Source organism: Sprattus sprattus, assembly GCF_963457725.1.
Source record: "Sprattus sprattus genome assembly, chromosome: 9".
In the NCBI taxonomy this organism is placed as follows: domain Eukaryota; kingdom Metazoa; phylum Chordata; class Actinopteri; order Clupeiformes; family Clupeidae; genus Sprattus; species Sprattus sprattus.
Window position 1 is genome coordinate 29,061,950 of NC_137928.1, and position 108,246 is coordinate 29,170,195.

The 108,246-nt window shown below is 41.4% G+C and overlaps 2 protein-coding genes across 2 annotated transcripts; both read left to right on the forward strand.

The window, feature by feature from the left end:
* Positions 1-21,810: 21,810 nt before the first annotated feature.
* Positions 21,811-38,837, forward strand: LOC308369781 (cytochrome P450 2F3-like; the record flags this gene model as incomplete). Its single annotated transcript, XM_080844309.1, has 9 exons — positions 21,811-22,144; positions 22,377-22,539; positions 24,066-24,215; positions 24,518-24,678; positions 24,894-25,070; positions 25,849-25,990; positions 26,623-26,810; positions 27,247-27,388; positions 38,656-38,837. The coding sequence occupies exons 1-9, from the start codon at positions 21,971-21,973 to the stop codon at positions 38,835-38,837; spliced, it is 1,479 nt and encodes a 492-aa protein (XP_080700435.1). The 5' UTR covers positions 21,811-21,970.
* A 35,402-nt stretch (positions 38,838-74,239) lies between these two features.
* On the forward strand, positions 74,240-104,800 carry exoc3l2b (exocyst complex component 3-like 2b; the record flags this gene model as incomplete). The annotated part of the gene is made up of 12 exons (XM_080845257.1): positions 74,240-74,703; positions 77,980-78,200; positions 90,370-91,045; positions 95,177-95,291; positions 95,674-95,784; positions 96,185-96,285; positions 98,803-98,916; positions 99,916-100,051; positions 100,266-100,388; positions 100,543-100,698; positions 103,932-104,053; positions 104,521-104,800. The coding sequence occupies 12 exons, from the start codon at positions 74,240-74,242 to the stop codon at positions 104,798-104,800; spliced, it is 2,619 nt and encodes an 872-aa protein (XP_080701383.1).
* Positions 104,801-108,246: the final 3,446 nt, after the last annotated feature.

Sequence of the window (108,246 nt, forward strand, 5' to 3'; positions counted from 1 at the left end):
GGAGCACTCCTAGTGGTAAGATAAAAGGCTTTGTGAATACGGCCCATGGACAGTGCAGTTAGCAGAATGCACACGCATGATGACAAGTTTGTGCATCCAACGGGAATGACACTTTGCACGTTAAGAGAAAAAGAAAGCGATCAATATAAAATATGGCAATTGCATGTAATCAAGGCAGTAATAATTAAAGCACCCAGCAAACTGTTAGGCTATTATATTTCCAGCCCTTGACCACTTCAAATATCAGCACATAGGGCCCTTCAAGCGAAACGAACGTGAAACGTAGCCTAAGCGAAAGCCTACTGGTCCCAGGACCAATAGCCACTGTCACCCCAGCGGCATCCAGCTGGTAAGTTCTCAAGAACCTGCTGCAGACCGCTCTCTGTTGAAATGCACTAGTCATCGGTACATCCAGGCCACGGTGGACGAAAACGTCCTCATCTTTTGATGGGGCAATTATTGTAATGTGTGTCCCGTCACTGGACATTCCTGCGATCGCCATGGAATTTACTTCGATCTTGTGTAATAGGCGATTGTCCAAAGGCAACTGGATAAACTGTTGGATGATGTGGGGTCTACAGTGCGTTGATAGTTTGATGAATTAAACGGCTGACTGATGATTCCCAGTGTCGTCATTTGCGTTTTCCGCGAAGCCAAATAGCTATCTTTATGTTTCCAAACATTTCACTTCGGGACACATCGTTGTTTAAAGGCGTCATTGCATCCCGCGCTAATTCTACGACAATATTAATACCTTCACGGTTTAAGCAATGTCTTTTATCAATTCCAAGTCGGCTGCAGCCATCTTACGATTGTTTGTGAATAAGTCTTAGTGACTTAGGAGTCCTCATGAGGAGTTTTAAGCTTAGACTTAGGTGTTACTTTTAGGGATAAAATACTTTGTGAATTGCTCTTAGTAAAAAAAAATAGGAGTCCTAAATGTAAGACTGACACGCCCATTATTTTTAGGAGTTTCTCCTAAATTCGCCACTTATGAGCTACTTCTAGCCCTAAGATTCTTTGTGAATACGGCCCCTGAACATGATTGTATGGTTGTTTGTCTGCTCAACACTCAACAAGAATAAAGCCCATAGGGGCGGGGTCTTTGTGTCTAGTCTCATCCTATGGTTCATTGGTTGTCATGGACCATAGACCAGCACCCCCCCTTCTCTCCCATGAGGAACAACCCTCTTACGTCTCTGGACAGCTCATTCCTCACCTGATAAAAATATGGATCCCTCCATGCATTTCATTAAACTGTGATCACGGGCCAAATCGCATGGCAAGGGCAGGGTGGCTAGATGGACCTTTGATAACAAACATTCCCCGCGGCCGCGTAGCTTTACAGAGATGCTTGGATATCCAAATCTAAACTGGGGTGACACTGGGTTGACAAGCTGCTTAAGCATTTTATCATAGAAACCTTGGTACTGTACATGACATGCCCTGGTTTTTTGGGGGGCAATGGTGTTTCGGTGACTCCCTATTTTCACATATAATAAACTCCTTGTGGGTAACAGTGCCTTTGTGTTCTTATCCAGCTCTCTTCTGTATGGTGTCTGTCTGGGAAAGGGCAGTGGTACGCCAGAATGGTGAGATAACAAAGGCAGTGATGGAGAGATATTTGACCAGATCACATGAAGACAAAAGAAGAGCCAGAACAATAACAAGGAGAAAGAACACAATAAGGCTTTTGTCCCAAAAAGTATGTTTGTTTTGAAATATTATTGTCAGACTTTTGTTCAGAGAGTGAATGAAAACTGTGTTTACTGTGTGAGCACACCTACCTGTTTGTTGTCGAGACTGCCTTCATGTGTCAAATGTCTCTGACCACCACTGCCTGACTGTCATACCATTGTCTATAACAAGTGAATGCTACACCGCTATCTGCATCTGTGAACCGCTGTCTCTGACTCACGGTGTGGATTAGTGAAGAGAGTGCAGGCAGATAAGATTAGGATTAGCATCAGGGTTGGCAACAATCAGGGTTTAACATCAAGGCGGACAACAGGACTGAGGCTTTTACAGATTTTAATTAAAACTAGGCTCCATGGAGTTGGATCTGTCACAATGAGGGAGTGGAACATTCTAGGTGGTTGGTAAAATGATATGAATCTTACACTATGTAAATCCATCTTCCTCATGTTAATGTCAATAAATGTAGTCAATACATCCCCCTATGTCCCAAAAAGACGACCTGCTGAAGTGCTATGAGAGCTTTATTGAAGTTGCATGGGTTTTATTTGCATGTGACTGAAAACCGAAAGTAAAGGTTAAAGGCATAATACAGAAATGACACTAGAGGGCAGTATTACACTCTCTTGACCAATGTCAAATTACTAGCTTACAACACTCCCACTTAATTTTACAACGGTATTAAGTATTTTATGCTAACGTACATCACTCACACTTGAACTGGAATATTCAACTTCACGAATAATGTCAAGATAAACCTTTAACACACACTAGCAAGTATCTTGTTATTCCTTACCTTCAAAATTAACCTAGCTATGCAGAGCACACTTAAACAGCATTAAACATTATGCCCTTTAAAGGCACCCAGTGCAACTTTCGAGGCTTAAAAATAAACATCCAATTTCTAGTCTTTTTTACACGTAGTACGTTTCAATAACTCCATACGATTACATATCGACATTCAAGGAGCAAAGATAAGACGTCGTTGTGTGGTGAGAACTGATAGAGAATCGATAACAACAACAATCGCCGCCATTTTCTTTATTTTTTGTTCCTACAATAAATAAAGCAGGATTCCAGTCAATGGAAAATGGCCTCTCCCCACCGGCGATTGTTGTTGTTTACGATTTTCTATCAGTTCTCACCACACAACGACGTCTCATCTTTGCTCCTTGAATGTCGATATCAGAATCAGAATCAGAATCAGAATCAGAATCATGTTTATTGGCCAAGTACATTTTCATATACAAGGAATTTGTTGTGGTGTTTAGTTGCTCTCAATGTACTTTAACTGAAAATGTGCAATATATCACAACAGTTTAGGATCAAATAAATAAATATAATGTAATATAAATATAATAATAAATATAATACATTTTCAAGTGTTCATTAAGGTGACGACAAGGGGAAAAAAACTGTTCCTGTGTCTGGTGGTTTTGGTGTGCAGGGATCTGTAGCGCCTGCCAGAGGGGAGGAGCTGAAACAGATTATGTCCAGGGTGTGAGGGGTCTGCAATAATTTTCCCTGCCCGTTTCCTGGCTCTGGTGGTGTACAGGTCCTGGATGGTGGGCAGGTCGGCACCAATGATGATTTCTGCTGATCTGACTGTCCGTTGTAGTCTGTTCCTGTCCAGTTTAGTGGCCGATCCAAACCAGACAGTGATAGATGAGCAGAGAACAGACTCAATGACTGCAGTGTAAAACTGGATCAGCAGCTCCTGAGGCAGGTTGTACTTCCTGAGCTGGCGCAGGAAGAACATCCGCTGCTGGGCCTTTTTGGTGACTGATCTAATGTTTGGCTCCCACTTCAGGTTCTGGGAGATTGTTGAACCCAGAAACCTGAAGGATTCCACGACAGACACAGTGCAGTTCAGTATGGTGAGGGGGGGCAGTGATGGGGGGTTCCTCCTGAAGTCCACTATCATTTCAACAGTTTTGAGCGAGTTCAACTCCAGGTTGTAGCGACTGCACTACAGGGCGAGCTGTTCAACTTCCCTCCGGTATGCAGACTCATCTCCATCTCGGATGAGGCCAATGATTGTAGTGTCGTCTGCAAATTTCAGGAGCTGAACAGACGGGTCTCCTGAGGTGCAGTCATTTGTGTACAGGGAAAAGAGCAGCGGGGAGAGCACGCAACCCTGGGGAGCACCAGTGCTGACTGTCCTGGTACTGGATGTTATTTCTCCCAGCCTTACCTGCTGCTTCCTGTCTGTCAGGAAGTTCGTTATCCACTGACAGGTGGAGGCGGGCACAGTGAGCTGGGTGAGTTTGGTGAGGAGGGCTTCCGGCATGATGGTGTTGAACGCCGAGCTGAAGTCCACAAACAGCATCCTAGCATACGTCCCTGGGGAGTCGAGGTGTTATGGTAATATGTAATGGTATGGAGTTATTGAAACTTACTACATGTAAAAAAGACTAGAAATTGAATGTTTATTTTTCATTGAATGTTTATATAAAGTTGCAATGGGTGCCTTTAAACTGAATTAAGTAGGACAAAGTCCAATCTCTCTTCTGAGATATTCACACTTCAGTCTAGGTACTGGCTTTGTCAGAATATCAGCCTTCATCTTCTCAGATGGACAGTATTTCAGCTGAATTTGTCCATTCTGTACACATTCACGAATATAATGGTAACGAATGTCTATGTGCGTGGTTCTTGAGTGATCGACTGGATTCTTCGCTATTGTGATGGCTCCTTGGTTGTCCTCATGGATCACAGTTGGTGTAGTGTCCATTCCGAGATCACTCAGAAGTCGTTGAAGCCAGGTACATTCTTGAGCTGCCTGACTGAGTGCGTCATACTCTGCCTAAGCAGATGACAGTGCAACTGTTAACTGCTTTTTACTGAGCCAACTCACTGCTCCTCCACCCAGCAGAAAAACAGTGAGTGACGATCGTCTTGATCTCCGGCCCAGTCAGCATCTGAGAATCCGATCAACGTTCCAGATTCTGATCTTTCATACTTGAGAACAAGATTCAGCGTCCCTTTCAGGTATCGAAAAATTCTCTTGACAGCAGTCAAGTGTGCTGCATTTGGATCTGCATTGAACTTTGATACAGCACTCACTGCTTGTGCTATGTCTGGCCTTGTAGCCATTGCAGCATACAGCAGACTTCCTACCATGGACTGGTAAGTGCTTGGGTTCACTGGCTTACTAACTCCATCAATCTTTTTCAGCTTGACGTTTGCGTCAGCTGGAGTTGCTACAGGATTGGCATTGTCCATTTTATACTTTCGAAGTATTGCTTCAATGTAATGCTTCTGGTGAAGAAACACGCAATTCTTTTCGTGATCTTGAACAACAGAGATGCCCAGGATGTAGGACAGCTCTCCCATGTCTTTCATCTTGTAGCGCTTCTGCAGTGCAGCTTTCAGCTCATTCATGCTTTCCATTGACTCGGTAATCAGAATCAGATCATCCACATACACAGCAAGTATCTCTAACTCCTTCTGAGATCTCACAAACACACAGGGATCTGATGCACTCTGTTTGAAGCCTAGGTCTTTCATGAATTCTGTGAAAGTCTTGCTCCAGCAACGAGAAGATTGCTTCAGTCCGTATATGGACCTCTTGAGCTTGCACACTAGATGTTCCTGCCCTGGTTTGACGTAGCCCTCTGGTTGCTCCATGTAGATTTCCTCTTCTAGATGTCCATTCAGGAATGCAGTCACAACATCCATCTGGTGTACATGTAGATTGTTCTGGACAGCAAAGGCAAGTAAGGTACGAATTGAGCTGAAACGTACCACAGGCAAAAAGTTTTCATCATAGTCAGCACCATACCTCTGTGAGTAACCCTTGGCACCGAGTCTGCATTTGTATCTTTCCGCTCGTCCATCACTATGATGCTTTACCTTGAACACCCATCTTGACCCTATGGCCTGTCTATCTCTTGGCAAGTCAACCAAATCCCAGGTTTAATTTTCGTATTCCAGGTCAGCCGCTTCCTGCCACTCCTTTGCATTTGGTGTCATTAATGCCTCTTTGAGTGTGATTGGTTCTGTGACATGACAAACATTGGCATAATGATCAACAATCACTACATCAGCATACTCATCATATCCGTATCTTGTTGGAGCTTTTCTGACTCTGCCACTCTCTCTCATGGCTTCACTGACAGTAGCCTCGTCAGCTGGTGCTCCCGTCTCTTCCGGTGTCATGATGGTCTCCTTGTCTGAACAAGAAATGTCCACTTCCTGTTTCCAGTTGAAGTCTGATTCGTTAAAGACAACATCTCGGCGAATTAGAATTCTCCTTTTGTCTTCGTCCCACAAACGATAGCCTTTGGCGTTGTTTGCATATCCAACGAAACGAAGTTTCACTGCTTTCATGTCCAGTTTTCTTCTTTCTATGTCTGGTACATGTGCATAAGCAACACAGCCAAACACTCTCATGTGACTCAGGTCTGGTTTTTTGCCACACCATCTTTGATAGGGTGTACCTTCCTTCAGAACACATGTGGGTAGCCTGTTCTGTATGTAAGCTGCAGTTGCCATGGCCTCTTCCCAGTACATCTTTGGCAATTTAGCATGAGCTAACATACTTCTAGCTGCTTCAACTAGTGTCCCATTTTTCCTTTCTGCAACACCATTTTGCTGCGGTGCATATGGTATCGTCATTTCATGGTGAATACCTTGGTGAATACATGGTGAATACCTCTCTGGACGTGTATTCTCCTCCATTGTCGGTTCTCAATCGAATGACTTTTCGGCCACACTCATTGGTGAATGTTTTCTCAAATTCCTTGAATTTGCTAAGCACCTCACTTTTTTGTTTTATGAAGTATACTTTGCAGCATCTTGAGTAGTCATCAATGAAAGTTACAAAATATAGTTTCAGTCTGCATGGGACCAGAGACATCACTATGAACTAGCTGTAGCTTCTGCTTGGTACGAATTTCTCCCACTGGTTTGTATGGCTTTCGAGACATCTTACCCTCAACACATGCTTCACAGAAGAGTAATTCTTTCTCTGCACAAAAGTCCACACCTTTCGTCAGTTTTTTCAGTTCTTTCAATTTGGTCGTATGACCCAGTCTCTGATGCCATAGACTGGCAGCTACCGATGCACTTGATGCATTGTGACAGACAGATGAGCTTCCTTCGACATCCAGCTGGTAAATTCCATCAGCTCTTTGTGTCCACATTCCAGAAAGATCTCCATCTTTTCCACGTATGTAGCAACGAGACTTGTTGAACTTCACTGTATTTCCTTTTCTGACAGCAGCTCCCACTGAGAAAAGATTTCCAGACAACTTGGGAACATACAGTACATCGTACATCTTGACAGGTTTTATTCCGCTGACTTTGAATGTCATTCTCAGTATGACGTTTCCAAGTCCTAGGGCGTCAACCACCCTGCCATCACCAAGTTTGACTGACTGCGGTTTAGGAAATTCTTGGTAATCTTGTAGAATCTCTCGGTGACATGTCATGTGCTTTGATGCACCAGAGTCTATCAACCACTCAACCTGTTGTGGTATCTCATTCTCTTTTCTCTCTTCAGCAACAAAGGCGCTCTCAGACGAACTCCCTTCATCCTCACACACCATGCTCTTGGCCTTGGGTTTTATTTTTCTTTTTCCAATTTTTACAGTCCCGTTTCAGGTGACCTTCCTTCCCACAATTGTAGCATCGATATGAGCTATATTTGTCTGCTCCCACTGCCCTGGGATTAGCCTGCATTTCTCCATATACTTGTGTTGACATGGCTGATGAACCTCCTGATGCACTACCACTAGCACCACTATCATTAGCATGCACACGTTTCTGCTCTTCATTTATCAGCGCTTGTTGTACAAACTGCAGTGTTAAATTATCCATTTTTGTCTCTAGTGCAGTGACAATTGTTGCATTGCTTGGTGGTAGGCTACCTAGCAGTGTTACAATCTGGTCTTCATCATCAATCTGTGTACCTATTGCTCCTAATTTATCAGTCAGTTCCTTCATTCATTTCAAATGTTCAGTTATATTTTCTCCTTCTTTCATTTCACATCTGAAATATTTCTTCTTGAGAAACAACGTATTAGCAATGTCTCTTTCAAAGTGTGCTCTTAGCATGTCCCACGCTTCTTTTGGAGTCTGACAGCTTGTTATCAGGTACAATTGAGGTGTACTTACATTCAGCACGAGAATGCATTCTCCTTCCGTTTTTGGAAATCTGCTCGAATCTGTGCATTAGCATCTGCTGCTAAGGTTTCTGTTTCCATGACCATGCCCCATAGTCCTTTAGCCTTCAGCAAGTGTTCAATCTGAAATTTCCATTTTGCCCAATTCTCTGGTCCGCTCAGCTTCTCAATAAACAGCTTATCTTCCATTGTGAATCCCACAACACCGTCTATACCACACAAATTCCGTGTAAAATAGCCTTTTTAGCGACACTCTGGGCCCATAACCTATTGAAGTTGCATGGGTTTTATTTGCATGTGACTGAAAACCGAAAGTAAAGGTTAAAAGCATAATACAGGAAAGACACTAGAGGGCAGTATTACACTCTCTTGACCAATGTCAAATTATTAGCTTACAACAAGCTTTACCTGCAATTTCTACTAAACTGGCAGTCACTTGGTATTGGTAGTTACTGTGAACACCAATGGGACTGTTCTGCATGTGAGATTAATTCTTCAGGGAACGATTAAATCCCAGAAAATCTCATTAGACAATAGTTTTGTTTCCAGTGTTACTCTGATTTTTTACGGCCCATTCATTCCTTGTGAAAAAAACACAAAATGCTTTATAAGAACCCAACCTTGTTTTACAGTGTGAGGTTTACTTTTGAACAGGACAAAACCACATTGAAAAGTGTCACAATAGAGACAAGGGATTTATTTAAAATGTCATGTGTGACATCATCATTTTGTTCCTGTCCAGCAATAGATTGGCTTTCTCAGCCTGGCCTTCATTGGTTTAAGATTTAAAAAAAAAAAAGTAATTTAAAGTCTGCGAACATACTGTACATTGGGGCAGCTGAGAAATCCCAAACGTCAAGTGAAGTAAACTTGAAGTCACACTTAAAGTTACACATTTGCCATCAGCAGCCATCAGTACCTGTGTGTACATGAAGCCGCTCAAGGGTCTATGCACGGTTGGAAAAATGACATTTGCCCATGGGTTGTTTGCTTTGAACACCTGCCTGTCCCAGTGCAACCAAACCATCTGGCTCTCGGTCCTGATAACATCTGCAAAAATACTGAACAAATATCTGCTCTCTGAGATATCTGCTACTGAGGAAGTGAGCAGTGCAGTGACCAACTGAAGAAATCTCTCAATGCTCACATGATAGTTTACCCATATCAACCTGATCAGAGGACTTTTTTATTTATTGAGCATGGTGTGACTGCCCCCTTCTGGTCAGTCACGGTAAATGCATATTACAGTGCTACAAGTTTTGCTTTGATGCCATGTGTTTTAAGCAATGAATTCTGTTTGTTTACAATCTCATGATGACGGTCTAACTGTGTATCTGTCACAATACTTCTCAGAAAACCAAGATATTAAGAAACTATGAAAGCCTATGAGCAGTCATTGACAGTAGTTCATCATCCCGTTCCTCCTTAAGCAAAGTCTTAGGGGATGTACTACTACTGCAGCCAGAATGTATAAAAAAAGGGTGAAAAAACATGCAACGATGAACATATGCACTTGAACATAGCTGAGGCAGCAAAAAGGCATAGCAGAAGAAAGTAGGCTAGTCATCATAATAAGTTGTAATATGGACCGAAAGTTTTAACAGCAAATTAGATCTACAACATATTTCTTTTATTTGTATATTCTTGTAATGTGCACCCAGCATTTTAAGATGTGAGGGAGTGCGCCAGTATTTCAGTGTTCAAAAACAAACTTAAGAAATGGATAAAAAATAACCAAACCTGCAACCATAATGAGGCCACTGCATTACTTACACCGTAACTTATTTTTATGTCTAACACCTTGTCTGTTTGGTTTTTACAATTAGTTTTCTTAAACTGCACTGTTTTGTCACACTGTTGTTTACCTTGTATGTCTGTCTGGTTTTTATCATTTGTTTTCTTAAACTACACTGTTTTGTCAAACTGTTGCTTATCTGTTTTAATTTTTTGTATTATTATTATTTCCTTTAATTATATAATTTTGTATTATTATTTCTATTTTTTATTTCCATATCTCTCTGTCATGCAATGGGACAACGGATGAAGACTAGCTAACCAAGCTAATTTCGGTGCATTTTCTGGGAAAAGTTTATCAAGGTACACTGTCCCTTTTTTAAATAAACGCATAAAGTAAAGTGCACAGACCAACTTTGGAAGGAGTAGTTCACATACAACTTCAAGTAATACATCTTACTATCAATCAATACATTTTTATGAACCTTTCAAGGAAAACATTGAATCTTTCATGGAAAACATTGCAACTGAATAAAAATGAAACTACACATTTAAATAGTAATATTTGGCAAATTAAAATAAAAACTTGAGGAGGAAAAATAAATACCCAACATACCCAAAATTAGTAAAAAAAAAAAAATTGCAGTACAAGGGCTTTGAAGCAACGTTTGAATTTACTATGACATGTGTTTTAATCATCTCTTTGTTTGTATACTATTTTGAGAGGTGGCTTTGTAACAACAAAGAAATGGGATTATGGTTGCATTTGAAAAAAAAGTCTGTTTTGAGAGTTCCGGAGTTTGGGGCGTGTTTGGGGCGAGTACACGTGTATGTGTGTATGAGAGAGACAATTTGTGAGGTCCTCTGCTCCTCCTCTGCATATAAAACAAGGCAAAGTGCAGATATTTTACACACAGGCTTGTAGTTCTGAAGATACCACTGCTGTGGAGCCTGTGGATGTCATGATGCAGAGATATGACAGGGTGTTTGTCAGTTTTCTGTCCATGATGTTCCAGACAAATGGATTTGGGGGGATATAAAGGTGAGAGATCATTTAGATGCAGAAAAACAGACGGGTACTTAGAGAGAGAACACATGTGATATTGACATGTGACTGTATTTGTAACAGGGTTTTAGTGATAGAAACAGACAGGTCAAGGGTGAGAGGGGAAAAGAGGGGGAGAGAGACTTAAATTGTGTGTGTGGGAAAGGGAGTTTGATTAAGAGAGAGACAGAAGGAGGGAGAATGAGAGAGAGGGACAGAAATAAAGAGAGAGGGTGAGAGTTTGATTCAGAGAGAGAGAGGAAAGAAAAACTGCAAAAAAGAAAACAAGAGAGAAAGAGAAAGAGAGAGAGAGAGAGGGAAAGAGAGAGAGATGTGACTGACTGTGACATGTGGTTTGATGACTGCTGTAAATCCGCAGAGGAAGAGAGGTCTGGTTGGGATTTGCTGATGGTTATTATTATGATTATGGATCAGGGCTCTTCCCTCTCATGTGCTGTCCCTGTGCTGCGAGGGCAACAGGGGGGCAGGGGCGTCCACTGCCGCAATCCCATCATCCCTATCTCCGCACACACTCACTCACTCCCTCGCTCACTCACTCCCTTACTCACAGATTTGGCCCAGTGGTGTGTTTTGAACGACAAGGGATTAATCCCTCGTTCAGTCACTCCTCCTCCTCTACCTCCTCCTCATCCTCTCCCTCCCAGCATCTCTTTCCTCTCCCTACTTTGTCACAAACACACTTGCTCCGAGCCCTGGGTGCCTGTCCCTGAGCTCTAGTGCGTGTGTGTTTTTGGGGTTGTGGTCCAGCAGCAGAGATGACCTCAGTTGGGGTACACAGAGGCTTCCTCAGAAAGTACGGTAAGAAGACTCAGGCCATTTTTCCTAAACTCACGCTCCAATTAACTGTACTCCTGTAGTATACTAACAAGTATGGAAGGATAACAACAATACAAACAAAGAAGATATTAGAGTAAAGTATTTTTGTTTTCCAAAAGTAAGCTTGTAAATATTGTTGTTGTTTTTGTTGTTGTTTCATAGCATAGCTTCTCTATGATATATCAGTCAGAGCGGTGTTTACAAGCAGTAGGCTCAAAGCAACTGGTGGGCATGCCATCAACAGAAGCAGTGAAGATGACACAGGGAAACGTGAGAGTCTGGTCATAAAACTGATACATTTGTAACAAACAGGAACCAAAAAAGCTATTTACAGTTTCAAATCAATTCTTTTCAAATATAATTTTGTAGAAAGTCCTAACTGTTGAACGCATAATTTAACTGTAGGCTTAAACACACACACACACACACACACACACACACACACACACACACACACACACACACACACACACACACACACAGCTATCCATTAGTGGTCGTGCATACTGGTCTTTTCAGCGGATTACCAGACTCTTTATCCTACGCATCAGGTGCCTGGGGATGTTACAGGCTTCTGCGGTGTTATGTAAGAGACATGTAAAGTCTGCCGACTGCAGAGCAACCCAAATGCAGGCGTTTGAATGTATGATCACTTCAGGCTTCTTGGAGAGAAAGCTGCTTCTACTTTCTCACAGCACCTTTACCCATGTGGCTGTGCTATGCAAGCTTTAATCAAGTGGCATCGACCACAATAGGATTGCTGTACTTCCTACTTCGCCACTTACGGTATATATAAGCCTTTTTCCAAACCCTGTCGGCAGTAAATAAACAATGTCTTTGCCCGTGATAAATACATTTACATATTCGTCTTGCGCCAGCTTAAATTCTTTTAATGTTTGCTAACTACTGTTTGTATTGTCTCACATAGCTCTAGCAACCTACAATTTAATATGCAGGGGATAATGTATAACCTGCCGGTCAGTATAGGAAGAACAATTCTGACAGGACGAACAGGGCCAAGATGCACTGTAGAGAGGTCTTGTTTCATCCTGAAGGGATTTATTTTCCGATAATGACCAGCAGACTATACATTATCCCACTTATTATACAGTTACCGGTACTTGCCATCCAATAAAAGACATTCCTCCCCAAAAAACTTTTAAAGTGATTTTCTTGCCGTTTTGTGGCTTCCACTGACAATCATTTTTTTCTTCAAGCAAATTGAACTTAAGAAGTTTCAGGTGTTGCGTAGCAATGTATTACAATTTTTACCTTCACGAAAAGTGAACGGACTACTTAATGATATGTTAAATGTAAATGAAAGCACAAAACCCATTGCCAGCGGCAGCGCTCATACATTTTTTGCAGCAGTTATTATAAAAAAATATCAGACCTCCAAATGTTGGGATGGCCCATTCGATTCAATGGAACTTTTTGCAGCATTCTGAGGAGCCGTGTAATACACTTAAATAATGCGTATTACTGTGCTCCTGAATCAATTCAATTAAAGTTAATTAAATTGTATTAATATACCACCAATAACAATTGAAATGTATCTAAGCGTTTAACAGAGACCAGATCTTGAACCCCCTGGTGGGGCAAGGAAAATCTCCCTTTAAACAGGAAGAAACCTTGAGCAGAACTTCAAAATCTTGGAATAATCATTTTAGAAGTAAACCCAGTCTTATCCCTGCTGTCTCTTGGAGCTCTCAGCACTACACATTTCGTTTTGATGTACCTACACTTAGGCTGATATTGCTTTAAGTATGAAATATATACGTATAAGTGGCAACAATGGGGTTGTCTGGAAGAAATAAACCCAGAAATGTCTTTTTTATGCATGACATCGACCTTCTTTTTTTACAAGTTGTCATTGAATTGAAAGAGGACATTGTCCTCATAGCCCTGGCTTGTGGGTACAAAAAAAACACAAAGCAAATCCTGCCTAGTGTTCCTGTAAGCGATGAGATTTGGAGTGCAGGGTGAGGGTGAGGTGAAGGGAAGTGGGTTATGTTTTTGGGTCTAAAGGGTTTGAGGTTTGGAGGTTGGAAGGCTGCGGGGGCTGTTCATGAGCGGGTTACCAGGCACTGTCCCAGGCCCTTCTCGCATCTTTCAGAGAATAATCCACCTGCCTCTCCCCCTCTAATCCTTCACTCCCATCCCATCAGCGTGAGTTCTCAACCCTGTTACAGCTCGACACACACACACACACACACACACGCACACAAACCACTACACACACACACACAAACACGTGTGGAGGGAGGGAGGAGGGCAGAGGAGGAGAAGGATGACGACACCGATTCTCTCCTCCGTCGGGCGGCCTACTTCTTCTCCCGCGGCCAGTCTGTGTTCTGTCTGACTGCAGCCCTCAGAGCAGGTCACTAACTAACCTTATTTACACACGCCAGCCTCCAACATGAGAGCACAATGTGTGGTAGAAAATGGGTCAAGTTGCGTTTTAAAGCCCCATTTGAGTGCCATCCAAAGGGAAAGGTTGGTCTGAAGGCAACCTTGTGTACGTTTTTGCTATTGCTGTTGTTTCACTCTATCTTCCTCTTTGTTGTGACATGGTCCTATTCTGTCCTCCTCCCCATACAAATCTCTGCTTTATCTGTCTTTCTTGTGCCTCAATCCCGTCATCCCACCACCTTATGCATCCATTCTCAATGTTTCCCCCTCCTCTTTCACCCCCTCTTTTCCACTCTCTCCACCTCTCTCCTCCTTTCTGCCTTCCTTTTCTTTCCCCTCTTCTCCTCCCTCCAACTCTCTCTTCCTCTCTCCTCCTCTCATCTCCCTCTCTCTCCTCCTCTCTCCTGATATCTCTCTCACCTCCTCTCTTCCTCTTCCCTCTCTTTCCCTCTCTCCTTTTTCTCTCCCTCCCTCCTCCTCTCAGGAGGCTTCATGTTCAAGCAGTGGAAGGAGAAGTACCTGGTGCTGACAGTGGAGGGCAGTCTGTTAGTGTGCAGAGATGCAGACTCCCCCGCCGACCAGGTGGTGGCGCTACAGGGCAACTGTGAGGCCATCGTGGAGGGCCGAGAGATCCTGGACCTGCCCCGTCTGCCCTCAGGGGGCAGGAGAGACTGCTGTTTGGCCCTCATCCTGCGCCAGGACAAGTTCCTGCTGCTGCTGTCGGACAGTCCTGATGACTGCAGGTACAGTAGCTGCCTGAGGGACACATCTGGCCTAGACCACAAACACATCAGGTTAAATCAGGGTCACATCTGGACTGGACCACACACACATCAGGTTAAATCAGGGTCACATCTGGACTGGACCACACACACATCAGGTTAAATCAGGGTCACATCTGGCCTAGACCACACACACATCAGGTTAAATCAGGGACACATCTGGACTAGTCCACACACACATCAGGCTAGATCAGGGTCAGATCTGGATTAGACCACACACACATCCAGGCTAGATCTGGACTAGACCACACACACATCAGGCTAGATCAGGGTCAGATCTGGATTAGACCACACACACATCCAGGCTAGATCTGGACTAGACCACACACACATCCAGGCTAGATCAGGGACACATCTGGTGTAGACCACATACACATCAGGTTAAATCAGGGTCACATCTGGACTGGACCACACACACATCAGATAGATCAGGGTAACATCTGGACAAGACCACACACACATCCAGGCTAGATCTGGCCTAGGCCACACACACATCCAGGCTAGATCAGGGACACATCTGGCCTAGGCCACACACACATCCAGACTAGATCAGGTACACATCTGGCCTAGGCCACACACACATCCAGGCTAAATCAGGGTCAGATCTGCTCTGCAGTCAGCAATGAAATCTATAGAATGATACATACATTTAGGGGAAAAACAGCACCAGATCGAATTGCACCTAGCCATGGCCAGCTCAGGGCAGGGTATGTCCCATAGTCAGCAACTGCCTCTATAACTGTTGATTTTTGGTTGTTTTTTATTTTGGGAAAAAGTATCCAAATAACCAAATAAATCAGTTCAAAATTATCATAATAACCTGCTTGATAGCTTGACTTTGCAATGAATTATCAGTTTAAATATTCTGTTGTATTTTTTTCTTCTTCTGAATCCTGTGAATATGGACAGGCTTGACAGGCTTGGGTAGTTATTCACCTACTCATGGAGTATTTAAAAGGCTTGATTGAACTTTATGATGCCAATGTGCAGAGTGTTGTAAAACCAGTTTGAAGGTCTGTTAATGTTGCTGGAATCCATTCAGTTATAATGACTCAGCTTTTCTCCCCTCCTTGCAGCCAGTGGTTGAAGCTGCTAAGAAAAGTCAGAGAGGTGAGGCAGAGTCATGGCTTTTGTCACACTTAAGTCTCATTGGTGCTTTATTGCTTATCGTCTTTTTTGTGTTTTGGTATGACGTTATGGGAAACAGAAAGGATGTGATTCTGTTAGAACAAGAGTGTTGATTTTCACTATTCCATATCTATGAACCTGTGAATTAATTTCTTTGGATTTTTTGTTTGTGATAAACATATTTATGTTTCAGCGAAAACACTAAAAAAGGAGAATAGAAAATGGAACAAATAGAAAGACCTGTTGGAAATAGATTACATAAATATAAATGTAATAGATTACATAAATATAAATGTAATAGATCAGATTGGTGTGAATGTTATAGATCAGATTGGTGTGAATGTAATAGATCAGATTGATGTGAATGTAATAGATCAGATTGATGTGAATGTAACAGATCAGATTGATGTGAAAGTAATAGATAGAATAGTAATATAATAGTGTTTTTGCTCTCTCTGGTTCAGGGTCTGGCCTCACCAATGACACTGAAGAGACAACAAAGCATAATCCCCTGCATCACAGACAGAGACCCCCTTCCCGACACCCCCATGGAGAAGGACTCACCCGCCTCACCCATCCTCCTCCTTGACAAACCCCCCACCTCCCCACGCCTCCCTGGCAGAGAGAACTCCTTCAGGGAGAGGAAAGGTCAGTGTGTGTGTGTGTGTGTGTGTGTGTGTGTGTGTGTGTGTGTGTGTGTGTGTGTGTGTATGCGTGTGTGTGTGTGTGTGTGTGTGTGTGTGTATGTGTATGTGTATGTGTGTGTGTTTGTGTGTGTGTGTGTTTGTGTGTGTGTTTGTGTAAGTGTGTGTGTGTGTGTGTGTGTGTGTGTGTGTTTGTGTAAGTGTGTGTGTGTGTGTGTGTGTGTGTATGTGTGTGTGTGTGTGTGTGTGTGTGTGTGTGTGTGTGTGTGTGTGTAAGGGATTGAGGGCCTTATCTTGGTGGCAGAATCGGGTAAAACAGCCTCTTCCACCTGGGCAGGTCGCCTTATACTCCAGCAATAACTTCAACAGTCGGCCAAGGTGTGGGATTTGGATGAAGGCATGGCGAGATATTCTTCTCTGACAGGGAACATTTGCATACGCCAATCACAAACCATCGCAGTCCAAGTCTGATTCATCTATCAGGCAAAAAAATATCACAATCCCTTTCTTGGAAGAGTGGCACATTATGCCTACATATTTCTGCATTAGCAAGGAAGCAGGAGTAAACCTGTGTTATGGTTAATGCAATTAATCTATCTCAGATATCTTTGTCCTGGTAGACTTTAAAAAAGAACGAAAGTCTTACTTGAATGAAATGCTCAGTCAGCAGTAACACATCTCATCTATAATGCAAATACACAATAAGGACTTTTCTTGTTATTTCTATTCACATATTGTAGCCTAATTGACCTAAGGCAGAGGAAACTATACTGCGCCACATCAGTGCATTTTTGAATCCTGACTCATTTTGAGTGTAGGACATATTTCCCATGTGTTGGTGAGAGAGTGGCCGATGTTGCTGCCATCAGTGCTAGCCCACTGCAGTCACCCGTTAGCAGACATCTTTACTCCATGTGATTGGTACGTGGTTTCTGATCACTTTACTCTTTCTCTCCACCTAACCACACACCTTCAGCAGGTCCAGTCCGCACCCAGTCGGTCCGCAGTGGCTCTGTGGCTCCACCCCACCGCTCCGCCGACTGCCTTCGCCACGGCAACAGCAGCGACGCGCGGGCTGTCCGCGCCGTCTGCCTCCTGATGGGCGGGGCCGCTGCCACCTCAGCACTGGGATACCTCAACACCTGTGCCACGGCGGGCCACGTGGCAGACGCAGGCCACACCACCGAGCTGGGCCACTCAGCAGCTGGCTTCTCAGATCTGGGCGGAGCCGGCTCCAGCTACCACGCCTGCGGCCAGGCGGCCGACGCCCCCCAATTCAACAGTTTTGACTTCGAGGCTGACTCCGACTTTGACGCCTTTGACTGCGGCGGGTTTGCTTTTTAGACTGAGGATGTGTGTGGCCGTGTGTCTATATGAGCTGTCCTATACATGTGCTTTTGTGTTTGCATCAGTGTGGCCATGTATCTTTGTGTGCGTTCGCATGGACATGTTTATGTGAATATGTTTGTTTGAGTGTGTGTCGTATATATAGTTAGACATATATATTATTCACAGCGAATATTGCAATGTTGAGGAAAATGACAATGAAGTTATTTAACAAACCTGGACATGTATATATGATTATCTGCTATGTGAAAGTATAACATTAGGTTGGATAGGTGTCAGAGACAATGGAGACTTGTTCAACCACATGTAGACTTTATATGATTTTATACAAGGCTCAGGCAGTTCAACACATTGATTATCATTGTGTAACAACATAACAGTTCTGCCCGTCCATAATCCAAACCCTTAGCCTAAGCCCAGCCCAGGTGCTGCTAGGTACAAATTATAAATAAGCTGTTATGTGTCATTTCTCAGGTGTACTGTACTTACTTGTATTAATACGTGGTCGTATTGGAAACTGATTTTGAGGAGTGGCCTCTGAATTTTCAGAGGGGTTAACTATGTCCAGCGTTACCTTATGAAGAATGCCCTGGGCACTCTGTAGAGAAACTGGCTTCTTTCAGTAAATACTGTGTTTCTGTAAATAGATAGGATGTGATGAGCACCCTCTGTACTAACTGTGCGTCTGTTTGTGGATGCCAGTGGATGTTTGTGTATTTCCACATTTCTGCTGTGTTTTTATCATCATGGCAAATATTCAGTTGTAATGTTATTCCTCATAGTCTATAAATCAGAGTCTAATGTTTTTTGGGTGTCACTTGTGTCATTCTCTCAATGTCACTTGTGTCACTCTCTCAATGTCTTTGTCTTTCCTTTTTTCTTCTCTTTTATATCTTCATCTGTTTAGGTGTATGACCTATTTTCTCTCTTTTCTCACCACTTAACTTCCAACTGTAGTCTGTATTCTGACCTGTTGTTTTATTTTTAATATTATCATTTAATCTGTTGAATCTGTGTGTTTTCGTGTGTATGTGTGAGTGTGCGCTGTGTGTGCAGGGCATGCATTAAACAAAGAGTTCAAAGGTAAAAAAAAAGAATAAAATAAAGCCTGATGATATGATGACTTTGTTTCTAACTCCATTTTGCCATCTGTTGTTTACTTCACCCCAACTCCTCCCCTCTATGACTTACAACCAGAACGTGCATGCTCAAGCGAGAGAGAGGGGGGGGGGAGAGAAAGAGAGAGAGGGAGGGAGAGAAAGAGAGAGGGAGAGGTATAGAGAGAGAGATTGCTGAAAGACATGAACAGAGTTTTGTCTTCTAATATGTAGTAGAGGATGCTTATGGCAGAATGCAATTGTGAATCTTGAAAATGTGAAAATATGTTTGTGTATGCATGTGGGTGTGGGTGTGTGTGTGTGTGTGCATGTGTGTGTGTGTGAGGTGTATGCATGTGTGTGTGTGTATGTGTGTGGTGAGTATGTGTGTGTGTGTGTGTGTGTGTGAGGTGTGTATGCATGTGTTTGTGTGTGTATGTATGTGTGTGTGTGTGTGTGTGTGTGCGTGTGTGTGTGTGTATGTATGTGTGTGTGTGTGTGTGTGTGTGCGTGTGTGTGTGTATGTATGTGTGTGTGTGTGTGTGTGTGTGTGTGTGCGTGTGTGTGTGTGTGTATGTATGTTTGTGTGTGTATGTGTGTGTTGAGTATGTGTGCGTGTGTGTGTGTGTGTGTGTGTGTGAGGTGTGTATGCATGTGTTTGTGTGTGTATGTATGTGTTTGTGAGGTGTGTATGCATGTGTTTGTGTGTGTATGTATGTGTGTGTGTGTGTGTGCGTGTGTGTATGTATGTTTGTGTGTGTGTGTGCGTGTGTGTATGTATGTTTGTGTGTGTATGTGTGTGGAGAGTATGTGTGCGTGTGTGTGTGTGTGTGTGAGGTGTATATGCATGTGTTTGTGTGTGTATGTATGTGTTTGTGTGTGTGTGTGCGTGTGTGTATGTATGTTTGTGTGTGTATGTGTATGTGTGTGGTGAGTATGTGTGCGTGTGTGTGTGTGTGTGTGAGGTGTATATGCATGTGTTTGTGTGTGTATGTATGTGTGTATGTGTATGTGTGTGTGTGTGTGTGTGTGTGTGTGCGTGCGTGCGTGCGTGCGTGCGTGCGTGCGTGCGTGCGTGCGTGCGTGCGTGTGTGTCCTAGTGCATTTGTGTGGATATGGTCATGTCCGTGAAATGTTGATGTTGTGGCAGAGGGCATTGTTGCACCGAGGCAGGGAAAGCTTCAGCCCTGACCATGTGACTCTGTCTCAGAGCCATCAAGTCCAGATGTTAATCTGACCAGATTATTAGTGCTTTTCACACACTGCCAAATCCCCAGCTCTCTCTCTTTTCTCTCCCTCGCGCTCACAATCTCTGTTTCTCTCTCCCTCTGTTTCTCTCTAGCATTAAAAGTCTGTATCTCCCTTCTGTCCCCAGCTAGCTATGTTACTGTGTTCAGAGGTTACATTGGGACTTTCTTGCGTGTACAAGGGTGAGCAGTTCTCCTCTATTTATCTACAAAGAGATCAGAGGAATCCAAAATTATGCCTGCAGGTAAACTTGGCTCCAGGTGCGAAGGAATGTTTACTATCCCTGACATCCAGGTGAGGGTTCAGCTCCAATTTGCTTTGGAAGGCACTCATGAACTTAGTACAGAATTAAGTCACCATGACAAAGAGTTTTTTCCCCTCATCCAAGGTAATAGTCCTACAGCTAAATATGAATATTTAGATTTATTTACTATGCAGACGCCTTTACCCAAAGCACCTTACAATACAGGGCAGATTTACATTTATATAAACATAATCAGATATACATCAGTATGTATGCTCCCTGGGTACAGAACACATGTCTATCGACAGCACAAGAGTTCATAAATGTCAGAAACCTTGAATAAACCTTGGAATGAACTTGGAACATTTCTGAAACAATATTTGGAATATTTGTGTCATGCAGATTAGGGCATCATTTGGGAAGCCTAGAGCATAGTCTGGGCCACTATTCTACTTCTCTGCAAAGACATAGGTCTGATCAATTTGACCATTCAATTACATTACACGTAGGTACATAGGTATCAACCACACATTTTGCTCAGGTTTCTTAAGTCACTGTTTAACTGAACATTTTGAAATCCTATATATTTCATGTCTGCTTTTTTTCACAAGGTATTGTTTTGAGAAGGGTTCACTACAACAGCCACAAATCAATTTATTTGCCACCAATTTAAAAACATACTACAGCTAATTGTGTATTGAACTTGCGTTGTGCCCATAATTTTTTTTGCTGGGTAAGCTATGGCAGAACACATGCAAACACCTAAACATTTGAGAAATGTCTGGTTCAGCTGCATATAAACAAAGACCCATTCCATTCCAAACATCCAGATAAGCACACAGAATTATATTTTGCAAGAACAACACAATTAGTCGGCACCAATACAAATATCACTGGTTGTGCCAGACAGACACACTAAAGAAGGACTCTACTTGGGAAAGATTAAATGACTTGAATGTAATGAGTTAAGAGTTTATGGTAAAAGTTTGGTGCATAAGTTTATTTCCATTGGATTGAGAGTCCAGAGTGTTCTTTAGACTGAGCTGATTAGGCGTTGCTTTGCACAACCCTTGTAGAGTCGAGTAAACAACAGTTACAGGTAACACTCTCAGACAATGTTTCCGTCATGAAAACAAACAAATCTACATTCCTGACATCTAGGAAACTAAAAGGCTGAACGACAGACCCTTCACAGTACAAAGATTCCTCCTGCCCTTCAGTTTCTTTGTTTATTTTGTTATTGAAATCAGGACTGCTGATGAGAAGATAACCGTAAAAACTGAAGTGCTCTAGGTTAAAGTGAACGAGAGGCAATCACATGATTTCTCTCTGTCCAATTCCTACTCAGTCGTCGCCTCCTCCCCTCATCTGCGACCCATAAACTCCTTCAGTCTGTGGGGAGAACTCAGGAAGAACAGAGAGAGAGTGAGAGAAGGACAGAAAAAGTGCCATAGATATAAGACAGAAACAAGGAGACAGAGAGAGAGATAGAGAGAAATAGAAAGAGGTAAGAGAAAGAGAGAGTGAGAGAGAGTAGAGAGAGAGAAACAATAACAGTAAAAACGCAAGGGGAGAAACCAGAACTTGAAGCTAGTAGAAACAGACAGAGTGGAGAAAAGGAGGTGCAGCATGTCTGAGTCCAGCATGCTGCTGTTGTCTGGCCTGGTGCTGCTCCTGCTGCTGCTGGTCTGGAGGAGGAGGGGGGGACGGGGGATTCCACTGCCCCCAGGACCCACTGGTCTACCCCTGCTGGGAAACCTGCCCCAAGTAGACAAGAGAGCCCCCTTCAAGACCTTCATGAAGGTGAGCTAACGTAGCACTTTGGGCTTGCATGCATGTTGAAGTTATTCATCCATAGCTCTGCTCACAAGTGGGTGCAAGAAAAGAATGTAACCCTGCTTGTTGTATTAGAAAGTTGGTTTCCATGACACCAAGACACATTCTTTCCCTGTGATCAAAAGACCCATGAACACTTTGTGTTTACAATATAGCGATACCTTACAAATCTTGGTTGCTTCTTTCTTTCCCTTCTCAGTGGAGTAAGCAGTATGGGCCTGTCATGACTGTGCACCTTGGGCCTCTGCGGATTGTGGTTCTGAGTGGGTACCAGGCAGTGAAGGAGGCACTGGTGGACCAGGCAGATGATTTCACAGGAAGAGCACCAGTACCGTTCTTGAACCGGGTGGTTAAGGGATACGGTGAGACATCAACATCTTTTCTTGATAAAGATGTCTGAAATAAGTGATCTGGTGATTATTTGTGATTTTTCTGTCGCAATGAATCAATATTTTTGTTTACATGTTAGGTCATTAAAGCAGCACAACGGATCAATAGCTATTCGCTAAAGGTATGCTAGCAGCTAAAACTAACGAAATCTCTTGAAATGTGCTGACTTTGACATTATGACAAACTAGTTACTCAACGACTGTCCTTACACTGTCAAACATCAAGCAAGTGCAACATAAGACAAAGCAAGACGGCAAATAAGCTACTTACTAGATTGGCAGAAAGTAAACAAGTCAGGTTGGCGGGCTGCGGCAGGCAAAACTACAGAACGCAGTTATATGCCTATTGACCCTGCTATCGCAATGGCACGGACGCGATTCTCCATATTAAAAGTCATTGTAGCGCCCCAATTTTTTTAAAGCTGTTATTTTAAGGTTAAACTGCTTATCCTAACCCTAATCCTGAAGTATAATTGTTGCATATTGGGGCTTTAAATATAGGCTACACAATTTCACTTTTTCAGTGCAGGTAAATGTAACACTTGCAGAATAAACACATTTGTATGACTGTGTGTCAAAATGTGAGTTAATCTGTCTGTCTGAATGTCCACTTCTTCTTCAGGTCTGGCCATCAGTACTAATGCATGCATTGTGTTACCTAGAAGTTGACTTGTGTTAGGTGCCTTCTCCGGTTTGGCCATCAGTATAAGTGTGTGTATTGTGTGTCCTATAAGGTGCCTTCTAAGGTCTGGCCATCAGTATTAGTGTGTGTGTTGTGTTACCTATAAGTTGACTTGTGTTAGGTGCATTCTAAGGTTTGGCCATCAGTATTAGTGTGTGTATTGTGTATCCTATAAGTTGACTTGTGTGAGGTGCCTTCTCAGGTCTGGCCATCGGTATAAGTTGTGTGTGTATTGTGTATCCTATAAGTTGACTTGTGTGTGGTGTCTTCTCAGGTCTGGCCATCAGTATTAGTGTGTGTATTGTGTATCCTATAAGTTGACTTGTCTGTGGTGCCTTCTCAGGTCTGGCCATCAGTATTAGTGTGTGTATTGTGTATTGTGTATCCTATAAGTTGACTTGTGTGTGGTGTCTTCTCAGGTCGGGCCATCAGTATTAGTGTGTGTATTGTGTATCCTATAAGTTGACTTGTGTGCGGTGTCTTCTCAGGTCTGGCCATCGGTATTAGTGTGTGTTGTGTATCCTATAAGTTGACTTGTCTGTGGTGCCTTCTCAGGTCTGGCCATCGGTATTAGTGTGTGTTGTGTATCCTATAAGTTGACTTGTCTCAGGTCTGGCCATCAGTATTAGTGTGTGTATTGTGTATCCTATAAGTTGACTTGTCTGTGGTGTCTTCTCAGGTCTGGCCATCAGTATTAGTGTGTGTGTTGTGTATCCTATAAGTTGACTTGTCTGTGGTGCCTTCTCAGGTCTGGCCATCAGTATTAGTGTGTGTGTTGTGTATCCTATAAGTTGACTTGTGTGCGGCGTCTTCTCAGGTCTGGCCATCAGTAACGGTGAGCGCTGGCGCCTGCTGAGACGCTTCACACTGAGCACGCTCAGAGACTTTGGGATGGGCCGCAAGGGGATGGAGCAGTGGATTCAGGAGGAAAGCCGACATCTGCTGGAGAGTCTGAGAGAAACCAAGTGTAAGTGTGAGTGTGAGTGTGTAAGTGTGAGTGTGTTTGTGTGTGTGTGTGTGTGTGTGTGTGTGTGTGTGCGTGTGTGTGTGTGTGTGTGTGTGTGTGTGTGTGGGGACATAGTGTGTATGCATTTGACTGTTCGGTGAATGTGGGTAGTTTTGTACAAAGTTAAAACTACACAGTTCACAGTTCCATATACCAAACATTTTCTTGGTAGAAATACCACTCTCATTCTATCATAATGCTGTTTGCTCCTTCTCTACATCTCTCTCTCTCTCTCTCTCTCTCTCTCTCTCTCTCTCTCTCAGCGACCCCAGTTGACCCCACATTCTTCCTGAGTCGTGCCGTGTCCAACGTGATTTGTGCTCTGGTGTTTGGACAGCGCTTCAGCTACGACGACGCTAACTTCCTGCGCCTGCTGCACATCATCTCAGATACATTTCGCTTTGGGAGCAGCCCCTGGGGTCAGGTACCATCATGATCAAAAACACATTCCATTTAAACAAGAAATCCACAATACTTTTTTCTCAACAGAAGAGATAGGCTAGCTTTGTATGCTAATGCTCATAAGTTTAAGCATCCTTCCTAGCACATTCCTCTCTCATGCCCTTAATTGCTGGTGTGATCACAGTGTTGGACTCTGCTTCTCCTCATACAGTGTACACTCCCCTTTCATTCCTCCAGCTGTACAACATCTTCCCCAGGCTGATGACGTACATACCTGGCCCCCACCAAAACGTCTTCCGACACATTGACAAACTTAGGGAGTTTGTTATAGAGAAGATCGACCAGCATAAGGAGACACTGGACCCAGACAACCCCCGAGACTACATTGACTGCTTCATCATCAGACTCAACCAGGTGGGCAAGATTGGTTGCAACCAGAGAGAGCTGATGAATACATGGCTTGCTGAATAGGCCCATAATATGAAAAGGTCAATAGGAAAACATATAGGAATCTGAGGGAAAGAGCTTGCATATACAGTATATTTCATATTACAATAGCCTCTAGCAAGGTAGGTCATTTATACAACATCTTACTGAAAGGGGCAATAAGTATGTGTTAACACACTGTAGTCAAAAGCACATACAAATAAACAATGAATTAATTTTATAGAATTTTTCTGTAACACACGAAGGGGACCTGGCAGGATATTTGCAGCTTAACCTAAACATGGACACTGTGTTGTGTTGGGTTAGTGTGTGTGAATTATCTCTCTCTATCTGTGTTAGAGACAGGTGAATTAAGTTCATTCATTTCATAAATGCTAAGCTTCTATTTGAGTCGTTGTTGCTCATGTGGCTATGAATATATCCCTCCTAGCTTGCTAGCATGCGATAATGTATTTGTTCAGCTACTGCCAAATCATTTCTCGCCAAGCATTTATCACAGATGATCAAGTAAGTCAAAGATACAGATATGATTACACTTAGAGGCACACTTCACAAGGAAAGACATATGCTAAAAGATAAACATGCCAGCGGATCGTACCATCTTTACTAATGTGTCCCTCTACTGCCTCAGGAGAAACATGCCAGTGGATCATACCATCTTTACTAATGTGTCGCTCTACTGCCTCAGGAGAAACATGCCAGTGGATCATACAATCTTTACTAATGTATCCCTCTACTGCCTCAGGAGAAAGACCTTCCCAACACAGAGTTCTTCTATGATAATCTAGTCTCCACTGTCCTCAACCTCTTCTTTGCTGGCACTGAGACAACCAGCACAACCATGAGATATGCTATGATGCTGCTTATCAAGCATCCAGAGATACAGGGTAGGGCTCAAATACACACACACACACATACTTACAGAGGTATCCACAAACACACACACACACATATATATGCACACAGAGATACCTACAAACAAACACACACACACACACACGCACACGCACGCACACACACACATACTCACAGAGGTACCCACAAACACACACACATATATTTGCACACAGAGATACCTACAAACACACACACACACACACACACACACACACACAAACACGCACACACACACACACACACACACACACACACACACACACACACACTAACAAGGGTACCCACAAACACAGACACACACATATATGCACACAGAGATTCCTACACACACACACACACACACACACACACACACACACACACACACACACACACACACACACGTATACACACTGACACAAATACCTACAAACACACACACATGCACACATACAGGTACATTTTTTCAGTATAAAGTTTTGGTGTTTTGGTCAAGCAAGAATTTGACAAGCTCAATGGAGAGTTTACTGCCACTTACAGATGACAAAAAAATAAATACTTGTCAAGAAAATACTTGCAGCAGCAATGTATATCAAAACCTACGTTTCTATATTACCCATTTTCTGTTCCGTCTGGATTCCAGAACACATGCATGAGGAGATTGAGTCAGTGATTGGCGAACAACGCATTCCACAAATGGAGGACAGGAAGTCCCTCCCCTACACGGACGCTGTCATCCATGATGCACAGCGCTACTTGGACATAGTGCCCCTCAACCTTCCCCACTACGCCACCCGTGATATCACGTTCAGAGGCTATGCCATTCCCAAGGTCAGATTATGCACATGTCAGTGGAACCCCTTCTTCCTCTACCCTCTCATTGCGTTACACTGCCTACATACAGACAAGACAACTCGGCGTTGGCTTCAGAATTGGTCCCTTTGCAACTCTGGAGTCCAAGTCATCCCTTGATGTACAAACTGACAGTTGCCTCTAGCTGTTCAACGACGCTATTCTAAGATGTACTTTAGCTCCACTTAAAGACCGACATGCTTTTAGACCCCTTAGACTCACAGACTGACTGACCCACATGGTGGGGTAAGTACACTGCTAAATAGAGCCTCCCAAGTTCAATAGGATTGTGTCTGTGAGTGAAAGGTATTCTGAGCTGCTCTGAAACGGATTGTGTCTGTGAGTGAAAGGTATTCTGAGCTGCTCTGAGGCCAACAATACCACTTCCTGATCCATGACCTCTGACTCCTTGCAGGACACCGTGATCATTCCCATGCTACATTCTGTGCTAAGGGATGAGGACCAATGGGAGAATGCCTGGAACTTTAACCCTGAAAACTTCCTGGATCACAATGGCAACTTTAAGAAAAACCCAGCCTTTTTTGCATTCTCAGCAGGTATTGGGGGTATGGAAAGGGGAAGAAAACATTAAATTAAAATTTTAAAATTAAAGGAAAGGGGAAGAAAACATTAAATTAAAATGTTTAAATTAAAACAAACAAATAAAAACAGACAAAAAAAAATCCATCAGCGATTAGCATTGGGGGTATGTTCAAATCTGTAAGGAGATGTGTTAGAGTTTCATAAGGCCAAATGCACATTGTAACGAAATATGTGTGGTCATGTACAGTGCCTTGAATAAGTATTCACCCCCTTGGATGTTTTACCCTTTTATTGCTTTTATAAATCAGTCATGGTCAATATAAGTTGGCTTTTTGGACAAAAAAAAATCACAAAAAAGCCCTCTTTAATGCCAAAGTGAAAACAGATTTCTACACAGTTATGTAAATTAAATAAAAATATGTAATGAAAATAAGTGATTGCATAAGTATTCACCCCCTTTATATAGACTGACCTAATTCAACAGAGGTCCAGCAAATTGGTGCTAGAAGTCTCATAATTAGTGAAATGGGGATCAGTGTGCAGACCCAAAATTACTCTAAGCAACAAGGTGCAAGAAGGAGACTAGTAAGAGAGGCCACCAAAAGACCTATTACTACTCTGAAGAAGTTTCAAGCTTCAGCAGCTGGTATGGGAGAGACTCTGCATACAACCGCTGTTGCCTTGGTTCTTCACCAATCAAAGCTTCATGGAAGAGAGCCACTGTTGAAAAAAAGTATCGACTACGGTTCGCCAAAAGGCATGTGGGAGTCTCCATGGTCAAGTGGAAGAAGGTTCTGTGGTTTGATGAGACCAAAGTGGAGCATTTTTTCAACAGTGGCTCTCTTCCATGAAGCTTTGATTGGTGAAGAACCAAGGCAACAGTGGTTGCATGCAGAGTCTCTCCCATACCAGCTGCTGAAGCTTGAAACTTCTTCAGAGTAGTCATAGGTCTATTGGTGGCCTCTCTTACTAGTCTCCTTCTTGCATGGTCACTCAGTTTGTAAGGACAGCCTGATCTAGGCAGATTTACACATGTGCCATATTCCTTCCATTTCTTGATGATGGATTGAACAGAATTTCAGGGGATGTTAAGTGCCTTGGACATTTTTTTGTATCATTCCCCTGACCTATACTTTTCAATAACCTTTTCTCTGAGTTTCTTAGGGTGATCTTTGGTCTTCATGGTGTAACAGTAGCCAGGAATACTGATTACTGAATACTGACCAGTGAATGGACCTTCCAGACACAGGTGTCGTTCTACTACAATCACTTGAGACACATTCACTGCACACTGATCCCCATTTCACTAATTGTGAGACTTCTAGCACCAATTGGCTGGACCTCTGTTGAATTAGGTCAGTCTATGTAAAGGGGGTGAATACTTATGCAATCACTTATTTTCGTTACATATTTTTTATTTAATTTACATAACTGTGTAGAAATCTGTTTTCACTTTGACATTAAAGAGGGCTATTTTGTGATTTTTTTTGTCCAAAAATCCAACTTATATTGACCATGACTGATTTATAAAAGCCATAAAAGGGTAAAACATCCAAAGGGGTGAATACTTATGCAAGGCACTGTATATTTGTAACGGGACCGAGCGGTGTCGCCGTGTGCGGTGGGTCTGACCAAAACTCAGAGTCAAAGTAGTTTGAAGGAGCTTTATAAATAAAGCAGGACAAAATGATTCACAATCACCAGTACAAGCTTTACCCCAGTGAAGACAAAGAATATCCAGCTCAGTCATTTATCTGCTTAGCCTCACACACAGGAGGGCAAAAATCAGCAGCTCTTCCACTCTCTCATCAGAGTAAACCCCAGATCTCCCCATTTGACAAACCAACCGATACATATACACCAGGGACCAACACCATTTACAAACAGGGGGTACACTTCATAAATCAATCAGCATACCAAATACATGAAACACTCTAATAGACAAATGGGACATAATACAGGATATAAACAGCTTCATATCAAGTCCATACATTTTGATCAGGTTTTCCTGTAGCAAAATACATATTCAACACAGCTGCCGATTGACAAGGGCGATCTACGTTATCCCCACTACTTACAACAGAGTAAACTTGCCCAATCTCCCCCGGAACCAAATAAAGATTCCGTATCGCCCGTCGGCACCCTTTTCTCCGGGACCGATGTTTACAGCCTTGGACAATAACTCAACTGCGCATGCCGCTGGTAACTCCTTAGGTATCAGAGGCATCCGTCTGTAACACAAACTGCTTGGAAAAGTAAGGACAATATAAAACAGGTTCATTACACAACGCCTGCTGTATGTCTTGGAAGGCCCTTTTTGCCTCCTCAGACCACTGGACGTTGACTGGACAGTTCTTCTTCGTCAAATCAGTAAGGGCAGCCGCCCTAAGAGAAAAATTGGGTACAAACCTTCTGTACCACCCGGCCATGCCAAACATGATCGTACCTGGGTCTTAGACTGAGGTAAGGGGCATCTCAGAAGAGCTTCCAGCTTCTGCACTTGCGGTTTGATAACCCCCCCACCAATCACATAGCCCAGATACTCTGTCTCCCTCTTGGCAATAACACACTTGGTCGGATTGATGGTAAGACCTGCCGTCTCTATCCGCTGTAGCACCTCTTCCAGATGTTGAAGATGTTCTGCCAACGACGCACTATAAATGATGATGTCATCCAAGTATGCAGCGGCGTATCCACTGGTGCCTACCAGCACCTGGTCCATCAATCTCTGGAATGTCGCTGGCGCTCCGTTCAATCCAAAAGGCATCACGGAAAATTGCAAGAGACCCCAGGGGGTCCGGAAGGCAGTTAATTCTCTGGCTGGGCTTGTTCGAGATTCTGTTGGGCCAGGTGTGCCATGTTCTTCAACCTCTACCTCATCTGCAAGACGTACGGCAAGATGTTCTGGCATTGGGGAACCTCATCCTCTCCCATCCAGGTCTCCTTCAGCAACGACAGGGGTCCTCGCACCTCACGGCCATAGAGCAGCTCAAACGGGGAGAATCCAGTTGAAGCTTGCGGTACCTCACGATAGGCAAAGAGAAGATAGGGAAGCCAATTGTCCCAGTCAGCACCGGATTCGCTCACAAACTTCCGTAACATCTGCTTGAGGGTCTGGTTGAATCTTTCTGTCAATCCGTCTGTTTGTGGATGGTAGGGTGTAGTCCGTATGCCCTTTATCCCCAACAATCCATATGCTTGTTTGAGGAGCTTGGACCAAAAATTGGATCCTTGATCTGTGATTATGGCCCGGGGGAACCCCACCCTTGAAAATAGCTGGATGAGACAGGTAGCTACAGTTCTAGCCTTTACTGCCTTCAAGGCAAAAACCTCTGGGTACCTTGTGGCACAATCTGTGATGACCAGCATGAACCGATTCCCAGATTTGCTACACTCCAGGGGCCCAACCACATCCATCCCCAACTGCTCAAAGGGTGTACCAACCACTGGAAGAGGTTCTAAGGGGACCTTAGGGGGCCGTCTGCTGGCAGTTTTCTGGCATTCTGGACATGTCCTACAGAAATCTGCAATGTCTTTTGACATGTTTGGCCAGAAAAAATGGCGGCTCACTCGAGCAATGGTCTTTTGTCTACCTAGATGGCCTGCCCAGGGGATAGAATGGCCTAATTCCAGAACTACACCCCTAACTTTTTGGGGGACTACCATCTTTGCTTCTGACCCTCCCACTTTATACAACACTCCACCATTAATCGCAAACCCATGCCTGGTTACATGAGCCTGCTGATACATTGGTCTAATTTCTGGATCTTGCTGCTGCATTACACCCATATCATCCGGAATCCCTAAAGGCACCTCTAGCTGCTCCAGGAGAGACTCCTCCTGTTCCTGAGCAACTCCAAACTGTAATTTCTCTTGTCTCTTCTGTCTTCTAGCCTTGCGGGTCTTCCCTGGCTGGGCCTCGATACCAGCATTATAAAAAGGCAATGCCGAAAGTGGCACCTCCCCCTCAGTGCTCTTAGCCACGGATCGTGTCACAGCAATATTACAGTAATTTCTTTCTACTACAAGTTCAAGTAAAATGGGGAACTCCTGACCCAAAATCATCTCGTATGGCAAATTATCCACCACCCTAACGTCAAGTAGGTTAGTCTGTCCCCTGACCTCCACATGCACACTAGCAGTTGGGTACTGTCTCTCCTCCCCAGGAACACAACGCAGTTGGGTTTTTACAGAGTAGTTCAGGAGATGTATTGGTACTAATTCAGAGGCAACTAAGGACTGCATGCTGCCAGTGTCAATAAGTGCCCTTAGCTCTCGCCCATTCAGGCCTACAGGGCAACAGTTTAGAGCTACCGGCTTCTTGCGGGAGAAAGCCCTCGGAACAGTGCAAATGTTAGCCTGGTTGGCTGGGTCGTTGGGACAATTTGGTTTTATGTGACCTTCCTGACCACAATCATAGCATACGGGAACTCTACCACTAGGCCTAAAAGCGGGGCTCTGTCTGAACAAGCCACCCCTATAACCTACTGGCCCCCCATCGCTACTGGTCCTTGGTGGCTGGGGTGGACGGTAGGGTCGGTAAGTCTCTTTGCTCCCTCTCCACTGGGCATAAGTCCAGGGTTGGGCTTTCCGTCTGGCAGCCACAAACATGTCCACCAGGGAAGCAGCCTCTGCAGCAGAAGTGGGGTTACGTTCCTTTAGCCACACCTGGAGGTCTGGTGAAACCATGCGTAGGTATTGCTCCATTATAAGGACCTCCCCAATCTCTTCCTTGGTGTGCCATTGGGGCTGCACCCAACGCTGGTAGAGATCCTTCAGACGGACGTAAAGCTCTTTAGGAGACTGTCCTTCGTTCACCTCAGTCCCTCTGAACTGCAGCCTGTAGGTCTCTTCATTAATTTCATATTTCTGCAGTATGGCCTCACTCGGTCATAGTCCAAAGCATCTTCTTGGTCCATGTTTATGTATGCAGCCCTAGCCTTGCCCGTCAGAAGGGCCACTAGCCTAATTACCCAGTCAGTTGTCGGCCACTGACACGCCACAGCTATCCTTTCAAACATGACTAAAAAATGCTCAATGTCATCGGTATCCTTTAAATACTGCAGTTTGGGTTCCCGCTCTATTGGCGTTCTGCCTTGCCTACTCGCCTGGGGTAGTCCTGGTGGTGGTGCTAGACTGCTGCTCATAGCTAATGTCCCCCTCACTGGTACATCCCGGACAATGTTCTGAGCAGGCTCTGTACGTATGGCAGGGTCTGGTGTAGTCCTCACATGTACCTCCTGCTGTAAGAGGCTGAACTGGTGGTGTAAGGACTTCCAACGACTCTCCTGTCGCCCCGCCTCTTGCTCCATTCGAGTGTCCCGTGCCTGCTGCTGTGCCATGTGGCTACGGAACATATCCCGCAGCTCCTGGAGAGACACATCTTCGGCCACCCTGGCCAATTCTGGTTCCAGACCTCGTTCATCCGCCCCTCCAACGGCTCCTTCCTCTTGCTGCCCAGGCCGTAGCTTCTTCGGTCACATCTTAGCAAAGTAAGCACTGGAGGTGGATGATGGAAAAACCCAAACTAAGGACAACACTCAAAAAAAAATAATACTCACTACTGTACTCTTATGGCCATCTCACCACTGCCACCAGTTGTAACGGGACCGAGCGGTGTCGCCGTGTGCGGGTGGGTCTGACCAAAACTCAGTCAAAGTAGTTTGAAGGAGCTTTATAAATAAAGCAGGACAAAATGATTCACAATCACCAGTACAAGCTTTACCCCAGTGAAGACAAAGAATATCCAGCTCAGTCATTCATCTGCTAAGCCTCAAACACAGGAGGGCAAAAATCAGCAGCTCTTCCACTCTCTCATCAGAGTAAACCCCAGATCTCCCCATTTGACAAACCAACCGATACATATACACCAGGGATTGTTGCTACGTCCGACACAATTAACGGAACTGTCAACCTAAAAGCCATGGCAAGTACGGGTACGAGCGGTATAACTGTCAGTATGAGTGATGATTTTTGGAGTAATACCTCCGCGGTATGTTCCAGATCAAGCCAAAAGGGACTGCAATATGCAGTGGAAGGATACATCCAAAATATTAAGATCAACAACGAACTGGACAAAACAATAATTGAAGCAAAGGCATACAGGTCTCAATAAAAAAAAAATAGAAACCCTACGACCTCATTGAAATGCAACCAGCACAACCTTGTAGACTAGTCATGTTATTTCACCACTGGGTAAGATCTGTATATAATTTTCCAAGCTAGCTAGTAACCTCCAAAGATTATTCTTATTATTTATTCTGTCTCTGGGGAGAGACTCTGGAGGTATGTAGCTAGCTAGGATGGTGACTATCGCAATGTTGATGTTACCGTCAGTAAAACCTTTTGTAAATTTGCACGCTGAGTTATCAAAGCTGGCGATTGCGAACGCCAGCAGCATACATACAAAGTGTTCGTTAAAAGTTCTGTTCAATGTTATATCAAGCATAAATACAAACTACAAAGTGTTCGTTAAAAGTTTTGTTCAATCCTGGCGTTTGCTATCGATAGCTTCGACAGCTCTGCGTGCAATCTTCGACAGTAACATCGACATTTAACATTTTAATTTTTTAACATGAACACTTTAGTTGAAGAGACTAGTTATGTTATTTTAGTGGTAATAATACAAGCAGTGGCGGCTGGTGACATTTTTTTGAGGGGGGGCGCAGTTTGGCGGCGCGGTTTAAATAGCTCTCCACAGTGAGAAGAAAACAGGTTTTGAGTAGAATATTTGCAGTGATGGGCAAGCTTCTTGATATTTGTAGTGAGCGAAGCTATCAGCTACTCTACAATACATTCAGCTTCACGACACAGAAGCTACACCTCATAAAGAAGTAGCAAGCTAAGTTACAAAAACCTGTCAAAAGTAGTTTGATAACTTAGTAGCTACTTTCAGTTAAACAAACTGCATGCCAAGTCAATGCAATTGTAGTGATCAACACAACTGTCAGTCAGATAAAAACGGTAAATTAAATTCAATCACCTGTACGTGTGTTCGTATGTTTGTGTTGGATGTCATTATGTTAACAGGAACTTTTTCTTTGGCATTTTCGCAATTCGACTCCCTGAGCAGACAGCACGGACTTCCTTTATTTGTACTTTATTTTATTTTAACTTTCATCATCTCTAGCTGTATCTGAATATCCACAGCATTCTAGTTATCCGGTTGTCTAGAATGTGCATGCAAACTACCCATTTAAAATTAATTAATTCTAAATGTATGAGCAGCGTCTGTTGTACTTGAAATAACGATACCTAGCTTTTCACTAGTCTCCACTAAAGTGACGTACTGCTTAATTTGTCTGTTTGATGGATACAGGGAATGTATGAACATTAGAAAGGTCCAGGATACATTCTTTCGAGGACACTACTGCGCTACTTGATCAATAAAAGAGCTTAGCTACTGAAAAGTTACTTGGTTTTGTAAATAGCAACGTTACTGCCAAGCTACTGTCAAATGTTGTTAAGCTACTCGCTACAAGCATTACTCACTGAACAGCCCGCTAACCAGCTCCGGTCGAGGTACGTCCTCCCGCGGTCAGTGCTTAAATCCATACATTCTGGTCCCATGTCTTTTAGTCTCTTCTTATCGACATCTGATCGTCGATTAAAAGGTGTTCCACGAATAGATACTAAGGAGTTTTCAGTCGCCATACTCTCAGATTCCAATTCTCTGCTATGGTGCTCCGGTAGATATGTGATATTTAAATGAGATGTGAGGGAATAACAAAAGGTCTCTGATTGGACAGTCCTGTCAGGATGATATATAGGAAGCCCTGTCATTGGCTGGGGGCGCAAGTGAAGTGACGTTGCTCAAATGTTCCTGCCCCTTTTTTTGGCTTCCATAGGCTTCCACTTGGCCGGCGCCCACAGGGAGGAGTGGCGAATGGCAATATATTATATTTGGTCACATTTAAGTGTTTTTTGACAGGGGCTTACGGTCTCCGTCACACATTTAACGCTTTAAAACGGTACATTTCTTACTAAATTATTTGATATATAATGTTTTTTGACATTTCATTTTTTATTTTTTTTTATTTTTTTTTCATCTCAAAATTGTAGGGTGGGCGGTGCCCTAGCGCCTTGTATTGACGCACCGCCACTGAATACAAGTATTCATGAACCATAACTGTTTGGGGATTTTCTAACTAGATAGTTAGCCATCACACCTAGCGATAGCTAGCTGGCAGCAAGCAGCTTCATTTACTTTGGAGAAGACATATGTGTATTTTGCGATATATTGAGTTGGGTGTGGGGTGACCTCACTGTTTAATCCACAGCTGGCACCTTTGCGCCTGTGTTTTGGGCTTTGGGCAGAGATGGGCAAAAATATATTTTTGATACAAAATACAAAATACCTCTCAAATAAATTTATCAAAATAAAATACAAAATACTGTTGCCAGAAAATGTAATAAAATACAATACATGTATTTTGTATTTTTAAAATACTTTGGGTTATTCAGTACCGTAACGTAGTAACCACGGGGCCAGGTGCAGGCTTTTATGACGGACCCATGTCAGTGGTTCCGTATCCTTTTTTTCCATGTTTGTAACCGCCGCCACAGGGCTCTCATTGCAATCTCTATGGCTTCTGGGAGGGCTATCCCCACCGTGCTTTCGTCATACGTAATTGCCAGGTAAAGACTTGGACGCGATCTGGCACTCCGCGCCTGGGCGAGACTCTCCACTTGGTGAATGAGGCGCGCCTCACCTAGGACGCGGTCTGGCACTCCGCGCCGATGAGACTCTTTTTAAAGATCTTAGCCTACTATAAATGTTGTTGAGACTCTTACTAAAGATCTTACTCATTCTCACAGAGACAAAACAATTCACGTAGCCTACTATAAACGTTGTTGAGATTTTTATTAAGTTGAAAGTCGGTAACAAAACAGAGACAAAAAGCTACACGTCAAGCAATGTCATTTATTTCCTAAAATACGTTTTACGAATCCAACTTACATTACCACTGCACACTCACAACCTTACAGATAACGTATAGAAGTTGTACTAGCATTTGTATTCAAAGTTTACACTTTAATCTACCAAAGCACTCACCGTTTAACAATACAACTTCCACAAGTTACAGATTATCTTTGACAACATTGGCGCCCACATGTGATTGACAACACTGGCGCACACATGTGACATCACACAGATAAATGACCGTGTAGCTATTTGTTTTGTCTCTGTGAGAATGAGTAAGATCTTTAGTAAGAGTCTCAACAATGTTTAAAGTAGGCCAAGATCTTTAATAAGAGTCTCATGCGCGCCCGGGCCCCTGCCTCTATGCAATGCGGCGCGGAGTGCCAGATCGCGTCCTAGGTGAGGCGCGCCTCATTCAAAAAGTCTCGCCCAGGCCGCGGAGTGCCAGATCGGGTCCCGGACCTTAGCTCTAATTGCGTATAAGGACATCACACGGCTTTCATCAAGTCACATTGTGTCAAGATGGCTAACGTTCAGTGCAACAACTCGATTCACTCTTTGAAAGAACCTCCTTTAAGTCAGTGTACTAATGAAGATAAATTGACAAGGATCAAGACAGCTTTCTAAGTTTTCGACCACAACCCTGTTTTGTGAAAAAAAAATTGATTTAAAGCCCCATTATGCAACAATTATACTTCAGAATTAGGGTTAGGATAAGCAGTTTAACCTTACAATAACAGCTTTAAAAAAATTGGGGCGCTACAATGACTTTTAATATGGAGAATAGCCCCCGTGCCATTACCATACCAGGGTCCATAGGCATATAACTGCGGTCTGTAGTTTTGCCTGCCGCAGCCCGCCGGCCTGACTTGTTTACTCTCTGCCGATCTAGTAAGTAGCTTATTTGACGTCTTGCTTTGTCTTGTGTTGCACTTGCTTGATGTTTGACTGTGTAAGGACAGTCGTTGAGTTGACTAGTTTGTCATAATGTCAAAGTCAGCACATTTCAAGAGATTTTGTTAGTTTTAGCTGCTAGCATACCTTTAGCGAATAGCTATTGATCCGTTGTGCTGCTTTAACATGAGCGTCAATGAGAGAGATCTGGGGTGATTTCCTTTTCGCCACAAAAAGGGGCGGGCCATAAGTAGCAACACTTTTGGCAAATTGACTGATTCGACAATGACATTCAGAGGCAAATCAGATGGTCTCGTGGTAGAATCCGACAGAAAAAAAATCTCCTTCTGCTTAAACACTGGAGAAAGTAATTTGAGTATTTTAAATACAAAATTACTCCACTCTAAAGTATTTTGTTACAAATTACATTCGATTTTTTATCGGCCCTATCAAATACAAATTACAAAATACTCAAAAGCAAATTAACTAGTATTTCAAATACAAGTAATTGAAATACTGCCCATCTCTGGCTTTGGGGAAGCGAAAAAAACGACGTATCCCTCAAATCTCTCAGGGTACCTCATGTCATACCTACAAGTCCCGTAGGCACACTGTTTAACCATGCTGCTCAGACTTCAAAGTTGTCGGACCTTCTTCTCTTAGTAGCGGTTGCTAAGGTATGATTGGACAAGGGCCGTTCTAGGGAGGAGTTTCGCGATCGGTCAATTGTGTGTCGTTGTTTGCTATTGCTACTGTGCCGGAATGGCACCATTTCTGTGCGGTCTCATCCAGACCGTCACAATATTATATATAATATTTCAACTCACTATCTCTTTTGCATGCTGTGTTGAAAAGGTTCACCATTATATACCAGAAACTACACTTTGCCCTAGACCTCTATCTGGAGATAGAGGTGAATTTGTCTCGGGATGAGTTAAAAATTAAACACGGTCCTGTGCTTATGTGTAACAAGCACCACTAATCTGTTCTCTTTACCATTAGAATTCCCACCAACACTGAAGATGAATGCATTGCGATGCTAGATTAGGTCGGGTGAGCCTGAGCAGAAGTTTATGAATACACCTGCAGTCCATAAAGCTTGACTGTTAGCAGGGCAGCATGGTCCTGCACTCATCTCGTGATTCAAAAAAACAAGCAAGTGGGTTTCTTCAACTTTTGAAATATGTGAATATACTGGTTACCAGTGGCAGGTTGATGCCTCCTTAGTACCCTCAGAATAGTATCACGGTACAACAGCAAAGGAAACTATATCAAAATAAGGGCTCCTGAATCTGTGCGGTATCTTTGAAGGTTTCAGTGCTGATGGACAGTAACATACCAAATAAAAACATTAAGAAAATAGCACAACTGGCATGGCAAACTTTTGGTACTGATGTGAATATGTGTTTGTGAATGTGTGTGTGTGTGTGTGTGTGTGTGTGTGTGTGTGTGTGTGTGTGCCAGGTAAGCGGGCGTGTGTGGGTGAGTCCCTGGCACGGATGGAGCTCCTGCTCTTCCTGGTGTCCATAGTGCAGCAGTTCAACCTCAGCACCCCTGGAGGACCATCCAATCTGGACACAGAGCCTGAGTTCAGCAGCTTCGGTAATGTCCCCCGGCGTTATGAGCTCATCGCCACCCCACGGTGACCAACCACGGTACAGCAAGATAGCAGCTAGCAGCCCAGGCCAAACACCCCACTGAGGACTGACTGCTGAAGGCTTTCTTCTCAACTGTAACACGTGAACTGATTGAAAATCCACCAGAAACCCTCACCAGTTAATGGTAAAGAATGACGTCTGTGGATCGCCTGAATGTGGTGGCCTAATTATCCCAAGGCCCTCTGTTTCAGTGCTTCTATCATGTTCAATGTACCAAACACGTTCACCTTCAATCCACCTTCAATGTTTCATACATTGTTTCTCCTATGTATCCATTGCACAAGATCGTTTCTTCATTTTGTTATGAATGTAAATATGGAGTATGATTTTTCATTGCAAAAGGCAGGGTTTCCTGAAGAGGTGTTGTATCAGGTTCTGATTGAGTGTTGTTGTCATTGTCCGATCAGTGTTGCCATTTTGCTTTTGTAAATCAATTTTTTTTCTCTTTGTACGTATTAGTTTTCTATATTTCCATATCGTATCTTTAATTACTGATGAAAGCAGTGAGTTTGCTGGAACACTTTGAGTTGGGTTTGTTAATCACCATACCAGTAGTTTCATAACTGGATACTGAGCTCTGACTTCTGCTCCACTTTCAAGAAAAATCTGAATAATAATCTGTTTCAAAATCAGACATTTCTAAACTGTTGGAAAACTGTCACTAACATGAACAGAAATAATAAAGTCTACATGAGCAGCCATAGTATATTATGAAGCTGCCAAATAAGTTGTGGGACCAGTTCAATGAGTTTACCATGAAAGGTTGTAAAGCAAGACAGGGCCTGTTGATCTTGTACAAGCTTGCAAAACTGTCAAACAAACTGAGTGAAAGATGAATAGGATCCAGAGAAAGCATAGGCTGCTTCTGTACAATCAATTTCCTCCTCATTTTGTGTGAATGTATTGATTTGCATATGCTGAAAACAGATACTACCATAGTATGCACCACTATCCACAATAGTCATAGCATCAGTATCAAGTATCACTCGTCGTAGCGCAACATGGTTTATGTCTATGCAGGAGAAAAGAATTGTCCTGTCAGAACTGTGCCATGAGTATGTTCATGTTCAGGTGGATGAACAGTAGCAATGAGTGTCAAATGAGAACAGACAGAGTAACACACATACCACAAATAGACAATTGTGCACAAGACTATATTGTCTTACAGCAGCTGAAAGAGTTTATGTCTAAAACTAGCGAGCTTACTACATGAAAACCAAAAAAAACAACAGATAGTAATGACAAAAGCTTGCTAGTTAGAATCTTGTGTTTTATGCCTCCTTTTTTTGTCCACTCTAAATGTGTGTATGACGGTTATAATTGAATCTCTGTGTTATGCTCCAATGCCTGTAATGTTATGTTCTGTGTGATGACAGAGCTACACCTGCCTCCTGATTCTCTCTGTGTATCAGTGTTTCATTAACCTGTGCGCTGTCAGTGTCTGTGTGATGAAAGAGCTACACCTGCCTCCTGATTCTCTCTGTGTATCAGTGTTTCATGAACCTGTGCGCTGTCAGTGTCTGTGTGATGAAAGAGCTACACCTGCCTCCTGATTCTCTCTGTGTATCAGTGTTTCCTGCCTTAATGCTTTTTCAAGATAAAAGGCTTACAGCCAAATGACAACACTCGTATTTCGTCTTCTTCGAAGAATCCACCGACACTACAATATATTATCAAAATGAATTTGAAGATTATACTGGAACTTGTTGCCCAGAAAGAGATAATTACATAATGAATAATGATCATGGAGATGTTATTGATTAACTCTCCTTTCTACTTCCTGTTTGGTTCTTTCTGCATAGGTAGGACTCTGCCTCTTTGTGTATATCGGAGTCCTGAACAATGTTCCCTCTAATTTTTTTCAGCACTGAGCAAATATTTTTTATTCTGAGCGCACATTTCAGCACTGTGAGCAATTCGTAAACCACGCGACCTTACGAAAATGACAACGAGCCTGCGTTAGCCATAGGTTTCCAAAGAGATGACAGCAAATGCATCAATATGTCTACAAGGTTGATATTTATTCAATATCCTTTATAATGGCTGGACTTTGGAACATTTTAAGGATGGTGTTTTACCAGTCAGTTTAGTTGAACTTTAAGGATCTTTGGTTGAAAATAAATAAGGTTTAGGGAGGTTATGACTGGTTCACTGGTTATTAATGATATACAGCCGCGGAAAAAATTTAGAGACCACTTCAAAATTATCAGTTTCTCTGGTTTTACTATTTATTGGTATGTGTTAAAGTAAAATGTACATTTTTGTTTTATTCTATAACCTACTGGCAACATTCCTACCAAATTTCAAATAAAAATATTGTCATTTAGATCATTTATTTGCAGAAAAATGACAATTGGTCAAAATAGCAAAAAAGATGCAGTGTCTTCAGATCTCGAATAATGCAAAGAAAACAAGCTCATATTCATTTTTAAACTACACAATACTAATGCTTTAACTTAGGAAGAGTTCAGAAATCAATATTTGGTGGAATAACCTTGATTTAAAATCACAACTTTCATGTGTCTTGGCATGCTCTCCACCAGTCTTTCACATTGCCGTTGGGTGACTTTATGCTACTCCTGGCGCAAGAATTCAAGCAGCTCGGCTTCTTTTCATGGCTTGTGACCATCCATCTTCCTCTTGATCACATTTCAGAGTTTTTTTTATGGGATTCAGGTCTCGAAATTGGGCTGGCCATGACAGGGTCCTGATCTGGTGATACTCCATCCACACCTTTACTGGCCTGGCTGTGTGGCATGGTGCATTGCCCTGCTGGAAAAAACACTTCTCAGAGTTGGGGAACATTGTCAGAGCAAAAGGAAGCAAGTTTTTCTTCCGGGACAACGTTGTACTTTGCCTGGCTGAGGTTTGTAAAAGACCATAAGGATTGAACCAAAGCCGACTGGAGGGTCTCCTAGTTCGTCTTCTCTGATGAGTCCAATTTCACAGTAGGTGCAAGACTCTGTGGCTCTGATGAGAAGACGAACTAGGAGACCCTCCAGTTTGCTCTGACAATGTTCCCCAACTCTGAGAAGTGTTTTTTCCAGCAGGGCAATGCTCCATGCCATCATTATATTATATTGTATTATATATATGCTATGTTATTTATATTACAGTTCAACTATTGAGATGTGTATGTATATATTGAGATGTGTATATTTTTACTGCTATAGAAATATATAGCTTTTTTTGTAATGTTGATTTGTGAAATAACTGTGTATTGCCAATTGCACTGTTCAAGGTTTCTTAATGCACATACTTGAAAAGGAACTATTAAACTATGAAAAACACACTGACTGCCAGTTTCTCACTATTTAATGTATGCTCTTTCTCTTAATGATGGTCAATACGTAGTAACTAAAGAAGCACTATTTCGATAGTTTATAGATCTTCTCAGTATTTTCAAAGTGCACGAGCTGTGCAAGAAAGGTGAGCGTTTATTATAGACCCATGCACATGAATGACTGGCGATTTAACTAGCGAGATTCAAAGTAATGTAGAGGCAAATCTTTTTCACACACTTCACGTAGAGCATAAACCCTTGAATACTCCATGAAATTGGTTGCGAAATGTAAAAGGTTATCGTGATTTGTATCCAGATAAACCGCAGCTCCAGGCAACTTGCGGTTGTTTGACACGTTTGACAGACCTCTGACGTCAGAGAGCTCCTGTAACAATATGGCGGCGACGCGTTTCGCCGAGAAGCAGTGGAGGCGGCGTCTACCTATATGATGTCTATGGTCGAAGGGGTTTAAACTCTAGCCTTACGAATTGGGATAGCCCTTCAACACTTACGTACGTCATCAGTACGCTGCGTCAGCTGTTACGTTACCGGAGAGCGACAGCTGTCACTCACCAGACATAAACAAACATGGCGCCTGCAGCTGTTATTTACACAATGCAACATTTCATCAAACAAGTTTTAAAATCATGAATAACAAAGAAAATACTTTCATTTGTGTGATGCTTTCCCTGCTGTTTCCGACATTTTTAAATGGACTCGCGCGATGTTTCTTCTTTAATGATCACGGGTTCGCAATGCATTGAGGGAAATCAGTCTACCCCTCCGTTTGAAGTGTGCCCTCGGAAAATCTCCGTTTGGAGGGGTGGAAAGCCCTTCCCCTCTCCCCTACCCCTCTGTCTTAACGTGAATTGGGACAGCCCTACCCCTCCACATGAACGCGCAAAACGGAGGGGAAGGGGAAAGACGAAGGGGTAGGGGGTGAAATGGGATTCAGCCTTAAAGTATAAAAGTAAAAAGTAAAAAAGAAAAAAAACATTTAAAGATAAACTAGTTGGACTTAATATAATTGACACGACTGTAAGAAAAAAGAAGCTTAATTTAATAGCTGATGAGTGCTACATGGAGCCCAAGACATGGTAAAAAATATAATAATGCTGTCAAAGACAACAAACTAGAAGAGCATGTTTTTCTCAAACTTTATTGGAATTCAAGTAGACCTCCACCCCATTTGCACATTCGTCTCTCATCAAGGGCCTTTGCAACTAGGTTCATAGTCTTCACATATTCTGCCAGAAATTCAAGCTTGACAGGAGTCAAATAAAAAACTCAAAATGTCATATTTATTTCATGGAACACTTTCAATTCAATAACAAACCAATTATGTAATGCGAATCATCTGTAATGGGGTTAGTAAATATACTGTATAGTGTTTAAAAGCTTTCAATTCAAAGTGAAAGAATATAGTTCAGCTTTAAAAATGAAAAGGGGCAAGTACATATGGGTATTTTTAGTGCACTATAAACAGCTGTAATGGCCTTTTTGTACTAGTTCCCTTAATTTGTTTTGCTTTGATTTTTAGAAAGTTACCGAGTTACACTGTATAATGTATAAACCCCATTATTGTAACTGAAAAATATGTCTGAGGATTTGCACGGTGTCTGAGCCACCTATCTAATGTTAGCATGCTACTAGCTGTTAGCAATTCCTACGTGGTTCTTGGGTTCGAAAAGTTTGCACCGCATTCTCCATGATCCTTTTTGCTCCCGACGATTTCGAACAATTCTTTGAGGTAGGGCCAGGGATGAGGACGGTTTTGCTGTTCTCCATCGCCACTACTGTCTATCGTCTTCAGACCCTTCAGACATCTCGCCAGAGTTGCCATCTCTCTCTGACACTGCCATTGACGCGCGTTGTATCATTTGTTCGCCTCCTTTGTCTTGTTTTGCGTCCAAGAAGATGGATAGCCCTAACCAATGAGTTTTATGGGTTTCTATGCTTCATCCAATTACGCTCGAAATCAGTATCTGGATGGCGCCATTGAACTTTGGATGGCGGACATTTGAAACTTTTAAAAACAAAACCGGAACCAAGAGTAAAGAGCCTCATTAAAAAATGTAAGGAGTAGAAAGTACAGATAATTGTGTTAAAATGTAAGGAGTAGAAGTAAAAAGTTGCCAGAAAAATAAATACTCGAGTAAAGTAAAAATACCTAAAAGTTCTACTTAAGTACAGTAACGAAGTATTTGTACTTCGTTACTTGACACCTCTGCCGAGAGGTTATATTTTATATTGATATACGCACATAAAAGGATTATAATTTCAACCTCTTCGTCATATGAATGATTCCTTCATTGACCAAGGCTGTTTAACCACTGACTTCAATTCAATTAATTGATATAGTGCAAAAACAATTAAATTGTCTCCTTAGAAGTGGTAATAGGGGAGGGGAAACATTGCAGAAAAATGGTCAAACCATTGCTGATATTCACCCCCAGGAACCTGAAGCAGCTGAACTTTTCCACTTTAGATCAGTTGACCTGTAGTGGTATGCTCCACCTCCTGCCATCTCCTAAAGTACATAATCATCCCCTTAGTCTTGCTGGTGTTGAGAGTGAGGTTATTATCCTGAAACCATGTTGTCAGGGTATAAACCTCCCCTCTGTAGGCTGACTCGTCACTCTCAGTGATGAGGCCCACAATGGTTGTGTCATTAGCAAACCTAACAATGAGATTGGAACGGTGCGTTGCCGCATGTCATGGGTGAACAACATCATGTGTGAACATGTAGAACAGGAGGGGGCTGAGCACACAGCCTTGGGTGGTGCCTGTGTTGGTGATCACTGTGGCTGAGATAGATAGATAGATAAAGCAAAACATGTCTAAACTCTACCCAGTCTACTACACCATAGCATATCATTTTTGTAGAAAATGATTAAGGTGGATGCATTATAAGAAGAGAGTTATACACACAATTTCTTTTCATTGCTTCAATTTATTGAATTTCTTATTAATATATTTACATTGAGTCATTTAGCAGACGCTTTTATTCAAAGTGATGTAAAACTGCAAGTACTACAGAATCGAACTAGCGCCCTATTGTTTTCAAACTGTGAGCTACCCACTGCACCAAAGTCACATAGATCCTTTCCCAAAAGATACCACCCTATAGACAGCCCAAAGACAGTTTCTTGTATTGCTCTCACAGTGGCGGCGGCAGGCACGTGCACAGACATTTTGGGGGGCAGGTGCTCAAAAAAAAAAAAGGGCACCCATCGCCAAAATTATTTATGAAATTAAGAATAATAATAATAAATAAAAAAAACACAGAAGGATAGTTTCAACTTATATATTAGTAGGGGAACTGATTCTCCCTCATTTGATTGGCTCGTTGATGGCCTGATCCAAGTTAAAAAAGGAGCGGCTACTCTGAGCTGCTTGCTGCAGTTCCCTGTCCTTCTGCTTCTTGAGTCTGTCTTTTTTTGGCATTATGCTGCAAATTTTGTGAATGAGATAAATCAATGTTGTGGATAATAATTGTACTGTTTTCTGAAGGTAAAAGCATAAGCAGCATTGTAAATAGCCTCATAGAAGGACTATTATTTTGAGTTGATTGCCTGTTTTATATTTGACTTATTGATCTTTAATGTGTGCCTAAATAATAATCTAATGTTTAAAGAATGTATCGATGTTTTATGCCACATTCTCGCTTATAGATAATTAGGACTTTTATTGTGACAAGGTTAAAAAGGTATCGCAGATTTGTTTATGTTTTAATGTGAACTTCTCAGTACGGCTACAGATTAAGTTACGGACATTGTGAAACGTTTAATGGACCCGTATGAGGCCATAGCTCTTACGGTGGTGATAGTTTGACAGTTTATTGAATGTGTAACGAAGAAAGGAGAAAACAAAAGAACGATTTCACCAGCAGTAAGTTTCACGCCACTATATACGGGGATCCGTTACAAGCATTACACTCATTATGCTGTTCTCAACCTGTGTTTCCTCTTGACAGGATTAGACAGCTAGCTTCCATTTCCCTTATTTTACTCTTTTTCACCCTCTGCAATTACTCATACAAGTTTGATCGTTGTAAAACAGGCAAAACGAAGAGATACACAAATATCACGTTAAACAATGTGGGTCAAGGATAGCACGACACCGAGAGCTAGCAAAGTTTACCTGCTATTAGCTGTGAATTCTCGTGACATTTATAAACATAATTTCAACATACTTTCGAAATTGTTTAAACGGCATTTATACAACACAAAAGATACACTTTCAGACAAATAATGTCATTAAACATGACAAACGTCAGTAAACAGCTGGATAATGCTTTGAAATCAAGTTAGCTGTTTGTTTATTTTTTAAGGAAACGTCGGACCAGTTATGTTTTCAGACGTAATGTTTTCAGCGGCACTAATGTTGTTGTTAATTTATAAGCGGCACTCAGCACTGATGTGGGGGATGAGGAGGGAGGGGCGCGGCGGGGGCTTGTGAGCACCACGGAGCAAAGGCATAAAATATGTGTTCTATGTCTATGCCGCGGAGCATGTCGGGGCGAAATTCTCACAAGAACTCAAATAAATGCCCCCCTCAGATATCAAAACACATTCGGGGAAATTGATGACAGAGTGACGATTTGTATTTAAAAAATATTGATGAATGAAAACAAAATTGGGCTCCAGCAAAAAGGGCACTTTTTCTCAACCAGGGCACAAGGGCTGGTGCTTGAGCACTAATAGGGGTCTATCTGTGCACGTGCCTGGGCGGCGGTGTTGGATTTTGCCATGATTTTGGTCTTGAATTCTTCATAATGCGTTCATGGTCATCTCCTGCCTTAGTAGAGAAAAAATGAGCCTTTTTCTTTGAGTTTAGACAACCAAAAATTAATGGTTTTGGTGATCGACCTTTCCTGCCTTTTGAAGTAGGACGTGCACGCTCAGGTTTAGCCTGGATGACATTAATACACATGATTAAGGGTCCGTCGGCAGACCGGTATAGCCCGTTCTCATTTAGCGAGATTAACCTGACGTGCTAAAATGACAATTGATTAACTTAGCTTCAGTTCTACGCCGAACAGGGCCCAGTACTGTGTATGTTACATTGCTGTTGTGAGGCAATAAAGTGCCAACTGTTCAACTCAACATCAACTTCTTTTTGTGGGTTAGTCAAGGCATAACACTCCCCGAACCTAGGTGGATGTTAGTGCCTCTACTAGCACCCCTGGTCAGTGTAACAGGTGCTACACATATAGACAAAACATTTATTTGTATTTACAAATATATACACAGTTGTGAATTAATGGAATGGTTTAGCATTCACTTTGGGGACCACCCTCTCCCTGTGAAACATGAGTTCAGCAAACCAAAGTGCCTGGGAACATCAGGCTTTAGACTTTGTCTTCTGGGAAGGCCTATTCCACTTCCCAGCCTCTTGGCAATAATGTCCTTCTGCAGGTCTGGAATGTAGTTGTAGCCTTAAGTCTCCTTCAATATACACTCCAGCACTTGGAATTCTTGTTGTAGTACTATCTGTGCCTAGTCATGTAATTGCACAATTCCATAACTGTTAAGTTAAGAACTAATGATTTATTTTTTGTAGTGCAAAACTGTTAAAACAAACACTGACATCTAGCGTCCATCACGACTACGTGCAGGAAAGCGGTGGTTGTGGTAGTTGTTAACAACTGATAAAAGGATTATACCTCCATTAAAGTTGGTTGAACATGTTCAGTACACTGTAAAGAAAGGGTAAAATATGTTTAACAGTAACTATTCTGGTCATTCACTGTGAAAGAACACTTGACACACAGATCACACAGGTGAAAAAGGATTATCTCCAATGCCAGGGTATTGCCATGTGACACATGTCACACTATGCTGAAGAAACTAAAGATTGTGTCTCAATGAAAGGGGGGTGGAATATGTTCAGGACACTCCAAACATTAAATAAAATGTGTGAGGTAGATGTGAATTGCGTCCCTGAATGCTCCAGAATACTTTAAACATAGGCCTACACACAGGCGAAAATGCAGTATTTTTAATTGCAGGACCATATGACACATATCACACTATGCTGATGAAACTAGAGATTGTGTCTCAATGAAAGGGGGGTGAAATATGTTCAGGACACTCCAAACATTAAATAAAATGTGTGATGAAGATGTGAATTGCGTCATTGAATGCTCCAGAATACTTTAAACATAGGCCTACACACAGGCGAAAATGCAGTATTTTTAATTGCAGGACCATATGACACATATCACACTATGCTGATGAAACTAAAGATTGTGTCTCAATGAAAGGGGGGTGGAATATGTTCAGGACACTCCAAACATTAAATAAAATGTGTGATGAAGATGTGAATTGCGTCATTGAATGCTCCAGAATACTTTAAACATAGGCCTACACACAGGCGAAAATGCAGTATTTTTAATTGCAGGACCATATGACACATATCACACTATGCTGATGAAACTAGAGATTGTGTCTCAATGAAAGGGGGGTGAAATATGTTCAGGACACTCCAAACATTAAATAAAATGTGTGATGAAGATGTGAATTGCGTCATTGAATGCTCCAGAATACTTTAAACATAGGCCTACACACAGGCGAAAATGCAGTATTTTTAATTGCAGGACCATATGACACATATCACACTATGCTGATTAAACTAGAGATTGTGTCTCTATGAAAGTGGGGTGGAATATGTTCAGGACACTCCAAACATTAAATAAAATGTGTGAGGTAGATGTGAATTGCGTCCCTGAATGCTCCAGAATACTTTAAACATAGGCGATCAGACAGGCGAAAATGCACTATCTTTAATGGCAGAGCCATATGACACATATCACACTTTGCTGAAGAAACTAAAGATTGTGTCTCAATAAAAGTGGGGTGGAATATGTTCAGGACACTCCAAACATTAAATAAAATGTGTGAGGTAGATGTGAATTGCGTCCCTGAATGCTCCAGAATACTTTAAACATAGGCCTACACACAGGCGAAAATGCAGTATTTTTAATTGCAGGACCATATGACACATATCACACTATGCTGATGAAACTAGAGATTGTGTCTCAATGAAAGGGGGGTGAAATATGTTCAGGACACTCCAAACATTAAATAAAATGTGTGATGAAGATGTGAATTGCGTCATTGAATGCTCCAGAATACTTTAAACATAGTCCTACACACAGGCGGAAATGCAGTATTTTTAATTGCAGGACCATATGACACATATCACACTATGCTGATGAAACTAGAGATTGTGTCTCAATGAAAGGGGGGTGAAATATGTTCAGGACACTCCAAACATTAAATAAAATGTGTGATGAAGATGTGAATTGCGTCATTGAATGCTCCAGAATACTTTAAACATAGGCCTACACACAGGCGGAAATGCAGTATTTTTAATTGCAGGACCATATGACACATATCACACTATGCTGATGAAACTAAAGATTGTGTCTCAATGAAAGGGGGGTGGAATATGTTCAGGACACTCCAAACATTAAATAAAATGTGTGATGAAGATGTGAATTGCGTCATTGAATGCTCCAGAATACTTTAAACATAGGCCTACACACAGGCGGAAATGCAGTATTTTTAATTGCAGGACCATATGACACATATCACACTATGCTGATGAAACTAAAGATTGTGTCTCAATGAAAGGGGGGTGAAATATGTTCAGGACACTACAAACATTAAATAAAATGCGTGATGAAGATGTGAATTGCGTCATTGAATGCTCCAGAATACTTTAAACATAGGCCTACACACAGGCGAAAATGCAGTATTTTTAATTGCAGGACCATATGACACATATCACACTATGCTGATTAAACTAGAGATTGTGTCTCTATGAAAGTGGGGTGGAATATGTTCAGGACACTCCAAACATTAAATAAAATGTGTGAGGTAGATGTGAATTGCGTCCCTGAATGCTCCAGAATACTTTAAACATAGGCGATCAGACAGGCGAAAATGCAGTATTTTTAATTGCAGGACCATATGACACATATCACACTATGCTGATGAAACTAGAGATTGTGTCTCAATGAAAGGGGGGTGAAATATGTTCAGGACACTCCAAACATTAAATAAAATGTGTGATGAAGATGTGAATTGCGTCATTGAATGCTCCAGAATACTTTAAACATAGGCCTACACACAGGCGAAAATGCAGTATTTTTAATTGCAGGACCATATGACACATATCACACTATGCTGATGAAACTAGAGATTGTGTCTCAATGAAAGGGGGGTGAAATATGTTCAGGACACTCCAAACATTAAATAACACATATCACACTTTGCTGATGAAACTAAAGATTGTGAGGTGTGTAAAGATGTGGACAAGGGGAAAGGTGCTGTGAGAATCATGTTCTTTGATATATCCAGTGCTTTTAACACCATCCAGCCCCTCCGACTGAGAGTGACAAGCTGGTGCAGACGGGTGTGAACGTCCACCTGGTATCCTGGATCACTGACTACCTGACGGAGAGGCCACAGTTTATGAGACTGTGCTGTGCAGCACCGGCACTCGGCAGGGGACTGTGCTCTCACCGCTCCTGTTAATCCTGTACACATCGGACTTCACCTACAACACAGAGTCATGCCACATCCAGAAGTTCTCTGATGACTCTGCTGTTGTGGGATGTATCAGGGATGGACAGGAGGGTGAGTACAGGAGCCTGGTGGACAACTTTATGCAGTGGTGCAGGCACAACCACCTGCAGCTAAACACCACTTAGACGCTGATGCAATCTACAAGAAGGGTCAGAGCCGGCTCTACTTCCTGTGGAGCTTGAGGTCCTTCAATGTCTGCAACAAACTCCTGCGCATGTTTTACCAGCCTGTTGTTGCCAGCGACCTTTTTTATGCTGTGGTGTGCTAGGGTGGCAGCATAAAGAAGAGGGATGCAGGGCGACTGGACAGGCTGGTGAGGAAGGCGGTAGCTGTTGTTGGCACTGAACTGGACTGCCTCACCACAGTGTCGGAGAGAAGGACCCTGAGTAGGTTGCTGACCATCTTGGACAATGTCCACCAACCACTACACAGTACTCTCAACAGACAGAGGAGCATATTCAGTGGCAGACTCCTGTCGATGTCATGCTCATCGGACAGGCTGAGGAAGTCCTTTGTCATCAGGGCCATTCAGCTTTATAACGCCACTCATAAGGGGAGGAGGAGGGAATTTGTGTATAAGCTACTGGATGACCTAAATTTCCCTCGGGATTAATAAAGTATCCATCTATCTAAACTGTATGGCAGAGGGGAGCGTAATGTACTTAATGTTACACCTTTCAAGAACACCGAACATAAAAAGTTTAGAGGGAAAAAAACAGTTCCTCACTTGCAATAGGATAGCACTGCAATTTATTCTCTCTAGTAAAAGAAAGTGTTACATCCAATTTTCCCAGCTATTTATTGGCCCTATGAAAGACCAAAAGGTCAAAGACGTAGTGTGAAGCTACTTAGAACAATTTGGAGATGTAATAGGGGTGATATACAACAGTTAGTGAAGAGTATACATACTCAAAAAGAAAATAACACTAAGATTGATTTAACCACCACACATCAGGTATATAATCTGAGGCTGGTCAATAGAAGACATGGAACCACTATTAATCCATAATTTCCTCTTGAATTTCAACAGAGACTTCATAATAGGTATAATTAGGCATAATTTGACTACATACATGACCTATACTGAATCCAAAATAGGAGAATATAAAAAATATAAGCCTACACTGTTAATACAAATAGCACCAATACAAATATAGACAGTTTGAGAGGGTTCATGTCTGCAGAAGATATGATTTAAAGTGAAGTAAAACCTGTGCTTTCATGATGTAGTCCTGGTTATTAAAGTTTAGGTTTTTTTTCAATCTTATACATAGGCCTGCCTAGTCAATGGTATCTTATAACCATTTCAAGGTAACTTCTAAACAGTACCAAATATGTATACTATATGCATTGTAATCCTGTTTTGCTCTTATAATGCCAGTGCACTGATCAAATACATTATTTTTAATATAGTTTTCTGCTACAAGTATCCTGTACGTTTAAAAGTAATTTAATATATCTCACCTTGTTTTAAAACAAGTTAATACAATGCACAGATAACACAATACTATTATAAACAATGATCTAGCAAGTAGTCAGACTCAGACTTTATACTGACAATTAGGCTACAATAGCTTTCAAACACGCTTTCAACTATTTTCCCGATAATTACGACAAATGCAACAAAAACTCGTTCCATAAAAAAGGGTTTTATATAACCCAGTCGATTTACAGGGCTGTTTGTTGTAAAAACCTTTCATTTGATACAAAAAACGTATTTTACTTCCTCGTTTCCTTTTACTTCCTGGGGTTATTGTGGGTTATCGTTGCTGAAAGAACGGAACTCCGTCTTTGCAGCTCGAGCTTCCGTGTTTGCAGCCGTGACCCTAGACATATCCCTGCACCGTGATCGCCCTCAGGAGAGAAATAGACAGCTTCAGTGACAAGCAAAACCCTAGCGATGGCCCATCCATGCCAATAGCAATAGCACAGTACAATTACTTTCCTTTAGCAGACGTGTGATCGCGCATATCAGCCGTCCTCTCTCTCCTCGGTCCTGCGGCACAGCTCTTCATAAACGGGACCCCTCGGAGAGAAAGCATAGGCTACTCAGAATGAAACCGGACACTCGCTGGCCCGCACACACACAGTAAGTTGAGTTAAACAGTGGATACTTTCCTTCACTGAGTTGGTTTGTTGCGTTCTCTCAATCCTCCAACCGCCAGCGGTGTGCCGTCTGCCTTCCATCAGCTGTTTCTCTGAGATCACGTCATCAGGTCGACCCGGGGTTCTCTCTCTCCAGCGAACTTCACGTTCTCTATAAAAAGGGATTTTCCTCCCAATGTCCCCAATCACAACTCCCCATGAATCACAGTCCAATTAGTCCAATCAGTCCATCACCCAATCAGTATTCCCTTCGTCTCTGGGAATCATCCAGCACAAGGCAATTGTCCATTATGCCGACATGAACCCAAACCACAAATACATTACACAATTAACAATTACATCACTTAATATTTATACACACATTGATACATCAAAACCCCACTGATCGTGACACAAGCTCAATGATTTCCCAAACCCTGCTCTTCCACTCTGTACAAGCTCAATGATTTCCCAAACCCTGCTCTTCCACTCTGTACAAGCTCAATGATTTCCCAAACCCTGCTCTTCCACTCTGTACAAGCTCAATGATATCCCAAACCCTGCTCTTCCACCCTGTATCTGCCAAATGGAGTTCCTGTGCTGTATGCACCTTGTGCATGCTGAACTGCTTCTTGGGGATTCCACTACCTCCCTGTTTTTACCGTAGGAGTAGTGTTCTTGACTACTGGTTCCTTTGACAACCAAAGAGTGCACTTGTCACCCCGCTCCACTGGCTGCTGGTAGCTGCTCACATTAAGTTCAAGTCACTTATGTCGTCTGGCACTGCCGTCTGTGCAAGCACGGCAATTGAGACTATTCTCATTTGAAGTTCCACGTTGGTGGAATGAACTGCCTAGCACTACCAGAGCAGGGGCGTCCCTCTCTACCTTCAAGAAGCTCTTGAAGACCAAACTCTTCAGAAAGCACCTCCCTTCCTAACTGGCTCCTTGGCTAAACTTGCACTTAAGCAGTGACAGTCCCACACTTATTTTTCTTTCTATGTCGTTTTCTATTGTTATTTAAATTTTTTAAAGCAGTATTTATTGTAACACCAAGTTTTATTGCTCTTAGCTTGACTGTTCTCTCCCTTGTAGGTCGCTTTGGACAAAAGCGTCTGCTAAATAACTAAATATAAATGACTGTGACAAAGTCATCTCCAGGCTGATCTTAGCACATTTCAACTCCAAGCTGGTCATTGGTAACTCCAAAATTCCACTACTTAGACATTATGAAGATGAAGACGAAGCCTTTTCCTAGCTGCCTTTTTCATTTTCTCAGGTTTGTCCACTTCTGAAATAGCAACTTCATACAAAGTCAAAGGCCACCTGCAAAGCCAAAAACCCAAAGCCTCAAAGTCCATAATCCCAAACTGCAAGCACCACAATTTCAATTTACCAGGTAAGCAGCCTCTTACCACCAACGACCCATTTAGATACCTTTACAATTACCTCCGTAGCCATGGTGAAAGCTTGGATACATCACAACTGTGGACCCCCCAAGTTAATTTAATATTGGAACTGAAAATACTTTATGACCATAGCCTATAAAAATGTCCACATGCAAAGCACATTGCAATCTACTGAAAGAATGGAACAAGTTGAATGAATCAGTCAGTGTATCATTTGCTGAAATTATTTAAATGTACTTTCTCTCTAAATTTAACACAACTGTCTGACACATTTTAGCCAGAATGATCTGCTTTCTGGCCCTCATCACAAGGCTTTGAGATGTTGAGCATCATTTTTCTGTTATTATGACTGCCGCGCGACAGGATCGTTTTGATCCGTTGCACCCCCGTCGGACTGGATCCGTTTTAGAGAGGGTGGGGTGATCCAGTTTTCTGTGAATAAGTCGAAAACCGTAGGGCTTAGGAGGACCACATTTTTTTTTGTATGTTGGTCTTAAGAGGCCACGTCAACCATTCCACTACCACTTATTTTATGTATAGCGCCACCTAGTTACAAATGAAAAAGTGTTGTAAAACATTTTAATTGTAAGTTGACAAGGTCAGAACTGCACGAAATCGGAGGTGTGGGATCATTATGACACCTTCTGACTGCACGTTAAGTTTCGTGGAATTCCGTTTACGGGGGGGCATGCAATAAATTGATTTATATGATTATACACCAACTGGCCTGTAGGTGGCGCGACACAGTTTTCTTCGAATAATCCCGAGAACCGTAGGGCCTTGGAGGGCCAAATTGTTCTTGTATGTTTGTGTTAAGGGGCCATGTCAACCCATACCATAACCAGTCATTACATGTATAGCGCCACCTAGATAAAAATTAAGAGGCAAAAATGAGGTGTTTTAATCGAATATATGTCAAAGTGCTCGAAAAATTACCAAATTTGCCAGGGACATCAAGCATGTGACCGTCCATCTTCGGTAGAGTTTTTGTCCATAGATGGAGCAAAATGGCTCTGTAGCGCCCCCTAGAACATTGCAAAAAACCTGTGCATTGGGGTTATTTTGGCGTAGCTTGACGGAATTCGGTACACGTCTTCATCATGCTTGGACGCACCAAAAAGTCTCTCAACGCCATGGTGGCAGGTCCACATTTTGAGTGGAAGATGCGTTTTGACGGTGTTTGCACACCTCGCATCTGATCGAACTTCTTCGACAAATGTAATGGTAACGCCTTGAAATGTGGTCAGGTTACTCTTCAGCCATGGGCGACTAAAAGTTATATTGGATTTCCTCATTTGTCGGAAGGTGTGGGCGTGGCAGACCCTCAAACTTTGCCAACTTGCCAGTGCTTGCCACAAAACACAAAGTCTCTTATAACTCTTGCGAACATTGTTTGATCCAGAGAAAATGTCTAAGGGTGGACGCTGGCCCAAACCCCGTACATATGCCTGACTGATATCACCTATAGCGCCACCTGTTGGTGGTTGGAAACTTCACTTTGTTTCCACACCTCTTTATGAGACCTGTTTTAACAAACTACATTGCAAAAGAAAAATATACCAAAACAATCCACAAAAAAGTAGTACACAAAACATTACATTACCAAATCATCAAAATCTATCACAAATAATTCCTTTAATACATAAAAATGAAACACAAACCAATTTAAACACACAAAACACATAAAAACACACAAACACACTGACAACCATGACTCATTCTGTGTTAAAACCTACTGAACAGTTCGGCGGTCATATTTTGTAACGCTTTGCGCTACGTCTAGTTATGTAGGCTACTTGTTCTTGCGTTTGCCATTAAGCTATTGACAACCTATGATTACAGATATGCATATAAAGCAACCTAGCTCTGTCTAGTCACTGTCTCTTTTCTTCCCCTCCTCCTCTATACTCTAGATCTCTACTGTGGGTTACTACTGCAGTTTTACCATCTGATGTACTTGCAGAAGGCTTCTGCTAACAGCTGCCCATCACTACCAAATTGTTATTGCTATTTACCCAAGATATAACCAAATGCCACAATACACACACTTTCCTTTTGTATCCACTGTCAATCATGTATGTATGCTTGAGTGTGTATATATCCTGCATGTACGCTAAAATGTTTTATCCTGAATACTGTATATATGAATGAATTCACTTGCTTCTGATTCTGTTCTCCTCCCTTCCCTCCTGCTCCCCCTCTTCCATCTCTCTACCCGGTCGGTAGATAAGCTGGGCTCTGCTCAAGGTTTCTTCCTGGCTGCTGGTTAAAATGACGTTTTTCCTTGTCACTGTCACCTTCATGCTTTTTCAAGGGGGTTCAGGCCTTGGCCTCTGTACATTCCCTTGAGACGGTGTCAGTTAGTGGCTCTATATAAATGAAGAACATTGAATTGAAGTGAATTGTTCAAGCCACTCCCCACACAGAGTTACATTCATGTGTGTATCCACATACATTTTTTCCCGAAGATCAGGTTTGTTGTTGACACACATACACAGTAACCACCTGTAGAGGTCATCAAAGTACTCAATATTTAACTGGACTCCTTCAAAGCAAAGGTAACACACATTTTGATTTTGTATTGTTCAAAATACGCATGCAGGTCTGGCTCAGCCAATAGAATGAGAGCCCATGCAGCAGATGAGTGAGTTTGAACACTTATCATTGTGCGTCAACGTTAAATGTGCCCATCTTAACAGGTTTTGAACATCACTCTGAAATCACACTCATCACCGCTGTTTAGCTGTGTGCGTACAAGCTATTTTAAACAAGTGTTTAAGGCTTTAAAATGCAGGCTAAACACCCTTTGTAAATATGGCCCTATGTAAATGTGGCCCTATGTGTTAATTTGGCCCTATGTGTATAATGTGTGAATATGGCCCTATGTGTATTATATGTAAATATGGCCCTATGTGTATAATGTGTGCAATCTTTTTCATAATTTGTGTTGATAAACTCATCCTTGTCCCAGAGGTCCTCCATTCTGAAACCATTTTGAAATTATAAAATGCATTAGTGAGTTTATCAAAGCCAGCATCCTTGTACTAACTTGGCTGCATTCAAAAGGAAGTCTTCCAGTTGAGGACTTCAGGCGCTGGGGGCAGGGGTGCAGGAGGAAAGGGGATGGCCTGTTTCCTCAGGAAAAAAAGCATCACCAGCCGCTACAAAACAAGCCCGCCAGGAAGTAGTCCCATATGTCTGGCCTGTCCGGAGGCTCATTGTGGCTCCACAGTGCCAGCAGTACAGTCCATACAGTAACAGCAAAGGAGTTTGATATGTCACTTGTCTAACAGATCCAACATTCTCATGTGCTGAGAAAGGTAAGAGTTGATCTTCTGACCAGGAGCTGCTGAGCTTCTCTTTGCTGCCTTGAAGCCATTTTCCCAGTTGTGGGGGTTTCTGTTGACGTGATACATAATCCTTTTGTGGAACAGACTACTTTTCAAAAGAATGGGAGAACCTGTTCTGATATTTTTAGATTCTTCCAGTGTTTAAATGACATGAATAGTTCTGTTTTTTACTGTGGTTCTTATTTTTTTTTTTAAATAAATATAAAGTATGCATGAATATGTTTATACCTTTAGTAATATAATCACAGTTCCAATCTGTGTTAATCTGGTTCAAATTGGTATATATTTCATCACTGAATACTAGGCCTATAACATTTCTTGCTGAAATATATTCAGATTATTATTATTTGCAGATGGATGGCAGCCACAATCTCACAATAACTCAAACTAATCTCCCTATTAATCAGTCTTCTCTCTTATCCCAGTGCTGTTATTTGTACCTGTGACCGTCCCACTCCTGAATAACTGCTGGAAGTGACATACATGAGACAAAATCATATCTCGCTAAATTAAAATGTGGACAAAACCTTGAAATAGGTAGTTCCATACCAGGATTCTAAAGGTAGGCTAGACCATTATTGTGACCGAGATTAATGTGATACAAATATTTGAATGCAGTTAATGCAGTTTACTTCCGGTGTGCGTTGACCACTGACACGAAACTAGTGCGTGCCTACAGTCAGTTAGGCAGGAGCAACCAAGACGGTAGTAAAAGATGGAGAGCTGAGGGATTGTTTGGCGGAAAGTTTCTGTTTAAGAGGCAAAATGACGGAACAATCGACAAATCTAAAGTTGTGTGTAGCATTTGTCAAGCTGAATTGAGCTGTCACAGAAGCAACTCGTCTTTAAGTTATCACCTTAATGCAAATCACCCGACAGAAAGCAGCCCCAGGTTAGATGATTGCCAACCCACACTCCACGACGTTTCTAGGTAAATAACTAGACCAGTCCGTGAAAAGGTTACCAACGCTGTATCAGTTTAGGTTGGTGGTGACTGTCGGATTTACCGTCAAGTGGCAGCATTGTGTTTCGCATATATTCCTTGCTTGACGGCGAGAGAGCACGAAAAAAATACCATTAAACAACAGTGTCTTAAATACACGCTGTCTGAAGTGATTACTCGTAAATAGGATTCGACGGACGTCAGTAAAGTTGCATTAGTGCTGTTTTTGTGCGTTATCATTGGAGTGGTTATGCTTTTCTGTGGACAGATACCAACTCAAACGACTGCCCAGGAATGATTGGTGCTATTTATGTTGATAATAGATTGCAGCCACAGATTTAATTCATTATTTAAATTATTCTGATCATTATTTTGACCTATTTGAACCTATTTGTTTGCATGTCTGAAGCATCACCTATTTTAATTAGGCCTAGCTGAGTGGTCTTGTTTGCATGTCCCATCACTTGTTTTGAGTGCATGCTATCTTTTGGGTCTTTTCTGGTTTGATTTCCTTGCTTGTTTGCTGTGCACAAATAGGCCTAGGCCTACTGAAATTAAGTTCTCTGTGTGTATTTTTGCTGTTTTCTGGTGCACAATACAATTTTGATGCAATATCTAGAGTTAGATTTTCTTTTATTTATTTATAGGCTTCCACCTGTGGCAGGTGCTGATGTTGCTTTTTCTCACACATAACAATCGCTTATTAATTAGAATGAATGGATTATAGATTCAATTAGCCTAATGGAATATAGATTCGCTAAAATAAGCGGGGTGTCTGTTGGACCCCGACCTGTTACAAATACGAAAAGTTGGGCCTCGGAGTCGAAAAGGTTGGGAACCCCTGGGCTAGACAAAGTGCAGAACAACGTGAATGTTTGCCTCCTACTGCTTTGCTGATGAAGATAAGGTGATCCATTTGGCAGGACTAATTAGACCCATATGTCCACTAGGGCAGGGGTTCCCAACCTTTTCGACTCCGAGGCCCAACTTTTCGTATTTGTAACAGGTCGGGGTCTCATTTTATAGCTTTGGTGTATAGTACTTTCATTGTAGATGCACGACAGTTCATTTCCACGAGGGATCAATAAAGAGACTATCAACTCTTTGAGAAAGTTAACAAGCTGCACACATTGCCTTAGAGTTATTACAATCCTCACGTTATGTGTGGCCTGATTTCATGGGTTTGGGTGACAAATCCAGCGATTTTTTTCTCCCTTGTCATTAGGGGGAATATTGTGTTGACAAAGCTCTGCAAAAGCTATATATCACGTCCTGCAGTTCACGTTACAACCGAGCTGACGAGAGCGGACACTGATCTCAACTGCTGATGTGCACTGGTTAACTTGCTTAGCTTCTGTTAGCTAAACTAACGGTGCACTGTTTAACTTGGTTAGCTTCCGTTAGCTAAAATAACTGTGCACTGCTAAGCTTCCGTTAGCTAAACAAACTGAACCATGGCAAACAAAACGATAAACCTCATACGTGTAAAGTTGAGGTTAACAGCTTGGGTATGATCAGTGTGTGTGAAGGTGATATGTGTGTGTGAAGGTGACTAACGTGAGTTAGCTGGTTAGCTTGCATAGCTTTGGTTATAAGAATACAGATAGGGGAGAGTGGGTTGTCTGGGAATTCCCTGCCCCTTCACTGCATTTCATTTGCTCAGTTAGTCTGGCAAACTACTCATCAGCGATCCACTTCACTCACGTAATTGGACACGCCTTTAACCAATCAGACCAACGATACTATACAATGATACAACGATCGGTAATAAGGCAAACACATATTTTTTCTGTATGAATTGTTCCAGGGCAAGTTTCTGTTCTGTTTTCAAAGAAAACTTGCCTTATCGAAGTTTTGCGGTGCTTCGGCGGCCACCATGTCCAATGTTAAAAAACTCTCCGTGCAGTAGATTTTGTAACATAGCCGTTTTAAGTTTAAATCCGCCAATGGTGCGCCAGGTAGCCAAAAGCCAGTTTGTGATTGGCTCCAAGGATTCTGGAAATCTTGAAATGAACGGCTATCCAAAGTTGGCCAGACCCAGTGCAGAGGCAAAATCAATTTGGCCGGAAGAAGTGGGGCGGGACTTCCCAGACTAGAGAGTGGGGTAAGCAGCTCAACCAATGAGCGAGACGGTGCGCCGGCCAATGATAGCCCACCTCATTTGCATACCGAGACAAGAATGAATACAGAAATAAATGCAGCCAGAAATGTAAATGTAGGAGAAAGAAATGCAAAAAGGCGCGAGAAGAAATAAATACGGTACGGGAAATAGTACAGTAAAAAAATGTGTAAATAAATAGAAAAATAAAAGGAGGAAGAAATTAATTTGGGAATTAATGTAAGCGTAAATAAATGTAACAGTAAATAAAAAGGACTCATTTTCCATTTCCATTCACATAACTGCATGATATATTTTTTTTATATTTTTTCATTTTTAGTCATTTTATTTATTTATGACTCACATTTTTACATATGTATTTATTTTAAATTATGTCATTTTTGGCTTTCCATACAAATTGAGTGAAATCAATAGATAAGGTGATGCACCCAATAAACTGTGAAAGAGCCGATAGAGATATGTCTGGAGGGTGCAAGGGTTACATAATGCTGTATAGCTTTTCAACGGAAGCTCTGATCCTGCTCAACTTTTGTGTGTGAGTAGTAAGGCACCTAGTGGACATGTACCAATTGAAAGTATGTTGATAATGTATTTCGCTTGTGTACTGTAAGCCTCTAAACACAGTGATACAATAGGCGGAAATCATATAATTGATTTTTCATGTTGAAATAACACTTTACTTTTTCTGGTATACCAAATCAAATGGTTTTGAAGTCAAATATTTTCTCAATGAGAAATTAGTCTAGCCCTCCCAGAAAGAGATATATCCATTGTTCAGTGTTTTTTGGGGGGTATGGACTCCATATCACCCTCTAAAGGCAATATGGTTATGAGCAAAATACAGAACGAGCAAGAACCAGACAGGGATCCGTGTCAAAGTAAAAGACAAAGACTGACCAGAGAAACATGATTTGACATCCGCAGCTAGTGTTTTATTTGCAGCCAGGAAGCCACAAGGAGAGAAGGCCTGTACCCTATAAGTACTGGTGCAGGTGAAAGTACAAGTTCAAAAGTCCTCAATGCCGCCTCAGAGAGGTTTGATGAAATAATACATCTTCGTGAGCTGACCCATCAAGATCTATTTGCTTATGATGCAAATTATCACAGAAGCTGCCTTGGACCCTATATTTCACAAATAACATTTCAGCAGCCAGAAAAAAGCATCTGTCAGAAAAGAAAGAAACACGAAAGACCTTTCATTGAGCTAACTCAAGAATTAAATGAGACAGTTTTTTTCAAAGAATATGACTGTCACTGCACACTGAGCGCTGTAACTGAGATCTATGTAAGAAAACTAAGTACAGCTGAAGAACCAGCAATGCATAAATCATGGAAACTCAAAGAAAAGTTGATCGAACATTATAGAGACACGCTGATTTTCACTGAACGTCCTGGACAATCTGATCTGATCTCTTCTGGTGGCATTACTGTTGGTCATGCAATGAAAGTCCCTCCTCAGAGAAAAACAAGCAAAAGATGGTGAGACAATGCCTCTACAGAGAACAGAGGCTCTCACTGATACTCAAATCCTATACCAGGCTGCAGGTATATTAAGGAAAATTATGGGAGAGGTTGAGCATGAGCCTCAATTCTACATAAGCAGTGATAAGCTTGCACTTCTCCAGTGCAGTAAATATGTACCAAACATTCTATATGATTTTGTAAACTGGTGTGTTACTTCAAGTGCATTTAGAAAAGTGCAGACCTGCAATGAGGATCCAGCTCTTAAGGATAATCTAAGTGTTCTAACCTTTTGCCATGATCTAATTGCACAGTGCTACAGCAGCCGTACACCTATCACACTAGGACTTGGCATAATGATCCATCATGAGTTTGGCAGCAAGGCCCTTATCAACAAGCTTCACACTATGGGTCACTGTGTGTCTTATGATGCTGATCTTGCTTCCTATAGCAAAGCACAACAGATTCTATGGAGTAAACCTGAGGCATTGGATGGGAAGGTTACAATGAGAATGGGAGGCATGCACATCACCATGGCCTTTCTGGCAAGCATTGGAAAGCAGTATGCTGATGGGGGCCTCTTTGACACTATAACTGAGTCTGGTCTGTACGCTGAGGCAACAGCTTGACCTATGCTTCAGGGGAAACAAGTTGCAAGAGGGGAAGCATTAAACTTGTATCCGAGGCTCTGTTTAGGCTCTTATGGATAGAAATGGTATCCTGACTTGACAAACAAGGCCAAAGTCCATTGACTGGTGCACAGGAGGACCTCCTGCGAAATGTACAGCATGCCTTTCATGGCAAAGACCATGGCTCTGCCAGACAGTTCTTTAATGAAATGGCAACAGACCTTCCTGAGATGAGGAGAAAAATACAACAGTTTTCAGAGCGGAGTTCAACAATCAGCAACTTTTAAGTACTGGCTGCATTTCATCGAAGCGGCTGATCTCTTACTTAGAATGCTACGTTCAGAGTGTGAGGCGAACTTTGAACTTCATCTCAATTGCATGTCTGAAGCAATACCGTGGTTCCGGGCTGCTGGGAGGATGAACTACGCAAAGTACGTGCCAGTTCACATAGCTGAAATGAAAGCTCTTGAAAAAAGCCAACAAGATTCCTACAGATTCAGGAGAGAAGGAGGGTCTGTTGTGCTACGCTCAGACGAGAGAAACTTCAACTGTGTGGCCACTGATCAAGCCCTTGAACAAACAATCAACAGAGAAGGAAAGAGGCATTGTCGGCTTCACTCTACGAAAGGGAGCTCTGAAAAGATGGCTCATCACAAGGCATGTCACAAGTGAGTACTGCAATGCCATGACAGATTTGCGATGGAGTAGCACCAGAATCGCACAAAGAGCATGGAGCAGCCCGCATGGACAGAGATGAAAATTGTACAGATAATGCAGTTTGTACAAGACAGGCAGAACCCATTTGATTTGGAGAAAATTCCTGATGAGCTTATCAATATTGCAAGTGGACAAGTAGCATCACAAAAGGTGACAAAAGATCTCCCAAGTTTTCTGGAAGATGGGGAAAAGCAAAATACAGCTGTCATCGATGAACGCCTAAAGAGTGAAACACCAAAAAGTTTCTGGGACCCTGAGAAAAGACACAAATTGGCAACATTCACAGATAGGAAAACTTGCTTAACAAGCAGTACATCTAAAAAGCTTCACATGGATTCAGATGTTCTCTTCAGAAGACTCCTGGCTGTTTCAAAACAAAGAGACGTGTCATCAACTGTCAACCAGCGTGTCATGCACTCACTGTTTGTGACACAACTAGCAGTTTGTATAGAATAGGAAAGACTACAGCATTCACCAAACTCAAGACCCATCTCAGCGAGCTCAAAGAACTGGCCCATTTTGGACTCTCTGCATGCTTGGAAGAGTCTTTGCCGGTAGCAAGAGAATATGTGCTTCTGCTTTACGGAAAAAGGAAAAAAGAAAATGGACGAATGTGCACTAACTTGGATGAACTGAGGTATATAATTGCATCAACAACAGATGCAGCCTCTGCAAATCTGCCGCCAACAGAGGATGCATTTGAACAACATGTACAAAAAACAATGTATCAGACAGCGATATGGTGCCATAGTCACATCCCTAAACCTCTGTTATGGATTCTATCGGCAAGGGATGGATTGTCAGAGATGGAGCCATTGAACCAGTCCTATTTAAGAGACCCCCAGCACCTACAGAGGTCAGAGACATTACTCATTTGTATTGCAAAGATGCAAACTGTGGAGAGAGTGGAAAGTGCCCCCAAACGTGTCTGAAGAACCTGATATTTGACATTCTAGTATCTACGTATATACTTCGTCCATTTATCACTTACACACATCTGTATTCTGTACACACACGCACACACCTATTGACTTTATTGTATGCATCTGTATGCATCCTTTTTTCATACACTTGGTTCATGGTTTGTTTCAATAAAATGTTCTATTTACGCCTTGTGGTGGTATGTTTTAGAGGCTTGTAATTTAAAATAAACTTTACTTTATTGGGTTACTCACATTCTGACTGTTTGGGGATGCAGTACAGCCATCTGGTCTTTCCCTCTCCAAATATGATGACCATCAGAGTGAGCATTCTCAGCTTAAAGGCTTTTATGCCACCTATCCCCCATTCTGAATGACCAAATTTGTTCTGTTTCAGAGAGGTGGTATGTCTTAAGAAATCTTATTTGCAATAAACCTGTACCAGATATCTCCACACAACCACTGTTTTTAGTTATATAGCATCGTAGGCCATCCAGTAACAGTATATTTGACAGGAATCTATGTGTTTCTGATAAATGAGAGAAAAGTAAAGGAGTTCTCTTTTCCCATCACCACAAAAATACAATGTCTGCCTAAACTGAAGCTATTTTTACAGTACTATATTTAAGTATTTCTTTAGATAAATTACATTTTGACCCTTTGGTGAGGTAGGGCATGTACCTGGTTCATTGCTCAGCAAATTTGATGAAGATAAGTGTGAGCATTATCAGGTTATAGGCCTTTTTGTCACCTCACCCCTATTCGGAATGGCCTAATTTGGCTCTTTTTCAGAGATTGGGTTAGGTCTAAAGAATGATCCATACAAATTATTTGCACCAAAATCAAAGTTCACAACAATCCATTTCATTAATGGGAGACATATGGGATATGAAAAAACACTGTTGTGTTTTGTTCTAACTCGGGTAGGGGTATCTCGAAAACTAAAGCCTTTTTTGGGGACTTGCTGCTAGTCTAGTAAGGTATAATGCAACATTGGATGTTGGTATCTTTCTGATAACTGTAAAAGACCATATCTCCTGCCTGAGGTCCTTGGGCTGTGCTTATACTGCTGTGCTTGATGTATGTGTGTCAGAAGGCTGACCATCATATGTATGGGTTTTGTGTATTAGGCTGACTTGAGCAGAGCCACCATCAGTAGACATATAAAGTATTTCCCCAGACGTGGCCAACCATACAATTTAGGATTGTGAATGACTGGTTATTTTCACTGGGTTGACCCTGATTCCTCTTATCAATGATATTTTCAATTCACATTCGCTATAAAGTTGTGTTATATACTGACGTTATAAATACATGAAGTGTAGAAAAACACACGTTGTAGTCTTGTGAGCATTTAGCAAAGCAGCCTCTGAAGGTGATATGACCAGAGTGGTGCTCAGGTGAGAGCTGAGAGGCACTGAAATTAGTCCTGAAATGCTTACTGGAGTTTCCAGACTGTTTGGGATCACAAAAGACAAAGGGCCAGTTGGCACGTGGGGGCATCCTCTGTTTACATGTCAACTCCAACTGTTTATGACAATAGAGACTGGAAGATATCAGTTCATGCTGGTTATGACCAATGCCCTTTTCAGCTAGACACCAGGCAAGGTGTCTATCCACTGTAAGCTACTCCAATGTTTTTTTTTAATATCAGGAGGTATATCTATCTTGACACCTCCACACTTGGTGGTAACCTATATTACTAATAACTGTTGAAATAAACACATGGATTTCTAAAATTCATTCAGATTACTAATATATCAAGGAAGTTTTTCTGGGGGGAACTGCAGTAGTGTAGTTTGTATTAGATATGATACAGTTGAGTAGTTTGTATTAGGTATTCAGTAGAGTATGTAAGATATGATACAGTAGATATGATTTATCTTTGGAATGCAATACGCAGTGACACCCTTCTTTCAGCATGAGGAGAGTTTTGGACAAACAAAAAAGAACTTTGGAAAGTGAGAAAAGAATTTCACATTACACATTACATTATGTGTTGTATTGTGCCAGTAACAATCTGCACTAGACCTAGGCACAAACAAGAATGTATTGAAGACACCTCACACCAAGGGTATAGTAAATAGATATTGGTTTCTTTACAAGGTTATGATCCAAAAATCAGTCATAGAGTATTATTAATTACATTGCTTGCTGACCTCAACATTCTATAAGTGTTAATTATCAACAGTCAACGGTCATTGCTGCAGTCTTTGCAGCTCTCTCTGTCTCTCGCTCTCTCTCATTCCTCATGTATCTATCTTTTACTCTATCTATCTATCTATCTTAATATCCTGTTTCCCCATCTATTTTATTTCCTTATCTCTCTCACCCACTCATTCCCTCTTTCAGTCATTCTATCAATCAATCAATCTATCTCTTTCTATCTTAATATCCAGTATTCTTACTATTTAATTTGTTTATCTTCTACTCTCACACACTCATTCATAACTCTCTCCCTTTCTATCATTCTGTCACTCTGTCAGTCTCTTTATTTTTTTCACTCTATTTGATTTCTAACATCTCAATCTCTTTAATGTATCTGTATGTCTCCTTCACTTATTCACTCTCTTACTCTCTCTCTCTCTCTCTCTCTCTCTCTCTCTATTCCTTCTCTTTAATTTATTTGTCTTTCTTTTTTACTCCCTCACTCTCTCTGTAGAATCGTAGACCTCAACTTTAAAGTTTGTTAGTGGCATAATAACCAATACTGTATACCTGGATGGATTGGATTACATTTTACCTACCTAACCTGAAATCCGGTTTTAAGTGGTTTGAGGTAGGACTACAGTGTGAGGCCCCAGTAAAGGCATTAATTGCAGTTATTTACAGACCTCCAGATTATAATACAAACAGTTCTTGCCAAATCTTTATAACCTACTGCACTGTTTAGATGTTATCAGTCACTCACCAGCATTGTCTGAGGAGACTTCAATGAAGATCTAAAAACCCAACAAAACAACAACTTCCCTTAAACTGATGTGCTCTTCTCTCTGTGTGCGTGCATACATATATTACACATATTTATATTAGTTATTTTTCTTTGAATGCACTAGTTTTTCCTGGAGATTCCAATTCGTATTATTCTTCAGAAGTTAATTCAGCTTGAACCACTTAACATAGAGACTTAGTTCAAATTTGTGTAGGTCTTGTAATTAGCACGATGGGTATGTTCTTAACATTTTTCTTTGATACTTTTTAGATTATTAAAGAAAAACTAGTACCTGGTGAATTAATCCTGGAATAATAATAATAATAATAAGTCCTAGTTTTGCATATCCTGAAGGAAACAACAGTGCATGCAAAGCAAAAGTAAAAAATTCCAAATAAATATGAAGTCAAAGATTAGGATGCAATTCAAGGAGTGCAGAGAGAGACAAAGAAGAACAAAAGCTAAAATGAGAGGTGTGTTAAGATAGAGACACAGAGAACAGGATAAATGAATATTGAGGAGTAACATAGTATAAGATACAGAAAAAGAACTAAAAAAACACAGAGATAGATTGACTGAAAGAGAGAGATAGATTGACGGAAAGAGAGAGATAGAGAAAAAATAAAAAGATGGGGAAGTTAGATATTAAGATAGGGAGGAAGAAATAAAGAGAAAGGCAGAGTGAATAAAGGAGAGGGAATGACTGAGTGACGTGAGAGTCAGAGAAAGCTGACATGGAAAAAAATAGAGTGGGAATTGATGGAGAGAGTAATAGAAGGAAAAATGGAAAGAACAGTGAAAGAATCATTGTAAACAGAAAGGATGAAGAGAGTAAAGATGAAAACAATGAGGGAAATTTGAGTGATACGTAGAAAAAGAGTGAGTGTAGAGTAGTTGTAGAGGAATAGATAGATAGACGGATACAGAGATGGAAAAAAACCAATTGGTGTATGGAAGGTGCCTATTATCTCCTTGTTTGTCTCCTTGTGTTAGGCCTATATGGACAGGGACAGAGAGAAAGGGGGCCTTCAGATTGGAGCAGGTGTTCAGGCCCTGGGCACTGTAACGCACCATGAGACAATTTGATTGTTTTGGCTCTGTATAAGTAAAATTGAATTGAATTGAAACAGAGGTGCATGACAAATGAATTACCCTACTTCGATATCACAGTGCCTCAATGTAAGTCTATGGAAGAAACTGTATTCGTTTTAATATCTTAAAAAGTATAACGTTGAAAAATAAATGAAAAATCAGTGTCCTACTGAAGACAAAAGTTTGAATTAAGTTAAGTGGTTCTGAGTTAAGTGGTTCGAGCTGAATAAATAACATAGAAAGGTACAAAAAAGAGGAAGAATTCACAGGATAACAGGAACAAAGAAGCCAGTGATTAACAGCCCAATGCATTGCTTTGCATACACTGACATAAGGTTTGCATTTCCTGAAGGAAATACAAATGCAAAAAAAGCTAAATTATAAATAAATATTAGATTTGCATGTCCTTAAGGAATATCAGTGCATGCAAAGGATTAAGTTCAAATCAAATATACATTTAAAGATTAGAACGATTCAATGCATGCAGAGAAAGACACAAGTAGGTATCTTTTAGGAATAAGCTACTATCTTGTGCATACAAGATAATAAAGCTGTTCCCACAAGAGACTTATCCTGTGCGCACAAGATACAAAATCTCCTTACAGGACTTTAGGGGCTCTGCAAATATTAGGATATAGAATACACAAATAGCTAGATAGGCTAAAGAAACACAGACAATGCTAAAGTGAAGGAAGTTTAGAAAAAGGACATAGCATAAGTGTCTTTTACAAGACCCACAATAGCAAAATGTTCAATATAAATAAATATCAGTAAAAGATTAGAAGATTTGACACAATTCAGTACAGAGAGAGACGGATAAAGGAGAAGGGAGGCAAAAAGGAAGAGAGAGGTGTGTAAAGACTGATAGATTGAAAGGAAGAGAGAGAGAGAGAGAGAGAGAGAGAGGTGTGTAAAGACTGATAGATTGAAAGAAAGAGATTTGGAAAGAGAAAGAGGGATACAGTATGTAATGTGAGACTAGGAAGGTGATGAGGACATAAAATGTAGTTAGATGGATAGATAGAGAAACAGGCAGAGAAAGAGAGTCAAAGAAAGAGAAAGATGATATACAGTTTGGATACAAAGAAAGTAAAGAGATGGTTACATTAGATAGAGATAGAGTCTCTGTAGGGATCCTTTCCATGTAGTCAGACACTTGGAATGACATTATGAGTCAGTGGTGGAAAAACAACAGTTTACTTTGGTGTGGATGCATGCCCCATGGGATAACATTGTGTAGCTGTTTTGAAGTTGCCGGTTATAGTGTTCTAACTCAATACAAGACCAATTTCTATTATTAATTGTCCTTAGTACAAATTTGGACCCAAAAAAGATCTTAAAATAGGGCCCAGGTTAAAAACTCCTGAAGATTTCCTGTAACTAATGAATGTTAAATTTGATTTCAGACAAATTTTCTACAAGATTTGAAAAATGCATGTGAAATTGTTGCTTGGCTAAGGCAGTTATGGGCATATATAATATATTTAGTCATATTCTACTATATATCCTTTGAACTTAGAATAACTGACTCACTATAGATGACTAGTTGCATTCACGTGGTCAGTTCCATTCAATTTTATTTACACAGTGCCAACAGAATCTCCAGGCATGTTACAGGGCCCTGAGCCTGACCCCTCTAGAGCAAGCACTGGGCAGCTGGGGTAAAGAAAACCACCCTTTCAATAGGAAGAAACCCAGTGCAGAACCTCAGAAGTAATGGAGGAGACAGAGAATCAGGTGCAAACAAATGGATGAAACACATTAGCTCATGTGAAGCACATGTACATGGTAAACACATGATTACATGAAACATTAAAGATGGTAGATCCATGAAATATACTAAATAAATACTGGACAAAAAAGCCAGTGATGGCTCTTATTTGAATTATGGGTAAATAGGCTGGTATCATGTATTATAAACAGAATATAATTTGTGCTTAATAGATTGGTCATGTGGAAAGACTGCAGCAGCATGCCACAGTGGAGATGTTTTGAGATGTTATGGGAGATATGAGACAGATAACAGAAAAACGACAACTTAAAAAAACATTTTGACAAAGTAGGGTGATAAACTAAATTCTGTATGTTTTGTATTTTCTTGAATTGAATTTTAATATATTTATTTTGGCGATTTCGTGTTAGCCATAAAACACCATAAAAAGGTGGCACTGGAAGTTTTTTTTGCACCGTCCAGCGCTCCCTGTGTCATAGTAGGCGTACCGTCGGTGTGCAGGAGTCATAAAGTACCAGCCGTTGGAGGTCAAACTCCGTCAAAACCTTGGTCATTGATGATACGGGGTTGGTAGGCATTACCGCCTTGTTAGTCTACATAGAGAGTTAACGTCTTTTCATCTGGAATTCTTTCATCACTCTGACAAGGGCTACTGAGCGGGTTTTAAGGATCTAACTGCCAAAATGGGTAATGTGAGTAGCATTTCACCAGCCTTTACTCCTATGCACTCGTCAATGAATTATAGGCTACACTTAACTTGTTACAGCGGTCAAACAGCTATTTCCTGATTTGACTGCCCGTGAGTTGAACTGCAAATTGTTTATAACATCCAGCCTACATGTCTTCTACAATAAGCAATGTTATTGTTCTAGCACGTTTTGTTTAACCGTTAGTTAGGCTACGGTCGAACAATTTATTCATTTCATCAAGTGGGCATGCCTTGAGTGGAAGTATCCTGGACAGAACTATTTTATGACGTTCACTTGCCAGTAGGCCTTTGTATATAAATCATGCATTTTAACAGTCCTGTCTAAAAAAAAAAAGTATGGAAAATTCTGTTAAAAAATAGCATTACAATACAGACATGACATTCGTCCTTTGAATATGCCCTACTATTATATGTTCTCCTTGACAGACATGTTTTACCCCATAAAGCAGGTTGCATTGGTGCCTTTTACATTAATCTCTTTGAACTTTCAATGCTTAAAAAAAAGTAAACCAATGAAAATTAAATGAAAGTTTTGGGACCTGACAAACCGTTGGTTTAAGTTTGAAAGCATTGAAAGTTCACTAAGATTCATGTAATAGACAAATGACATATATTTTTTTTTTTTACACAGCTAACAAATTTTGCTTTTTCCTTATCATTAGTAGACCTGGAAACTGCACTAGACGGTGGAATATGACCTACCCTAAAGCTGCCATAAACCTGGTGTTTTTCCATAATCACACACCCTGCTTCTTGGTAGACGTCAATATTTAACCCTGCGCTTCTAGATCAAGGTCTAACCACACTGAAGTAGCTTATTCATAAGCAAGGTTTGTCAGGCCTCAAACTTTCATCACATTTTCATTAGTTTACTTTTTGGAGGACAAATGTCATGTTTGGTTCTTTTCCAACAGAATTTTCCATGGCATTCTTTTCAGACAGGACGGTTCAAATGCATCATTTATATACATAGGCCTATTCCAAGTGAACACCATCATATAATTCTATCCAGGATACCTTCACTCAAGGCATGCCACTTGTCTAATCAGAAATGAATTTATTGGTCGACTGTAGCCTTACTAACGATTGTATAAAACATGCTAAAACAATAACATTCTTTATTGTAGATGTCCTGTAGGCTGGATGTGTGAGGAGTGTATGTTGATGACAGAAGCGCTGAGATCACAGTTGCCAACGAAATGACAGTTGGCAAATCAATTTTATAGAATCCAGCAGGGAGATAAGGCATACCAGTAGTCTGTCCAACTGTTTGTCTATAGTTTTCCATGACTATGCCCACTTCCAAGAAAGTAGATCCAAATTCTTTCTCAATTGCTATCCCAAATCCATACCATAATGCTTTTTTTAGCTGCAGTTCAAGTGAAAATGTATCCTCTTTCTGAAACACTGATATGACCACTGTCAATAGAAACAACAGACTAATTATACAGTGTAATTGTCACAGCATCAAAATCACTGTAAAGTAGATGGCAGTATGCAGTTGGCACCTTAAATACCATAATATGTCATGGCTTTGTACATAAATTAGCATAAACCACCTCTTACTCTAACAATTTGAAAAACTGTTCGAATGCCAGACACTACCTTCTGCAAAAAAAGGAGATGTTCTGTCATTTTGAGTTTTATTAAGACGAGAAGATCTTCTTTTTAATGGGCTGTTTTCCTGGGAAATGATATTTCATTGGGTTTAGAAAGCCTTTCGATTGCCTAAGATAACTGCTCTACACACTTCACACCGATTAGCCAACATGGATTGCTACAGGAGAAGCTGCTCCAAAATGGTCCTCACTTAAATTCTTTGTTTTTGAGATGAAGTGCTAAGAATGGTATGAATTAGGCTTTCTATTTGTTTCTTACTGGCCTCTCTTAACCCTTTGCCCTTCCAGCAGATGTATACAGCCCTACACTCTTAATCATTGTCACCATGTTGTTTGTATTTTCAGCCTTGTTGACATGGAGTTTATAAGAGTCACTTTGACTCCTCAGGGAATGTCAGAGACTCTGTCCTTTTTGGTCATTTGCCAACATTCCAATACTTTTTTTCAAACCAGTCCCCTTTGCACAGAGCCAGGATCGAGGGAGTCTTGAAAGCAGGCCGTCAACTTACTCAACGTGCAGATATATAGTATTTAGTATATAGACAGTATGGGGGTCTAAATGTGGCTGTGAGAGTACAGAATTTAATATTTAGACCCTAAATACTGTCTTAGTGTCAACTATAGTATAAGGAAGGATGATGAGTGAGACTGGGACAGAGGTAGCATGGCATGAATATCTCACTATCTTACCAACACTCCTTAAAGTTTGAAATTTCGGTGTGGTACAGAAGGTTATTGACAGGGTCGGGGAGTAACTAGTTACATGTAATGGAACAAGTTACTAATTACATGCGTCTGCTGCTTTGGACAAAAAATTCAGTTAAATACTGCAACCATAGTGGAGTTACATAATTCAATTACTAAATAAATATAGTTGTAATACATTACATTTTCTCATCAATATGTTGGTGATAACAAAGTGGTAATATTTACATTACTTACTATTACATAATAGTTTTGAATAGTATTGAATCGTATCTGTGTGCACTAGTGGTGTTCCTTCTTTGTTCGTTGTACCATGTGCCACCACACATATAATAATAGGATTGCTTCTGTCATTCACTCAGTTGTTCCTATTACGCTTCTTTATGGAATAAAGCCATTTAGAGCTGGCCTCTTGTGGTGATGTCTGCCAATTTTAACATTTCTATTTGAAATGGGCTGTATAAGGGACAATTAATAGTTCAATCAGTATATTAGACTTCAAACTCTGAAAACTTTGGTCAATTGTTAGTTACTGCAGCTGCAACTGAAACTATAGACACTTAAATTACACTTACCACTATTAACATCACTACTCAACCCTGCTATCTGTTCACAATGTGGTTGCCAATCAAAAATATTCCTAGCCCAACCATACTGTAATTCCTGCTAGGACTATTTTTGTCTCTGTTGATTCCCTGGGAGGCTGTATCAAGGCCTAGCAAGCACTCATTTACACACACCCGTGTGACAAAGGGAAGTGATTCAGCATTGTCCCTCTGTCACAAGCAGAAAATATCCTAGTTGGTTTGTGGGGCCAGGAAGTGTGTGGAAAAGGATAAACATGTTTTCTTGAAGAGGGTTAAAGGGTCCAAAGCCTAAGACAGAAGGATCCACAGTGTCAGTGACTGAATGAAATGAAAGAGTCCAAACCACCATGTGTTGCACAGTGCTTTTAAAAGCTGATGTGTGGGTCTAAATGGTTTTGTTTGTATGGATGAACTATATGCTAGATGTGCGCAGTGGATGGTATGTGTAGCTTTTAAATCTGTGTGCGTCTGTGTTTGTAGTCCTTCTTCGCTGGACAGAGGCATGCCCATCCTTAAGAACCTCCCCACTCGTCTGAAGCCAGGCAGGCTGAGCGCTGAGGCTGAGCTGGGCAGCACATGTGGTGAGGTCATTCTGCACAACATGAGCCTGGACGCCAACCCTTTTGCGGAGCAGGCATCTGAACAGGGCTGGCAACAGGGTCGCCATGACTCCCTCCTGGAGGGTGGGGTGCCCCACGACCGCAACCCTTTTGATGATGAGGAGGATGAGAACGAAGCCAACGAGGTGCGGCGTGGAGGATCAGCCAAGAGCTCTCTTAAGGGAACACTGGATCGTATCCGTGGAGTGTCTCCACTCAAGACCCTGGGCAGACTAGGGAAGGGCCTGCGCATGTCGGGCAGGTCCAAAGGCAGCGCCACGCCCTCCCCTCAGGGCTCCCTTGGAAACCCCTCCCCAGCGGAGAGGAAGAAGAAGGGACGCAGGAGCTCAGAGGGCAGCCTGCTACGGTGAGCACATGCAAACAAACACACACACACACACACACATGTACAGCGGGTGAAATAAGTATTGAACACGTCGCCATTTTTCTCAGTTAATATATTTCCAAAGGTGCTATTGTCATGAAATTGTCACCACATGTTGGTAACAACCCAAGTAATCCATACATACAAAGAAAAAAAAACAAATACATTCAGAAATTAAGTAATGTGTATTAATGTGAAATAACACAAAAAGTATTGAACACATGAAGAAAGGGAGGTGCAAAAAGGCATGGAAAGCCAAAAAAACAGCTGGAATCTTTCAGTAATTAGAAGGCAATCTGGCCCCTAGTCAGGGCAAATTAATATCCCAACTGATGGCCTATAAAAAGGTGTCTCATTACCAAGGTGTCACACAAGAAGCAACTCATGATTGGTAAAAGCAAAGAGCTCTCTCAAGACCTTTGCAACCTTATTGTTGCAAGACATACTCATGGTATTGGTTGCAGATGCATTTCTAAACTTCTGAATATTCCAGTGAGCACTGTTTCGGGCCATAATCTGGAAGTGGAAAGAACATCATTTCACCATAGACTGGCCACGACCAGGTGCTCCTCGCAAGATTTCTGACAGAGGAGTGAAAAGAATTATCAGAAGAGTTGTCAAAGAGCCAAGGACCACTCGTGGAGAGCTTCAGTAAGACCTGGAATTTGCATGTACAGTTGTTTAAAATAAAACAATAAGTAATGCACTCAACCCCCATGGCCTGTATGCACGCTCTCCACATAAGACTCCATTGCTGAAGAAAAAGCATGTTGAAGCTCGTTTAAAGTTCGCAGCACGAAATTTGGACAAGCCTGTGAAATACTGGGAGAATATGGTCTGGTCAGATGAGAGCAAAATTGAACTCTTTGGATGACATAATGCACGCCATGTTTGTAGGAGACATGGCACTGCACATCATCCCAACAGTGAAGTTTGAAGGTGGGAACATCATGGTGTGGGACTGCTTTTCAGCATATGGTACTGGCAAATGTCACACAATTGAAGCAAGGATGAATGGAAAAAATGTATCAAGACATTCTTAATTAAAATCTGCTGCCATCTACCAGGATGATGAAGATGAAACGAGGGTGGACATTTCAGCAAGACAATGAACAGCCAAGGAAACTCTCAATTGGTTTCAGAGAAAGAAAATAAAGCTGCTAGAATGGCCAAACCAATCACCTGACTTGAATCCAATTGAAAATCTATGGAAAGAACTGAAGATCAGAGTTCATAGAAGAGGCCCAGGGATCTTTCAAGAATTGAAGCCTTTTTGTGTTGAAGAATGGGTCAAACTCACATCTGAGCAATGCATACAAGTAGTTTCTCCATACAGGAAGCGTCTTGAAGCTGTCAAAGGCTTTTGTACAAAGTATTCAATAAATATCAGTAAGCGTGTTCAATACTTTTTTCCTGTGTCATTTCATATTATTAGACATAACTTAATTTCTGAACTAATTTGTTTTGGTTTCTTTGTATGTTTGGATTACCTGGGTTGTTACAAACATCTGGTGAAAATTTCATGTCAATACCACCTTTGGAAATATATTTACTGAGAAAAATGGTGACGTGTTCAATTAAGCAATAAGCCCCAAGAGGCCGTGCTTTGCGCTGATTTTAGAACAGGTAAGGGAGTTGTTAGGCACGACGCGAAGCGGAGTGCCGTTAAACCCCCTTACCTGTTCTAAAATCAGCGCAAAGCACGGACTCGCGGGGCTTATTGCTTTTCTAAACCTGTTACTACACATATTTGATATGGTTTCATAAATAAAGACAATTCAATTTAAGAAACAATAGTTTAATGATAAACCGTCATTCTTCCGCCACTAAAAATTATAGTTCCTAAATAAATCGTTGCCACGCAACCCTTGAAGCAACGCAACAGCCAGATGGAACACTGGGTATGAAATGCGCTATATGAATGCCTTGCCATTCGCTGCGCAGTAATATGGAACGTAATCAGGTCAAATTGTAAGGTAATGCTGGATTTTACAACGGCTTTTAGCCAATCACAATCAAGGATTTGAACAATCAGGTTTAGAATACTTATTTTACCCGCTGTATATGTACGGACCTTCCCTAAGAAAAGCTTTGCAAATGAAAGTTTGAAAGTTCTTACCAACTAGGTAATTCGCCCCATTACCATTTTAAACCTCATGTTAAACCACATGTTCTGTTTGGTCATCTCCCAAATGCTCTTCATTTTAAAACTTCTGACAAGAATGGCTCCAACAGATCCCAGCAAAAAGAGCATCTGAGATAGGGCAATGCTCTGATAAAGTGCAAGACACCATTCAGCACCTTATGACCTCTTACTACGGTGAGGCTAAAGAGCATCTGAAATATAGGGCAATGCTCTGATAAAGTGCAAGACACCATTCAGCACCTTATGACCTCTTACTACGGTGAGGCTAAAGAGCATCTGAAATATAGGGCAATGCTCTGATAAAGTGCAAGACACCATTCAGCACCTTATGACCTCTTACTACAGTGAGGCCGAGACACTGTCAGGCAGGCATGCAGCACTGTGCTCCTGCAACTTATACTGCCTTCGTTTTATTGTTTTACTCTTCAACAATGCCAGTTATTAATTCAAGCAATCAGATTTTACAATGTCTTTAAGATTAAAGTGAATGACTGAAAGAAAAGATCCTGCCATCCTCTCAGACTCTCTGTCATGGATCCTGCATGCAGGGCCTGGGCTGGCGATTTTGTTAGGCCTACACTCGACTCCTATATTATTATATTAAAAATAGTTTGTAATGTATGTCATTTTAACAGGCAAAAATGTATGAGGCAACAGGGGAAGCAAAGCCCCTTTTTGAAACCCCTGCGTCGGCTCTGAGTATGAAGCATGATAATTAGTACATGTATCATGGGAAGGGTAGAATGAATACATGATCGTGTGGTGGGGATGGATAGGTGTAGGCAGAGGGCTTCTGCAAGTTTATCAGGTGGAGAGACTACAGCAGCATCCCACAGTGGAGACAGTCTAGACTAGGAAGAGCTTGGCTGCCTAATATGCGTATATGTATTTAATGGTTATGGTGATGAGGAACAATGTTTTTACAGCGATAAGCATTTGGGGGCAAGGGTCACACTATAAGAGAGAGAAAAATTTGGTTCGTAAATATATATTTTTTATATTCTATTGACAGCTAATTTTCACTCCTGATTTCTGGTGCTTTACTTGTTCATCACTTCATCACTGATCACTTTGAGTTATTTTCAGTTTTCTAAACTTGCCATCCCCCACAGCATTGCTGGGAGATGTCGAGAGAGTCTGCGTAAAGAGAGCCTGCCCACTACAGAGCTCTGCTCAGACAGTGATGACCAGAGCAGCAAGCGCCTCTCATTCCTGAAGCTGGTTGGTCGGAAGCACAAGAGGGAGTCAGGCATGGACCAGTCGTCTTCCCAGGGACCTGAGGAGGAGCCTGTGGAGGAGGTCCCCATTGTGAAGGTCAGGGAGCCCTTATCAGGTATGACCCAATTCAGCCCATGGGGAGACTGTCTCATAGGGGTGCATGGTGATGCCCCTCCATCTCTCTTCGGTTAGATCTAAATGGCTTGGCATTACTTCTTGAAATAGAGTAAAACTCTATGGTGCCGTTGAAGAACCAGGAGATCCTACTGTGGATTGTGAAATTTGTGTATGTGTTGAGCCTGTCAAAAAAGAAAGTGTCAAGGCTCGTGCTGAAGGTGTCTTGTATCAATTCAAAGACTATGCAACTATGGAGGGGTTGGTGTCAGCTCATACAGCAAAACATCAAATAAATGGTACAATATGAATATAACTCTTGGTCTTACCTTACGCAATAGTGAAGAATGGATAAAAGGAACATAACTCTTGGTCTTACCTTACGCAGTAGTGAAGAATGGATGATAGGAATATAACTCTTGGTCTTACCTCACGCAGTAGTGAAGAATGGATAAAAGGAACATAACTCTTGGTCTTACCTTACGCAGTAGTGAAGGATGGATGATATGAATATAACTCTTTGTCTAACCTTGAGCAGTAGTGTAGAATGGATGATAGAAACATACAGTAACTCTTGGCCTACCTTACGCAATAGTGAAGAATGGATGACATGTTATGAACATAACTCTTGGTCTTACCTTAAACAGTAGTGAAGGATGGATGATAGGAACATAACTCTTGGTCTTACCTTACGCAAAAGTGAAGAATGGACGATAGGAACATAATTGTAGGTCTTACCTTACGCAATAGTGAAGAATGGATGATAGGACCATAACTCTTGGTCTTACCTTAATCAGTAGTTTCAAGTGGCACTGTATCTACCCTGTAAGCAAAATGACGTCCCCTCGACATCCTCTAATGGGCTCTCTGAACGTTCCAAAAACGTAAATGTGTATGGTTCCCTTGACAACTCTAGGACGTTTTGCACAACGTTCCAAGAACGTCACGAGGACATTGCGGTGACAATTGGAAAACGCATATTAAACAGCGCATATTAACGCTTTGTGGGTGTGTGCCACAACGAGATGGGAGGGTATAAGGAACGTGGGCGTGTGGCGCAAATATATGGGAGGAGAGAAGTTAAGTGCGTCTAATGATGTATTGCGTGGTATTTACTAAAATAGCAGTTATAAGAGCAAGGCGAAGACATAGACAGAGACAGCGCACAGAAATATTAGACGGTACAGGTTAACCAGCCACGCAATACTTCAATTACTGAACCAGATCAGAGACGACATCGAACCCTCCAACCAGCGATCACATTCCATTCCATCAGTTGTTAAACTCCGGACAACATTGCAAATATTGGCATCCGGATCATTTCAAACAGTTATAGCATCAGCAGTTGGTATATCTCAGCCTTCACTCAGCCAAATATTCACCCAGGTACTCGACGCATTGCTACGGCGCACTGGTCAATACATTTCCCCACTGCCATAGCTGAAATTAGAGACATCAAACAGGACTTTTTTTGAAATTGCAAACTTTCCTAACATAATTGGAGCCATTGATTGCACCCACATCCAAACAGTCCCACCTTCAAGCCACGAACACATTTACCGAAACAGAAACGGTCTTTACCCTAACGTCTCTGCTACGTTCTCGGTGCATCTTTTTAATGTCCTTGAACTACGTCCCCAGGACGTTAAGGAAACATTTCCCAGACGTCACTGCAATGTCCTCGGGACGTTCTTGGAACGTCCTGCAGTACGTCCCCCGGCTCTCAAGGGAACCAGCACTTTGGAAACCCATGTGTTTGTTTAAACTGTGCTATATAAATAAAGTGGATTGGATTAGATTGGAACCATACACATTTACGTTTGGGGAACGTTCAGAGAGGACCATCAGAGGACGTCAAGGGGACGTTTTTGAAGGACTGAATGCGAACGTCCCACAGAGGACCACAGGTAAAGGTTACGGGGAAGTTTTTGAAGGACGTCCTGGGGACGTGTGCTGAGAGACCAAATCAGAACGTTCCCTTAAAGTCCGATTTAAGGCTCATGCGAACGTCACGCAGAGGACCACAGGTAAAGGTAACTGGGACGTTTTTAAAGGACGTCCTGGGGACGTGTGCTGAGAGACCAAATTAGAACGTTCCCTAAAAGTCCGATTTAAGACTCATGCGAACGTCACAGAAGGACCAAACATAGACTTGCTACGAACGTCAAAAACGTTCTGGTAACGTCCTCTAGCGAACGTTGTGGCGGGGACCAATTGGGGACGATTGGGGACGTTGTGAATGTCCTGTTAACGTCCTGGGGACGTCCCCTGTTTGCGGGGTATATATCTATATACATATCTACTGTATATATCTATCTACCACTCTGTTATTTCTGTATTTTTCTCTTTAAAATTGTAACATACCCATCTCTCTCATTTCTTTATCTCTCTCTTTCCCTTAAGTTATTACGATTCATTGTGCCATCATAAAACAGATCATTCAGGTGGTTTGTACCTGTGCTTCACCTACCCCAACATTAAGTTTCCCTTTCTCTCTGTCCCTCTCAATAGAACTGCATGCCTAAGAGTATTGATAAGAGTTACTTTCCATACTCTACTCGTTGTTCTTTTCATCTCCTCTCTCTATCTTTATTTCTGTCTATCTATCCTTCTCCAAATCTCTCTCCTTCACTCGCTCTCTCTCCTCAGTGACATTCATTGCATGCATTCATTGCCCCCTATGGGGGTCTGGTATGTAAACCTAACAGAAGCAAGTACAAACCTGGCAGAGTTTTCTTAACACCACCAGTACAAGTTGCTTGGATGCCCCGTCTTAAACACAAAGAGCCTTAAACATGTGGAGCCTCTCTCACTCAGACTCTGGGTCTACCCAGCTGACTAAGGGTGGGTGCTGTACCTGTGTGAAGCCTCTCTCACTCAGTAAGGCAGAAGGTGGGAAGCTGGGAGGAAGTTCCAAAGTCAACATATTTTCTTTTGTAAGTAAAGCTGCCTGGCCTGTGTAAAATGCTTGCCTCCTCTCTTGAGCTCTTTAAATGATCGAGACCTTAAGTCTTCCAACTGTACTAGCCTGATCACAACAGCTTTTCCAGTTCTTAGAGGAATTCGCTTTGTGATCTTTCTGCAGATAAAACAGGCAGGAACAAGCATTCAGCAGCTATTCTATTTATGAAATACGATGATGCAGGTTTGCAAATGCAGGTTCATGTCAGACTTATATACTTCATACAGTCTATGTGCATGTGTAAGTTTGTTGTACTTTATATATCCACCCTATGCTTGACTGACTTTTTTCGGTTTATTTCTGTATGTTTGTTTACAAAAAAAATGGTACTGATAGATGCCAGGTAGGTTTTTTGTCACTGAGAAACAAACTCAGGCCTTCCCCACAGTTGTTAGAGCTCCTTCATGATTGAAATTGTGATGATGACATGTCATGGTTTCAATCTGAGGTGTAAATGGAGAATGTAGAGGGGTTTGTGTGCAGCAGTTTGTTCTCTCAGGGATTCTGCATGCATGTAGGCATTGTCACATTTATTAGATGGCTGTGCAAAACACTTAACACAAAGGAACAATACATACTTGACATTCAGCAGCTTTTCTCGAATAGCAGCACATTCCTTAGCTATTAGGTAAAAAGATATGAGCACTGCACAATGGAGCCTTTTAAAAAGTGTACATTATATGTTTTTATGATCTTTAATCTTATTTCCATTTATTTCTACATTTTTAGTTTGGCCAGCCACTTTGAAAATGTAGGAAAAATGTCACCAGGCGGGTTTTACTACTCTGCGTTAAATATAACCATCAGTGGTTGTGTTGTGAGAACAATTGTAATCTCTGATTGGTACAACTAGCTATGGTTAGCTTCTGTTCAACTTGTGAAATTATATTACAGCTGTTCCATATTTGAACCAGGAGTCTCAGTGAACATTTTCACATCTCCCTCATGAAATGTAGCAAGCGTTATTTTTGCCGATTACAAAACATGATGGCCCCGTCGGCCATATTGTGGTATATTTGAGGAATCATTTTGAGGAATCATATTTGAGAAGATTCCGCAGAGTTACGACTGCTATTTCGCGTTCTGAAAGTCTTCTGAAGTTCAGAAGAAATCCCAGGGGCCGGTATTTCAAAACTTGTAATCCAGATCAGAATGATCCGGATAACCAAATCCCCCTGTTCTCATCCACGGATCAACCTGATCTATCCCGGTATTTCAAAACTTTGCCAGATTGGATCAGAGTGATCCTGATACCAGCAGATTGGGATGTCCAAATCCGTCCCACCCCCTGGATCACAGACAGGAAACAGGAAATGGAGCGAAGATTTGAGCAGAAACAGGAGAGCTAACACAACTATTGTCTCTAAATTAAAGTATAATCTTGGTCAGTGTTGATGCGTCCTTAGACTAGATGAAGGGCAATCATTATATTGAGTTAACCAATTACGTAAATCATCACAAAGTTGAAAGAAGAGCTCGGCGATCTCTAATTAAGCAGAGTTCGCGCTAATGCGAGCTAACGCTGCTCCATTGACTCCTGTGTTAAGGAGCTAACAAATAGGCTAGCGTCTGTATGTTGCGGTCCACAGACCAGATTTGAATGCATCCACTCGCAAGGCATTGCGTGTAGATTTTAAATGTGTTGTACATATCTTTTTATGAAACAGTTGTCAACAAAAGGGACAGCCCTAAAACCTTAATATTAGTTTTTCTTTTCAGATGTCTGTGGGAAGAGAAGACATTAACACAGACCTGCTCCAATTGGCATAACCTTTTGAGTTTTGACTATGAAAATTAAGTGTGTGTGCTGAATGCATGTTAATAAATAAATTTGACTGATTTCAGTGGATTCTTTTATCGGTAAGTATAACTTAACAAAAAACTGTTACTTAAATAAGGCATTCATATTCAAACTTTCGCTGTGTTTTCTGAAAAAGAAAGGAAAGTGCAACGAAAATAAACATTGATAAACATCAGTGAATTACTGTATCAAACAAATAACTTTTGGAGCAGTTACACCTAAACTGTTCAAACCTTTACATGTAATCTCCCTCAAATCCACCTCTGAGGTGGGATCAGGGTGATCCTGATTTTAAGGATCAAACTGATCCAGATTTCCCACTTAAATTTTGAAATACTCAACAGCAGTGTTTAATCCAGATCAAAGGCAGGATTGGATTCCCAAATCTGAATCTGAATATTCAGGATCAGATTTGCTTTGAAATACCCGTTTTTAGGATCTGATCAGGATTTAATCCAATCCAGGAGGATTAATCCTGTTGGATCATTTTGAAATACCGGCCCCTGATGACAAAACTATCGAGAATGGCAAATATTTTCCTAAATCCACCGAAGTGGAGTTCAGAAGAAAGTCCTTCTTAAAGTCTTCTCAACTGCTGTCGAGAATGAGGCCCAATGTGTTGCGATGAGTTATGTTTAGTTATGTCAGCTGGCGGGATGCATGGGTATTTATTTACAGTAAGCATAGTAAGGGTGGCAGTGCTGTACCTGAGATCTTTCAAGGCAGTCCTTCACAGTGCAACATATCCTGTCTGTAGTCCATTCACAACATGGCCAGCAAGAAGAAGTGAAGAATGTGTATAAAGATGCTCTGCACATAAAATGCGGAACTAAGCAAAGCAAGACAGTCTTGCTTCTCTAGAAATAGAAATATTACCTGTGTGCTTTTCCCAACAGTCGAGAAGTTAACTAACCCCCCTTCACAGTTGGCACCTGAACTTCTGGCTTTTTATAATTATAATGAGTTTGCTGCTAAAAGATGGAAAACAGACATGCTTAAAATTGTAAATAAACATAGCGCAAAGAGTAAGGAAATTTGTGTTTGGTAGATCATTTCTTTGTTGTAACAATGCTTCTTGGCAATACATCTTATACCGATGGAAAGCCTGTTTATTTCCCTTTTAAATGGTATCACATAGGGCTGTAACGATATTGGATCGAACCGAGAAATCGCGACACTCTGGGCCACGAACCTGCATCGCGATGCGAGGAGGCAGAACCGCGACATGCCCTCAGCGGTCACTTGATACAAAAAGTTTGGTTCGCTAGTAAAGGCGGCTGCTTGCTTCAGCGTTGGGGTTAATTGTTGCGCAAAATTTACTCAGTGCAGTTCATGCTCCCAAAGGTTGCGCGTGTTGTCATGAGCCTGCCATTTGCTTGGCAGATAGAAAGCTGTTTCCCTAACAAAAAGTCTGAAGCTTGAAGTTCTTTTCAAACCTTTGCTTGGGTAGCATTGCTAAACTGAGCAGACATGCAGACTACATTTTAGTAATCTCATCACGTAACATTCGTTTTCTAAAAACAATCACATAGTATTGCATGTTTTACTGTGGTAGAAAATACGTTAGCTTAATGCTAACGTATATGGGAAATCCTATAGCGACCGCGCTAGGTATTAGCATCAATTAATTCACTTTAATGTTTTTGTATGAGCCTGACATTTGCTCTGCAGATAGATAACAGGTTCCGAAGTTTGTTGAATGTTTTTCAACAGCATTGCTTTGAGTAATAAAAACCTCAATATTTGGTTATAAATTGTTTCTTCATTTTTTTATAGCTCATACTTATTCTAATGTGAATTAGAAAATATATTTTAAAAATCGCGAGGTAAAAAAAATAAATAATAATAATAATAATAATATTGTGGGGTGTATCGAACCGTGGGTCAAGAATCGTAATACGAATCGAATCGTGAGGTAGGTGTATCGTTACAGCCCTAGTATCACATTTGTAAGGAACATGCATTTGGGGGATGAGCAGCAGAGCAGAGTATGTAGGTTGCGCCCATTTGCCAAATCTTGTCTGCCAATGCTTAACAGCTTGCTTTTCACATGCCAAGCTTTCTTTTCACAACCATGTGAAAGCAATATCTAAATCAGCTTTTTATCATCTCCAAAACATAGCCAGACTTAGATGCCTTATGGTAAAACATATATGCCTTTAACTCCAGCAGGGTTGACTAGTGCATTGGTCTCTCCACAGGCCTTCCTAAAAGACTATCAAACAGCTTCAGCTTGTACAAATACTGTACTCTAATATCTAAGTCTTCCAGGATGTCAAATAATTGACTTTAAAGTACTGCTGCTTGTTTATAAGTATCTTAATGGGACAGCTAACTAAATAACAATCAAACAAAATAATTTCCAACGGCACTGTATAGACAAAACCACGACTTTGAGTAAACGCGAGTTTGAGCGCCTGAAATGTTGGTTGGCTAGCAAGCATCCCTTAGCCATCTTGCTGACTGCTAGCTAGCATCCCTTAGCCATCCTGCTGACTGCTAGCTAGCATCCCTTAGCCAGCAAACTGATGGCTTACAAACTAACAAATACTTTGATTCATCTATTACAAATCATAAAGATATTCTGAAAGATAACATATAGACAGCAGCTACTTTATGCTTAAGTGTTAACGTGCATACGGTCGTAATCACACTGTTAAACTACTGATATAAATGTTTTAATAAAACAAGTAATATTCTGGAGTATTAGGTTCAAAAAGTTCCCCAGTCCACATTCGTCCAACATTGCGAGCAAAGTGACCTGTCAAACCTGCTTTTTGTCTTCTAGTATTGTGCCACAACCCCCCTAAACAACGATATCACAGTATAACTTATCATGTGATGTTTACAAGGACGTTTCCGTAGATGTAATTGGTGGCTGAGACATAAGATTGTCATTGGTACTCCAGTACTAAAATTAAAATGGCTAGCTACAAAGGTTTAATTATGACTTTAGTGTCCATTTTGTAATGGTTTATACGTTTTGACCAGTAGATGTCAGTAAATTCACTGGCGGAGACAGAACAAGGTGCCAACCTGAAACAAAGACTATACCTTTAACGTATAAAAATTGCTGATATATAATTTTTCATACATTTTGTAAAATTCTCTCTCCCCTTCTACCACAAGCGACCCCCCCAGTCCCCACCCCTTATGTGCCGAGGTTCTGCGTAAGGTTTCTTCCTTATTGTTTTGCCGCTATATACAGCCGCGGAAAAAATTAAGAGACCACTTCAAAATTATCAGTTTCTCTGGTTTTACTATTTATTGGTATGTGTTAAAGTAAAATGTACATTTTAGTTTTATTCTATAACCTACTGGCAACATTCCTACCAAATTTCAAATAAAAATATTGTCATTTAGATCATTTATTTGCAGAAAAATGACAATTGGTCAAAATAGCAAAAAAGATGCAGTGTCTTCAGATCTCGAATAATGCAAAGAAAACAAGCTCATATTCATTTTTAAACTACACAATACTAATGCTTTAACTTAGGAAGAGTTCAGAAATCAATATTTGGTGGAATAACCTTGATTTAAAATCACAACTTTCATGTGTCTTGGCATGCTCTCCACCAGTCTTTCACATTGCCGTTGGGTGACTTTATGCTACTCCTGGCGCAAGAATTCAAGCAGCTCGGCTTCTTTTCATGGCCTGTGACCATCCATCTTCCTCTTGATCACATTTCAGAGTTTTTTTTATGGGATTCAGGTCTCGAAATTGGGCTGGCCATGACAGGGTCCTGATCTGGTGATACTCCATCCACACCTTTACTGGCCTGGCTGTGTGGCATGGAGCATTGCCCTGCTGGAAAAAACACTTCTCAGAGTTGGGGAACATTGTCAGAGCAAAAGGAAGCAAGTTTTTCTTCCGGGACAACGTTGTACTTTGCCTGGCTGAGGTTTGTAAAAGACCATAAGGATTGAACCAAAGCGGACTGGAGGGTCTCCTAGTTCGTCTTCTCTGATGAGTCCAATTTTCAGCTTTGCCCAACACATGGTCGTCTGATGGTTAGACGGAGACCTGGAGAGGCCTACAAGCCACAGAGTCTTGCACCTACTGTGAAATTGGACTCATCAGAGAAGTCACCCAACGGTGGTGGAGAGCATGCCAAGACATATGAAAGTTGTGATTTTAAATCAAGGTTATTCCACCAAATATTGATTTCTGAACTCTTCCTAAGTGTAAGCATTAGTATTGTGTAGTTTAAAAATGAATATGAGCTTGTTTTCTTTGCATTATTCGAGATCTGAAGACACTGCATCTTTTTTGCTATTTTGACCAATTGTCATTTTTCTGCAAATAAATGATCTAAATGACAATATTTTTATTTGAAATTTGGTAGGAATGTTGCCAGTAGGTTATAGAATAAAACTAAAATGTACATTTTACTTTAACACATACCAATAAATAGTAAAACCAGAGAAACTGATCATTTTGAAGTGGTCTCTTAATTTTTTCCGCGGCTGTATTTGCCCTTTCTATCTGCCTGTATTTTTAGGGTGCGCATGAGAGCATGCTGCGTGCGTGTTCACTGGCCAAGTTGATTATTGCACGCTAACATTTTAAACTAATGCAGGCACTGGAGCGAGATGCTTCCAAATGTACCAAAAAATGGACATGCATCAGTATCTAGTGTCTAGTACTTCAGATGACTCTGATTCGGTGGGGAGCAACACTATTCTTAAGGAGCAGACCGAAGGGATAAGTGTAGGCGAGTCCACATATTCAGTTAAAGCTACAATATACAGTACGTCTGTGTCTACCGAAATATGTCCATGAATAGACACACAGTACTTTCAGTTGCAGAAGTCTTTGAATAGGTTCATAATCACCTGTCAACAATAAAGTAAGGATTCAAAGCAAGGATTAGGGGACTAAATCTTGTAGTGATTATTGATGAGTACGTCTATCATGCCTGCCTCACTACTTTATATGTTACTGCTCAGCTGGGCCCATTGTGTTGACAGTGGAGAGAGAGAGCATGGGGGAGAGAGAGAGCAGGGGATAGAAAGAGCATGTGAGAGAGAGCAGAGTATAGCAGGCATGAGAAAGTAAAAGAGCGTGAAGGACATGAGACAGACGAGGAGAGAGGACATGTGATGGAATCAGGAGAGATATGACAATAACCCCCTTACGACTCTTGATCTTTAAGAAACAGTTAGAGAATTCTTTGTACACACAGTTCCCTGTATTAACAAAAGGAAATTGGAATCAGCCAGGATTGGTAATAGCAAGTCATGCTTTAAAACAATCACTTATCGGAATCTGCCAAAGAAAAGTCAACGGGGTCATCTTTATTTGATCCCTTATTAATGACATGCTGGTGCAGACACTGGTCCTTTCTCAGAGTCAGGGTTTAGATTTAATTTCTGTTCCTACATTATCTGTCATGACGTCAAAGTCAAGGTTTGCCGTCTACCTCCTCTGGGCAATGGGAGTGATGCAGGAACCACAACTTTTCTTATTTTACAGTCGAAAAGTCAAGTGTCTAACTCTTAAAGTAACACTGGCAAGCTTCTATCAGTGTCAACTAGGCTATTGGTGGTGTTTGCAAGGTTTTTGGATGCCTTTTTGGTAGATAACTTGCTAGTTTTGTGACAGAACTCCTTATTGCTCCTTTAGAGAGAATTTTGAAACTCATTGTGACTTATTACAAATTGATTGCAGTGAATTTGGTCTAGCCATAATCCCAGTGTAATGTGGCAATTCTTTGTCAAAAGGGAGGGGCTCGAGCATAAAGAATTCTCTTTTCCTTACCCATCCCTGTCACAACAACAAGGAAAACATTTATTTTCCTTCCTAGCACCATTGGTCCACCATCATGTATTGTGTTTTATATTTAGATGTCCTTCCGCTGGGGTTGCCTGCTCACTGTGGAAGTGCTAAAAGTGTGTAGGTGAGTGCGTGTACATTTATGACAGGGTCAGATAAGCTTGCCACCATAGTAACCTACCTTAATAAGAGTTCTACTGCAGGAAAGAAAATGGAAACATCAACAATTTTAGGACCCCAACACCGCCTTTCAGCCCTCAGGGACAATGTACATTGTTTTCATATCTGACTTCTGAACTTGTGAATGCTAGTCAGACAGACAATCAGTGGCCTACCACTAGCCTCCCCACCCACCCCAAGGTCGTTATGTTCAGTTACGAGACTAGAGGGGAGGAGACAGTTACATAATGCCTAGCCACACTCATATGCATCAGAGAAAACCGAAGACTGTTGCCAGACGACACCATTATATATTGACAATGAGTGAAATTGAGTAGAACAACAGCAAACAGGCAGTTAAACATAATCAGGCTATTGTTACTAAGATACTCATTCTGAACAACACAACCAGATGGGCAGACACACTAGGCTCTCTTCTTCCTATATCACTCACTCTACTCTGTTAGACCCCTGGTTAAACATGTGCTGGGTCAGTGTTATGTTGGGGTTATGTTGGTTCATAGCTTTTTAAAGTCGTACTGATTTAAGATTTAGAGCTAATTATGCCATAAAAAAGCGTGTGGGGTGGATTAGTGAGAAATTATGAGAAACAACGTGTGATGGAGTGTCTCACTGGAATGATGCGTACTAGGACTATTGTGGTCAAAGGAATGGCTTTCTAAGGTTGTGCAGGAGGATTTGGTTATGTAGTTGAAAATGCATTGTTCTTTACATGAGAGTTAGGATATAAATGGTGTAACTGTGATCAGAATAATCTACCTCACAGCGTGTTGTTATAGACATGCACTTCATTTATTTTCTCTCTTCCTGTCCTCAATTCAAAAAACTACAGTGACCCCTCTATGTAACAACTGCACAATGCATATTGATTTAAAAAAATTGTATTAGTTCGTCAGACACTTTTATCCAAAGTGACATACAGGTCAGGTACCATACAACTCACGCAACAATATGTGAAGGAGAAACCCCTGAAAAGAATTATGACGATCCTCAGGTTCAATACAGCCTGACACAAGTGCCATAGAGGGAGCAGAAACCTGAAGCAGAGTCACAGTTAAAGAGGCCTTCCCCTGATCTAATAGAGCTGTTCAGTTCACTCTTCCACAGAGGTACCATAGATACCTGGAAGAGTCTGGACTGTGCAGCGAGATGGCAAAGCCAGGGGTTGTTCACTGCAGGCACGGAGTGGGTGAGAGGGAACATATACCTGAGTAATATTCATGGAGATGGGAGGTGGCTTCTCAGAAATGCACTTCTAGCACAGGTGACTTCAATTTGTGTACTTTCAGCTGACTGAAAGATGCATCTGTGTGTTCTGGGCAACAATCAGGTGCTTTCACTGTGTGTGCTGGCCAGGTCACCCGAGGAGCATTGCAAAAGTCAAGGCAATAGATAATATAAGTGAAAGGTCATGAAAATATAATCCCATATTTTGTGTTTGTTTCTATTAGTACTGGAGATTCTGCAGCTGGTGACTAAGAGAGACCTGTTTCTAGCTGACACACACATCCTGGAGCTGGAGCAGGAATGTGCAGACCTGGCTGCAGCCACTGTTGTTTCCCAGTCAGCAGTGGGCAGCGTGCCAGAAGACGTGACCTCTCCTGGGACCAAGGACAGCGGGAGGCGCAAGGCTAAGGATGTGGAGCTCCTGTATGAGGCCCTGAAAAAGGAGATGTGGGAAGTTGTCCGGCAGGCCCTGCATTCCCCCACGGCTGGGCCCAACCTGGGGCTGGTGGTGCAGGTGCTTCAGCAAGAGGAGCAGGCAGACAGCACCTGGGCCAGTGGGGAGGCGGCTGCTGCCGGGGGGGCACGGCCGCGGCAGCTGAAGCTCCAGTGGAGGGAGGCTGTGGCCGAGGCAGCTGATGGGTGCCTGCCCCAGGCAGCGGTGGTGCAGTGGGGGGAGCTGTGTACCTACCTGGACAAGATTAAGACCCACATGTTAGAGGACCTTAAGGCTGCATCACTCAATGTGGTGCCAATTTACCCCAAGGAGTATGATGCATTCCAGGTCTATGTGCAGAGCTACCACCAGGCAGTGTCCCATCGCTTACAAAGCATTGCAGATAGCCAGCTACACATTAAAGACATCTACTCCCTGCTGGACTGGATCTACAATATCTACAGCAGGTGGGCAGGCAGCCTTCACAGTCCCAGTCGCGGACATTTCTTTTCCTGTATGAAATGTTTCCCTCTCAAAAAAATACAGTGCATTCAGAAAGTATTCCTTCACTTTATTTTACAGTTTGTTTTAGTTTACAGCCTTATGTTAAGGCTTAAATTAATTTTGTCCCTCATCAATCTGCACTCAATACTCAATCTGCACTCAATACTTCATAATGACAAAGCTAAAACTGGATTTTAGACATTTTTTAAAAGATCACATTGACAGTGTTTTACTCAGTTCTTAGTTTAAGCACCATTGGCAATGATTGCAGCCTTGAATCTTCTTGTGTATGATGCAACAATCTTTGCACGAATTGATTTGGGGATTTTCTGCCATTCTTCTCTGTAGATCAGTGGTGCCAGGGTTACGGCCCTTGGGCCGCACTCGGCCCGATTGTACATCACATCCGGCCCACGGATGATTAGGGGAGAATTTTTTTTTTTTACTACATTTTTATCAAAATTTTTTTTTAATTTTTTTTCAGTGTAATCTGTCAACTGTACATCACATTCGGCCCGCGGTTGATAAGGGGAGAATTCATTTTTTTTTAAAACATTACATTTTCGCTGGAATCGTTCAGTTGGTCTGTTGCTGCTTCCCGCCTCAGCTGAAGCAGCCCCGGTAGTGCTGATCGAGATGTCGTTTTCAAAAAAGAGGAAGGTTGACACTGAAGGTCGCATCTTTCAGGAAAGATGGAAGGAACAGTATTTATTTTGGGTAGTAAAGTCAGTATTTGGCCTTTTCAGTCCGAAAGTATAATCCGGCCCCCTGAGATCTCACTTGAAAAAAATCTGGCTCCCTGTCCAATTTCACCCTGGCATCCCTGCTGTAGATCCTCTTCAGCTCTGCAGGTTGGTTGGGGACTTATTGAAAATCCATCCAGAGATGTTTGATCATAGATATCATATATAAATGCTAGATGTCTCGCCTGCATTTCTGGTCGACGGAGTCGAATGTCCGCACATGGCGGCCATCTTGCAGCAGGGCAGCTCGCTCACCCATAACATTGTATTGGTAGTGGTATATCTATCTATAAATCCAGAAATCTCTGTGTGTCAGTGTGTCCGTCTAGGGCGTATCTCCCTGATGGTAGTTACGTTAGTTATGAGATTTCGCATGTAGCTTACGCATGTCATGAACCTGTGCATCCTTGATTTCGAAGATTTTTGAATTCATAGTTCGCGAGATATTTGTATTTTATTGTTTCCCGTAGGCACTATGGGTAGTGAGGCATTATGAGTAGTGTAGTAATTCAGAGAAAGAGGTGAAATGCCCTGCCGCCCTCAGAATAAACAGGCGTCACACAATTTATGTGTTTATCAATCTATAGAGTTGGTAGGGTTTAATTTTGACATGTTTAGCCTTTATTGGGCCAAAGTGTGTGATGGCTGCGTGCTCAAATCGATAGCAATATTTCCAGCAAGTCCCACTGACCGAGTGCGCACCGAAATTATGTCACAATCAAACAATATACGCGTAGCGGTATTAAACTATCCTGCCTTCACTCAAAGTTCAGAATAGCGTTGGATACGATAAGGAGGTCCGCATTCAAATTCTTCATGGTGAACAGATACAGACTTTTGCTCAGGTAATCTTAAGACAGTGATTGATTTTATCTATTATTTTTAAGCTTCTTTATATTAAGTTTCAAAGTAATGTCTAGAGTTGTACAGTCATCTAACAGACAGGGAATAGTAATCCATCAAAATATTCATATTGTTTATTAGTATAGCGTATTTTTACAGTACATTTCTGCACTTATTCGACTTACAACTTGGCAAACTCATTTCATAAGCATGGTTGAAATGTAACTGTGATTACAGCACTTATTCATGGCATAGGGCAAAACGCATGAATTTTACTCTCTGCAACTCTCTCTCTGAATTCATAGTTCGCGAGATATTTCTATTTTATCGTTTGCGTTAGGCATTATGGGTTATCGTTTGAGTATACACCGCTACAAATGGTAGCTTATCATTAAGCCTCGGAGGCTTTCAGATTGTCCATTGCTTTCCCATCTGTTGCTATGGAGTCCACGAAATACGCGCAAATCTCGCTGAAAGCTATGTTGGGCCACGTTGTCATGTTATCCTCACAGACCTGCACTGAATTCGGGTGGGGGATAGTAACGCCATCTCCAGTCAGCGCAAATCTCGCTGTAAATTATGTTGGGCCACGTTGTCATGTTATCCTCCCAGTCCTGCACTGAATTCGGGTGGGGGATAGTAACGCCATCTCCAGTCAGAGTATTTAAACTGTGTTCCCATTGTAAGGACATTTATTAGCTTACGATCTGTCTGAGAGTGGGCTGTCAAAGCTAGCATCATCAAAGTCATAAAGTACAGTAGGCTACATACATTCAATAAAATTAACCTACATTTGAGTCCAACTGCATGACCATTCTTACCCTACACTTACAATAAAGAAGTGATCCTATTTCAACCATAACTTCATTTTAAATAATTTATTTCTTTATGACATTTAGTTTATAGTTTAGACAGCAACGTTGACATCTATATTCAACTGCATCCACTACATAATCTCAACCTTTATTTGTTGGTATATCTCCAAAAAGGCTAACATTAAAACATTTCTTAGTGAAAAGGAAACATGCATCACAATAATACTTCAGTGTAACCTGTACCTATGTGGAGTGCAAATATGTCTTGCTATTACACTACCCAACAGCTACACCTACGTCTGCTAACACTACAGAATGCATAATTCCTACGGGCACTGCACTAGTACTTTTTAAAATAACAATAACTTGCTCAATTTTCAACCGATTTTTAAATGGTTTGGTTTGTTATAAACACAAGGGATGTAGTTTATTTATGTTATTTAATAACGTTTGTAAGAAACCAAACCATTTGTAAATCTGTCAAGAGTATAAGTGTTTGTGCTGATCACTGACCTTACCTCAGGTACCACTGATCCTGCCAGAAAGCTTCCCTGAAGCAAGATGGCCGACCTCTGTGGACGTTCTAGACTCCGCCGTAAGACATCTAGCCTTTATATATGATATCTATGTGTTTGATTGAGTTCAGGTCAGGAGTCTGGCTGGCCACTCAAGAACATTCACAGAGTTGTCCCTAAACCATTCCTGTGTTGTCTTGGCTGTGTGCTTAGGGTCATTTTCCTGTTGCAAGGTGAACCTTCGGCCCAGTCTGAGGTCCTGCACACTCTGGACCAGGTTTTCAATAAAGATATATCTGTTCCTTGCTCCATTCAGCTTTCCCTCAGCCCTGACAAGTTGCCCAGTCCCTGCCAATGAAAAAACACCCCCAAAGCATTATGCTGTCACCATTTGGATGGTATTGGATAGCGGCTAAAATAGGATAAGCGGATAAGCTATGCCTGGTTTTGTCAAGACATGACGCTTTGTCGTCCACTGAGGAAAGGCCTCAGTCTGGCAACTCTGACAGAAAGCCCAAATCGGTGGAGTGCTGTCTTAATGTTTGTCCTTCTGGAGGTTCTCTGGAGCAAGAGTGACCATTGGGTTCTTGGTCACCTCTTTTACTAAAGCCATTCTCCCCTGATTGCTCAGTTTGGCCGGGCGCCAGCTCTAGAAAGAGTCGTGGTTGTTCCAAATTTCTTCAGTTTAAGCATTATGAAGGCCACTGTGCTTGTGGGAACTTTCAATGCAGTTGATTTTTTTTGTAGCCTTCCACAGATCTGTGGCTCAAAACAATCCTGTGTATGAGCTCCACGGGTAGTTCCTTCGATCTCATGGCTTGGTTTTTGCACTCATATACATTGTTAGCTATGAGACCTTATATAGACAATTGATCATGGCCAATCAACTGAATTAACCACAGGTGGACTCCAATTCAGGTGTGAAAACATCTGAAAGATGACCGAGAAAAATTGGAGGCACCTGACCCAAAGTTTAAGGGTCATAGCAAAGGGTTTGAATACGTCTGACAATGTGATGTTTCCTTTTTAACAAAAATTCTAAAATCCTATTTTAGCCAGTTGGTTGGCAAAAGGCTAAAACATTACAAAATGTGAAAAAGGTGAAGGGGTCTGAATACTTCCTACTTCCTTTGATACCTTGTTATGAGCAGTTTTCTTTTTCTCAACCTTGTTTGCAGGGACGTCTTAGGAATAGTCAGCACAATGACTCCCATCAACACCTCGAAGCTAGGAGCTCTGTTGCCTTCTGAGGCGACTGACAAACTTGAACTGGACTGCCTGAACTCAGTCAGGGTAAGGCCATGTGATCTCATTGCTTCAGCAACCTGCTGGTGCATTTCTTGTCTTGGTATGCGGAAAGGGTGAACCTGAGGCACTTCCTTTTCACTTTAAGTGGACAAACCCACCATCTCATTATAGCAAGGCATTTCAGGGTCAACTCCTGGTTTTCCTGTCCACAGTAGCCATCACACAATAGGAGCCCTTCAAACAACACACTCTTTCCTTTGCTTCATTATGCAACCCCTACATGCGTTAGGAAGAGCCAATGCAGACAAAATAATCCAGACATGTTGTGCAAGTAAAAACAAAAGGTCCTTTTCATATGGTACTTACATCCTTGATGAGGAAAGCAGGCAAACAGTATGCATTCTAAAACTGTGTGACTCTGTTTCAGGGAAAAGTGACCAATGAGCTTTCTCATTTACTGGATGACGAAGAGAAGTGTTGGAAGGAATGTTTAAACTCTGAGGACTGCCAGATCTCCCTGGCTGATACTGTCACACAGGTAAGCTACCCACAGGCTGCATTGAGTTTATCCTGTACAAGATATGCCCTTCACTTGAGCTTCCATCGTAAGAGTGTCATAACCCTGCCAACAACTTGTGGTGTGGGTTTGGGTGTAATCCCAGTAAGTGACAGTCAATATCCAATGTCAGTGTCATGTTATCATTATTGATAATTGTCAGTATTACCCAAGTGTTGTGCAATGTAAATAGAATTTACCCTGAACAGGTAATCTTTGTAGCCTTGCATTTGTCGCTATTAGGTCACCTTAACCACTAATCAGTAAAAACTTTTTTGTAGATAGATAACCAAAGAACAAATTAATGTAGATATCTATGGGTTGAGTAATGGGTCTGTGACTGAGTCAGTGCTGTTTCTTTATTTGCACGTCTTTCTTTTAGATGCTGCAGGAAGACCTGGACAGATCGGCTGCAATAAGCACAGACCTTGGGGCTCGCGTGTCCCAGTGCAGTCTAAATGGTTTGGCAGACTTCCTGTATAGGTGAGACCGCTGCTAAATACCCTATATTGTACTTTTGATGACAATACTGAATTGTACAGACAACTGTTTTGTTGGCTGAGGTCAAAGTTAGAAAGTAGAAAATTGGTGCATTGAAAAAGGGTAGGATTCTTCTGTTGGGGGGGTGGCAAGGAGAAGTTGATCTAGTAATAAGTCGTCTTAGGTTTCTAAAGATAAATAGAGACACCCCAACTCAGAAATTGGGTCGCTCATTTCACCATCACGGGTCCAGAAAATGAAAAGAGTCTGGTCAGAAATGGCCTAACTGCTGAGGGATAGCGGAGCCAGTAGCTTCTCCTCGGAGGAAGGCAGTGGGAGAGAAGGAATTTAAGCCTGAATGATGGACGTCAAGCAGAAGGGTGGAAACCTGGCTGTCACTCTACAGGCCAGCGTTAGTGACTTGTATAAGTACAGCTATGGATTAAGGATGGAGAGATATCCCGTTTTTAGATGAAATCATCCTACATTTGATGTAAGATCATTTCTCAAACTGTGCATAAATGTAATTAACAGAAAGAGAATGTAAGCAAAGAGCTCAAATCTAACCTAACACTTATTGGTGTTCATAAATAAAAGTTTTAAATAAAACAATTTTCATTTTTAATGAATGGTCCTAGATGCATTGTAACCTGTAAATCAATGTACTGATTCTAATGAGTGAAATGCCATTGGTATTGTCAGCGGAGGAAATCTTGTGGCTCAGGACAATGTTGAGGAGCAACATGATAATATTTTGCAAGGATGTAGGTTTGCTTTGTATGTTAGTAGGGACTAGAAGTCTTACACTCACACCTGACATTCAGGCCTACAACACATTCCAAAAAAGTTTGGATGGGGGCAATTGGCGGCTTGTCATGAGGTGAAATAATAAATAATGATGACAGCTGATGTCAACAGGTGGATGTAATGATTTAGTACAAAAGCAGCACCCAGGAAAGACAAGGCTAGTCCTTTAGAAGAAAGGCAAAGGATTACCAGTTTGCTAACAAATGCATGAGAATGATTTAAATGTTTAAATACATGTTCCTCAATGAAATATAGGAAAGGATTTGGATATTTCACCCTCTATAGTGCATAGCATAATTAAAAGATTCACGAAATCTGGAGGAGTTGCAGTGCGTAAAGGGCAAGGGCGGAAGTTTAATTACTGTGTTATCTGATCCCCTAAAGGACCAATATGTAATCCATTTACTGTACCATATCGTAAGATGACCGCTTACTGCACAGAACTGCATATTGCATAGCCTAGGTGTGTTTATTCTCCACAGAAAATTAATTTGAAGTTGATCCGTGTGCTAGTTGCTTATACAAATATGCCTCAAAAAGTGGCAAATTGGCATTCGGTTTAAGCCTATGGTTATAGTTTATGCAGTCATGATTGACTGTGGTTGGAGGGTAGGAAGACAAAAGAGAGAGAGTAACCGAGCAAGAGACTGAATAAGTAACCGATCAAGTCAGATGCAAAGCTGGCCTTCTTCCTGTTGGACTAGTCAGTAATTATTATTTGCCATCTTGCTATGTCTTGGGTTGCGCTTGGCTGATGTTTGGCTATGTTAGGAAAGTTTGTAACCTGCTGTAACCTTATTGGTGTCGATCCCTGTCTCAGGGATTTGTAGTTTTTCCAGATATCCAAAGTCATCAACCAGTCATCAGTCTTCATCAAACTCAGCTATCTTATAATAAATGACACAATATTTGATTAGATTAAGCATACTCAACATTCAAACAAGGAAAAAGATGTGATCAGGAAAGCATTTAATCTGTGAGCTGTAATGTTTTATTAAAATCGAAAAGACCGTGTCAATATGAAATGCAATGCAATAAGCGCTCATTCAAATTGTTATTCAAAATAATACAAACTGGATTGCGGATTGCATTGTCATTTGCACATTGAATTGCCATTTGACAACTGCTTTTCCATTTGAATTGCGGATTGCATTGTCACTTTGCGCATTGAATTGCCATTTGACAAATGCATTTTCATTTGAATAAAGAGTCGAAAAAACCGTGTCAATATGAAATGCAATGCAATAAGCGTTCATTCAAATTTGTATTAGAAATAACACAAACTGGATTGCGGATTGCATTGTCATTTGCACATTGAATTGCCATTTGACAACTGGTTTGCCATTTGAATTGCGGATTGCATTGTCACTTTGCGCATTGAATTGCCATTTGAATAAAGAGTCTAATAAACTTCCATACGCTAGAAGGCAGATATTGCGTCGGTTTTTGACGCTTTTCCGACTGACCAAGCTGCAAATTCTGACGAGTTGGGAATGAGAACGTGTTGGCTTAATACATTACAACCCTCGCAAGCCAGCTGATGCTTCGGACCGGGAACATGAAAAACTAATGTTGTTTACACTTTGATTAGTGGCACATCATTTTGTCTTCCTTGAAAACCTAAAAGTTGTGGCCGACATTTCACTGGATCTGGTATGTTTAATTCAACTATTTCTCTTGACGCTTGATTAATAATCTCCCATATTTCTGCAGCTTCCAGAGGAAAGTGGAAATGTTCCTTGAATCTCTTGTGTGGGAATTTGGAGAAGATGAAAATGGATACATTTCTACAACCATTGCACTGGTCAACTGTTGTCCTTCTTTTAGGTATGTTGGAGCAGTAATCCCTGCATGGTCAGAGGTATATAAATGTGTCCATTTGGAGACAACCAGGTTGAAGTGTGGACTAAATGTGGATGGGAAGAATTACAGCATTTAAGTAGCAGTAAGGACTTGTGGTCTCAAACTAGCAGGCTAACTGCCTAAAAAGCATTCAAAAACCTTGCAAAACCCACAGACAGCATAGGTAGCAGTGACAAAGGTTTGCTTGTATGCCAACTGTTGTGTTTTGGCAACATAGTTGGCAATGTCCTTCAGTGAAAGCTTTTCTTACATTTCCACATAGGTGCTCCGGCCCAGAACACAGAACTACATATTATAGATCATGTATGGTTTATAGGAACGGCACATGTGTTCATCTGTCCTTCACATGACCACATCTTATATAAATCATTTAAGGATGATACCAAAACAAGCCCCCCAAAAAAGCGACATATTGTTGCATAGTGTTTCTTTAATGGCATTTGAAATTTCTAAACTAACCAAAATGTTTCCTGAATGTGGGGTGTGAACAAGGATACAAACTCTTCAAAGGCTAAAATAAGTTGTTGGTGAGTCTTAGATGACAATCATGGAGGTGTAGCCTTATAAGTGTCCACTGTTGATATTCCTCTATGTCACAGTTTCAACAAGTTGTCTCCAGTCTGTGAACTGTCATCATGTGTCAAAGGCATGTCTAGCCAGCGGGGTTAAACTAAAGTGTATGTTCAATGTGAAACAGGGAAGCAGTGTGCCAGTACATTCATTGCGTGCCTTTTCTCTCTTTTTTGAATTGTGTTAACCATGGCAACCATTATCTAGATTCTTAGTCAACAAAGTAAATGATGATGCACACTGTCTTGTTTTGCTTGTCTGTTCTGTGTCTGTTTATTTATTTATTTATTTGTGTGTGTGTGTGTTGGTGTGTGTGTGTGTGTGTGTGTGTGTGCGCGTGCGTGCGTGCGTGCGTGTCTGTGTGTGTTTGTGTATTTGTGCGTGGGTACACAGGGGCTTTGTGCAGCAGTGTCAGCGATGTGAATCTGCTGCTAGCGCAGATTCTGCCCACAGAGCCAACGCCTCCATGGACAGAGTGGTAAACCTTGGAGTGAAGGTTTTAAGTGACAGACTTTTTGAACATATTAGGGTGAGTTTCACATTTACAGTATGCCAGTTTAAGGACTGATGAAAAAATCTGACCCTCTGGATAAAGACCATATTTAGCACCTCAATAATAAATTACATTACAAAGTGGTGAGATAGGCCTAAGCCCTACATCACCCCTAACCCCCTTCAAAAAAGATTGCTCAATTAATCAATAAATTCAAATGTTGTTTTTTTTCTCTCGGTCCCATGCGAAGCCTTTCTTCGACAAACTGGTGAAAAGAAAGTGGCTGAATAATCCGAGTATGTTTGAGCCAATAGAGACGATTGTCAAAGAGCACTTCAGATGCTTCAGGAGGATGGCCAGCCCACCTTACCAGGCACTGACATTCACCATTACACATCATATTTCACATGTTCATTACACACACTGCAATCATACATTTCACTACCTTTTCATTTCATCAAGACACATTTATTTAGTTATTTTTTTTACACTATTCCATTAATGTCTGTTTCATGGACTGTCCACAGCTCCTTGTGGGTGAAGTGCACAGGCGAGTGATGGTAGAGTACCTTCGTGCTCTTATGCGTGGGAGGATCATCTGCACATCACAGAAGATGAGGAAGAGGATGGCAGGTCGACTTCGTGATGAAGGAAAACACCTTAAAATGCTCTTCAAAGACCTGGTTAGTAAACTTTTGTCACTGGGCAATCACACAGGATGCATTTCCAAGGCAGGGCAAAAGTCAAAGTGCGACAAAAAGTTGTTGAGCTGCTGAAATCCGGATTTAGGGAAATAAGAAAATATCTAAACAGTTGGAAATACCCACTTCCACAATCAGGGCAATAGTTAAGAAGTTAAAAGCGACAGGAGATGTAAGGAATCAGCCTGGAAGAGGACCTATCTGTAAATTGACCCCACGCACCGTGAGGAGGATGGTTCGACTGGTAAAAGAATCTCCAAGGATCACAGCTGTATAATTGCAGAGGTTAGTTAAGTTCTAGGGTCGGAAAGTCTCCAGAACTACCATCAGACTGCACCTACATCACCACAAGTTGTTTTTGAGGGTTATCAGAAAAAAGCCTCTGCTGTCAATCAACAACAAACTAAAGTGCCTACAGTTTGCCAAATGTAAGTCAGACTTTTATATTAGGGTTATATGGTCAGATGAGACCAAAATAAGGCTTCTTGGCAACAAACATCAAAGGTGGGTTTGGCATAGACAGAAAGATAGCCATACAGAAGAGCACCCCATACCCACTTTGAAGTATGGTGGCCGATCTTTGATGTTGTGGGCCGGTTTTTCTTCCAAAGGCCTTGGACATTTTGTTAGGATACATGGTATCATGTACTCCATCAAATACCAGCAGATATTAAATAAAATCCTAACAGCCCCCCTCTAGGAAGCTTAAAATGGGCCGTTGTTGGACCTCCCAGCAGGACAATGATCCGAAGCACACCTCAAAATCAACACAAAAATGGTTCACCGACAGCAGAATAAAGGTTTTGCCATGGCCATCACGTCCCCCAGACCTAAACCCCATAGAAAATCTGTAGGAAGAGCTGAAGCCGAATCTGCAAATGTGTTGACCTCAGAATCTGAAGGATCTGCAGAGATACTGTATGTAGGAATGGTCTCAGGTCTGTGCCATGTGTTCGCCAACCTCATCACGCATTATAGGAGAAGACTTGGAGCTGTTATCTTGGCAAAGGGAGGCTGCTCAAAACATTAAATTAAGGGGTGCCAATAATTGTGGCACACCTGTTTATGAGAATAGTATTTATTTAATGAAAAGGTAAGATTTTTGTGAATATTTTGAGTGAAAGACCAAGGGCCTGATTTACTAATATGCGAGCGCTTCTTAATCTGCGTTCGCAAATTAACGCACGGTGTTTTTGCGCATTTTGACAATGATCCGAAGCACACCTCAAAATCAACACAAAAATGGTTCACCGACAGCAGAATAAAGGTTTTGCCATGGCCATCACGTCCCCCAGACCTAAACCCCATAGAAAATCTGTAGGAAGAGCTGAAGCCGAATCTGCAAATGTGTTGACCTCAGAATCTGAAGGATCTGCAGAGATACTGTATGTAGGAATGGTCTCAGGTCTGTGCCATGTGTTCGCCAACCTCATCACGCATTATAGGAGAAGACTTGGAGCTGTTATCTTGGCAAAGGGAGGCTGCTCAAAACATTAAATTAAGGGGTGCCAATAATTGTGGCACACCTGTTTATGAGAATAGTATTTATTTAATGAAAAGGTAAGATTTTTGTGAATATTTTGAGTGAAAGACCAAGGGCCTGATTTACTAATATGCGAGCGCTTCTTAATCTGCGTTCGCAAATTAACGCACGGTGTTTTTGCGCATTTTACTTGGTATTTATCAAGCCAGATCTGCGCTGGGCAAACTGTGCTTACTCCGCCCTTTAAAGAGCCTGATTTACTAAGATTGATTTGCGAACGCATCTTTGCCAGGCGCACATTAACGCACGGTGATTCCCCGCATTTTCCGTGATATTTATCAAGCCAGATACGCGCTGGGCAATCATTATTTAGCGCACCGTTAAAAGACTGGAGAACTTGCCAGCAAGTTACTGCCACCATGGAGATTCGAGGAAGAAAAAAATAAGGTTCAGCGAATAGATAGCGAATAGATAGCGAGATAGATATATTGGTTCACGTTCGCTCAATCACTGAACCTGATTCAATGGGTTATATTGTTGTTTTGCCCGCCATCATCTACAGCGAGATGTTTAAAAGAACACGATTATAAATAAAATGCTATTGGTGGCATTAATGCATAAACTGTCTATTATAACAATATATATGTGTACATGGCGAGATTAATACATTCTACAAGGGACATGGGTTCACTACAATATATCCCCACTGAAACAAATACATTTACCAAGTAGACAGGCCTCTCCAAAATCACCGTTGCTCAATCATGGATAAATGGCACTATTCCGAAAGATAAAACTGTCATGGACAGACCACTTCCACGTAAGTAATGGTCATGTTGGCATCACATATGACCTGGACATTCATTGAATATGTGTGCTTTCTGTTTCGGTAAACGTGTTCGCGGATTGAAGGTGGGACTGTTTGCATGTGGGTGCGATCAATTTCTCCAATTACGTTCGGAAAGTTTAATTTCATATATATGAATATATGAATTATACGAGTTGAAACAAATATTTCTGTTCGCTGTCTCTGTCTATGTCTTTGCCTTGCTGCTGCCATATCAACGTTTTCAGACTCAGTGGAAATGCGCTTGGTTAAGACGTGCTTTTATGAGGCGGAGAATTAGCCTGCAAATCAGAGATGTGCGCTCGCCGGGCAGTTTAGTAAATACCACGCAGTTCATCATTAGGCGCACTCCTCCCATTAAATAGCGCTACACGCCTACGTTACCACCCACGTTTCCGAACCATCCCACCTGTTTGCAGGTACACACCCTCAAAGCGTTAATATGCGCTGCGCCAGCTTAGTAAATACCGTTTTTCGTTACGACCGCTATTTTACGCCAGAAAATGGGCGCAATCCTGTTAGTAAATCAGGCCCCAAGAGGATAAACAGCAAACAAATATTTTTTCATAGCCTGTTTTGGTCACATTCACTAAGGGTGCGAATAATTGCGGAGGGCACTGTACATGAAAATGAATTGCCATATTGATATGATATTTTGTACATTAATTTTTCTTATAATTATAAAGCATGCCATTTTCACAGATCAATTAGGCAGCAGTAATTTTTCATTTGGAGTATCAATTGTTTACTGTCATTTACTGTTGTTTAGACCTCAGGTGTGTTACACTTTATGGACAAATCAGCTGTAGATGTAGAAGTAGAGTGCTTTTTATGGGTGGAGCAGGTTTGCCTGAAAATGTGCATCTTTCTGTTTGCTCTGCTCAGGAATCCCCCTCCTCATGGCTCGATAGTGCCATCCCACACCTCTCAGAGATCATCCTGTTAGAAGATACACCCTCCATCCAGATGGAAGTAGGCATTCTGGTGCGAGAATTCCCTGATATGCGGTAAGGACTGTACAGTGCAAAAACATTTGGGCCATAAGAAAATAACTTTTGAAACTATTGAACAGGTGTGCATAAATAAGGTTTCTGATACAAAATGTCATCAGACGTGCATATAGAAGGTGACATCAGGTGTCATCAGGTGTGCATATAAAAGGCTTCATCACAAAGTGCTGTTACCTCTCATGGCCACATGGTGCCATCTTTAATGTCTGCTCATTTGATGTGGTTTTCATGCTATTGTTGTTGTTATTATTTTAATGTTTATGCAAACAAAAACTGCATAATGCTGCTTATTGTGTGGTTTTCAATATAAATTATTTGCTGTTTGTGTATCATTACATTTTGAACATTTTAAGCACATTTTAACAATACCGTGATGATTTTGGTCACTATATTAGTCCTATTAAATTGTCATACTGTTTCATCTCTAGTAGAAACACATGACCCCTGATCTCCCCCCATTCTAGGAAGAAGCACGTGTCTGCCCTGCTGAACATTCGTGGGATGACTCGTCAGCTGGAGAGGCAGGAGATCCTGAACATCGTCAAGGACATGGAGATGTGTGAGAGCTTAGCTCAGCTCACCCGGGACCATGCCCTCTTCTCGGAGGTGCCCGTGACATCAGAGGTGCGCTGCCTCAACATGGCCTTCAGTCGTGTCGCCCTGGCAACATCTTCATGCTTCTCAAGCATTAGGCCGCAGCGCAAGAGGTCACCTCCTCGCGAGCCACACGATGACATGCTGTAATTCTCAGAGATGTCAAGAGTACCCACTGGGGAGGTTAGAATTGGAACCTACTTATGGTGGGAAATGGAGTGATTGTGACCTGTGATTTGTAGTTTGTGTGCATTAGGCCTTCCTGCCCTAATTTTTGTAGGCTCTCCACGCTCACATTGCTGTATGGTAATAAAAGAGGCAATGCTGGGCCACCAATTGTTAGTTGTGAGCAAGGAAATTGTTTTATTCTGTAACTGAGAGGGCAAATAATTTAAATGTGTACAACCAATCAAAAGTCTTAAATAACTAAATGGAAGCACTCAAATCTAAAAGGAGTTATGTCTTCATGATTTTGTAGATGTACAAAATTATTCGAGCTTGATGAAAGGTACGGTGTAGAGACCTAGGATATATGAACGTAGTCATATTATTTCTAGAACTCTTAATTAAGGAACTTTATTTTAATTGAAAAGTAATGTATTTTTTCAACTTCACATATTATACAATCATGTATGATTGATTTAAGACAACCTATTTATGTGACCAAATAGATACTATTTATTGTCAGTCTGTTTGAGATGTGGGACTTGGGATATGCATGGGTTATTCTGTACAATATGGTTTGCTTGTTTTAAACAGCGTCTACCCAGACCTTCAGTGCACATTTTTAAATCTCATTCTCCATCAATCATGTCCTATAATGCTTATTCATTCATTCATTGAGTTTTTGATTTTTGTATTTCTATCACATAATTTAAAAGGGATGACATATAGGTTTCACTCACTACTGCGGTCATTCAGAGTACTTTTTTTTTTTTTTTAAATATATTACATTGGACCGAGAGTACATTGTTGCCCTTGTGCCTGTATTTTCAAATAAAAATAATCAGAAGAATAAATACAAACATAGAATTATCATGGTTTTGTCTTCTTTAAATGGCACAAACAGAAGGACATTGTTCACAAATGTCAACAAAGAGGAGAAAACAGTCTTCACGATTGAGAAAAGCAAATGGTGAAGATTAATTGAGAGGTGAAGATTTATTGTTTGTTAGGGTTGATGGTGATACAAATGTTGCTTTTAAATGGAACTAGAAGTTTTCCTGAAAAAGCATATTTTGAGCTATTTCCCCCCCCCGTATATAAAACATATATATATATACACATACACAACCGTTCAAAGGTTTGGGGTCACCCAGACAATTTCATGTTTTCCATGAAAACTCACACTTGTATTTATCAAATGAGTTGCAAAATGAATAGAAAATATAGTCAAGACATTGGCAAGGTTGGAAATATTTAAATTTTATTTGAAATATATATTGGGTTGAGATCTGGTGACTGCGCTGGCCACTCCTTTACAGACAGCATCGGGCTGCCTGCTTCTTCCCTAAATAGTTCTTGCATAATTTGGAGGTGCGCTTTGGGTCATTGTCCTGTTGTAGGAGGAAATTGGTTCCAATCAGGCGCTGTCCACAGGGTATCGAATGGCGTGGCAAAATGGAGTGATAGCCTTCCTTATTTAAAATCCCTTTTACCTTGTACAAATCTCCCACTTTACCAGCACCAAAGCAGCCCCAGACCATCACATTACCTCCACCATGCTTGACAGATGGCGTCAGGCACTCTTCCAGCATCTTTTCACCTGTTCTGCGTCTCACAAATATTCTTCTGTACGACCCAAACACCTCAAACTTTAAATTCATCCAGAACACTTTTTTCCAATCTTCCTCTGTCCAATGTCTGTGTTCTTTTGTCCATATCAATCTTTTCTTTTTTTTGGCGAGTCTCAGATATGTCTTTTTTCTTTGCCGCTTTGCCTATAAGGCCAGCATTCCAGAGTCGCCTCTTCACTGTAGAAGGTGACACTGGCGTTTTGCGGGTACCATTTAAAAAGCTGTCAGTTGAGGACCTGTGAGGCGTCTATTTCTTAAACAAGACACTCTAATATACTTGTATTCGTGCGTTGTGCACTGGGGCCTCCCACTTCTCTTTCTACTCTGGTTAGAGCCCGTTTCTGCTGTTCTCTGAAGGGAGTAGTACACACCGTTGTAGGAAATGTTCAGTTTCTTTGCAATTTCTCACATGGAATAACCTTCATTTCTAAGAACAAGAATAGACTGGGGAGTTTCACATGAAAGTTATCTTTTTCGAGCCATTTTGAGAGTATAACCGAACCCACAAATGTGATGCTCCAGATACTCAAATAGCTCAAAAGAAGGCCAGTTTTATAGCTTCTCTCACCAGCAAAGGGTTTTCTAGTCATCCACGAGTCATCTAAGGCGATTAGCAAACACAATGTACCATTAGAACACTGGAGTGATAGTTGCTGGAAATGGGCCTCTATACATCTATGTAGATATTTCATTAAAAAAAACTGATATTTCCACCTAGAATAGTCATTTACCACATTAACAATGTATAATGTATTTCTGATTAATTTAATGTCATCTTCTTTGACAAAAATTGTGCTTTTCTTTGAAAAATAAGGACATTTCTTAGTGACCCCAAACTTTTGAACGGTAGTGTATATACAGTGCTGCTTGAAAGTATGTGAACCCCTTGAGCAGTTTAGAGTTTTCTGTTGTTTTATCATGATTTTCCAATTTTATCATCACCAGTTTTCCATGTATGAAATATCAGGTTTATGTTTATTAATTGCATGTACTTGTTAAGAGGGAATTGTGTGAGTAGCTAAAAAACTACATGAAACATGGAATTAGTGTACATGTGCAAAAGTAAGTGAACCCCCTGCTGCATTGGTAAAGTCAAGTAGGTAACAGATTGGGTGAAACACATTCGGGTGCTTAATTAGTCAATTAAGCAAACCGATCAAATGAGACATCCTTAAAAGAGAGAGGAAACCAACCAAATTGTAGTGCCAAGGTGTACCCACACAGATCAACGATGCAGAGAGGAAAGGAGATATCCGAGGACATCAGGAAGAAGGTACTGACAGCCCATCAGTCTGGGGAAAGCTATAAGACCATCACCAAAAGATTCCAGCTCCATCCGGCCACTGTAAGACTAATAATTTACAAATGGAGGGCTTCGACATGACCGCAACTCTGCCTAGAAGTCAAGACCATCACCAAAAAGCACCAGAAGGTAAAAGCCAACCCACATATCACCTCTTAAGAGTTGCGGACCTCTCTGGCAGCATCTGGGGTTAATGTACATGCGTCTACAATCTTTGAGTGATTATGCAGAAAGTTTGAAGTTAATAGCTTGTGTGGTCTTTCTGTTTCAGATCATTGAAAAATGCATGTCAGCACTGTCTGAGAAAATGGACATCCTTTGTGCAGTCACCTCAGTCTCAAGGGTTTATCACCAAGGAGGTTCATGAGGACATGATGGCAACACTAGGGGATGGAGGTGGGCTCCTGTGATTAGCCCTCGAGACCAGGCGACTAGTAGACACATAATCAGGTTTTAAAATAATTATTATAATATATTGCTGGCTGATAGACAACTAC